The sequence below is a fragment of the Anthonomus grandis genome, chromosome 4, assembly GCF_022605725.1.
Source record: "Anthonomus grandis grandis chromosome 4, icAntGran1.3, whole genome shotgun sequence".
In the NCBI taxonomy this organism is placed as follows: Eukaryota; Metazoa; Arthropoda; class Insecta; order Coleoptera; family Curculionidae; genus Anthonomus; species Anthonomus grandis.
Window position 1 is genome coordinate 25,254,675 of NC_065549.1, and position 144,008 is coordinate 25,398,682.

The window sequence follows — 144,008 nt, forward strand, 5'->3', positions numbered from 1 at the left end:
TAAGAACCTAGTTTTTACATCCAAATTTCTGTCACAATAGCACTAGAAAGTGAGTATACAGGTTGGGGAATTGATCATTGCGCATAATGTTGTCATGTCATTGTTTTTAGTACATTAGTAAGCGTTTGACTTGGTGCGGATGATTGCTATCAAATCTCGCCAACTATTATGCGAAAGTGTTGGCATTTCTAAAATATTTGTACTTTGAAGGCTTTACATAGAAGAATGTACAATCCACATATGATCATAATCTCAAAATGTTTGAATGTATTGCATAATAAATATTAAAGTGTTATTCTAATGAAAATAAAATATAAAATCTGATAAAAGTACAAAAGTATAAACATTATTTCAAAATAAAATTAAAACTCTTAAAAATGAACTTACAAATGTGTAATCTTCAATTTCCCATCCTGTGTACTTATATAAAAGGTAACAAATGATATGTTGTTGGATTAAAGATTTTTCACAAGAAAGAGTCGTTATAAAGTTCTATGAATTTTTAATCTAGAACACGAACATTTTAAGTAAATCTTCATGATGAAAGAAGTTATGTTAATAACTAAGTTATGTTAACATTGACATTCTTGAAACGACCATTTGTCTTCACGTTGTGTCAAAGGCCTACTATAATAAATATGCTTACTGTAGTTTCACTTTTAATTACCTAGTTTAATATTAGATTTTAAAAGCTTGCATTTAAGAATAGTTCTTTAATAAAAAAATCTATGTAAATATGTATTTAAGTTAAACAACTGAATAACTATTTTCAAAAAGAACAACTAAAATGCCAAAATATTTAATTAAAATTTTTATTTTATTTTAGTTTAATTAAGCTATAATACCACTAATAGAATAAAATATATATGCTAACACTACATCGTGATTCTTATTACATATTTATAATAAATGCTTAATATAATATGGTTATGTGAGTATTGGTATTGCAATGTACAAAAAAATAGTAGTAAATTATAATAAATATGTCCATTTGCAAATAATATTTTGTATTTGCAAATGGTATGGAATTAGACAAGCAATTCACATCAACTTTTTCTAAACATTTGTTTATACCATAGGATCCATCTTATATAATTTTTATCCAGCGTTACAATCGAGCGATTGGATAGATATCGGCTTCAGATTAGGCATAAGATTGTGATTTCATTCGCATATTTCTAAAATATATTTCTGGAACAAAGGAATTTGAACAGTGACTTGAGTTAAGATTAATTTAGAAACATCTAGGTTAGGAGCAAGCCAGTCTTGAAAATATACTATATCAAGACTGGAATGATATATTCAGATATATACTTGATATATATAGTCTTTGTTCTAATAGATGATACTGCAAAAGTTAACTTGTATGAGTGGTTTTTGAGAAATTCAACTTAATATAATAATACGCAGAAGTTCTTAACAATAAGTTCTTATGATTTTATGCAATCAATATACCAACAAATCAGAAAACAGTTATCATTATTTACAAATTTATAACTCGGTAAGACCAACAAAGGATTTTATTTTTTGTAATTTTAATGCTTTATGCTTTGTAAGATAATCTCTTAAATAAAGGAATGATATATAAGAGAGTATCATTCTGTGACTTATCAACAGATTTTCTATAGATCAAACAAAATCTTTTAAATTTAGTATTGGTTTACAGAATTTTTGGCATATTCCGGGGTTCGTGAGTCAATAGTGAGACTATAAAGTTTTTCCATTATATTTAGTGATAGCTTGTAATGTGGCCAAGATTCTACTGAATCCTTATTTGGAATAAAGTCCTTTTTTATATGATTTGATTTCCTATATAATGAATAATTTTCATAATTTCTATGGAAAATAAATAAAATAAATGCCACGTCTGTAGTCCGTTCACACCTAACTTTTTTTTACAATATCCGGGAGAATTTTGAACAGTTTTTATACTACCTCTATACAGACTTCCATTTAAGAAATTCAACTCATCGCTAGCCACGGCGACGACGCGACATCCGGTTGTGTTGATGAGAGCGAGCGTGATCTGAATTGTTTTAAGTGCTGATGTAGGGATTATTAAACGATTGAATAAAATTAATTAAATTATAATTATAACAATAAAAAAAACGCATAACCCACCTGAGATATTGCCCTTAGTATTCGGAGGAGGGCGCCCTCAACTTCTCGAATGCTTCACGTGGGTTACTCAATTCCCCCCTTGGCGGATAAGATGAAGATTGTGAAATTTAAATAGATATAAATTACCCATGAGTTACTAGTATGAAGTCTCGTTAAGCCATGAATTAAGAGACGGAATGTCTAGATATTGCACATATTGATACCTTTTCTGCACTGACGCGCAGGTACTAATGTAATAATCAGAACTTATCTAAAAATAAAGTAGAATGAGTCTTTTAACACAGTTAAACCAAAATCCATAAATCTAAAAACAAAATACTTAATTTTATCAATAAGAACAAAAATAAGGTAATGTTTCCCGAACAACACAAAAAAAGTAAACTACTAAAATAAAAAAATACTTGTTAATTAATAGAATATCAATAAATTGGCTGTACTAGCTTCGCAAAAAACATACTTTGACATGTGGACGCTGCATAACGTCATTAGAAGTAGTTTTCTACGTGACTACTCAAACCACACCATCAGTCCCATAATGAAGTTTTAAAACCCGAGCCAAAGGCCAGTGAAGGCCGGTCTTCGTTTGTCCTTAATAATCACTAATGACCGCTCCTTAATCGGGTAACTCTTATATTATTTAGACTGTTCTTAAAGAGAATAAATATACTCTCCAGTCCATGGCTTCCAAAAATCACCCTAAATTCGGTGAACAAGGTGCCAACGATTAAGTCAGGATATATTGACATGATTCACATCGAGCTCAGGAACAGAACCCAACAAGGGCTCAAAAATAAAAAAATTACTCAGTAAAACTGATGAAAGATGCAGCAAAACGTTACATTTTCATTGTAAAATTAGATCTAATCTTAATCTTATAAATATCTAAAGATAAAAATATCTCCCTGGTAGCTTCAAAGCCAAGCTCTATATAAGCTATTTAGATAGAAAAATAGGGTTACTAAGGCTAAAGTACCTAGACAAATAAATAAAAGAATTTTCAAATGATTTTTAGAAAATAATTGGGAAATTTTGGTTAATGATTTTAATCTAGAAAATAAATGCTTTCTACCATAATACTCTAATCAACCTGAATCAAAAGTTTTTAGATATAATTTTCCTATACTTAGAAAATAGGGATTTACTGAAAAAGTAGATAAAATGGGTAAATTTCATATATTAGCTCAAAAATGAGACACTAAAGTATATTTTATAGATTTAGAGGCATAAAAATATTTTATCTGAGATACTTCGTATCCAAGAAAAGCTCCAATTAGGATTATAAGAACTGTACCTAATTTCATTAAAAATGGTAAAACAAGGAATCTCGGACTTTCAAATAACAACCAAGAAATGACCCTGCCCTTAAAAATAACAAAAAAAAACTAGCCCTATTATTCCTTTTAATATAATCTTACCATTATTATCTCTTAATCTACTTGCATCTAATCGCAGCTTTACCTAAGCCGTTAAAATGAGGAGCACTAGGCGGATTAACTTTCCATAAATGGACAAACTCTGGGCAGTGATCTGAGCTAATTTTAAAAGTTTGTTACTAGCTCCTTTGAAATTTGCTCCTTAATCACTGCGAATCAAAGTACATTGACTATGTCGGGCTATGAACCTTCGAAAGGATCTAAAAATCTTCGAAAATAAATATTCGAAAGCATCTGTATGCATCTTCAAAAATGCTTCCGAACTCAAGTCGGAAGTTAATTCCAAATGAACAGAACAGCCGTCGTAGCAGTACATACAAAAACACAGACATAATCCTTAAAACTTTTTGCGCCCCGGTGCTTACTCATAAGCAAGGCAAAAGGGCTTGCGAGCCTGTGCAAACAGATAGAAAAACACGCAACGGCGTATAGCGAATTGATGGCAGCAAATATACTTAGATAAACATAGGTAAATTGTATTCTTCGGAGATAAAATCCAAAAATGTTGCAATAATAAATAATGCACGTTGTTTAAGACAGGATGCAAATTAAATTCATAAGGCAATTCGATAATTAAATCAGTTAACGTATGAACTTTGAGTCAAAATTAAAGAAAAATTGAAATTTTCGCAAACGATCACCGACTCTAAGCAGATTGATCAAACAGATTCGTCAATAAACGGTGCCATTTTTTGCAACAGCTTTATTAAAAGAATGTTTTATTTAATTTTAATAAAGCAGTCGCAAGATTGCCCTTTTTTCGCAAACTAAATAGAAACCGCAAAATATAAGACACTATTCTTTTAATCTTTTCAAGGGAAGAAAATGTGGAAGGAAGAACTGATATGAAATTTTCAAAACACACTTCAGTAAATAAGATAGTTGACTTCTGTTATTTCAGGCGAATAGAATATATTAAAAGTGGTCTGAGAAAGCCATAATTCCTTCGATTTACCAAGAAATGAAGGCCAGTCCAAAAAGACGACAAATTTAAAAGTTGTGCTGGGGTCAAGCCGCGATTGGCATAATCAGAAGGATTTTGATGTGAAGGCACGTAATGCCAAGAAGTTGCAGGTATTAATTTTTGAACAGATCTAACTCGATTTGCAACAAAGGTCTTAGATATATGAGAAGAGGCAGAAATCCAAGTTAGTGCTATCATAGAATCAGACCAGGTGTATAAATCATGGAAAGTAAAAATATCGTTAAAACTTTGTTTAACAAATACTATTTGATCAAACAGCAAGACAGCAGCCAATAGTTTTAATTTTGCAATTGACTGAGTTTTGAGTGGAGATACTCGACACTTTGCACAAACTAAATTTGTCCTAAAAATGTCAGGTAAAGTTTCAATGTGGAACTAGATTACTCTACCATAACCCACTTCTGAAGCATCACAAAATCCATGAATTTCAACTTTAGACTTCGTGTCAGAGCCAAAATATACGAAGTACCTGAATATGAGCAAGATCTGACATTTCAGATTTCAATTTCTCCCAAATACATTGAATATCCTCTGGGGGATTGTCATGCCATGATAATTTGGTTTGCCTTAAACGTTGGAGTAAATGTCTAGCAAGTAAAAGATATGGAGAAAAAAGTCCAAGAGGATCAAAAATTCCGCCGATCCTAGATTAAAATTCTTAATGAGACTAGCATGATCACTGCTACACTTATCAATGAGTGAGTTTAAAACCACCTTTTGGTAATAGTTTAATAAGTTCTAGTTAAAGTACCAGTAATAAAATAAGTTGGCTAATTTATAAAGAGTTTTCTAGCCTAGAGAGGGTGATCAGCCCTGTACCGTTTAATTTATCCAATGAATTGTCATCAACCCCTGTACCCAACCCAGCCCAACCCAATACTTGAAATCGTTATGTTTCGCAAGAATTATTTTTGGAGAGGTTCGTTAAAGTCAGTTAGCCAAATAATCCTTTGATAATTCCAAAAGTCTTGCTGATCATTAATTTGTCGATAGATTTGTTTTGTATCACATGTGAAGAAATAGCGAAAGTGCCAAAAATTCAGAAGAGTAGATATATCTCTTTCAAGTTTAGTACCAATATAAAAAGTGTCATTCAAGGAAATGCCTCGAACATCACGCAATCTAGCGTCAAAAACGACACAAATTTTTAGAGATAATACTGATTAATTGATAATGTGTTCTTTAAAAACCGCATGATGAGCGATATAATAAGCTGAAGGTACTTAAGATCTATTTGAGATACAGGGATCATATGTCCACGATCAAGATAATCTCTCATAAAATCGGCATATTATTTTTTCTTTAGTATGGGATTTTTGATTGCTTTTCAAAAAGCGACCTTTAGAATGCAGCATGCAGGAACGCTTAAGAACAGATATCACAGAAAATGAGGTTAGGTTGACGAAATAGTTGTGGTACTGAAAATTTACCAGTAGGTTCTTTAACCATCAAGGAATATATTTCGTCACATTTTGGATCAACTGCCGATACGACAGGAAGCATTAAAACATTAGCTAAATTTTCAATCTCCCAAATTTTTTGTTAAATAATATCCAATTTGATATTGAAAGATCTATATAAACTAGTAAGTATAGGTTACATACCTTTCCTTGAAGAATGGAACCAAAAGTAGTTTCAAGAGCAACGCGTTGATTTAATTTACCAAATATTCGATTGGACATTAATAAGAATGACATTAATTCAGCTCCTATGAGCATATCAATAGCAGCTAGATTTATGAAAATTTTAAGTTGGTATGAATATATTTTATCAATAACAATAACTTAATAACAACAAGAGAAAAAGTCGGATAAATACGATCACATGAAATAGATAACCTTTTGCGAGGAAGACCCAAGCGACGCAGGCAAGTTTCCGTATTGAAATTAGCCATGGATTCAGTATATAAGATCTATAACTTTCCCTATCGAGAACTCGAATATTTTGAAAATTACCGTAAAAATCTTAAATGTTTATAAGAAAAATTATGAATAAGAATCTTATATGTAGAAAGTAAGTTGATTGCATGATGGGTTGAACGATAGAACGTTTGAGAGAAGTTAGGAAAAGTGTGGAAAGAAATTCGTGACACGGCTGACGATGCTAATAATAATCAAATTTTCTTTAAATTCAAAGTCATTGAATAATATTAAGCGAACAATAAATAATTACCTGAAAATTTATTGAAAATAATTTTCTGCTTTAGATCGCAAAGCCCCTAATGCCCTGTAAAATAATAAGAAAAACACATTCACGCAGCAAAATATATCTGAAACTTATTATCCAGCTCATTAACCAATTCGTATCTAAAATAAGTAAAAACAAAGGTGCAAGAACCGGTGGCTAAGAAAAAAATTAACACGTTTGTTTTGCTACCGCGAAATTCAAGATAAACTGTTTATAATAAATACAGAATAGATTAAATTATATTCGAAACAAATAAATTAAATGGTACAGGTTTGTTGTAAAATGGTTGTGCTAAAAATATGCGCGCGAGGTTTTTGCTGTGGCATTAGAAAAAAATGCTGAACTAAGTTATAGGTTTTAAATCATTTCTAATAATTTATTAGTATTTATAATTAGCAGGCTGCAAAGGACCAAAAATGACGTAATAATTATTAAATGAAATTAATAAAATAATAATTATAACAATAAAAATATGCACAATCCAAAATTAAAGAAAAAGCAGACCTCTTACCTGAGATATTTTCCTTGGTATTCCGAGGAGGGCGCCCTTAATTTCTCGAACGCTTCACGTGGGTTACTCAATTCACCCGTTGGTGAACGAGATGAAGATTGAATTGTGAAATTTACATAAAAATTACTCATTCGTATGAGGTCTCACTAAGCACTCTTCAATTAAGAGACGGAATGTCTACATATTGCACCTTTTCTCATTTAATTAATTTCGTCAACTTAATTAATATACCTGGACTGCCAATTCAATGAAAAGTACTACTACTAGGGAGGCCGCCATTTTGCGTGATTGTGTCCTTTCGATGTTGGCCACTCTGACAAATTTCAGTTGTGCCAATTGTAGGGAAACAAGACAATTAAAGTTTTTGAGAGGTTATATTTACAAATACAAAATATAAAGTTACATTTACCTAGTTAAGAATTTAAGATAGTTGCGTTAGATCTGTGATTTTTCTTCTACTTCTTTAAGAATGTTGTTAAAATTTATGAAGGAAAGTAATTCTCACCTAAAATGAGACAAAGTTTCAATTAACTTGGGATAGATGCATGCACTTTAATATATTTGTTTTATTATTCTGATTATCTTAAATCTTATAAGTCTAAACTTAAACTTGAATCTTATAAATCCTGATATCATGAAAATGATGATATTTATTAAAATTTTGCTTGTATTTACTTAACAAATTCAATTAAAAACACTTTTGTATTCTTTCTATTTTTACTGTTACGACTTTTACTTTCCTTCTATGTACAGTGTTTTCACATTAATAGGTACAACCATCAAAATATAGATGATTTTATGAGGGTTTGTAATGAGCAAGGGTTTATATAGTAAAAATAAACAACTCTATACCGGGTGGTGCGTTGCCGAGCGGAACATAGGAAAACCCATGTAAATTTTAATGGAGTCAATTATTGGCTTGCCTCTACATTTTATAGAAAAAATGTAAGATAACTTTTTGAAGAGACCAATCTGGCAAACCCTTGTGCAAAGTTTCAAAGAATTTTAATAAGCGAATCTTTAGAATTATTCAACTAAATTTAATTGCAAAATTAGCAAATTTTCGGTTCAGGTAAAACCAAACGGACACCAGTAAAATGAATATTGTCACTGACGTGAGGAAAAGTCTCAATAAATCAGTAACAGTCGGTATTTGAAAACAAGTATGAATTATTCAATCGACGAAAAAATAGCCATAATTAAGTGGCATTATGCGGGAAACAGTTTTAGAGCAGTATATGAAATGTTTTCAGTTTATTTCCCCACCAAGCCCATTCCGTCCATTTCAACTATTATACGTATTGTCAATAAGTTCGAGTCCAAAGGTACCGTAATAAATAATTGTAAATGTTCAACTCAGGATATCGAAAATAGAGCCGAAGAAAAAGAGAACAGAGATCTTAATATTCTACTGAGTGTGGAGGAAAACAAGATGGTTAGTACGAGGGTTCTTGGGCAAGAGGTAAATAAACATCATACAACGGTATTGCGCACTTTAAAAAAACACAAATATTATTCGTATAAATTCGAAAACCATCAAAAGCTGCAGGAAGGAGATGAAGAGCGAAGAATAGCATTTTGTTTTGAAATGATGGAAAGAGCAAATAATGATAGGAATTTTTTAAAAAATATTTGTTTTACCGATGAATCTATATTTACCCTCAACAATGAACCAAATGTTCAGAATTGCCGGTATTGGAGCCAAGAAAATGAACATCGCTTTGTTCATACTCGGACACAATATCCCCAAATAACAAATTATCGGACACCATATCATTAGACCCTTTTTTATGGACTATAACCTAACAGCTGAAACTAATTTGGACTTATTTCAAAATCAAATTGGACCCGTTTTGGAAGAAGTTGTTCAGGAATATCAAATGATCTGGTGCCAAATGGATGGTTGCCCGGCCCATAATGCCCGTATGGTTAAAGAGTGCTTGGAAAATGCTTTTAACGGCAATATTATTGGTCCACGGTACCGGATACTTTAGCCAGCCAGGTTACCTGATCTTTCACCAAATGACTTCTTTTTGTGGCGTCATTTAAAAAGTGTTATTTATAAAAGTGTAAAATTTGAGAATCTAAACCAGTTATTATTTTTAAAAAAGTTATTGTTTTTTTTTTATTTTTTCACACTTAGTAAAATATTAGGATTTCTGATCTCTCTTTTTTCAGATCTATTTTCGATCTTCTGAGTTAAACATTTACAATTATTTATTGCAACGTATTTGGACTCGAATTTAGTAACAATAGGTTTAATGGTTGAAATGGACCAGATAGGCCTGATGGGAAAATAAATTGAAAATATTTAAGACACTGCTATTGGTTTAATTAAATTTTAAGTATGATAAAATAATTTTTTTAGTAATCGATAATAATAAATATTATTGGTTTAACTTCATCGTTATGTTAAATAAAAGTTTAGATAAAAAAGTAATGTTAACGTGTCTTATTTTGAATGTATGGTTGTGAGATTGATAAAAGAAACAAAAAAAATATCTTTTATATTCGGCTGTACGTCAGATTTGACAAAACCTTATAACAAATTGTTTGCTGGTGGCTGGTATCTGGTTTTACCTGAACCGAAAATTTGGTAATTTTGCAATTACATTTAATTAAATAATTCAAGATTCGCTTATTCAAATTTTTTGAAACTTTGCACGATGGTTTGCCAGATTGGTCTCTTCAAAAAGTTATGTTACATTTTTTCTGGAAAATGTACAGGGAAGCCAATAATTGACCCCCTTAAAATTTACATGGGATTTCCTATGTTCCGCTCGGCGACGCACCACCCGGTATATTATTCTATCATAAACACAGACAGACAATTCACAATAATTTGGTTTTGAGAACAGTCTGAACAGTGACATACGTTTAAGTAAGGATGGTGATACATTATCAATGTATTAAATAGGGAGGAAGCTATATCGCCTGTTGCAGGCGATATACCCAAGCGTCGTTATAAATCGCCAAAAACTAGGCAATCCGCTAAACTCACACGTCAAATGTTAGCGTCGTCAACTTCATTACCGTTATTTAAGCTAGTGTTGTAAAAATCCGGATTAATTCTATATCCGGACAATATTGATTCGGATGAATTGAAAATTCGGTTTTTTCATTCGGATTAATTCATCCGCTCGATGCCTCGCCCGTTCGGCAAATTATGCCATGTTTCGGGCTTGATGCTCGACCGTCCGATAAATTAAAATATAAATAAAAATACTATTTTTTATAGCTGTTTTTCGAATATGAGATATGCATTATGCAACCCATTAGACATTTCGTTTTTACGGATTTCTACATGATGTTAAAACTAAAATAGCTAATTATGTATGTAATAAATCAAGTGTATTTTAAACGATGCAAAATATCAATACAAAAATGCTTTGTTTACAAAAAAACTTCTGAAGGTCAGGCGACACTTATTGCCGATTGCCGGGTTATTTGTCCGGACGATTTAATTCGGATTCTCTTAGCCGGTGAAACAAGCACTGCAAGCTTTTATTTCATTGTCGGTCGAACGGGCGGCGTGTATCCGGATTGATTCGGAATAATTTGATATTCGGATTGAACGGACGATTAATCCGGACTCTTCGCATCACTAATTTAAGCCATATTTTAGCGAGTAAGCGCTTTACTCGGTTGCCTTACGATATCTTAACCGTTACATCATCATAATATGGTTACGCTCGAATGACGTCATGTCTAACAGCTATCAGAATCTAAATATTAGCTATACTTTTCATCGGTATTGAATTCGTTTTGAAGACTGACCTAAACTATGAAAATACCCATTTGTCTATTATCAATTTAAAATTCATCAAAATAATCAATTTAAAAAAATATCCGTGCAGCCCCACCTTTACGTTCTTACTGTATTTTTTGCGAATCTATTTGCTCTTTTGATAATGTTTTCTTCTCTGAAGAATAAGAAATATAACGAATACTAAGAAATATAATGCTTCTCAAAAATCAAAAAAATGATATCAATATTTATTGTTTATTATTGTTTGTATAGCTTGCCTTTGACTTTGACATATGGAGTTTATTAGCGGTCTCGGGAGACCGCGCCTTATACGGTGACGTCATGACTTACTTACTCGCTAAAATATGGCTTTAATATATTTTTTGTTGGCAACACTAAAAATGTTTAGAGTGACCAACATCAAAAGGCCACAACCAATATAAAAATGGCGGCCACCAGGCAGTGGTCATTTTTCCAGGTATATTTATTAAGTTCGTGCCTTTCCTGCAGTGACGCGCAAGTACTATTGCGGTTGCCCAGCAAAAATAATTGAGCTGTGCGTATCAAGTTTAATATAAAAATAAAATAGAATGAGCCTTTTAACATAGTTAAATTAAAATTTATAAATCCTAAATATCACCAATGGGAACAAAATCAATGTGTCCCGAACAAGTGCAAATTAGGCTTCGTTGATAAAAAAACAACCATTAAGCGCAGGGTTTGTTCTAACCGGCGAGAACTACAGCGTCGTTAGATCAAAAGTGCCACCACACTGTGTCAAACTGATGTAAGTAAAAATTAAGAAGACTGGAGGGAGGAGAGGTATTTGGCTGTCTGTGCGGGCGAGGCCAAATCCTGTATGGCATGTCTACTACTTATTCTCATTTGCAGAGTAGCGCAGTGCAACGGTCGTCTGGCTGATGTAAAAACCCATACGTAAACACGCTCGAACCATGCGGACGGAGAACATGACGTGACAGCCAGAGTAACAGAGAAATGTCGGGGGAAGAGACAGATGATGAGACGCGCATGAGAATAGAGGCAAAGTTTACAGAATAGAATACAAGTTGGTTCACTCGGGGCCAGCTCTCAAAATAATCGTACAAAGACGCGCCGCTTCTGCGGTGCTGAGGTGTGAGCTATAAAACGAGTGTGGAGACAGGGGTAATAATAGCCAAAACTTGGCCATTAATAGTGTTTACCTGGGTGTAGGGCAACGCTGTAAATTCCATAGGCCTAATACCAATAAACGAGTACCTATTTGCATACATTTATTACCTGTTTGTACCTATCTGGTCATGAACATATTTGGAATTGGAGGATATAAAACTAGGTATATAGGTTATTATTGTAAATGAAACAAAGATAATAATTACAAAGACTGGTTAAAGCTTTATTAAAATAAGTAGGTACATTATAAATAAACGGAGAGGCTGACCATTTTATTGATATGATAACTTCATTCTAAACATATTTTTTAAACTAAATACGAAACACCAGTGGCGGCTCGTCAGGGGAGGCTTAGCCTCCCCATCAAATTGTAATGAAATAATAAAAATATTTAACAAAAATAAAAAAAGAAAATATTTTTTTTTCCAAATAATAAGTACCGACTCTATAACTTCTAATACACCAGTATAGCGCGAATCAGCCACACGTCATACTGTTAATTCGCCGCGACTCGCATCCTTTTTTAAACAGTTGTAAGAAAAGAGAGAACGCTAACCGGCTTCATCCACATCGACACAGAACGTGTGCGAGAACGCGATACATTACGAAATAAGAAAAGCCATACGTAGCAAGGGAGGCAAGCCTCCTCCAGCGGTCAAAATCCAACGCACCGTGCACTCGATTTGGCGCCGACAAACGCCGTTTACATCGCGCGAAATAAGGCGCCAAGGGGGCTAGCCTCCGATCATCTGATTAACCTTATTTTTGTTTTGTTTTGAATTTTCAGCAGTTTTCAGTCGTTTTGATTTCGGTGATTGTCGTGTCTTTTGCCCGCGAATTTTGACAAGGTAGGTGGTTTTGGCTAACGGTTTTATTGATTAGTTTTGATTTTGTCAATTCATCGATTTAATTGTGCGGCCGGATTTCCTTCTATGTTCGTGTTTGGTACTTAATTTAAGGTATTTATCGTGTTTAATATTTTTTATTATTATGTGTATTTGAGTGATGCAAGGTAAGATATTTTTATTTAATGGCTTATTTTTAAAAGCTTTAAAAGCTAATGTTTTTTCGGGCTCATAAAAAACGATTCAAAATGAAATCATTGAAAGTTTGTCACATGTCGTCGATGAGCATATTTTCCAAGAAATTCAAGCAGTCCTTTTTTTGCATGAGAAATAGACGAGACTACGGATATTACTTATAATTCCTAACTTTTGATTGTTTTTAGGTATGTCAAAGACGGCAAGGTAGTAGAACGGTTTATGGGGTTTCATGATGTTTCATCTGGGCGGACTGCAGACGATTTATTTAATCTCCTGGTTAATAAATGCGACAAATTTGATTTCAAGCGTAAGCTAATTGCGCAAACATATGATGGGGCGGGACGCTTTAAATGGCTTGCAAGCTAAAATTAAATCGATAGCGCTCTATGCACTTTTTACGCATTGCCATGCCCATGCACTAAACTTAGTTTTAAGAAAGGCATGCAATAATATTAAAGACTTCCGTATTTTTTGCTCCAACTTTTCAGGATTTTCTGCCTTTTTCTCGAAGTCCACCAAGAGAAGTCACATCCTAAATGAAATTTGCGGTAGCCGAATGCCTACTTTTGCTGCTACACGGTGGAATTCTACATGAAGATCTGTGTTTTCAGTGCATACACATAAGGAAAAATTAATAGATGTTTTTGATTTTATTCTAAACAGTGAGGATTTTAAAAATGACAACCAAAGTATCAGGGAGGCAAAGGGTTTCAAGTATATTTTAGCAGACCATAAATTTTCTTTTTTGCTTGAAACATTTAAACTAGTTTTTGAGCAAACTGACGTGGTTTTCTCAATTCTTCAAAATAAATCTTCAGACATTAATTTTTCAAAAAATCGTTATTAAATAATTTAACTGAAATTTTGCAAATGTTTAGAAATGATGAGCAGTATTTTAATAGCATTTTTGAAAAACTTGAAAAAAATGAAAATCTAATTTTGACTTACCCGATTTGCGACAAAATTATAGACAAATCTATATTGAAATAATGGACACAATAAATGAACAAATTAAGGTTAGATTCAGCGATCTTAGTAAATTAAATTACTTTGATCTAGTAATGTTCGAAAAATTTCCATCCTACTCCAAAGATTTTCCCCAAAAATTACTGGATAATTTAGTAACCCACTATCCGTTTTCTGATCCCATTCAATTAAAAAATGAATTAATTGTATTCTACAGTGACCCTCAGATGTTTCAGAGTTGTAAGTCTCCATTTGAATTATTAAGTTTTATGTTTGAAAATAATTTAAATGAGTGCATGCCAGAGCTAAATAAATTTATTAACATTGCTGTGACTATATCCATAACATCGGCATCTGTAGAAAGAAATTTTTCAGCACTCAAAAGAATTAAAAGTTATAGCCGTAATTACATGACCCAAATGCGACTAAGTAATATATCTCTTCTTTTAATCGAAAAGAGTATATAAAAGAAATGACAAATTTTATGACGAAGTTATAGACTTCTTTGCTAATATGAAAAACCGAAGATTTCCCTTAATTTTCAAACCAAAAAGTAGAGTCCACAGAAAAAAATTTAAAAAAAAACAAAAAAAAAAAACTGATGTATAATGACTATAATGTATACATATATGTATGTACATACATTGTACATAATAAAGTATTATCTTATTCGCTTGGACATAAACATGTATATTATATTTTTATTTTAGAGTTTTAAAACCTATTCCTACTAAGTATTTGTTTGTGATATAAAGCAATAATAACCAAAGTTTTTTCCAAACAAAAAAAGTTTTTCTTTTGTTCTATTCAGCATATAAAACCATAACATGGTTTTGGCTAGAACAGAGTTTTTTATTTATAAAATATTTTTGTACATAAATATGTATGTATATATATAATATATTATTTTAAAGCTTATTTATACTATTTACATTATAAGCTACTTAACCAAAGTTTTTAACAAGGAAAATATTTTTACGTTTTTGTTATATTTTGTATATAAACATGGTTTTACTAGAGTCGCGTTTTTTTTATTTATAGAATAATTTTGTAAATATGTAAATATTATTTTTTATAAACTTTTAGAGCATATTCTGCTATCTGCAATATAAGCAACTAACCAAAGTTTTTACCAAGGCAAATATTTTTACGTTTTGTTTTATTTTTGTATATAAAACCATTATATGGTTTCAGTTGATGATAGAATTCTTCTTTTAATTTATTATCCTATTTTTCCAGTCCCATATAATGTATACCTTATTTTTGTTTATTTCATAAACCATATCCCTATTTCCTCATCCCTTCCTATTTCTGGCAAGACTTAACTCTCACCTCCGCGCTGGTTCTTGCTGGCAATAAAATATACTTTTAGGTTCAATATTAAATATTTTTTTGCAATCTACTAATTTTGTATGACCCAAAAAAAGTATGAATTGTTGACTGAGAAGAGTTTATTATATTTCTTGTTTTTTTAAAAAATATTTCAAAAATAATATATAAAAAGTACCTAATAATTAAATATTTAACAATAATAATTATGTATATATAATAATTATTACATTAGGATACCTAAAATAGGCAATATTAAAAGTAAAATCGAACACGACTTGTAAAACGATTTTCAAGACTAACTTTTAACGAGAATTGGGTATAAAAAGTGGGCGTGGCATGCAAAATTTTTCGCGGGCTTTCCATCTGCACTTATCCTTTAGCCTCCCCTTTCCAAAAACTCACGAGCCGCCACTGCGAAACACATCAACTTATATAAAATAATTATTTAGTATGATACATAAGTACTATGAGTCTTCACAAATGTTTTAATATGTTAAGCTTGCTTACATAAACATCTTTACCCTTTTTTTATTTTTTTTAATATCGGCATTTATAAATTATTTTAATGTAAAATAAATACGCACCCTTATGTATAAACTTAATAAATAGTCAATGGAAAATTCATTACAGGGATGCTTAAAGGTAATGTTATAAAATAGTTTTTTAGGATTATAACCAATTGCTTCTTGCGCTGATAATTTATTAAATTCAGCGATAAAAATACTTTCTAATTTTATTATGTACTCATTAATGTCTTTTGGAGGTATGGTTAGACCACCAAATAAGGTATTATTTTCATATGCTTTTAATTTACAATAAAATAACTCTTCATTAAACAGGGCATTTGACTAAGTTGCAAAATTATTTCATATATCACAAGAGTGAGAGACATTTTTTAAATAAATATCCAGCTACATATACTAAAGCATTTCCTTCTGCGCTTTTTAAATTTACATAATCGTTGGTAAAAACTCGAAGAGGAATATATTTAGTGGGAGAATAGTTGCATATATTATTGCAACTCTTAATAAAATCTTATATCTTATAAAGTAATATAAAGATAATTAAAACCTATTTAATAGAATCTATATTTCGTACATATCTTCCTTTATCTTTAGGGCACCTAAAAAACGATATCTGATCTGTCATTCGACTTTCACAACCATCCACTGAACAAATATTTTGATTAGACATTTTATTCTCCACACAATCAATAAAATCCACAACTATTTCTTTTAACTCCACCCTATACACCGAAACGTGAGTAAAACTGAAATGAGCTTGGCGCGCTCGGTATACATCGATAAATAAATGTGCAGCAGACCTGGTGCACCAGGCAGACGGGGAACTGCGGGGTGGATTTTGACGGCCGACCGGAGTGACCCAACTTGTATTCTATTCTGTAAACTTTGATAGAGGAAACGAGCTGGTTTTTGTAGATCGACTAGCGCGATGGATGGGGTAATCATAGTATCTCTCCTGCGTTCAGTCTTCTTGGTGAAAATTATATGGGAATAGTGAAATTATAAGGAAAATTGTTGATCAAAAAATTATTTAAGTAATAATAATTTTAGGATATTGCATAAAACAAAAGTTAACAATAGGAGATTTAATTGAATTCTTAAGGTGGATAATGACACATATAATATATTCATGAATAAAGTAAAAGTAAATATTGGGTGAATATTGATGTTCGGTATTTAATGAATATATTATTCGCTGTTTTATTTGTTACCAATGGACATGTCAGTAATAAATGCAAGGGTGAGAAAACATGTCCCAAGTATAGTGAGGAACGTGACCTGAAAGATTGCAATAGTAATGTAAATAAGTATTTTAATTGTAAAACTTCTAATAAGAAATATGGAATGTCTCTAAATGTTGACATGTAACCTGGTATAGGAATAATTGTGAAAAGCTCAAAAGGAGGTGGAAAATATACAAATAAACAATTTTATTAAATAGCAATTAGATGCTAAAATTAAGTTAAAGTCCAGTATTATTTATTTTAACTGTCAGGGTTACTTGAACAATAAGGACAACAAATGTAATATTGAACAATTTTAAGCTGGCCTATAAAAGGAATTTATAAGGTGCAGCTATTATTTTAGCAACGTTGTCATATTATTTTTTAATATGGAAATCTTCGATTCTGGAAGATTCAAGAAGTTAAAATTAATAATACAATTACATGTCATTCCATTACACTTACAATCCTTAAAATCTTTAACTCTGAAAGATTGTTGAATATATTATCTCAAAGAATATTTAGGGACGTGGCAACATTGCACAGTAATGTACTCATTTGTTGTCGTTATCTGGAATGTTTTCTGTTTTGTCTTTGTATGACGTGTGTCATGATCAGCTGTGTGAGCTGTGTGTGTAGTTTTTGTTTTTTGCACCATCATGGTTGCTTTTACTTAAATAAATCTTGTTTGTCGGTAGTTTTTCGCAGTAAACTCGCCTTTTATTTACTTCCTTATAAAAAGTTCTAACAGGTTATGGGCCCAGACCGCAGCCCTAGGCCGTCGCCACATTTCAATCGTGTTTTTTAGTTGGTCGTGTCGGCGTAAAATAGGAAGTTAAACGGTAATCGCGAATGTCGAAAAAATGGCTGTGAACTATCTGAATAATGTGCCAAAGTTGATTGGGAGGGAAAATTATGCAGATTGGGCATTTGCAGTAGAAAATGTGTTTGTCTTAGAGGGATTATCGAATTGTATCGATGGATCTGAAACTGATACCGTTTTAGTAAGCAAGGCCAAGGCAAAATTGATCCTAACTTTGGATTCCTCGCTATTTATTCACGTAAAAGATAGTAGTTCTGCCAAGGATGTATGGGACAAGTTAAAGCGACTCTATGAGGATTCAGGTTTTGCACGTAAAATTGGTTTACTAAGGAAATTAATTTCATTGAGGCTTGATTGTTGTGAATCAATGGAAAATTATGTGAACCAGGTAATCGATACATCACAAAAGCTTGAAAGATGTGGTTTTCAGCTCAGTCAGGAGTTAATAGGTAGCTTGATGTTAGCTGGATTAACTGACAAGTACGAACCAATGGTTATTGCAATTGAACATGCAGGTATTGACATTACAGCAGATTCCATAAAATCTAGGTTGTTAGATATGCACCTAGGTGGTGCTGATAATCGACATCAGTCATCTGGTGGTGCTTTCGCAACTTCTTCGTTTAGCAAAATGACCAAAGGGGGTTCTGGAAGTAATGTTGGCAGCAAGTGGTTCGGCAAGGGAAATCGAGGTGGCAGTAGTAGTGGTGTTAAACCAAAAACTAAAGATGTGACCTGTTTTAAATGTAAAAAGACAGGGCATTTTATGAATAAGTGTCCAGAAATTAAAAGAAATAATAGTGATTCAAGTAATGCTTTTAATGTAGTTTTTTTGTCGGGGAATTTTAACAACTCTGACTGGTATGTGGACTCGGGTTGTAGTGTTCACCTCACATCAAGGAGTGATTGGCTCGAAAACATGAAGGAAAATTTGCCTGTGAAGGAAATCACTGTGGCAAATAATACCAGGTTGGCTATAGAGGGTTGTGGTGATGTCAACATAACAACAATAGCTAATGGGGAGTATGCTGTTAAAATTTCTGATGTTCTATATGTACCAGGATTGATGACCAATTTATTGTCGGTAAGTCAACTTATTAAAAATCAGAACAAAGTTGTGTTTCATAATCAAGGGTGTGACATATATAACAAAAATAGTCAGCTGATAGCTAAAGCTAAATTAGTGGATAATGTATATAAGCTTGATTTTAAGAATTCCCAGATTAATTTAGCAGGTTTGACAGTATCAAGTGAAATATGGCATAGGCGCTTTGGGCATTTGAATTACAAAGACTTAAATTCTATGAAAAACGGTTTAGTCACAGGTTTTGAATTTAAGGGGTCAATGGTTAAGCCTAATGAATTGTGTGAGGTTTGCTGTGAAGGGAAACAAAGTAGACTACCCTTTAGTCACAGAGGCAACAGAGCAAATGGTCCATTGGAGGTAATACATGGAGATTTATGTGGTCCAATGGAAGTGACATCTCTTGGGGGTTCCAAATACTTCATGATACTTGAGGATGACTTTACAAGGATGGCTTTTGTCTATTTTCTAAGGAGCAAGGATGAGGCCTTTGAAAAATTTCAAGAGTTTAAAAATTTTGTTGAGAATCAAAAGGGCAGCAGGATTAAAATTTTCCGCACTGATCAGGGAACTGAGTTTAATAGTAACAAGTTTAAGGTTTTTTATAAGAAGTTTGGCATTTTGCATCAAGAAACTAATGTTTACACTCCACAACAAAATGGCATGAGTGAAAGGATGAACCGTACATTAGTTGAAAAGGCTCGTTGTTTATTGTATGATGCAGACCTTGAGAAACTTTTTTGGGCAGAAGCTGTTGCTACTGCAGTTTATCTCAGGAACAGATCGGCAGTGTCAGGACTTGAAATTACTCCTTTTGAAAAATGGCATGGCAGGAAACCGGATGTGAGTCAGATCCGCATATTTGGCAGCAAGGGAATGGTCTTAGTCCCCAAAGAGAAGCGTCTTAAGTGGGAGAAAAAGTCGAAGAAAATGGTCTTAGTTGGTTTTAGTGACCATATAAAAGGTTACAGGATGTATGACCCGGAGACAAAGAATATTGTCATAAGTAGAGATGTTGTTATTGAAGAGATCAACACACCAGCCAAGCAATACATTTTATGTGAACCACAGGAATCCAGAGATTCAGTGGGGGCTGAAGCTAATCAGGAGAATGGGAATGTAGTGAAGTCTGACTCAGAGGAAGACTATGACACTGTAGACTCTACCAGTGATGAGGATTTTGTGTTCCCGGGGGCTGATGACACTGTCCAACCTGATGTAGAGAACTTAGAAGTGAGAAGATCTCAAAGACCAATAAAACAAAAACACTATGATGATTATATAACTTATGCCTGTATGCAAGACGGTGGTGTCAATTTTAATGGTGATCCAGAGACTGTAGAGCAAGCCATGTGTAGAGCAGATGCTGAACTTTGGAGGGAAGCCATGGCCGAGGAGGTCAAGAGTTTTGAAGTCAATAATGCTTGGGAACTTGTTGATTGTGTACCAAATTCGACAACTGTGGTTCCATGCAAATGGGTTTTTAAGACTAAGGTTAGTGACACTGGAGAAGTGAAATATCGGGCACGTCTTGTGGCAAAAGGTTGTGTACAGAAACCTGGAATTGACTATGGTGAAGTGTTTGCACCTGTAGTTAGGCATTCTACATTAAGATTGTTGGTAAGCTTAGCTGTACAATTAGATTTGAAAATTATACATCTTGATGTGAAAACAGCTTTTTTAAACGGTTTTCTTGAACAGCCTGTTTACATGAAACAGCCAGAGGAGTTTGTTATGAAAGATAATAAAAGTAGTGTGTATAAATTAAAAAAAGCTGTTTATGGACTAAAGCAATCATCAAGAGCATGGAATGCAAGGGTGAATGAAGTTTTGTCTAATCTGGGATACAGTAAATCAAAATGTGAATGTTGTTTATTTATAAAGAAGAACAAAAATTCATTAACCTTAGTGGCATTATATGTTGATGATTTTTTTGTTTTTTCAAATAATTTAAGGGAAATTGACAATTTGAAATTAAAATTAGGGTTGGAATTTGACATTAAAGATCTGGGCGAAGCCAAACAGTGTTTGGGGGTTAGAATTTCAAGGGATTATGAAAATAATACTATTTATTTAGATCAAACAGATTATGTAAATCAGGTTTTGAAAAATTTTGGTATGGAAAATTGTAAAGTAGTTAGTACTCCCATAGAAGCTAAGGTGGAAAAGGTAGAAAATAATGAAAATTCTGATTTGAGTAATTTGCCCTATCAAAGACTTATTGGAAGTCTTATGTACTTAGCAGTGTTAACTAGGCCGGATATTACATTCGCAGTTAATTACTTAAGTCAGTTTAATAACTGTTTTTCCGAATATCATTGGTAGTGTGCCAAAAGAATACTTAGATACCTAAAGGGTACTATACATTTTAGATTAAGTTTTTCTAAAGATAATGTATTTAATCTAGAGGGATTTGTAGACTCTGATTGGGCCAATGATGCTGATCGAAAATCATATACAGGGTATGTTTTCAGGTTATCAGGGGGGCCAATATCATGGCAAAGTTCTAAACAAAGGTCAACTGCTCTGAGTAGTACAGAGGCAGAATACATAGGTCTTTGTGAGGCCTCAAAGGAAGCAGTTTATTTGAAAAATTTGCTGGGTGAACTTATTGATTTCAAGGGTGTTGTGACTATCTTCAATGATAATCAGAGTGCTCATAAATTGGCTGCAAATCCTGTATTTCATAAAAGGTCTAAGCACATTGATGTAAGGTACCATTTTGTTAGAGAGTGTGTTTCAAACGATATGATTAGTATAAAGTATCAGCAGACTAATGAAATGGTGGCTGACATCTTAACAAAGGGGTTACCTAGAGTTAAGCATATGTATTTTGTAGACAAGTTAGGTCTAGTATCTTAATACTGTTTATTCTTTGAGATAGTGGGGGTGTTGAATATATTATCTCAAAGAATATTTAGGGACGTGGCAACATTGCACAGTAATGTACTCATTTGTTGTCGTTATCTGGAATGTTTTCTGTTTTGTCTTTGTATGACGTGTGTCATGATCAGCTGTGTGAGCTGTGTGTGTAGTTTTTGTTTTTTGCACCATCATGGTTGCTTTTACTTAAATAAATCTTGTTTGTCGGTAGTTTTTCGCAGTAAACTCGCCTTTTATTTACTTCCTTATAAAAAGTTCTAACAAAGATTAAATCAGAAAGACAACAAACATATATTCTGCAATTTAAATAATGTTACCAAACTATTATATTGTTATGAAATGTGATAAATTCAAAAAAATAGTTAAAAATCAATACTATTGGCAACATGTTAAAATTCAGATCCAAGGAATGTTAACGAGCATCGTCTGGCCACTCTCGCATTTTTGTGATTGGTTGATTTGTGAGCAAGCGGACATTTTGGACGGAGGTTTCCAATGGCAACGGCCAGAGCTGGGGCGCGTCATCACATCGTTAGACGGTGAACAGCGGCGGCACTCTTTTTAAGCAGAAGTTGGTTTAGATAGCGCGTGTTAAATAATTTGTTTTTTTTTTATGGTTATCATGTTTGTTATTTTTCTTGTTTTTTGTTGATGTTAATGTTTTATTGTTGATGTTATATTAGTTGTTATCCTCGTTGTTTGCTAAAAAATTTTAAGATTTTTCATTTAGAGATTAAAATGAATAATCATTTTTTAAAGGAAAGCATTTGAATGGTCAGGCGCGAGAAGGAATCGCAAATATCTATAAAGTTTGTGATGAAGAGGCTTCTACAAATTGTTTTAAATTACCTTTAAAACGGAAATTAAGCTGAGCCCCAGTGTACCTGGAAACACTGGGGTTAGTTAAAGTTTGATAAAAAGAATTAGAAAAGAAGATGAACAACGTAATATAAATAATCCCAATAGGATGTTACTATCTTCCGGTAACCACCGTATCCGCTCATCTGTTCTCACGAATTTTGAAGTAGACGTTGGTGTGATTAGGAGAATCGTACAAAAATTCTATGTAGAGCTAAACCAAGTCCCAACTTAAAAAAAAAAAATCAACTAAATGCCGATGGTGCTCATTTTCCTTTCTCTATAGAAACACTTCGAAAAATTTTAGGCTAATGGATTTTTTTGGCGAAAATGTCAAAATAAAAGGAAAATATTAATGGAAAAACCCCACATTTTACATTGGAGGTATAAATATATCCATGCTATTAGGAAATATCGCCAAGAGAACCGCAATATTATTTATATGGATGAAACGTGGGTGGATAACGATCTGACCGTAGGAAAATGTTGGTAAAGTTCTGATATATTTGAAGTTCCGAGTAACATTAGTTCAAATGGTAAGTTGGTGAACATAACTTTAATAATGATGAAAGAATAACTTTGTGATGCTAGAATATGTTTATTTTATACATTTATTTACAGGGCATCTTATTGTTGTACATGCGGGATCAAACAATGGATTTTTGGAAAATGCTTCTTTAGTATTTAAAGCGGGACAAACTTCTGGTGATTATCATGGCCAAATGAACCAAACTAATTTTATCAAATGGCTTACAGAAAAGCTGCTACCTAATACACCTGCAAACAGCATAATCGTTTTAGATAATGCCCCATATCACTCGGTGCAAAAAGACAAGACCCCTACGAAATCTTCGCTTAAGCAGCATATGATTGATTGGTTATCTAAAAAAGGTAAATATCTTTAGTTACCTATTGCATACTGTAAAAATACATATTATAATGATGTATTGCATATGCATGCGCATTTCTAACTATTGCTTCTAAGATATTTTAATTTTCGGTTGAAGTTTTACGTACAAAAATTAATTCAGACTTTATTTTCACTCGGTTTTCTGAAAAATTAGCAAAAATTGTTTAAGAGAAAAATGTACGGTTATTTCTTAATTATTTAACTCATGCAGAGCAGTATAAAACTAGTTCGGCAGTCTCACTGTCATAATTTTACTTCATATTGTACAAAAATTGCTTTTTTTAGGAATAACTCATGATCCGTCGGCAAGCAAATATAAGATTTATGATTTGGTACAAATGCATAAGCCTCCTAATGACCAAAAAAAATATGTCATTGATAATAAAATACGGCAACATGGGCATACGCCGTTAAGGACACCACCATATATGTGTGAGCTGTTTTAGAATTAACCCAATTGAACTGGCATGGGCTCAAGTTAAGCGCCATATACGATGTCGAAACCTCTGGAGACCTGAGCCTCACTAAATTAAGGGAAGTATTGGATGATGCGATAAATTCTGTCACCCGTTCGGATTGGGAAAAATTTTGCCAACACGTTATCCACATCGAGTAGAAATATTGGCAGACAGACTATATGATGGAGGAAATTGAACCATTAGTAATAACTGTAGACAATGCTGATGAATCAAGTGATGGCGACCTTGAAACTGATAATGATACTGATGGTAGTGACAGTGAAACTGAATGATAAAAACAGCATATTTTGCATATTAGATATATATATTTTTAGGGTCAAATTAAAGTTTATTTTCACTTAATTCTGCTTTAATACATTTTTTTTAATAAAAAAATTTAAATATTATAATTAGTAAAGTATCTTTCTTTTTGATCTAACATTATTTTAAATTTGTCTCTATTTTTAAAAACTGTATCCCACAAATAACGAAACTGTAAGAAAATCATTACTTATATGAATTATTTAAAGAATAGGCTTGTAACTCGTGAATAGATTTCGGCTTTTTATACAGGGTGTTTGGAAGGTCGATGCAAACTCTTGGGGAGATGATAGGGCAGCTCATTTAGAGTCTTTTAAACCTAAAATATCTTATTACAAAGTCTTATTGTTTTCGAGATATTTGAGACTTGCATATGAAATATTTGATCATAAATAATTAATTAAATAAAAACACTCGAAAACCGTAAGACTTTTTACTAAGGTATTTTCCCATTAAAAAAATCTAAATGACCTCGCATATTATATCCCCAGGACAATGCATCGACCTTGCAAACACCCTGTATGTGATCAAAAATAACAATCGAAAATCTCAAATATCTCGAACACGGAAAGACTTTGCACTTAGGTTTATTTGGTTTAAAAGACTCCAAATGACCTGCTCACATCACATCTTTAAGACTTTGCATCGACCTTCCAAACACCTTGTATAAAATATACGCTTTGTTAAATTATGCATGTAATAATTTATTAACATCAATTTGTATGAAAAATCTATAAAACAAAAGTAATCTACATCTAATATTTTGTGGTAAGTTGTTAAAAGGTTAGTGTGGAGTGCATACATAATTATATATGGTGTTTATCAATTGAATTTTCTTTGTGTAGAATAAGGTTTTTATGTACAGTTCTATATCATCCGCCTTTATATGAAAATAGTAGCAAATTTTTTAAATGACAGTAATAGTCTATAATTTATCGATTTTTTTACTAGTTATCTTGATCAGGTGAGTGTGTTTGAAGGTGTTAATATAATCAAGAGAACTTTAAATTTGATTAATCAAAACCTTCATTCTACGGTAACAATTTCTGTCCTACATTTACAAAAATGGATCCAAATTGTCGACACCATGACGCGTATTATAGATGAAAGCAGTACTTTTAATTGATTATGTTATAACTAATAATAAAAGTATACAATCTAACTTATATTTGTCACCTCAAATAAGCGACATTTCTATTTAACTCACAGAAAAAAGAATGAAAACTCTGATTTAGTTATATACCATAGATATATGAAGGATTATAATGCTAACCATTTACCAAACTACCTCTTAAATGCTCAATGGAACAATAATAGTGCGAATTTTAGTGGGTAAAGTTAAAGGGACGTCTAAAAACCGATTTTTTTTGAAAATTTTTACATAGAATGTTGAGTGTGGTCAAAATTTTGATAAAAAAGTGAGGATGATTGGAAAAAATACAAAACTTTGGGAATTATGAAGATTTTTATACATACGTTAAATACTTATAGCTCTTGATTTTGCTATAATTAAAAGATATAATTATATATTGGGGCAATTTTGGAACTTTTTGGGGGCTAAAATTGTAAATTTATAGGATGTTTTATCGCTTTGTACCCCCATAATATCATATTTTGTAATTTACACACTCAAAACATAAAACAGCAATTTTATTGACAAAAATGGGAGTGGCTTCACTATGTCAATAGTTCCAGTAGTATTTTTTGGTTTTGTTTGAAACACTTTTTAGTTAGATCGGTTGGCTGTAGACTCAATCTTAGATAATAAAGGCATAATATAATTAGATTTTACATTACATGCACAAAACACATTTATCAGGTGTAAAAAATAGGTATTATTTATTTAAATTATTTGATATTTTATGTAATTTAATGTATTACAAGTATAAATTTTGAAAAAAAAAACAGAATTTGAGATATTTAATTATTAATAAATAAATAAATAATAACGATGAGGTTTAATGTAAATTAACTTATAGTCGAAGTATACAATCAGTCAAAAACATTAATATAAATAACTAAGCGCAACCAAAAGAACTTATATCCAAAACTAAACAAAACAAAAATTAAACAAAACGGCATGTCAAAGATATTAGATTTGGACTTGACATGTACATGAGGCGTACGCTTGTATGTACCCACGCATATACAAGCACATCAAATACTTACTATAATGAGACACGACAGAAAATTACGATAATCGTACTAGTACAGTTTCCACTCCCAATAAATAATAAAATAATATTTATTGACGTAAGTGACTTTTGACAGTCTTTTTATTTGTGAATTAATCCGTATTTACATATTTGATATTCCTGATTTGCGTGTGGAAATTTGTGTTTATGACCTAAAGAAGTGATGTAAATCCTTCTAAGTTACAGAATTTGGTTACTTAAGGCTTTAAATTTAAATTAATAGCATATATAATGATCAACGTGATGGCTAGTCGCAAATAGAGTGTAGTTAAGCCAGGTGTAATTGTGAATTATACGTAAGTCAAAAATCCTTTATAATTTTTAAAATTTTGCATTTTTTTACTTCATCCTTACTTTTTCAACAATAAAATGTTCAAACTCAATATTCTATGTAAACGTTTTCACAAGAAATCGGTTTTTAGACGTTCCTTTAACTTTACCGCACCCTGTTAGTGTTTTAATTGATAGTTTTATAAAGGACATATAGATATTTTGAATATTAAAGGCAATGAATTATGCCTAACCAAAAATAGTTAAACAAAAATTGAATAACTCATGATATAAGTCAAAAATGCATGTTAGGGATAGATTCTATGTGAATGCTATAGCAGAAAAAAATAACAAAGCATGAGGCCAAATTATTAAAAAATTAGCCAAAAATTTGAAAAAAATCAATAGTTTAAAAGAATCATCGATAACAATAAAATTCCCGTGAAATATGGAAACATAAAAAAATAACTCCTGGAAAAAGTTCTTTAATATCCAAAGAACTTAAATTTGAATATCAATCATTATTGCAGAGTTGTTAAGTGTAAGGGAATTACGTAAATATTTTGTTGACGCCATTCGGAAAATTATTAATGGCATTCCAAAATCTTCTCTCTCCTTGAGCGCAGCTCCCAATATCTCATACAGTGATTTTTTATTTTTTGAAAAAATCTCTATAGCTGACCTGAGAAATATAACAAGAGATATGAAAAAGGTTGGGGTAGATAACCAGATGATTACAAAAAATGTATTCTGTGATATGTGTGAATATATGTTAAAAGTAGCACATGGAAAGCATCAACTGTGATTCTTGTAACACTTGTCAATGAACTTAAATCTATTAATACTATAGATTATCATACTGTAGATATGAAACAGCATTTGAACTGGATGTAAAGAAGAAAGTACAAAAACACTGCGATGTGAATAAAATTCTCGTCTCAAATTAGTCTGGTTTTTGTGAATATCATTCATGTGAGTCATAATTACCATATGTTTTAGTTATTTCAAAGAATTGGACAGGGACATTTTGTTTTGATTTTTTAATTTTAAAAGGTCTTTTGAGACAGTGGGAAGAAATATTTTATTAATTAATTAAAAAGCTTTGGTTTTGAGAAAAACATTTTAGAGTGATTAAAATTATATTCAAGCAAGACATCAAAAAGTTAAATTCATCAAATCGAAAAACTTTTGTTTGCTTGGAAGAAAAGGTAAGCTATCAGGTACTAATAAAGGTAATATCGATATATATAGAAACAATGTTGCAATAGAACATGAACAAAAAAATAAATATCTGTGTTATATTCGACGCTAATTTATTTCACGTACATGCCGACTATGTACCATGAAAGTACTCGAGAAAAGTCGAGTTTATTTCAAGAGTAAGACAAAAAAACTTGTCACTGAGTACCAGATTATTATTATAAATTATTATAACATCACCTCACCTTAAGTTTTGCGCTTGACTTCTCTATAACTTACTTAAGTTTTAAATCGACTAATTGCAGCTTGTGCAGAATAGAATAATTACAATTATTTTAAAATGCAACAAATTTACGCCAGTATCATTAATTCCTAATGTGTCAAACATGCTATCAATAAAATAAAAAATGGCTTTTAGTGTATAAGACCTTCCTGTTTAAAGCAAAAAATAAAATGTTACCATTAAATAAAATCTTATTCAGGAATGTGCTACTCTGAATGTTTTTAAAAAGTTAGTGAGAGCCCACATGTTGTCGTCAGGTCATTTTATCTCTTTTTATTATTGTTGTGTCTTATTATTATGTCTAGTGTTTTTACATTTTAATAATTCTTTTGTATTCTGAAGCAAAATGCGAGAAGTTGTTCTTAATAATTAATTTAGAGTAATATTTTTTGTTATTCGACTTGCTTCATATTTAGATTGGGACCTGACTCCTTGACAAGGTGTTTCTGGAAAATCGGGAGGCTGTGATTATCCATAAAATATTGGGAAGATATTTTAGTCTGGGTAGACCTAGAAAGCATGTGTCGTAACATGCTCGTATATGCCTTACGAGTCGACAATTAATGAAGAATTAAATAATAAAAATAATGTAATTCATTGAGTGTAATTCAATCAATTCAACCCGTATCTTAAAGAAAATTTAACACCCAAAAGATGTATAATAACATACCCATTCCCTATTGCAAAAATAAGGATGAATGACGCCGTTATCAAGGGTTTGAACTTATAGTGATAGGAATTTATGTGTAAATACGTCCTTCTGAAAACCAAAATATTTAAAGGATTTTCAAAAAATGTTTACGTTTACAGCCGCAATTCATGCTAAGCTGTTTTCTGTTGGTCATCCTTTATTTTGCCATTAAATTGTTTTAGAAGGTGGTTTTATTAACCAATATATCGCAATATATATCTCATTTTAAAAGTTACTATAAAATAAATACATTAATATTTTTATATTTGCCGTAACTTACCTCAAAATTTATTGGAAAGGACCGATTCTTGCTTTCTCATGAGAGTAATTATTTATAATATATGCGGCAAGTGGTCAACCCTATAACCAAAAAGAAGAAAATTAATAAAAGTGGAGAGAGCATATTCCAAAACATGTAATAAGTAAACGGGTAGCTTTCAGAAATAATACCCTAAATTTTCCCTTTTATGAAAAATATTTTATTTCCAATCCCTCAAACATAATAAACATCGACATATTACGTGGTATACTTAGTTAAAACATCATTAGTTTGTCTTTTCAAATAGTTATATTATTTGGTTATATAGTTAGTTACTCCTACTTCAAAATTAAGGGTCAGAAAATAAAAAAATGAAAGTCTCCACTGTATATTCAAAACTTTAATTTGCTCGACGCGTTTCGACTATTATTACGAGCAGTCTTGACAAGACTGTGAAGATATTATAAAATAAGATTAATGTCTATCTCCCCTTTTAGCAGAAATCATTACGTCATTTTTTTAAAATAATATTTTATTTAAATATCAAAGCCCTCTTCTAAAATGTATATATTTTTGGCGCCGTTATGTTTATGAAACATTTGTAATTTGGACAGGCTCTAGATTAGAGTTAAACAATTTTCTTGTTTTTTTTAATGCTTTATTTTAACATAAAATTCATCATGGAGGTTGAAAATAACAACAGCGTTGATTTCTTAGACATCTTCTTAAAAAAGGTTGCTACCAGTTTGATATATTCTATTTACAGAAAACTTACACAAACCGATTATGCAATCCCATTTGACTCAACCATGTCACATCCCATAAACTAGCCATATTTCATTCCCTAATACATAGACTTTTCTCTATCCCTCTAATGCCATTGGAGTTTATTAAGGAAAAGAATATCAGATTGCTATTAATAACGGTTACTCTCGAATGCTAGTAGATAGACTAACAGATAAAGAATTTCACAGAGCTCACCTAAATTTATATAGTTAAGAAAAGGGTCGTAATTTTAAAACGCGTATACGCGAACATTTTAACTCTCTTAGATTACCGAACGACAACAGGTCAGCCTTTGGGGTACATTTAAAACAACAATTTTGAAAATATTTCAAAATTGAAAATAGGCTGCTGGAGCATTTTTTCAATGTTAACTTCATTTTAATTTTTTTAAAACGAAATATGTGTAACTTATTTTCAATTATGAAAATGTCGAGCCATAATCAAACTTGGAGTTTTCTTTTTGTCGGAATGTTTAAAAAAAGTTTTAACCATAGCAATTAAGCTCCCTAGCATAAGCTAATAAGTTTTCTATCATTTTCTTTGAGCCAATTTTATTAAACTTTTTAGAAAAGATTTTTTCCCAAAACTCCTTGATTTGGTACCTATTATTCATTACTGAGATATGGTACCTCACCATATTTTACGAAACACTCAATATATTTTGTATTGTTTTTTTTTTAAACTTTAAGAAGAAATTCTTAAAACTTATTTTTTATTCAATGGTTTTTAGAAGTCCGATTTTTTTTAAATTCACTTGATATTAAAAGATCCATAAAATTAATTAAAATATTACAGTGCCAAAATATTCGATTAGGTTAAAAGAAAACACAGTAGTAATGGTCACAATTTATGGTTTTTAGTACCCAGAAAAATTACACGCTTGGGGGATATACCAGTACATTAAATTTAAAGTTTACTGTCTTACAAGAGATGCCAAAAGAATACATTTGGGAGATATAGATAGCTAACAACTCAAAGTAGGCAGTAAAACGTAAAGCAAATTAACGTTTTTTCTGAACAAAATATTTTTGAACTTCAAAATAAGATATTTGTTTAAAAGTTGCCTTAAAGTTTTCAGTAAAGATCTTTATGTTCTTTCATTCGAAGAAAATGTTTTTGAAGCTTATCACATATACTTTGTAATTTTTTTTTGATGGTTTAAATTTTAACTTTTTAAGTATGTGTTTAACTTTAATACTGACCTTTCCTTTTAGTTGGTATTTTCCTGGCCTTTTTCTTTTCGTCGTATAACTCTTCTTCTGTTTTCTTTAAATCGCTTTCTTCTTTTTCTGTGCTGTTATCTTTTTCTTCTTCGCCTTCTTCTTTATTTACAATTTCTTTATTTTTTTCTTCTTCAGATTTTTCTGTTTCGTTGCTTGATGTTTCTTCTGATCCTTTCTCTTTTAACTCTCCACTTTCTTCATTAATCTCTTTAGGTTTTTCACTCTCGAATTCGTTACTCGCAATAGTTTCTAAGCCTGTATCTGTTTCTTCCTCCTCTTCCTTTGATATAAAATCTGTAGCCGTACTTTCCTCAGTGTTTTCTTCTCTTTTATTTGTAGAACCAGGTGTACTTTCTTTTACGTAGCCGTTTTCTTTTTCTTTATCTTTTTTCTCTTCAGAGTTTTCTATTTCATTGCTTTCATTGGTTGATTTTTCTTCAGATTCTTTCTCTATTGATTTTTCACTGTCTTCAATATTCTTTTTAGGGGTTTCAGTCTCAAATTGATACCCAGAAATAGTTTCTAAGCCTTTATCTGTTTTTTCCTCTTCCTGCGACTTAAGATCTTTAACCGTACTTTCCTCAGATTCTTCTTCTTCTGTCTTTTTATTTTCAGAACCAGGAGTACTTTCTTTAGGTATCTCTTCAGCTTCAGAAATTTTAGTACTCTCTTCAGATTCTTCTTCTGTCTCTTTACTCTCATCACCAGTAGTACTTTCTTTAGGTTTTTCGTCTACTTCTTTACTGTCAACACCGATAGTACTTACTTGAGATTCTTCTTGTGTTTGTTTACTTTCATCACCAGTACTAATTTCTTTTTCTTCGTTTTTAGGACCAGTAGTACTTTCTGTAGGTTTTACTTCTATTTCTTTACTTTGATCCATAGTTGTTTCACTAGATTCTGTTTCTTTACTCTCAGCCGCATTATTACTTTTTTCAGATTCGCTTTCCGTTTCTTGACTTTTAGTACCAGTGGTACTTTCATTAGTATTTACTTCTATTTCTTTACTTTGATCAACAGTTGTTTCATTAGATTCTGTTTCTTTACTCTCAGCACTACTAATACTTTCTTTAGATTCTATTTCCGTTTCTTGACTTTCAAAACCAGTTGTACTTTCTTTAGAGGTCTCTCTAGTTTCTTCCGTCTGGGCATCACTACTACTTTCATTAGATTGTCCTATTGTTTCTTTAGATTCTGAAGTAGAAGTGCTTTCTTTAGATACCTCTCCAGTTTCTCCCTCCGCAGAACTAGCACTAATTTCTTTCGAAGTCCCACTAGTTTCTTCTCTGGCTGCGTCTGCCTTAGTAGTCTTTTCAGAGTCTTCTTTTATTGTTACACTTTCGGAAACAGCAGTACTTTCTATAGATTCTCCTCCTGTTTCTATACTATTAGAGCTAGTAGAACTTTCTACAGATTTTTCTTTAGTTTCTTCACTTTCAGCACTAGTAGTAATAAAATCCTCTGTTGTATCTTCTTCTGTCTTTAATCTTTCGCCTTCAGAGATTGCTGTTCCACCCATTGTACTGCCTCTAAATCTATATGAAGCCAATAGTGTCATATAGTTAAATGTGGGTACACTTTGTCCTTTAATTATCCGTTTTGTGGCTTCACCAGTCCACAACGCTGTCCATAATTTTTTGTCCCACTTTCTAGTGTCCGTTGAAACTGTTGTTACTATCAAGTCTTTTTCAGCACAATATTCGCATGTAGTGTAATAAACACTTCCTGTTTCTCTTGACGGTATCTTCCAAGGACTATCTAAAAATAAAAAAAAAATTAAAAACAATTTGGAATAATATAATTGTTGTTTGTGTGTAATGTAAAATAAGTGCAAAGAATATGCTTAGTTATTTTTGTGTGCAATATATTTAAATTGTACCCATATTTTTCATAAAACATAACCCCAAAGTATCTACAAATTATAAAAATAATTTAAAAAAAAACTTTCCTTTAAAAAACCGGACTTTTTGCAATAAACCGTAATGTTTGGATTCCAGATCTTTTTTAAAGTTCTTTAAATGAATAATTTAAGTAGTCAACAACTACACTACATATACATAGACTCAAATATATATATAACAGCAATCTACTCTCAAAGCCATTTGATACTAACAATAATAATAATAAAAGGACAAGATATAAAGAATTCAATATAAGGTAGAAAAGAGAAAAAATTCAGAAATTAGTTGGTAATCTGCACTATAACCTATTATTTTTTCAGTAATAAAATTACCCTAATAATGGCCTAAAACTATTAAAATTTTCACGAATATACTTTCTTGACTTTCCGATTGAAGACTTTCTGATTTGTTATATTTTTATTATCAGAGGGGATTAAGTTATAAAATTTTGCTCCTAAATAATCTATAAAATGAAGGTTAATTTGCTTATGATTCTGTGGCAAAGTAAGATTGTTACGCATATTACTCCTGGTACCTTGGGAATGCGTGATTTGTTTTTTTGAAATATCAGTACTATGTACAAAAAAAAACATGCTTTTTCTATATAAAGATGATTTATATCGCTAATATTAGAGTTTTATAGTAGCTCAGTTGAATAAAGTCTATTTTTCATATAAATTACTCTTAAAATGTAATTTTGGACAATTTTTAACGGTTGAAGATTTGTAAGTACCACCCCGTACTATTATGCAATAAGAAAGGAGAGATTCCATTAAAGATTTATATACAAGCAAACACAATTTACTGCCCTAATTTGTTTTTTCGATATTAATCGTGAGTTTCTGGATACATAACCAATGTCTTACCTGCCCAAAGCCCACTCGCAAAGTTTTTTTTACTTTTTCCCATGTATTGCCTCTAAATATTAAGGTCATGTCATCTGAAAAGCTAATTATTTGGCCAGATATTTTTAGCTTACGCAAAGAGTTTATATATATGACAAACAGAATTGGTCCCAGTATTGTACCTTGTGGCAAACGTATATTTATTATTTCTGGATCGCTAAGGGTACCATTGAGTTTCACGTATTGTTCTCTTTCTTCAAAGTAACTTTGAAGTACCTTTTTTGTTAGACCTCTAACTCCATAATGCTCTAACGTATCTAAAAGAATATTGTGAGGAACAGTATTGAAGGCTTTAGCATGATCAATAAAAGCAGCTATGTATTTTTTACCGTTGTTTAGGTTTTTAGTGACTTCTGATGTTACTTTATATATAGCATGTGCTGTACTGATATCCTCTGAAAGGTCAAATTGATTATGTGATAAAACTCCAAGTAAATTTAAAAACGTTTTTAAACGATCTTTAATGCGTTTTTCTAAATGTTTTTATTACTGATTGGGCGATACTTCTTAATTTTTGCTGTGGGGCCTTTTTTATGTATTGGCGTCATAATCGACTGTAAAATATTTTGATATTGTGCCGTTTGTGAAAATAATGTTTACAATATGGCTCAAAGGTTTTGCTATACAGTTATTTGTTCTTTTTATGGCTCGTGTTGGAACTTGATCTGTTTCTGATGCAGCACTACTATTCAGTGTCGAAATATGTTTAATTATTTCATTTGGGTTTACCGGTATTAGGCTTCATTTCTTCTTTTATTTTATTTCCAATATTTATGAAGTAATTATTGCAATAGTTGCCACATCTTTATTTGTACCGATTTAGGTAATACATACCAATGCGCCAATTAAATATGCGTTATCGGTGATGGGCTATTAAATCGAACTGACTGAATCGGCTGGTTAATGCTTTCATGCCGCTCCTAGCTTGAGAGTCTTGGGTGTGCGTCAAAAATATTATCAACTTCATTTCAATTTAATTTTCTTTGTTGTAGCTGGTGATGAACTATTATTCCCCTTTAGCTTTAAAATACAGTTTGGTTATCGAAAAATATGAATCTTACCCTAATATACTGAATACCTCAAAATACTATATTTTAAAACATATCAAAGTAAAACACAGCATAGTACTTTTTTATTGCCTGTAAAACGATTTAAATAACCTTTTAGAAGTGAAACTTATATTTTAACATTACTGTCTAATTGTTAAAGTAATTGGGCCGAGTTCTGATTAATCAATATGATGTTGATCAGTAAATTTAGTGTCCACAGGGGTCTTTTATAATAAAATAGTCGATAAAATTGCATGAAGTTAAATAATTTTGTTAATAACTTTTAGGTTTTTACTAGAATGAATGGTGTTAGTTCAGAACATACTAGCCATAAGTAGCCAAGAACTTAAGTTAGTCTGGGTAAGACAAAAAAAAATCTTTTAAGGCTCTTCAAGATAATCCTATGGTTGTTCAACCTTTGGTGTGACACACAAATTACTAGGTAGTTTTACCACTAACCAAAACTCTTTATTTTACTCTCGACACGTGCTTCGCGGTGTTTGCATCTTCGGGAGAAAATTAAAACTTGTCTAACCTAAAAAAACAGCCTATAAAAAACAATTCTAGCAAAACACATGTCGAGAGTAAAATAAAGAGTTTTAGTTAGTGGTAAAACTGTCTCGTAATTTGAGTGTTCAAGATAGGGTTAATAAAGTTAACATTTCTATTTATGATTTAAATTACCTATATAGATATTAGCTATACGGGAGGGACGCATCAAACTCCAAGTGAAAATAATTTTAAAAACTCATATGTTCTCATTCGATTCTCATTAATTTTAAAATTATAGCCTTATTAAAATCATATACATAGCTTACCCTTTTTTATTACAAATGCTGTACGTACTTATTATATGGTTCCTCACCAAAGAATGAACATTGACTTGTGACTACTTATTATTTTTGCGAAATAAGTTAAACCCATTATTACAGAAAGTTTCTCTAAACATCAGAATGCAAATGTATTATTATTAGCACGGTAGAGCTCCCGCACATTTCGCTCGCCAGGTCAACCAATATTTGAACGAAGAGTCTCCAGACTATGAATTAGGCACACTGGCCACTGGACTATTTTTGTGGAGCTGGTTTAAAAATGAGGTGTACAAACTGAGAGTCGACACGCGGGAGGCCCTAATTCGATGCATTAGAAATACGGCAGTGTTTGTCAGAGATAAACATGAATCACTTATAAAAACAACAGAGGTCCTTACCAGACGAAGTAGAATGTATTAAGTGGTTAACGACGGTATTTTTCCAATATTTGTTAAACGACGCCATAATTAAAACAACGGTTACATAGGAAATTTTGTTTGTTGGTAATTACGCTATTTTTGAAAACAATTGAGAATCGCGTAAGGACATATAGGTGTTTATTATTGGTGTTGTGTTATATACGTGTTAATTATTTTGACGTTTAGTTAGTTTGGTGCGTTCCTCGCAACTCACCTTGTATATAAAATAGAATGTTAACTAAGATATATGTATTTTTTTCAATTCTTTCAATCTTTTCAAGTTCAACCTATTAAAATTACATTTATTCAATACTATACAAAAAAAAAACATAATTTTATTTGTTATTAAAAAAAATCATGTCTATTGTTTAATTTTATGTATAATTTTTGTATCTTACAGTCTTAGTTTTATTCTGTTTAGACTTAGATCAGATCAGAAACATTTTGTTTTATTTTCTGTTCTAACTAATTTTATTTATCTATTTCTAAGTATATTTTTAAAACATAAAAATATTTTATGTCATACATTTTTGTTTAGTTTTTAAATAAGAGTTAGGTATATATATTTATTAGGCGCAAAGCCCGAAAACGACCAATGGATTTTTTTTGCTCAATCTTCGGACTGAACTATTTAAAGTATCCAAAGTTTGAATTTTGATTAAATTTCGAGCCTAGTCAGCTCTAGTATCTTCGATTTTGGAAGAAAAAACAGTATCCACTCTAAGGAAGCATAAAACTACCTATGTACATAACCTTACCCTGAGACAATAACGTTTTAAAGAAAGAAAGTTAGCACGAAAAGTTAAATGGTAAAAAGTTATATTTTCATATGGTGCTATAATAGTCGTACTGAAACTTCATTTTTAATTACTTAGTATTTATTTTCATCCATTTATTTAATTAATTAAATAGTTGGGCAGTTGAAATTGTATCGTCGTTTGTTTTTGTATTTCTTACTTTACATTTTGAGCATCGTTCAGAACTATAATAAGACAAGATTTACGTATCATTTCGTATTCGAAGCAGGTGGTGCCACAGCACTCTTGTGTACTAGCTGGAGGAAATTTAAACCCTTGATATTCCTCTCTGCTATAAATAATGCCCCCACTGCCGTTGTATATTATTTTTATTTTAAATTTATATATATTTTTTTATAAGAAAATGGATTTGAAAAAGCACGTCTACCTTTATTTCTTCTGCTTTCTGTGTTCTGGAGAATCTCAAAAATCTATCCTTTTACCATTTAACTTTTTGTGCTGAATTTCTTTGTTGAATCGTCTTAATATAATCAAATTAATGTATTTTTTTATATTGAATTAAGTAGCTGCTTATGCTTCCTTAATGAAAATGCTGTATTTTTCTCCCAAACGGAAGGTACTAGAGCTGATTAGACAAATTGTTTTTTGCTCCAGTGATTCTTTATATTGTTTTATTCTTTCCTTTGGTTTTCTAGTTGACCTGCCCTGAAGAAGCCAAAAAGTAGAAACACGTTTAGGCAGGTACCACCTTTACTTCTTTTGCTTTCCATATTATGGAGATAAATCTATTTTTTAAAATTTATAATCTTAAGTGTATTGTTTGTATATCTATAAGATACCTGCCCTATTGAATTCATGTTGCTCATATACTAGATGTGATAAACAGAATGGATATCCAAAGAAGCTAATAAGTAGGACCATCCAAAGGACGCGTCCAAATCAAATCAGAGACGAGGCCACCACGACAACCAGACTTCTACCCATACCTTACATTAGGGGTACATCGGAACAAATCCGACGCATTGCCAGCAAGTACAATATTAGAACTGCCTTTAGACCTAGCACCACTATCAGAAGCGTGGTATCAAAGACCAAACCAGATGGCCTGTTGGATACCAAAAATTGCGTCTACCAGATCCCATGTGAGTGCGGTGACTCATACATAGGTGAAACGAAGCTCCCCCTAGAAGTCAGAGCGAAGGAACATCGCAGCTGGACCCAAAGAGGAGAGGTTTCCAAATCCGGAATAGCAGAGCACGCGTGGCATAATGGACACAATATCCATTGGTCAAAAGCCAAGATTCTGCACAAGGAACAGCACTGGCGGAAGAGGAAGTTCGTAGAGGCAGTTTTCATTTTACAGAATCAGGGGATCTTCAGCCAGCCAAGCGTCGATGTACCCAACATCTGGGAGCCTCTACTCTCAGGACAGTGTAGGATCTAGAGAGAGGCGTGTCCTCCCCCCAACTCTTTTCACGGATGACTTTCCTTTCCACATCGCTGCACACATCTAGTATATAAGCCTATAGAATAGTAGTTTGCTGTCAGTTTACACTTGATAACGGTTAGAGATACTTACCAACCGAAACGTCGTGTTACATTAAATAAATAAGACAATGCAAGTTCGACAAGATGTTTTCACTGTACCATTGTCTACCACCTTCAAAAACTCTTTGTTCATGCATCGAGTTATTAATCAGCTTATACTGTATCGATATGGGAGAATTATTTCACAAATGCAATTGATATGTGCGATAAATATTTTTTAAATTTTCACTAGAAGTTTGGCTTTTACAAGTTTTTCTTTATCTCTTACAAAATTTTATTGCAAGTAATACAGTTAACTCCCTCTCTATACATTATAATCGATCCTCTAACCTGTATATTATATGTATGGTCGAGACGTGCGGTGTATTACTTTTTTCTCTCAGCGCCCAAGCCTTTCTTGATACTTCTTTCAACCGAAAATTTCACCATTCCTGAGCAGCAAATATAGACTTTCTAATACCATAAATTAAATGGTCGAAGCATTTAATAAGAGATCTTTTTAAAGTGAAGAATTGGCTCTACTCGTTCGTTCTATGGATGAATAGAGCTATACTTGTGCAACAGTACTCTGTTTGTTTCTATTGCAGGAGAGGTCCCTGGCGTGGTGAGAGTCACTTCCGGTGTTCCTCAGGGATCGGATATTGACGTTGTACTTTTTTTGCTCTTCATCGGTGATGCCATTAAATAATAAAAGCTTTGCTGCTTTTAAAACAGTTTTAGCTTACTCATGCGGATGACTTTTTTTACTGCAGTTACAACCGCAATAATAATAGACATAGGTTTGTAGAGAGACTTGGACTATTTTACCACGTGGTATAATAAAAACTATCTCTCATTAAATGTTTCTAAGTATAACCACATTAGAATTTTTATGTGCAAAGATCCTTTAAATTAAAATTAATGTATTAAAAACTCATTTGTGACTTAACTATATCACATTAATGACTTGGGAGTCAGATTTTGTAAAGATCTTAACTTAATTTTAATTCTAAATTTAAAAAACTACGCAAAGTCATAATTAAAATAATGGATAAATTCAATAAAAATGAAAATTGAATATATGTGAAAATTAAATATACGTGCAAATTAAATATATATGGTGACTCGAAAAAAAGATATAACGTCATTAATATGTTTTTGAAATGGAAACCACCATTTTTTAAAGCACAATCAGAAAGTATGCATTTTTTTAGAAAGAATACAAATGAATAATGGTTACATAACTAATTTTGAATGAAAAATGACGATAAAATGTAAAATTAAAGAAATACCTATCTAAATTAAATGTTGATTTTGGTTTTTTAGTTGTTGTTGTCATTGTCAAAAGTGAATGTATTTTGGTGCAATTATTTGTGTGTTGGTGCAAGTATTTCTATTTAAGAATACATTTTCAAGTGGTATTTATTCTTTCTAAGAGGCGAAAGGAGTGTCATCCTGCGTTTTATTAGTCACTGCACGTTATTACCTAGTGTTATTGTATGAAATGTGAGAAAATTAACTGAACATGAAAGAATCGAAATCTTGTGCATGATTATTGTGCATTGGTTTCGGAGATATGTCGCGTACTCAAAAGAAGGTAGTTCAATTATTTAATGCAACTCATCCTGATCGGCCGCCTATTAGCCAAAGTATGGTAAGCAGAGTTGAAGCAAAGTTTCGTGAATTCGGGCGTGTTCGGGGTACTCAAAAAAACTGATCGGGGTTCAATAACTAAAGAAGATGAGCTTAACGTTCTGTTAACATGCACGGCTTCTAATGTTAATTTATCGCGATCTACTGTGCATTAAGTATTGAAAGAAGCAAAGTTCCACCCTTATAAAATATTCCTATATAGCTCTTAAACTATCGGAATATGATTTTGATCACCGAAATGAATTTTGTGAGCAAATACAGTAATTATGTAATAATAACCATAATTTTGTAAAATGGATAATATTTTCCGACGAAGCAACGTTTACTCTAAACGGCCATGATTTTATCCTCGTTCTGATAACTTTGTATCCGCATTTGAAAGAATCTGACATTCCCCAACGTGATCTTTTTTTTTCAGCTAGATGGAGCCCACTGATTTGTTTTTGTGTCAGAAGTGGGATATTTGGAAGCCTATTTTAGTGGATGCCTTTAACAAGAAGTCAGGCGAAGATGGAGACTGAGAAATTCATGGAATTGCTATGAAGGAAGTTTGACGAGCAGAAAGTAGAACAGGAAAAAAGAGACCGTAAACAAGAAGAACGGGACAAGAAATAAGATTCATTAAAGACAATTAAATCTGACCTAAAGAAAGAAAATGAAGAATGAGACAAAAAACAAGAACAACTTATAAAAACCATGAAAGAAGACTTACTAACTTAAAAGAAAATCTTTAAAAGGAGCAGGACGAACGAGACAGAAAACAACCGTTATAAAAGTGAAGCCACCAATTTATATATATATAGATTTTGTGTTTTTACCTTTTATAAAAGTGTATGACCAGCATCTTTGGGATAATGGATGAATTTTCTTGAGTTTAATCTTAACCTATGCCTCAGAAACATTAAGAATGGGGCCATCTGAGGATCAGCTCAATTTAGATGTGTTGGTGCGTACCTTAGAGATGAGATACGGTGAACCCCATTTACAGCAAGTCTACCAGGCCCAATTAAAATCTAGGAGACAACGACCCGACAAAGAACTCCAACAGTTTAAGGCCGATGTTGCTCGATTTCGAGAACAAATTTCTATAAATTGTTTTGTTGACGGGGTTCGAGATCCAGATACTAACCATGCTCTAAGGATGGCTCAATTATTTTCCGGCTGTCACGCCCTGGATAGAGTTTGGTAGTACCGGGAAAAATATGCAGCTGTGAATATGAGATGGTGGTGGATACAGGATCAAGTCATACTATAGTGAAGCCGAACATCGTAGCTCACTGTAGGATTTCAGCACCACAAAATTTAATTCTGGAGTCCGCGTATGGAAAAAGAATCCCGATTCTTGGATTGCATGAAGCTACAGTCACCATTGGCTTAACAGCATTCCAACAGCCATTACTAGCGGTAGAAATCATGGAGTTCGTTGTTAGTGTAACAACTGGAGGAAAGATGGAGAAACTTTTTTGATTAAGACCATAAAAAGCTGCAAAGTATATGGTCAAGGAATTTTTCCAGCAAAGACGTTATCTCCACAGAAGAAATCTACTGTTTTGGTTCGAACGGTAAATTTAAAAGGATATGATCAACACCTGAAACAAGGAGGGAACATTGGCGTATGCTCTGAAGTTTTAAAAAAGTCATAAAAAATGCTGATAAAAGTGGTTATTCAAACAGATCTTTTCCCGTATGTTTACAAACCCTTTTTGAAAAATCTTCTGCCAATTTAACCATGGACCAGTGTAGTAAAATGCGACGTCTTCTTAAAGAAAATCAAGAGGTGTTTTCCTTGCACGATAATAACCTGGAAAGTACTGATTTGGTGCAATTTAACACTGGTGCAAATTAACACTGGAGACAATGCTCCGATAAAACAAGCACCTCGAAAGATTCCTATAGCTAAACAAGGTGAAATTTTCTCAATGCTTCAAGAAATGAGGACACAAAGAGTGATTAAAACCTTCCTAGTTCTAAGAACCTTCCCAGAGTCCTTGAACATCTCCAGTTGTACTAGTGAAGAAAAAGGACGGATCTACCAGATTTTGTGTAGACTATCGGCGACTGAATGACACTGCCAGAAAACACATAAAATTATTTTCCAGTTATCCCCTACCAAGAATTGATGACTTCCTGGATACGCTATCACGTTTACAATGGTTCTCAACACTCTAAAATCTCAACACTCATCTAAAAAGTGGATAGTGGCGAGTACAGATGCACCCAGAAGATAAGGAAAAGACCGCATTCTCGACTGGAACAGGACTTGTGCAGTTTACAGTCATGCCCTTTGGACTCTGCAATGCTCCAGCTACCTTTCAGAGACTTATGGAAACTGTGTTACGTGGAATGACTTGGGAATCATGTTTACTTTATGTGAATCGAACGTCATCATACTGGGAAAAATATTTGATAATAATTTAAAGAATATTCAAAAGGTATTTGTGAAGCTCCGAGAGGCCAATCTGAAGCTAAGTCCTAAAAAATGTTGCTTATTTCAAAAAGAAGTTTGATACCTTGGCCATGTAAAATCAGAAAAAGGTGTCAAGATTCATCCAGATAAAGTAGAAGCAATAAAAAATTGGCCGAGACCCACTGACAAGCACCAGTTAAGAAGCATTCTGGGCCCTTGCACCTATTACAGAGGATTTCGCTAACCTTGCAAAGCCTCTACATAAGCTCACGGGAGACAAAACGATATTTAGTTAGATTTAGACAAACGATATAATCAGCAGACTATGAAGAAGCATTTCAAGGGCTAAAAAGAGTACTGTGTATATCTCCAATTTGAACGTATCCGATTCCTGGACAAACTTTTATTTTGGATACAGATGCAAGCAATGTTGGAATTGGAGCCGTGCTATTATAAAAATATAAAAATGAAAGTCATAGGTTATTTCAGTAAAACGCTATCAAAACCAGAAAGAAACTATTGTGTCACCAGATGAGAGCTATTGGCAGCAGTAAAAGATATTGAATATTTCCATACATATTTGTATGGTCAACGATTCATTCTTAGGATTGACCATGCTTCTCTGAAATGGCTATTTCAGTTCAAAATTCCCGAAGAAAAAATAACAAGGTGGCTTCAGCGATTACAAGAGTATCACTTTACAGTAGAACATAGGAAAGGCGAATATCACCAAAACGCCGATGTTTTATCGAGAAGACCTGTATTGAAACATGTCAACATTGCCTTAAAAAGGAATCAAACCAGTATCCAGAGATAATTAGTTATAATCGTATTGGTCTTAACCAGCAGCCCTTCCTCGAAAGCGGGTTCCAGAAGTTCTAGAAGTTGTCCATGGCGGTGTTGGCGGAGGACATTTTAGAGTTAGTAAGACCAAAAGTGAGAGAACGGTTTTACTGGCTGAACAGTCATGAAGGTGCCGACAGTGCACGCAACGCTGAACGCAGAACGCTGGTGCCGACAGTGTGCGCAATGTTCGTCAAGCAAAGGCCCAAGAACCCGGACCAGAGGAAAAATAATGCAGTATCTTGTTGGTGCACCCTTTGAACGAATTCCCATAGACGTAGCAGGACCTTTTCCTACTAGTATCTCCGGAAACCGATATGCTCTTGTGGCCATGAAGTGCTTTAGTAAGTGGCCCGAGGTTTATTCGATTTCAAACCAAGAAGCAATGACAGTAGCTGAAGTGCTGTTCCAGAACTGGATTTGTTGATTTGGTGTCCTCAGAGAGATACATTCAGACCAAGGAAGGAACCTTGAGTCACAAATATTCCAACAAGCATGCCAGTTGTTGGAAATCACTAAGACCCACTCAACCCCCCTCGACCCTCAGTCTTATGGAATGGTTAAAAGATTTAATAGCACGTTTGAGATCTATTTAAGAATGGTGATAAACTCAAACTAACTGGAATACAAAAGTTGACGTAGAGACCAAAGACCGAAGACTTTGGACATTATTACTGGAAGACCCCACAAGTCTGAAACCCTTCAAAAGTACGTCGATCTTCTACAAGAACGTTTGCAAATTGTTCACGAACAAGCACGAGATAAACTTCACCTAGAACGTAATAGAATAAAATCACGTTATGACATATAGGCAAATTCTACCGATTTTAATCCTGGGGATAGTCTGGTCATACAATCCACGGAGGACGAAGAGTAAGTCACCAAAACTTAAAAGAAAGATTAGGAAGGTCCATTCCATGTTGTCACTAGAATCAACGGCGTCATGACTCAGGTGGTCCCATGTTGGACTCTGGAGGTATTGAGTTATCAGGGCGATCAAATTTGAGAGGGGCGCAGTATTTGAAAATGAAATGCGTTAATTATTCTCTTAGTTTTTGTATTATTTATTCGTATTCTGTAGTTAAAGTTAATTCGTAGGGTTTATTTAGGGTTCTACTTATGTTTGGTTTAATATTTTCATCTATAGTGTCTAGTTTTTAAGTAGTTCATCTTATTTGAGGGCCCATTTTGGCTCCAATTTAGATTATTTAGGTTATATTATCGTATTTTAAAGCCCTGTATTTTACATGTTATAGATTTTGTATACTTGCTTGCTTTGACTGTCAGTATTCTACTGAAATTATTAGTCTTTTTCCGCAAAAACAATGAAGAAAATTGTAAATATTTCGAAATTGTTCCATCGGGCTTTAAAAAGGGCGCGCTTCGTGACATTTGAATCAGTTTTAATTGTTTAGTCAGTTTTTACTCTGGAAACAATTAAACGACAGTAACCGCGATATAGCTTAGAGTTTTTTTTTGACGTTGACAATAAAAGTGTGCCTGAATTTCATTATGAAAATATTGTTCACGTATCTCTTATAAGTTATAGTTAAAAAAGCCACTTGACATTATTTGTTGTTCTAAATTGCTCATAAAGACCTTACTAATAAATGGTGTTTTAGGTTAAAATTTGCATTTTATACTCTTTATTAAAAGCACTGATTACAGTTATATCACAGAATAAACGATCTCAGAGATCGTTTATTCTGTGGTTATATTTTCAAAATAGATTTTACAAATATTAATGAATGGTATTAGTAATGCCATCTCTGTAATAGCCTCCCAAGTAACCCATAGTTCTGTTCTCTAGCTATTTCAAATTACAGTATTCTTTTTTTTAATGACACATTTAGTCTTGTACATTTCAGCTTCATATTGTACTGGTTGTTAATGAAATTTTATTTATACTCTTATAAAACCCGGTTCTGGACTAAAGAAATATTTTAGAATTTAAATTACATCCCATATTGATTATTCCATACTTTATTTAATTGTTTTATAACAAATAATTATTAATTGGGCATGTATAATTATTGTGTATGTTGTACTGTCCATAGTACAATAACTGATTTTGGCTTGACCATACCAGATATGCTGGTTGATTTTATTCGGACTGACCTATCTAATTTTTGTCTCTTTTTATCTTATGTAAATATTAGTTTTCTTGGAAGATAGCAAGAAGTTACTGGTCTACGGAAAATCGAAATTGAGTGTCATAGTGACACATATTTTCATTGCCAACTTCCTTGGGCCATAAATTTAGTTATTTATTTTTTTATGAAAGGTTTTATGGTACTTATAAAAAAAAGTTAAGTTATTTTCAATTGGCAATACATTTTGTGCGTGATAGCTTAAATACGGGTTTAACCTCTGCGGTCGTCCCTTTTTCCAGACCGCCATCATGAAGTGAAGAGTGCTTTAGTTCTTTTTGAAATTCGTGTGAATTTTACTCATATGGGGATATAATTGACTAAATGTGGTGATAGTAAATCAACTTTTTGGGCGTAATGCTATAATTTGTTTTTTGTTGAATTTACTGGCCTTTATGGCGATTTAAAACCTAATAATTTTTCACGTGCCCTCGAACATCGGCAAAATGGCGGTCCTGATTGGCATTGGCAGGGGACAATTTAATTAACAAGCTACTAGAGCTACATAACATGGATTTTGGACGGATTTTTTTTTGTACGGACCTGATTTCTTCATGTATGTGACAAGTGACTCCTGTGAGGTAAGACGCAGCCGGCTTCGTAGTACTACGAGTATATACTTGGGTTATATTATTTATTTTCAAACTACTCCTAAGATTTCAAATTTTCTCAGATTAGCTAGTAAATATTAGAGTAAACTAATAAAAGGGTAATTTTGATTGGGGAAGCTTCAACAGTTAGGGTTGACATTTTTTTTTTCTTAGGTCAATGTCCGTGGCGGGATATACCGGGCCATGTAAATTGTTAGTTTAATTCGAATTGAAGCTTCATTCCCCAAAAGGTATGGGTGTAACATAATTTATTTTATTTTGACAACCACAGTTTTGATTGTGTATTTTTTTTAGATATATTTCTCATAGATATATTTCTTATAAGCGTGGTCACGAATGACAGTGCACCATTCTGGAATATTTAATTTTATGGCACGTTATCTGTTGACAACTTTGTTTTTCTTGTAATTAGAAACTTAAATGTTGTGGTTCCTTATTACCAACTTAAATAATTATTCCTCTTAAAGATAAATAAATTAACAGAACATAATTCTCTGTGATAATCAAGACTTAAATAAATTGTTATTTTCTGTTGTTATTTTGTTTTTCACTTGAGTTGAGTAGGTTAGAATATCATAGGTAATTTGGAAACAATAGTGTATACCGACTTGACTTTGATTTTGTTTTCCAAGTTTCGTTTTGAACTTGCCTAAATAAATTTTGATAAATATTGGGCATCCTTTGGGATTATATAAAATCCAAAACTTGGTGGCGCCATACTGATTTTGACATTTATTTAGGTAACTCTTGGGTAGTTACTACCTAAGAAATTTTGGTTCATTTAGTTGAGAAAGAAGCTAGAACCCACATCGGCTTGAGCTAGCAGCATTGTGAAGGATTCCTTCTCTGGGCGTTTCAGGTAAGAGGGGTTAAGTTCCTTCGGGCATCAAACAACTTTTGGAGACCCTCTTAAGGCCATAAACCTTTCACTATTTTTAGTACTTCTTTTCTTTTGATTGGCTTGGCATTCATCGGTTCACCATTGCATTTCATTAAAAAAAAAAGGTATAACAATGGTGCAAAAACATGAATGGTTTTGAAGGGAATTAGCAAAATTGATCAAATTTTTAGTGAAATACATATTTTCAACTAAAGCGTTTTTCTAAAAATTATTATTGAGCGAGAAAGATAGGTTATACACAGGTGAGTTAATAAAGCATACCACAGGTCGAATAATGCTGTTTTCTTTGTGTATTTTCGGTAGACCATTTAAGAGGTCTTATTCAATCTTGTAAAAAAAAAAGTTGAAACGGTCTTTGTTGACCTTTTGAAAGACATCCGAATCCAATAAAGTTTCCACCTTTGCAATGTAATCAACATCCTAATTATCAGAAATCTCCTTTGGTAGCGAATATATCGTTGTCACTCAGTTTCTTGCTAAAAAATCTTTTTCAGTTGTCTAAAAATTTGATTAATTTTGCCTTTAAGATATTTTTAGTAAGGTTTAGAAGTAGCTCTACACCTTAAGTTAACAAACCTTGGAGCGACTTGAAAAGCATCAAAACATTTTTCATTTTGGAAACACAATTAGTAAAAAATGTTGTGTCTCTTTCAAGGTCACTTTTAAGTATTATAACACACTTAAATATTTTACCTTTTTTTACTTTCTTCTGTTTATTCTTTATTGCATTTTCGAGTTCTCGAATTGCCCTTACGCCGTTTGAATTCATAACTGGTTTGCATGTTTCATCCTCGGTCTGTAATAAATAAATTAAAAAGACTATTTATTTTTTAGGCAGTAAAGAAACAATAATACAGGGTGATTATCAGGAAACTGTATTGAAGGATTATAGGACAACCATGGAAAACGATAAATAGGAAAAGTTCATTGGGAGACACAAAATTAAAATATTTTAATAGTTTTACGATTTCCTGAATTATTATACTGTACTATAGTTATACCTGAAATAGATGTCAGCTTCGTTAATTTAAAACATTATATATATCATTGGTTTTTAGATTCTACATAAACATATTATTATATCGGATAAAAGATAGTAGCTCGTAAACAATATCCGATGCAGATTTCGATAAATTGACCTATGCTAGCTTTTCGTGTGCTTCACCCCTATAAACTAAAAAAGGAACGATCGTCGCCGGAAAAACTACAATTATAAAAGAAATGCTATTGTGAGAAATTAAACTTTCTTAAAATAAGATAAATTGACAGTCCTCCAAAAAAACTAAAACCATCAAACCAAAGTCTATGTTAATAGACCTAAAAAAAGACAGTACGGAGAAATAGTAAGGAAACTTAAGCCCGCAAATAAAAAACATTAAGGTAGAGAATCTTCCTTTTAAGTGATTCTGATCTGGTGTTCTGGAGTGGTCATGCGATTGTCAAGGACTTGTAGCTTAAGGATAAAATTATCAGAGCCGAAGCAGAATAAGAAAATAAAAGAAAAAGAAAGAAATAGCTAATATTGCTAATATATAGTAATTATATTTCAGCATCCAATCCTCTATATCACTTAACTATGTAGTACATCGTACATGCTATATCGCGCATAAGTTTAAAGAATTGTTTTCCTTTCTCACTCCATCCGTCCTTCAATATCCGTCCATCATACCATTCATTCGTCGTTTGTGCCTCTAGCGTGCATATTGCCCGACAAAAAAAAACAGATTTTTCTCCCTATTTTAACAGTGAAGCACTAATATTTCAGAACATTTTAGAAATGGAAGGTAATAGCCAGAGTAGTAGCTTCGATTCGGAGAATAACATTTCAAAACAGGATTTATTAAAAATGATACATAAGTTGAAGAAAATAGTACGTAACTAGTACAAGTACAACTCCACTAATCACTAAAGCAGGCCGCACACCTAAGATACAAATTTTGCGCCACAAATGCTTTTCTACAATAATGTATCGGACAGTATTTAACGCGCGCGTATTATTTAATTGGGATCCACACACCTAAGATGCATTTGCTTCCAAACGACATTTGAAGCCACACCGCATTTGTGTTTACTCCCCGGATAATCGACCTGTCCGATATTTGTGCGGCGTTGCGTGTCACGTTTTGAAATAAAGATGGACATATTACACAAACAATTTTATTTATTCAGGAAGTAGAGAAATATCCTCAATTATATGACCACACTTTGCAGGTAACATTCTATAGTAAGCTTGAAATTTCATAATCATCATTTAATAATTGCTTTGATACTTTAAAATTTCCCTTTTTGGAACAACCATTATTATAGGGATGAACCCAGTAACGATGTTTTCTTCGGATTTGCCTTAATAATTGCCACATCATAAAATCATCGTCATTAGAAGACGACGACATGGCTACAAATGGCCGTTCATTCGGAGTCTCATTTGTCTGTTTCTTATAAAAGCAGCGTTGATCGGTACCCGAGCGGCCCGACATACGCTTCAGGGCTGGGATTCTAAAATCACGATTTGACACGATTACTCGATATGACTGATTCTAAATAAAATTTTCAGTCGTGAGTGTCTTGCGGACTGCCTAGTTTTTAACGATTTGTCGACGACACGCTTGGGTATATCTTATACACCAGACGATATAGCTTCTTCCTTTTTTAATACGTGCATAATGTGACAGCATCCTTTTTTAAACGTATTTGTTTCATTTATTGTTTACCAATAGTCATACCAGGTTTTCATTAGTATATCAAGAAGCTTTCTTAAACACAACTAATAGATTTAATTTGACCCTATTTTTCACAACCTTCTGTTAATAATAGAGGCAGAGGAAATAGAGTTATCATTGAATGAGCAGTTTTAGTATGTCAAGATTTTATGCCACAGATTATTACCAAAGAAGCATTGGACAAGATTTTAAATTTGGAATCAGCGAAACTACTGCAAGTCATTGGATCCCTGGAATTTCCATGTTGTTATAGGTCCTATTGATTGCACCCCTGTTGCCATATTAAAATCAAAAGTGGATGAACACAAGTTTTTGTGATTTTACATGAATTAACTTATTATTTTCCAATGGATAGTGGTGGTTTTTACCGAAATTTTTTTATTTTAAAAAAATAATATAGGCATATATTTAAATTGACGTTTTCATCTGTCAAATATTAGGGAAAACAAAAAATATATACCAAGAAACCTAAATCAAATCGAATAAAACGAGTTTAGCCGACGATTGAAATTTAGAATCACCCTTGTCGTCACGACTGAGTCGCGATCGAATTCGAAGTCGTGATCGTATCGAGATCGAGTGGTGATTTTAGAGTCCCAGCCCAGATTATGACGACCGTTCTCCGCGCGAAACGAGGTCCATAATCGATACAATTGAGCCGGACGTAACAGATAAGCAGGAACCAAATCACAAACTGGGTGTGGATAAAAACAATTCCTTTATTAGAAATTGATATACAGAATGATGATTATGCGATTTTTTGGGGGATGATTCTAGTATATAAAATAAAAATAATTTTGAATTACATAAAGCTTTATGTACAAGGTGGGGCTACATAATGTCTTATGGCCTAGAAAAAGAACAAAAAATTAAAATTTTGGAGAATTATGACCTTACAGATAATTGCCCAGAGATGACCGCTCCACTAGTCAATCCTGAAGTTACAGGAATTCTTTCAAATCCTTATGTAAAAAGGGACGAGACTCATCTAAGCATTCAAAGACAGCTAAATAATGGCATAGCTGCACTTGGAAAACACTTAAATATTATCTTAAAAGACGAAGGAAATATCCCCAAAGAACAATTATTAATATCTTTGGGTGATTCAGGCAGGATATTTTCTGATCTCTCGGTTAATATTTCAACGATGAGAAGGAACCATATATTTCCTTGTTTAAATAAAACAGTTAAAGACCTTGTGTCAAACACCATTCCTCTATAATACCTTTTCGGTAACGATACAGGTGAAAAAATAAAAGAGGCAAAAATAATTGAAAGGGCCAAAAAGGACCTAAAACTAGAACAGGTGCCAATCCAGCCTTCCACTGGTAGTATGCCAAAAAAGAGCACTACTAGAGGAGGAGACATTAGTGGTAAGTCAAATTGCAGAAAGGTTAACTTACTTTTCCACCAAATGGAAGGTGATAACTACAAAGACAAAAATTCTATGTGATATATCTGGCTATAGAATACTGTTTGATAGAAAGCCCTTTAAGAATAAAGTTTATTCTTAAACTTTTCATCAATTTATTTCACATATATTCCTTAGGGACAAACCAAATGGTAAAAAACGATTAATTTTAAATCTTAAACAATAAATTATTTTAATAATGCCCCTTATTTTAAATGAATTTACATGAATACATATTATATGAATTTACCTGTTTTCTATTCGGTTTATCTACAGCCCCTTACTGTTTCATAAAAATCATGAAACCAGTGGTGCAATATATGAGAATAACAGGTATTCTTTATGTAAATTACTTAGATGATACTTTTATTTTGGCAAAAACAAAAGAGGAATATGAAAGAAATACATCTTTTGCTGTCATTCTTAGAATCTCTCGGTTATATGGTAAATTATGAAAAGAGTCGGATTTGCCCGTCGAGAAACCAAATATTTCTCGGGTTTATTTTTAATTCTACCAATATCACAATTGAGATTACAGAAAGATTATCAAATAAGTTGATGAGTCACTATAAGTTTTTTATTACGTTACTTTTTTGATGACACTCTCACTAGTAAGGGGTATTCACTATAAGGGGTATATATTTTCTTCAAAATGATCTTATCCCCGCTCTGATAACTTGGTATCCGGATTTGGAAGGACCCGAGATGCACCAACGTGATCTTTTTTTAACAAGTCCTCGTCCTCGTCACACTATGCTTTACCTGTTCGCAATTATCTAGATGAAGTTTTTAAAAATCATTGGATAGGTAGACGAAGGTTCATTGAATGGCCACCCAGATCACCAGATTTAACTCCCCTCGATTACTTTTTATATGGATACTTAAAAAGTAAAGTGTATGTCACTAAACCAGCGAGTTTAGAAGATTTAAAAGAACGAATACGCCAGAAAATTAGAAATATTAGTCCAGATGTTATTGAGAAGGTTCAAAAAGAATTTTTAAATCGCCTTGGTTATTGTCAGGTTGTTAACGGTACTAAATTCCAACATTTAATTTAGATAGGTATTTCTTTATTTTTACATTTTATCATTATTTTTGGTTCAAAATTGCTTATGTAACCACTATTTATTTGTACCATATCCTTTGTAAAAAATTGTGTTCCTAAAAAGTCCCTGTATATTTTATTTCCACGTAGAAAAACCCTAAACCTAATATTAAAATCGACGGGTTCGGGCATTTTTTTCAGAAACGGTCCATTTCATTTTTATTGAATCTATCCGCTACTTTACGGATGCACTGTATATGTATAAAGTCACAGTAGACATGTTAGTCCATCTCTTAGAAGGTATAAGGTAAACCAAAGTAAAAATTCAGAAAAAGTCACTATGCACATGCAGCAGTATCACAGTATATTTCATACTTTGTTTTTCTTTTTCTTCACGAAAAAACTGTTTTTTAACACTCATTTTTAAGCTAATAACAAAGTAATAAACTATGAGGTGAGTAAGAAACTAGCTTGGGATGTGATATGAACATGTATAAATCAATAAAGATTAACTTGGGTTCTACGGAGCAAAACCACTTTAACAGATCTGATCTACTCAGATCTCTATGGAAGATAAACATGTAGATAGAAAATAAGCATAAGTAATAGCATGTAGAGCGCAGACAGATTTACTTTCTCAGTTTCTTAATATTTAGATTATACAGAGGTTTTTTATAAGGTCAATCACTTTTCATTATGCACTCAATAAGAGTGGTAATGGAGATCCAGTTTTGAGTTGGCTGTCTAGTTTGCCGACCGAGCATAATCGGCAGATTGTGGAATAGTTTCTGAAACCATTGCGATTCCCGCTTTAGTATTCAAGGTTCTCATTAAGGACCAAATCTTGTTTTTCTCTTCACATAACTGATATTGTGTATCCGTCATTTAACTAGGTAAAGTTCATAACATGCTTTTGATGATAATATTTTAAATAGCTTCTTGACCTATTTTCATTCTTCTACCAGAACTCGTTGCCGGTGAAGAAGATTCATCAAGCATTTCCCTAGTATATACTAAATGTACTCAATAGAGTTTAAATTGGGACTTCTCCCTGGCTAAACCATAACTTGAGTCTTGTGACGAGTATGATATTTTTCAGTAATCGAGGTAATATATGGTTAAAGAACTTTATAAATATCCTTTTGTTATGGTTGTCATGTTAAAATATCAAATAAATGTGGCTTAAACTGTAATTAAACTATCTCTAAAAGCTTGCTTTTCTTGAGCTATGGTCTTTAAGATAGGCCTATTTTATAGGTTCCAAATTATTACGTTAATATATATTATTTAAAAGGAATCGGAAGTTTGCCTGAAGCTAAGTAGGTATATTCTGGGTATTTCTTATTTTTGGTATATAACAATATTTAACGTATTATAGAACCTGATCTTCTCTATTTAAAGTAACCCTTGCATAGTGTGAATAAGGTTCTTTTCCAAAAAATTACAAAAATTGTATGTTCGATGCAGGCTCTATTTATATATATCTAATATATATAATATATATATTTAAATTTAAAAATGCATTAATCGCCATTCTGACTATCTTTCTTGAATTAAGTATCTAATCTAAAAAATTAAATATATATGCTCCTTTCGTACCCTCTCAAAATTAAATTTTGAAAATATTTACACACATTTACGAATGGATTAAATATGTCACCAAAAATTTGTAATTTTTTTGGCAACTATAAATCTGAAAATGATTTTGTTATGTGGGTTCTAAAAATAATTTATCTACTGATGAAAAATGTTTGTGCTTCATGCATAAATATGAGGTTATGCTGATATATTTTTAGCTACAATTATACTAATAGCAATGCTTTAAACTTTTGAAGATGTGTGTTTATACTTTATATATGATAAATTTATAGAAAATAAAAATAATTATCTACCATATAATGTTATAAATTAACATAAGTTACTAACCGTGGTTTTCGTTTGTTTGGTTGTTGACGGGGTAGCAGATGAAGTAATGGCCACTGTTTTTGACCGCACCGAAATAGTTGTTGGTGATATTTTACTAGTAGTTGGGGGCAAAGTACTTGTCCAAGACGGCACTGTACTATTAGTTGTGAGAAAAGTACTTTTGGAAGGCAGCAGTGTTGTTGAGATATTTGTTGATGAGGCAATGGTGGTGGACTTAACAGAAGAACTTTTAGCTTGGATAGTGCTTGATCTTGGCACTGTGGAACCAGAGCCTACGTCTAAGGGAAAATCACTTTTAATATGAGAATTATGTTGGCCTACATTAATATCTCCTCGACTTGTTGTTAGTTCATCAGAAGCTAAGAGCTGCTCGGCAATCTTAAAAATTTCTTTAGCCTCTTTATCCTCAACTTCATCCGTTTTATTTTCTTCGACAACTGCCGATATCTGGCTTTCGATTTCTTCTTCGCTTAATGTTACTCCCTAAAAATTGTTTTGTTTTCATCATACTTGGGTGTACGCTTGCGCCGAGTTTTAATAAGTATTTTTTATATTATTACAAAACTAATAAAAATGAAATATCATAAAATTTGTAATTATTGCTTAACACCCAACCATCCCAAACATAATTTTATTTATTTTAATTTATAATTGAAATATATTATTAATTAGACGCGGTTCGCCTTACGTCTGACCCTAAAATTCGTTCTTAAGAAATAAGAACTCATATTTTTGGCCTTATGAATGGCGAAACGTTGAAATTGAACTTATTCCTTTTCAATATATTGACTATAATGAACCCGTATAGGTTTTATTTTGCTGGTACAGTATTTTGTTTTAAATTAAAAGTTGTCAAATGGCTCGAAATTTTCAAATATAAAAGCCTATAGTGGTATATGATATGTGTATACTTATGACGGTACTTTTTGGACAAAATCGATTTGAGTTTGCTCAATATGAATCAGCCTGAATAGGCAAGAACAAAGGTTAGGTAAAAATATTCAAACTGCTCCTGAGGCTCAACGGCAGTCTTAATAAAGCAAGTGCTTTGACAATAGTACGTCCGAGAGAAGCAACATTTTGGAAAATTTTTTTTACTATATAAAATAAATATTTTTAGATGTTAAATAGAATAATAAGCTGAATATTTTTGTATAATAAAAAACTCATAGCTTTTGAGCGACTTGCATTTTTGGGCTAGTCCGTTTTAGCATTTTTCCAGATAATTTGAGGTCAACAGCACACTCACTCGTGTTTAGGAACAACAACATTAAACTGGCCGTGGAAAACTTTATACTTTATGGCAGGTAGCCGGGACTTGATTCGATTTTTCATAAAATCAATATTGAAAATTAACGAGACATGGTCAACGAAATATGGCATCTAATTAGAAAATCTCTCGGCTTTTAGAATATACACACATTGACTGCCGATATTATGTTTTATCGCTGGGAACATTCGGCAACTTAAAACATTAAAAGGCTAGAACTAGCATTGTCGTAGAACTATGTGCAGTTCATTTGCTTGCAACATCTCTGATTCAGTTGCCAAATACTTATGGAGAAATGGCAAAAATCAGTTTATAATGTCATAAAATCTGTCAAAATAAGGCGCTTGCTGTGCTTTATATTGGCAGGCACAAATCAAAATTACTGTTCCTCTTTAATAAAATATGAAGCATTTTCTTTAATAACTTATGATAAGATATAAAGAAGTCATTATTCAAAGTTAAAAACATGCAGATAACGTATGTTAGAGAAAAAGGCAATAACATCGCAATGCCGTTCGATCTCATTGGTTATTCCACCGACATAAGGAATCTTAACTAGTGACGTCGTCAAAAAATATTGAAATGATCAATGTTTATTACTAATATATTATGCTTTAAATTATAAACAATATTACCGTTTATGAACACTATACGTTTTTCTAATGTACACTAATAAAGTAAAGGTACCTATCTAAAGCATTTTTATGAAAATTAAATATTTTATAAATATTATAGATTTCTTAATAAGTTTTTATTTAGGTTTATTGCTATAATTTCCTATTCTACTTTTATGATGACAGTTCTTCCTTGATATGATGTCAAGTATCGGTATTTATGTGTGAAAAGATCGGCTTAAATCCTCCTGCTTCAACCAACCCTCCACCTCCGTCCAGGTCAGATAACCTCCCTCCGACCACACCAGGTTCGCCAGTCCATGAAATGCGGCAGCCATGGTATTAGTATTAGTATTGTGTTTTTGTACATTTTACTAGTATTAGTTTTCAGTCCGCCTAGCTTTTAAGATCTATTATTATATATAATAAGATACAATTATATATAATAATTGTATCTTAAGTAGTTAAGTAGAAATAACAATCTATATTTTAATCTAATTTAATAAATGCGACTTTCAAAGTAAAGAAAAACACGGAACTTTACAAATGCCCAATATATACATAAAGGCGTTTAACAAGATGACATTTCGCAAGATGAAATCAGCTTTTGCTTGCGATGTTGCTATTCCAAATTTTTTAGAAGAGGTTTTAGGAATAAGAATGTTAATAATTTGTTTTTGCTTTGAAGATGATATTGCTACTTTTTATTTTGAATTCAAAATCTAACACCAATAAGTTTAATTAATATTATTATTGTTAATAAATAACTGAAAATTTCCTCCTTTAAAAATGTATGTAAACTTGACAACAGAGAATCGGTGATATATTTGTAAACAAAACACCCCCCTTGCTCCTGAGCACATATTAAACAAAGACAGTTGTTGTTTACTAACTCTAACCTTTCAATGTTTTAAGTTCTGCATGATTTTTGACGTCTTAAAAGTCTTTTATTTATCAGTGAAGTTAAATAAATAAATGATAGTTCTTAAGAATTTCCTCAACTCTCTTCACCGACAAGATCTAGACAATCCTAACTGACCAGAAGTAAAGCGGCCATACTTTTTAGTTTAGATTTTCTTTTATAAGGTTACATTACATAAAATACCAAAAAAGAAAGGTACAAGCAGAGTCTGTATTTAAAACTTGTTTTAAAAATTTAACGACCTACTTTCAATATTTTTTTAACAAAGAATGTGTTTACTATGAGTTAACAATGTCGAATCAGAGAAAAAATACCGAGCTTGCTATCAGAAAAATTCCAGTATAGTTATTAATAAAGGAATAGCTTCATTATGTATTAGTATGAGAAGAGTCATTCTAAAAATCATGTTTTAAAATACTGATGGAGCTAAAAAGGTAAGTTTTCAAATAAATATAAAGTATAAAATTTAAATAAAACTAAAAATAGAAAAAGTCAACTTCAAAATTCCAAGGCAATTCTGCCTACTTATGTAGATGTTTGGTAATTCAATATTGGTTGTAGAATATTCGATATTGACTATTCATAAATAATAAAAAATATGCAAATAGTTAAAGGAATTAAAACAAGCAAAATATTAAAGAATATGATGCATTTTTTTTAACGTAAGAAAACTCACTCGAGTATAGTTTTTAGAATTAATTTGAATATACAGTGCTTTCATTTCCAAAACGATCCACCCTTAATAACTTTCTTTAACTCTAGTCTAGAAATAATGAATATTTTATTTACGCCAAACTTTGGTATTTTAAATGAATACGGTGTGGTACCTACATCATTTTAAAATTCTTACATTTTTATAATAGATCATCAAAAAAAATTACAAGCAATTTAGAAGTTAAAATATGTGGTAACAAACAGTACATTTGGTTCAAGCAAATTATTTATTTTTTTAAGTAAAGAATGTGTACCGTTATTTGCGAGAAAAAAGAGTGTCTTCAAATTTTTTGCAAAAATCTTTGCAGTCTTATAACTTTGTATGTGTATTTATTTCATTTATATTTTTTGCGAAACCTACCTAATAGGTACAAAAAAACACTGCAATACCTTACATTTTTAAGGCGTTTAAAAAGCAGGCGATTTATTATTGTTAAAACTGTCAGTTTGACGCGTGCAATTTTTCAATTTTAGTTAAAACAGTGAGTTAATAAAATGGTGTATACGCTAGCCGAAAGAATAGAAATAATTTTCCTTTATGGAGCTCAAGATCGGTGTGCTCGCAGAACCGTGAGAGCATTTAATGAAAGGTATCAAGATAAAAACGTGAGCCATAAATACGTATTAGAATTGATACGAAAATTTGAAGAGACGGGATCGATTTGCAATAAGAAAAAATATGAAAATAGAGTTGTCGATGAAGCATGCCAAGTTGAAGTACTAGGACAATTTGCTATGGATCCAACTTTGTCTATACCAAAGGCCGCAAAACTAACAAATATTTCCACTGGTTCCGTACATAAAGTTTAAAAAAAAAAGTTCTTTCCTTATAAAATTCATATTCTTCATAAACTCGGAGAAGATGATGTTGATAGGAGAATTCAATTTTGTGAAGTAATGTGCCAACGAATTGACGACGATCCCCATTTATTGAAGAACATTTGCTTCAGTGACGAATCGACCTTTTTTTTAAATGGCCTGGTGGACAGACATAACTGTACTGGGATAATGAAAATCCGCATGTTTTTCGGGCCATACTCAATATCCCCAAAAAATTAATGTTTGGGCAGGGAATGTTATTTATGGGAATGAAATAATCGGGCCATTTTTTTTGGAAGAAAATTTTACTGGCGAAATTTATTTAAACCTTTTAGAAAATGCAATATACCCTTCCATCATCCAATCTATGGAAAATCAAGTAGATCAACATGGTGCTATATTATTGAATGAAAATAATATACATTTTCAGCAGGATGGAGCTCCCACGCACTACACTTTGGTAGTTCGAGAGTGGCTTGATGAAAATTTTCGAGAAAAGTGGATTGGCAGACGTGGTACAATCGAATGGCTTGCGCGGTCTCCGGACCTAACCCCACTAGACTTTTTTCTTTGCGGCTACTTAAAAAGCAAAGTTTATAAAACCCCACCTGAGAGTATTGAGAATTTAAAAAATAGAATATTTTTTAAATTCTCTTAAGAATGCAGAGAAATTAGCGGGCAGACCCTTGCCAATGTTCGTAAGGAGTTTGAAAATAGGCTTTTTTATTGTCTTGCTAATAACGGCGCGCATTTTGAACATTTAATAAAATAAATTTTTTAAACTAATTAAATTTGTTTTTCTACCCTACTGATTTACACTTTCATTGCTTCTTAGTCAATCAATTTTATTTTTTTTACAACCATTGATACCATAATGAATGCCCTTTAAAATAATGTATGACACCATGGGGTAGCCATTTGACATACCAAAGTTTCGCGTAAATAAAATATTCATTATTTCTAGACATTTTCGCTAACTATTTGCTTACACATTTACCGATTTCATTTTTTTTGAATAGAGAATTTTACGCTGCTTTCTATGATGTATCACACGATGGGGGTTCCCATTTGACATATTAAAGTGAGGTTAGCTGGAGGTGAGGAGGTGATTGACAGAACTTTAGTAAATGCATAATTAAACGTCCCCCTGTATATCTAATTTGACTTGTTTTTTTTTTTTTTTTTTTTTTTTTAAGAAAGTTATTAAGGGTGGATCGTTTTGAAATGAAAGCACTGTATAGTAATTGTTGCATTATACTAAGAGGTTATGGTTTAAAGACTAAATATTTTCCAAAGAAAGATGAATGGAATAACAAAAGTGATTTTCCTAAGATTGTATGACAATTTTGATATTCTGTAAGTGAAGCGAAGTGATTAGACGTAAAAATTGAAACTTATTTAGTATTTAAAACATTAAGTTGAATTTGACCTAGATACAAAAATTGAAATTATCTTTAAAAAAAGTTAATTCTGTTAGTAAGCAAGAAAGCAGTCTTCTTAGTTCATTATTTTAAGTCATATTATTTTAGCTATTACATATATGTATAATGATTGTCTACGATTATGTATAGTATGTTCAGATGGTTAAGAGGTTATACAATACACTGCTTTGATTTCAAAACAAACCACCCTTATTAAATCCTTAAAAAAAACAAGTCAATTCAGATATACAGGGGGATGTTTAACTTTATATTTGCCAAGATTCTGCAGTTCTGACAATCACCTCTTGACACTTATTCTTACACGATTCGCGTTCCTATTTGATATATCAAACTGAGGTTAGCTAGAGGTGATTGACAGAACTTTATCAAATATAAAATAAAAGGCGAATGTTTATCTAGATTGACGTGTTTTTTTTTTATAAGAAGTTATTAAGGTGATTCGTTTTAAAATTTGTTTTAAAAACACGGTAAGTTAAACTCATCTTATAGGTGCGAGCACCAGTTTCCAATAGAGGCTGCTCTTGCTGTGCATTATATTTAGTAGGGTTGGCGATAAGATTTGATATTGTGAGATATACAAGGTATTTCTAAAGCAATTTATCAATACAGATTTTACTTATATTAATGTATAGATTGTATGTTAAGGTACTATTAAGATAAACTAGTCAGCAAAATATTAGTATTCCGCTCTGACACTCTATAAACTATTATAAGTAACAATGGCATATTTGCATCGTCACTTCAGACAAGGTACATACTTTGTCTTCGAAAAGTAGGTACCCCACTTTTAAACGTTTATTTAGGAAAATCTAAGATGGCTTCCAATTATAGTTTTTATATCGATATAACTCGTTATCGAAATTATAACTAATAGATGATAGTTAGTTTAAAGAATGCTTTTTGGTAATAACTTCCCTTACTTCATATAATAAATAACAGCTAACAAAATAAAAGGAATGAAATAACGAGATATTGAAAAAATAAACAAAAACGCTTCCTAAAAAATTGTCCTAAACGAGACTAGGTTTTTAAACTGACGCCTCTGATCAGCCTGTAGAGAAAACGAAAATAGAATTGCGATTGCGAGAAGGCGGCTTAAACAGCGAAAGGATCGAAGTACATGTCTCAAGGTTGATTATAAAAATATCACTTGAGGTCGATAAATATATATAAGAAATTTCTATTATTTTTTAAATTAACTCATGGAACTAAATTCCTAATCCGTCTTATTAAATAAAAACAAATTCTTCAATCTTTTTTTGAACTAAAACTTACCTCATTATTATAAATATCGTTGTCAGAACCATATTCGTTACTTTCAATTTTTCCAGGTTTTCCAGGGCTATCATCTTTATCATCGAATGCTTCTAAGTATTCATGTTCTTCAACACTCTTAGTGGGTATTGTCACTAATGAACTTTCACTTTTCAGTAATTCGTCGGCCCTACTAAATAATTTCTCTTTTTCGATATCGTTAAAGGGTCCTGCAGTCTTTTTCGTTGGAGTTTGGCTTATAAATAAAGTGGTGGCATTCTCTTCCATTTCACTAACTAAGTCATAATCAATTTGGTTATCTGTTAAATTATCTAAAGCTGCAAATAAAATTAAAATTAAATCTTCTAATGTTAAATTTAAAATAAAATTGATTGTCTAGTTTATTGATTAATAATTCCATGACCTTATTCAATTTTTAATTTCTTTAGTTAGAAATTTTTAGAAAAATATTAGTTTTAAAATATTTATTTGATTTGCACTATTTAGACAATGCCTTTTATAAACACATATATTTTTAAATGGGTGAAATTCTTTTTCAGTCTCTCATCTTTAATATGTCAAGCATAATTTTAAGACGAGTAGTATTTTAGATTTTTGCAAATAAAAAAAACCACATAGAAAATAGACAGAAAAATGTTTATGACAAAAAAAAATTAATATAAATATAATAAAATTCAAAATACGAATAAAATAGTACAAAAACTAAGAGAATAATTATAATATATTTAATATTTATGTTTATATAAAGTTGAATTTTTATATTTGCCTTTAATACTATAAAGATTAGAGCCTTGAGAAAACAAGAAAGTATTTGATTTGCCTATATCAAGTCTAATGCTCACAAACAAAATTAAAAATTCCTGTTATTACTTTATGTTCTAAAATATAACAAAAGTTGTATTATTAAAAAAGTATACATATTTTTCTTTGTCCTTTTTTTTACACCCCATACAAGGCAAAAGTTAAAACTCCTCCTGGATCTCTTGTACTGGAGATTAAAAATCAAGTTACGTAAGACCATATTTATATTACTAGATATTTTTACTGAATAATTTAAGACGTTTGCATATAATGGTTTCATTTTTTTGTTTGAGTCATTTAAATGAAGTTTTTTTTAACTTTCTTAAAATACCGCTAAAGATGAAGAGATCGGATAATATTATTAAAAGTTGAAGGATTTTAAGTGTGAGGTAGGATAGCATAAGAATATACAAAGTTAATCTTGTGACTTAAAGTTGAACTTGCAAATGTTAAATTTTTACATTATAATCTTTATGATTAATAGGAGGTTTTGCGATATATGAAGAAAAGCAAATGAACTTAGATAATTACATATTTTAAAGAAATACATTTATATTAGTATATAAAATAGAATAAAAAAGAAATCTTACCGTTAGTATTCGCATCTTGACGTTTTTTGACATACACTTTTTTTGTACTCCTATCGTTACCATTAGAAAACTGGTCATCCTCATTAATATAATGTCCCTTAAGTTTATATTGTCTTTTTTTATCTATAGAATCTTTCACTGGAAATTTTGCTAACTTATCTCTAAAAAACGACGAGACCTTTTTTCTTCCAAATTTAATAATTGGGTGATTTTATCTGAGCCCTTTCTATTTCTTTGCAAAACTTTTGCTTTTATTAGACTATTCAATACTCCATCGTACTTATTACTTTTATGAAACATTGCAGCTTTTGTAATACGATCAACATTTTTAAAAGATCGCTTTCTTTTCCGCTCTCTTTTTCTAGTATTAGCAACAATATTAAATATTTTCTGAATTTCTTTTACAATCGTTAGATCTTTTTTAAGCTTCCTTAGCTTTTCTTTGGTTAGCTGTGAGTCTGAGGCAATTTTTTCTGGGATATTTTGATCGACTAGCTTCTCTTCTGAATTAATTTGAATAGGCGCTTTAGGTATAAGATTTGATGAGGTACTGAAAATCAATTGTGATTGAAATTGATTTGTATTCGGTGAATTTTGATTAGGTTGTTTAAGTGCATCTATAATATTCTGAGATTCCTCATTACATTTATTTGATTTGCAATCTATTGTTTGCTTATTTTCGACAAGCTAAAAAATATTAAAATAAAAAAAACTTAAGAATAACGAGACACTTTATATAAACGAATTATCCAATCAACAAAATTAGTTGCCGGTTCTCCAGCTTTTAACTTACTCTCGTGATTGGTTACTTCTCGCATCGAAAAAAACAACTCACATCAGAATAATGTGAAAATGAATCAAAGTATTTCTTATTCGATTCCGCTCACACCTCCTATTTTTATTATTGGCTCATTTAACAGTTTATTAAATTTAAAGATAACCAAATGGAATATCGGCAAACAAAATAGGAGGTGTGAGCGGAGTGTCTGCAAGAATCTGTGTGCCAAATTTTCTAGACAAATTTGATTTTTGAGGTTTTTTACTCTTGTCCTTTTTTACGCTTTTATCCTAATAAGCACTTGTGGATTGTGTTGAAGATAACTGCATTTTAGATGCTATATCCAAACAGTTTTTCAAGGATGGCGCCACATGCCAATCCGAACAAAGATATTATAGAAAATATGGATTAAAACTTGTTTATTTGGTAAATTCTGATATTTGCTATTTGTAAAAAACTAATGCAAGGATCAACGTATCTGAGTCAATAGCAGAAAGATACAGAACGATTATGTGTGAATTTTAATGTTGTTATTAATACTCAGTTCATATGACAAACCATTCCACATTATAGTTAAAGGGTAATTTCGAAGAATATCATTATCACAAATGTTAATTTAAGCAACAAATGATGCAGCAAAATGCACTTTATATATTATTGGAAGTGCGTTTTTTAAAATTCTGTATATTTTTTTCAGACTGACGATTTTTATGATGAACAGCTTAAGAGTTATGCATTTCGATGAGTTCACTTATCATCATCAGACTCTAACACTACATAGCTGTGATTTTTACAAGGCATTTTCATTTATGGAGAAAAGTCTGTCCGCCCTTCCCAACCCGCTATATTATAGCCAACTTTGTTAGAGGGCGTAGGTCTTACAGCTTTGTAACACGAGACCAAAATTTTAGAGAATTTAATTTTTTGTTTCATAAAATTGTATATGGCATTTATTGGCCAGAAATTTACTCAAAAAACTTTTAGATGTTTCCCACAAACGAAAAAGGGTGGAGATACACATCTCTGAAATTAAGCTTTTCTAATGGACCACTTTCACTCGACTCCCAAAGTATGAGACCAGGGACCATTTTATCATTTTTAAACGCGATATTAACTGTACTATAGAAGATCTAAACATTTACATTTAGTTTATTTATTTTAATGTAATATTTGGAAGTGTTTGTGACTAAATTTTATTTAGTGGTAAAATGGCTTATTTACCCACAGAAAAAATATCGTTGAGTGAACTGTATTACGAAAATGAGAGATGTGCTAATGTTGCAGCTCAGATATTTATTCAAATAAATTCAGTTCATCAAAATTACATAAATGAGCAGGTGGCAAAGTTTAGCAAGACCAGGTTGCAAACCGAAAACTAATTGCTCTAAATCGATAGATAATTGGAAACGAAACTATGAAAATAGCTGTTTGGGGTGACATCATTATAGACCCTTTATTCTCTCTAAGCATCAAGAAAGGACCTTTGGCATATCTCAGACGATTCGTATGTGGATTTGCATAATTTTCAAGATCCATTAATTTTACCCCTACAAAATTCATCTTCTGCAACAATTAAACAATGATGATTTTAACGGACGTTGATGATTTTTTAAATGAAATTTAGCGAGATTATGACTGAACAAATAATAAATAATCCAAATTTATTATTTAAAATATGTTTTTCTGATGAGTAATCGTTTTTCTTAAACGGAACTGTTAACTGTCACAACTGTCGATAGTGGTTTGACGAAGATCCAGATCTAGTCCGTGAGATTCACACTCAATATCCTGAGAAATTAAACGTCTGGGTTGGAATTTATAGTGACTGTTTAATTTGTCATTTTTTTTCTCCAAGGAAATCTTACCGGAACACTCCTCATTGATGTTAGAACATAATAATAATTATATTGCCGAATAGTTAAGATTTCCATAAGATGATGTATCTTCTCAATATACCATTGATGTTCGAGAATATTGAAATCGGACGTATCCTTGTAGATGGATCGAACGAAAAGGAACCAATAGAGACACAGAGGAGCAAGAGCATCTGACTTAACCTCCTTAGATTTTTCTCTTGGAGCCACTTAAAAAGCTAAATTAATAAAACTCAGACAGAGTCAATAAATCAATTACGTCACTGCACCATTGATGAATGTCCGGTTATTACATCAGAAAAGCTTCATAATATCTGAGGTTATTTTGATCAAATCTTTACTACTGTATGGATGTAGGAGGCCAAAAGTTTCAGCACTTATTTCTATGAATAATGAATTATAAATAAAATTTATAATGTGTCTTTTTGTCTTTTTTTCTTTATCTTCGGTGATAAATGTAATGACCAATATAAAAAATATTTCCTTGGACTTGCTGAAAAGAGAATTTGATGGCCATTAAAGTAAAGTATCACAAGAAGTTTAACCCTCTTTTGATTTTGGAGATGAAAGTCACCCCTGCGTATAGTGAGGAATTTATTTTTAAGATAAAGCACAAAAGACTTTTTCGATCACACAGTACTTTAATTTTAAAATGATATACCCTTATTAACTTTTTAAAAAAACACCTTAATTTAGATATACAGGGAGACGTTTAATTTTATATCTGACAAAGTTCTGTCCATCATCTCCTCACTTCCAGCTAACCTCACTTTATTGTGTCAAATGTCCCATCGTGTAGGCATTATAGGCAGCATTAAAATGTCTATTCAACAGCGCCAAAAAAATAAATCGGTTAACGATTTTGATTTCATTTGTTTTGTACCATGCAAGCTTCTGACGATACCCAAATGTACTCTTCTTTTAATTACCAAGACATGACCTTAATAAAATCAGCATCTCGTCCTATGAACATAACCTTAATTTAATTCTGGAAAACTAAATTATTATAGTTGGGTAGCAAAATTAGCAGAGATATATAAGATCAGAAATCTCTTTAACTTGAATATCAACGGCTTCATATACTCTTTGTATAGACGGAAAAAAAACTTTCTATCATTTTAGATAAGGACCTACGATTTAATGCAGTTATACAAAATATTACCAAAAAGGGATTTTAGGCTCTAAAACTAATAAGTAATAACAGACATATTAAAAAAAAAATCTATGAAAAAGTTTTTATTTGATTAGTCTTATGCTTTCCCATTTTCATTACTGCGATTTCCTTTATGGACCGTGATTAACTGTTGGTGATAAATAAAAAAGATTCGAAATGCGTGCTGTAGAATAGTGCTATAGATTACGTAAATATGTATCATATTTAATCTCTGGCTGCATTTGGCTAAATATGGAAAATCGTCAAACGCATTCGCATTAAAATTTTATTCACAAGCTTCATAAGAATCCTAAGAACTTAATCTTAACATTCAAATTTTTTACTCGGCATAGCAGCTCACAGTAGAAATATTAGATACAAACATCGTTTGATTATACTACAACACAAAACTGCAATGTTCAAACGATCCTTTATATAGAATTCCGTCAATATACCGGGTGGCGCATCGAAAACAAAACAGAGCCAATTACGGGTAGTCCATTAACTTTTTAAAAAAACGCTCGGACCCGTCGATTTTATTTTCGAGGAAGACACTTAATATTCACAAAATCAGTTTCCCACCTGCAACCCCCTAAGCGGGGGTGGCACTACCCCTAAAATCTTAAATGGGAAGGGGGGTCGAGTGATACCTCATTGGAAAGGTCTTTTAATTCTCTTTACAAGGGTACTTGATTTGACGCATCTTAAGTAAGTACTTTTTAAAATTTTCGCATTTAAACCTTAAAAGGTAATTTTTAATATTTTTACTTTATCATAGAATTATAGACTACTAAAGGTACTTTTAAGAAAAACAATGCCAGGCAGTAGGACAAAACCATCAAGTATTATTAAATTATGAGACAAAAAATGAGATAGCTCTATCATATTACAGAATATTTTGACTTTAAGTCTAGTGATTCAAAAAATTATCGCAAAAATAGATTTAAAAAGAATTTGCTTAAGTGTTAGCTTATAATAAATATTCAAAATAGCCACCTCCATTCTCCATACAATAAAAAAAATTGCTCAAAGCGTTGTAGCACGTTCTGCAATACTTCAGGCGTGATTTGAAGACACTCATTTACAATTCTGCCTTGTAAATCTTCTAACGAAGTGGGTTCAGTCTCATAAACTTTGCTTTTTAAGTGACCCCAAAGAAAAAAGTCTAAAGGTGATAAATCCGGCGATCGTGGAGGCCATTTAATAGCACCTCTTCTTCTAATCCATCGTCCTGGAAACGTCCGATCCAAATATTCTCGCACGAATAACGTATAATGTGGTGGGGCACCATCCTGCTGAAACATCAATCTATCCTCATCGTATCTGTCTTTTTGAGAGTAATTATAGCTGTCAATGCTGGATCAATGGCCTGTTGTAATAGCTCTAAGTACATTTCACCTGTCAGATTTCCAGGTAAAAAAAATGGACCAACTAAATTATCACCAAAGATACCAGCCCAGACATTTAACTTTTGTGGGTATTGGGTGTGTACCTCACGATACACTCTAGGATTATTGTCGGACCAATATCGGCCGTTATGACGATTGACCAAGCCATTCAGGAAAAAAGAGCTTTCATCAGAGAAACACGTATTAAACAAAAATTTTGGGTCATTAATAATTCGTTCACTCATAATTTCACTAAATTGTGATCGCCGATTGAAATCATCTTCAAATCATCATCAAGCATAAGATGTATTTTGTACGGATAAAACTTATGAGCTTTTAGAGTTCTTTGGATACTACGTCGACTAATACCTGTGACAGTCTCTAATTGACGGGTACTTAATGTAGGATCTAGATTAATATGCCCTAGTATAGCCACTTCCATATTTTTATTCCTTACGGGATTTTCAATATTGCGTTTGCGATTCGCCACTGATCCAGTTTCTCGAAATTTGGAAACAAGCTCCAATACATACTTTCGCTGCACCTTGCTGTTTTCATGTCGCTCATTAGATAATTCCGCCGTTCTATTAGAACATTGGTTATTTCCAAAAAATAATTCAATTATTTCAACTCTTTCTGCCGTTGTATGCACCATTTTTATTTTAAAAAATAGGTATTACCTAAAAAAAACAAAGTCCCGCACTATAAATCACCTTTTTAACAGCATACTACATTTAGAATAAATTGAGAATAATTCAATTTTTAATTTTGGTCAACAAGAAAATTTTACAAATATTTGTAAATTTTTTTGGCTGACCCGTTCTCTAGTTCATCCGTATTATTCTAATGATATTTATTACCTGTCGTAAATAAATTAATATTAATACCAACGTGGTCTGTGATTAAGGGTAAAAACACACGAGGCTGTTTGTTTGTCTGTTTTTACCCTAGATAGTGAACTAAAGCAAATTCTTTTTAAATGTATTTTTGCGATAATTTTTTAAAAGACTTAAGGTCAAAATATTCTGTAATATGATAGAGCTATCTCATTTTTTGTCTCATAATTTCATAATACTTGATGGTTTTGTCCTACTGCCTGGCATTGTTTTTCTTAAAAGTACCTTTAGTAGTCTATGTAGTATAAAGTATAAGTATATAGTATAAAGTAAAAATATTGAAAATTACCTTTTAAGGTTTAAATGCGAAAATTTTAAAAGGTACTTACTTAAATTGCGTCAAATTGCGTAATTAAAAAACCTTTCCAATGAGGTATCACTCGACCCCCCTTCCCATTTAAGATTTTAGGGGTAGTGCCACCTAGAGTGGTAGAGAGTGATTTTGTGATTATTAAGTGTTCCCCTCGAAAATAAAATCGACGGGTCCGAGTTTTTTTAAAAAGTTAATGGACTGCCGGTAATTGGCTCTGTTTCGTTTTCGATGCGCCACCCGGTATATGTATAGGGTCTACCAATAAGAATGATATAAGTTTAAATTGCTAAAAAATAAAAACGAATTGGTTAATTTCTATGATTGATGTTTCATGTTGTAGTTTATTATGTAACATTATGTTTTAAACAAAATATCATTAAGATGTCCACCTCGGCTACGGCGGCAGACGTTTAGACGATGAATCCAATTTTTAGTCACTTTTTCTAACAAGTTGGGCTGAATTTCGAGAATAACCCTAGTTATGTTAATTTTCAACTGATTGATGGTTTGAGGATTGTTAGAATACACCCTCAACTTTACATATCCCCAAAGAAAAAAGTTCAGGGGAGTAAGATCACAGGACCTGGGTGGCCAGTTGATATTGCCATGTCGCGAAATTATTCGATCTTCAAAACGCTCTCTTAATAAATTAATTGTGGCTCGGGCGGTGTGTGATGTTGCTCCGTCCTGTTGAAACCAATTCTGTTCGAAGTCTCCACCATCAATTGCAGGCCAAAGAAAGTTTGTTATCATGTCGCGGTAGCGTCTCCGTTGACTGTCACAGTACGCCCCCCTGCATCCTCAAAAAAGTATGGACCGATAATTCCACCGACATGCAAACCACACCACACAGTCACTTTTAACGAGTGTAATGAAACCTGTACTAATTTCTGGGGATTGTTCTGACACCAGAAGCGGCAATTTTGCGTATTGACAACACCACTAAGACAAAAATGGCTTCATCTGAAAAGATGATTTGTTTCCCAAAATCGGCATTTTGTTCCAACTGCAACAGGGCCCAGTCGGTAAACGTTCTTCGCAAACCATGGTCAGCAGGCTTTAATTCTTGAGTTAGAACCATCTTATATGGATGTAGGCCTAAGTCTTTCTTCAAAATGCGCCACAGAGACATTGGTGAAATGCCTAATTGCTGAGAACGGCGCAAAACAGACACATTGTTATTCGCGTCAACACTTTCTCTTGCAGCGGCGATATTTTCAGCGGTCCTTGCACTTTTTTGTCGCGTTGGTGGCTTATTATCCAGAAGAGTGTACTCCCGTTCAAACTTATTAATTGTGCGCCTTATTGCAAGCTCAGAAGGCCGTCCACGATGGCCAAAATCTTCTCTAAGAGCACGATAACAGGCTCTAACCGATTGCGCATTTTCGTAATACCTTTTCACGATAGCTATACGTTGCTTTTGACTTGCGATTCATGATAAAATGTCAAAGTATACTTAACACAACTGACGCTTGATCTGCGTTTTGACACATACTATTTTGCGTACATGGCCCACTAAACTTCTATCACTTCTATTGGTAGACCCATTATAACTTCATACCATACAATTGTGAAGTATTTAATATTAATGAATTAAAACTAAAAACGCGACAATTACTAATGGACAAAAGCGTTAAATATAGGGTGATGGTCCTTGCTGGGGAAGAGGGAGGCTCGCCTTTTTGAAGTTGTAACCGTCATTTTTTATAAATAATATAATATACTTGCATAACTCTTAATAATTTTATATTGGGGCATTCATAGACGACAGTTTAGCAACGCTGAGTCTCTAGGATGTGTCATAATGTGGAATATAGTCCTTAGTAGGCACAAATAATAGTTTTTAAATTTCTTGTTTATGTGTAAATTGATATGGCTTAATGAGAATAGCATGACAATATAATTTTGTAACATTTGGAGGATGAATAAAAGTCGTTTGTTATTATTATTACTATTATTATTATTATTATTCTCAAATTTCATGGCAAACGGCAATCGCACTTCTTTCTGGGGAAGGGGGAATCATTTACATATCCCAGATATCTCAGATATCAGAAGGGCGAAGTGGGAGGGCTGAGATGGAGTCTTTGCCATGTTATTATTATTATGAAATTATCCTAATTCGGTTATATTAATATAAATATTCGAAAAAAAATGTAAAAATATACGAAAAATTATACATATATTAAAAATTTTAAAATCAATGGTAATTTCCCCTTAAACCAAAAGTGACGGAAAATTACTGAATAGGTAAAAAAATCTGTCTTACCAGAAATTAATTTTTAATATGACTTTTGTAAAATATAGGTTCCGGAAGGTAGGTGGCCTATTTTCGAACATTTTAAGCCAAATATGTATTAGTCGAAATCCTTTCTTAACTTTTTTATTGCATTTTTCTTTTTTTAACTTTTGCTTTTTCTCCAATAAATGCCCAAGTTCCATACTTAATCGGTAACAGAATTGCAAGTTACAATTAATATCTAAGGTTCAAAGTCTGTAGAAAATAGTGCGCGGAGAGGTGGTGAACGGCCTATAAAGGATTAAATAATGAAGAGGCCAACTTAAATCCAAACATAATATATAAGCGTCGCGAAAAAAATAGCAATCAAATTCTAAATATAGACTTCGTCTAAAACGGAGGTAAAATATGATTTTTGTTAGGTATTGGTTTTTGCTTCAGTTCTGAAAGAGAATTTGTAAAGTAACGTGTAACTCAAGTATAATGAAGTGTTACGTTAATCTATTTAAGCTAGTTATTTTTTTGTAACATTTAATTTATCAACCCATATATACAGCACTTCTTTACGAACTCGGGTGTTTTTATTTATCCCGCATCATTACAAAGTCTATTTGGTTTTTTCTTAAATTATCATTCATACTGATGTCTGGTCAATTCTTAAAATTAGAGTCTCTATTGTGAGTCTTCTTATCGTGGGGTAATTTTAAGTTTTAATGTTTAATAAAACATAATTTTGATTAGGCAATTTATGTTTTATGCTCAAAATCTGATCTATTTCTTACTTTGGTGGTGTTCACCCTTATCGTCATCTTTTCTTTAATTCTGCTAAAGGGCTTATTCATTTTTCCAACCAACTCTTTCCTCGTTCTTATCTCTATTATGTATACAAATTCCATTACTCGACTCCAGACGAAAACATCCAGAAGACATTAGACAAACCAAAATAAACTTTGAAAGTTCGATATTAATTCTAAGTAGCAAATTTGGCTTTTTATTAAAAAAATTAAAAATTGCAATAGAAAAATTAAAAACGGCTTATTATAATGTTCGAAACTGGTGTTAGGCCCTCTCCTTCAAGGATTGCACTTACCTTCCGGATACTCTGAACATGCATTTTAATATGGTTTTATATAAGGAAATGCCTCCATTTCGAAATCAGTGTTAGAGTATGCTGTGATAATGATAGAGTACATTTACTTTGAGAATTATGGGTGTGAGCTATCTCTCTGTCTCTCGTTCTAATAACCCTCTGGACCTTACAGAATGAGTACCGATGGCGCCATTTATCAGTCATACTTTAGGTCATTATTAGGAGCCGAAAAGTTTAAAAACTAAAGTAAATATTGATAAAAAAAACTGAAACAAATAAAATGAACTTGATAGTCGTAGAAAAGATATAGTCTAGGGTATGGGATAAGAAAATCTCTCCCACTTCTACCTACAATCTCTACCCGTCTAACAGCGGGAGCAACAATCCCTCTAGAAGTTTGTACGTTTCACAAATGCAATAAAATTTCAGTATAGTTCAATGTTAAACATAAATTGCAATATAATATTAACGAAAGGAAATAGTGGAATTATTATTCTTCATAAAGCATAATGACTTGCAACATAACCACAACAGCATGACACAAGTCTCAATACATAACACACAAGTTTACCTATTTAGAGAATCGACTAAAAGTTTAAAACATAAAATGCATGAAAAAACTACCTGAATTTTTGGCTGATCTTTAGCAGATCGCATAATAGTATTAATATCGTTTTGATTTAAAATGTCAGCAGCACTATCAATAACTCCTATAGCATCAACATCATATTTTGCAAATCTCTTTTTCTGTTTTGCACTTTTTGCGTAAATAAGAATGCCAGGCATTATACTAGCTTCATTTGGAGAAGGACTCGGGACCACAAGACCTAAAGTTTCTTTTTCAACGCTAAATGATCTTATCGATCCTGCTGTAGATTGCATACTGCTTGACGAGGCTATTCCTGAAGCTTCTCTTTTAACTTTATGTGTTGTCTAAAAAAAGCATGTGATTTTTAAAATGTCATTAAAAATGTATAAGAAAAAAAGTTTATTAAAGTTAAGTTTATTTTATATATTTATTATTAATTAGTTGAAAATAGTGTTGTGTGACCACATATAATTTTTAACAAAATCTTAATTAATAAGAATTCTTTCTTAATTAATAAAACACTTTTTATTATTATTTTCATTTAATTTTAATATTTTATGCAAATAATAAAAAAAGACGTGTTTGTCTATACTTCAGCAAAGTGTGAACCTTCTCTCATGGAAAGTCTTGTTGTCTATTAATGAGGAACGCATCGAAAAAATTGACACCCTTATTTGCTAGTCCTCCATAGGTATGTACTATTGTCCAAAAGAAAAATCGTTCATTGCTCCTTACAATCAGGAAACAAAATGAGTTATTTCTGTTTCGATAGTAGAAAATATGAATATTCTGAAATGAAAAGTTCTGCCGACTAACATCTAAGAACATACCTTTAGTTACAACTTTAAATTGTGAATCTTTAATACGGTCAAATAATTTGTGTATGTATTATATTTATTAAATTTGAATATACAATTGGAATTTACCTCGTAGCCTTTAATATTTTGTTGTCTCTGCATTACTTCCTCTAATTTTTGCTTCACTTCAGGAGAATTTAAATTCATACTCAAATTATACTTTACTGGATCTCCAGACGTTGGAGGTGTAGTTCCGGGTGTTAATGCAGCTGTAGCGATTTCAAGAGATACAGATCCCAATATGATTTTGCTTTCATCTGTGTGGGATGACGTTCCGATCTACAAAATATTAATGTAAGAATATTTTTGAGTTACTTATTTTGTTGGGTATTACGTCGCTATTATAGTAAAAATTTAGAAAATACTATCTCATACGCTGGATTATTGAAAAGAAGAAAATAGACTTAGATATGTTTCATTAAATTTAATTTAATTCAATAGATACAATAATTTACTTGATGTATAATAGAATTTTTTACAGGCCTAGGAGTTGAGGTTTTACCCATCGAACTCTGAGCTTGTTTATTTTTTCAATACCTAACTTTATTTTGAATATTGGAATTAAAAGAAATCAAAAACGTATTTATTGAATCAAAAAACTAATCTACTACCATTATCAAGGTAAATAGATAAAACCTTAGCTCCTGGTATGTAAAAAAATCGATTACACCTCAATTAAATTATTGTATTTAAGATTTATTTGACTTTAAATAAATTAAATATACCGAAAGGTGTCGTTAAAGATTTAAGTTCATATTTCTTCTAAATAAGTAAATAACTCTATTTTCTCCTTTTTTTTTAATAATTAATCATGTGAAATAGTATTTTCTAAATTTATTTTTACTATAAAAGTGACATAATACCCAACAAACTAAGTAATTCATTTTGAATTCATTACAACAATACATTTTTCAACAATACAATATTTTTATATTTCTACTACTACTTACCAATTTGAATACTTTAACAAATAATTTTTAGCTTATACTTATACTTACAGCAGATTCAAGATGATCTGGATCAATGTGTAAGATTTTATGTAAAACTAGTGCTTCATCCTCCGAAGCATTTTGTCTTATCCCAGCTAATAATATTTTTCCATCTGCCTTTGTGACGGTGCCAAAGAATAAAGGCATAAAAGTAAAAGACTCATTAAACGATTGGTTTTTATCTATGTATCCAATCATATTACTTATTTGAGCTTCTGTATTATTATTTTTAATTAACTTGTCTTGGCGCTTACGTCTGACTTTTCTGTTTTTCTTTTTTTGTTGTTTTTTCTTCTTCTTCTTCCTTTTATGTTTATTTTTTTTCCTTTTTTTCGTAGTTTTTCTTTTTTTAAGAAGTTTCAGCTCCCTCTTCTTTCTTTGCAGATAAGTTCTTAAGCACTTTTGCATGTCAGGTCGGTCAAGTTTATCGACTTTTTCATAATTAGGAATTACAGACTTAACAACGTATTTTATTGGCAATGATTCAAAGTTTTTATGTTCGAGAAGCCTATTAATGACGGCACTTTCGAATAAAGGAATGGCAAAAAGGTCATCGTCATAGTTACATTTTTCATGTGTATCTTTCGTGCTCCCAGAAACTTGAAAATTATCAAATTTACTTTCTAAAAGGCAAAAGTCACTAAATAATATAAGATAAAATTATGTTAGGATTATTTTTGAAAAAGAATTAATTGTTACATACATTAATACTTTAACAATGTTAAGCAAAAGTAAATAATAATATAAAAATTATGAAAACTTTAAACTCATAAGAATTTGAAATTCCCCAAAAATATTCTCTTCTTTTTTTAAGTTGAAAACAAAAATTTTATACATTATATTATAGTTCACTGAAAGATGGTCTTTTGACTGAAATTAAACCCTAATTATCTGTTTGATCATAAAAAGTCCCAAAATTATCATATTTGTGGTCACAGCCAGATTAAAAATTTAATATTGACTCCCGTTGCAAAAAATTAAATAGGTACGATTAATGGCAAAAAATGTGAATTTGTGTGTATATACAGTGCATCCCAAAAGATATGTCTAAATTCATTTGATATTCAGGGGTGTGTTCGAAAAAAAAACGCTCGGGCCCGTCGATTTTTATTTCAAGTTGCGCATTTTTGTACGTGAAGTTTGTATATACAGGGTTGCTCAAAAATAAATTACGACCATCAACTTAATTTTTTCAAATGAAAGCACCTTTTAATATTTCATCTTTTAATTTCACGTGGAATTCTACGTATGTTTCATGCATCATGTCCTATACCTAAAGTCAATAGTTATCGAAAAAAAAAGACGACCAAACATTATTATTGAAGTTCACCTTACGAGTCACCTTATCTCTGAAAATTTTTATACAGAGCAAAATTCCACTCATTCGTGTTTTTTTATTGTTGGCTGGATCAACTAAACACCCAGTACCCTCAAGAACTAAATGTCTACAAACAAACCTCTAAAATAAAAATGAGTACTATTTTTGTAGGGACTTCGGAATTAGAGTTTCTGGCAAAACCGTAAATCGTCATGGTAAAGAGAAGTTTATAAAATAAAAAATTGAAAATTAAAAAAAAACTAAGTTTTCTACAATTTATCTTTCAGGAGTGAAGTTGTACAACTAACAGGAATAAAATTAGTAGGCGCCGTTATCAAAGTAAAAAAAAAATATTTTTATTTAGTCTTTTTTTATGACGTTGGAGTTTAAACTTAATAATAAATTTAATAATTTTTTTAATGAAAAAGAAACCTTCTTGTATGTTCTGCCTGTCGTAAGACGCGACTAAAAGATCAACCCAGGCCACCTAAAATTTAAATAAAGAAGGAAGCCTCAAAGAAGAGACGCTGCCTGGGAATCGCCAGGGCATATCTGGAGTCGGCACTGGACATGACAATATGCGAACCGTCGGTGGCTGGATGCTGAGAAGGAGGACCCCTATTATGCAAGGAGTCACAACTTCATCTCAATCCTAAGAACCTTATGAACGTTATACACTAAGAAGGATCCCACCTGTTAAAGGTGCTATGCAGAAAGTTAAACCAGAACTCATCCTAGCAGGAATATCAAGACAACGCTTGATATGAACAAAGTCTATGAATAAATTAATAGTGCACATTGCCTATAAGGTAACAACTTTGTGATAGATGACTTTCTGCAGGCAGCAATTACAGACTAAGTTCTGTAAATCCTCCATACATAAATATAATAGCACAGAGAATCGCTGATCAGTACTGTATTAGTTTTAGATAGTAAATAAGCTGAAGTCCTTATCAAGATCGACAAAAAAGAAAGTAGTCGGTGCAGAATAGTTACAGAATTTAAACAGGCAATGAGAGTCTTTGACGGCACAAACTCTTCAGAAAGACCCGCGCCTCCTAGAGTAAACTCCTCTCGCTAATTAGCTTGGTGCTTCTTAAAATTACTAATAAGTCTATATAACTATATTTTAAGCCGCATAACATTGCAATAATCGGCAGTATGACTACTGCTAATATTAGCATGTTAGGAGTTAATTGATCGGAGGAATAAAAACTCGGAAAATAAAAAAGTAGAGTTTTTCATTGTATTTTCATAGAATTTAGTAATTTATTAACTACACTAAAATAAAGTTTACTTTTTGTAACTTTTCATAGTGTTTTACTTACAATATATTAAAAATTAAATAAAATCGTTAAAATAAGAAATAAAATCGATGTGTGAAGAGCATTTGTCTATGCTATATAAGATAGTGTAAAGGATTTTACTATTTTGGATCAGCAAATTATAATATAATACTATAAATACCTTCGTTATGATTTAGCATTTGCTCCCGATTATTTTGTTGGTTCTTGTGATAAATTTTAAGTCTCAATGTTCTCTGTGGAATTTTTACTACCTTTGCTGTCTGCTTAATATCAAGTGGATAGAATCTGTCTGGACTATCTACCTTACGGCCCCCTATATTTATCACCTTTTCGTTTAATGCACTTTCATCTATAGATCTATCGTATGAACGTTGCTTTTTTGAACTAAACTGTCTTTCACTATTTTCCTTGCTTATAGAATATCTTGGAGAAAGATCATTGGCTTTCTCAAATCGTTGCTCCTTTTGTTGGCCTTCTGTGATATCAGCAAAATCAGCAACGTCGTCAAATACTTCATGGCTTCCATTATTTTCTACACTGCTACTATTGTTAACTACTTGGATAAACGATAGAAACAATAATCTGTAAAATAAAATTAATAGTTTTAGATATTAGTATTATAATTTTTAACTGTTATGACTTAAAAGTCTAAATTATATGTTCAAGTAATTATATTCACGCTTAGTTTGTCACTTCAATGATATTCTGCATATTTTAAAAAATTTATGTCAAAAACTTATTCTACGACGGGAAATCTATTCATTTTTAAAAAATGTATTTTTGCTATTTTACACGGATATTTTTACTGATTTTTATCTTTAAGGAATCTCCCCCGACCAAAGCATAAAAGTGGTTAACTGACAGATTTAACTTAAATGTAGTTAACTTAAAACTAAAAGTCTTAAGCTTTGTACATACGATCTATATCTAGTTTAAATACTTACTAAAGTTCAAAGTTACCTCGTATGTACAAGAAAGATATATCCTAATACAATCCCTAACTCGCCCTCTAAAAAAACATGACGTTATAACAATGCATTAATAAAGAACTTAAATTCAAGGGGCTGGTGTGGTTAGTTACAATAAAACAGTCAATTCAACTTGTTAATTCAGAAAGTTGGTAATATGGAAAAATAGTAAATCGCCAAAAAGTTTGTGTTTGTTGTGTTGTTCATAAAACTACGGACCAGCTTCCTCCCCTGGGATTAACCTTGTGCAGCGCTGAACCGCCATAAAGTATGTCAGCCGTTTTGTGTAAAATTAGAGAACCAGTTGCATTATTATGAGTCCCTTGGTTGAATGGTCTCTAACATTTGAAGTTATTCTGACAGAATTTGAAATTCTGCTGCTCCAAGTTGACTAAATGACGTGACAATATCATAAAATGAGTACAAATTATTGTTAAATCAATTTTCGCTATATCTTCTTCTACACTATTCTATAGGTGCTACTTTAAATTATAATTATAACGCTTTAAGATCTCTCATGACACTTAATAATTATCCATCTTCCATCTTAATAATTTACACCCGAAAAATAATAATGAAACACAATATCTTTCTGAAAATACAAAATCAACTTTGAAATATTTGATGCATTCTGAGGAAACAAGAAAAATAACCAGTTTTTCAGAACAATAATCAAATAATGTATTTATTCTCGTAAAGCAAAAAGTAATTCATAATTTATGTAATTATAATAATTTAATAATTTAAGTAGATAAAATAAAAATAAATAATGAATAAAAACTATGAATAAAAAACTGTGTAAAAATGTCCCCGGCACATTGATAAAACATTTAAAGTTAATTAAAACTCTGATTTACCAAATTATTCATTTTATTTACAAAAGCTAAACCGAGGTCTTAAACAAATTGTTTCTCAATTTCTATAAAAGCCACTTTCTGTTTTTCTTCCTTTTACTTTTTCAAGGAAATCTTTAATCAATTTATTAATTTTATGTTCTTCAAGTAATAATAACATATGATTCAGTGACTTCAAGTAATAATAAGTCAGGACACTTATACAGTGTGACAATTCAAAAACTTGAAATAGCCATATATTAGAGGCAAAAAACTAAATAAAAAAATGCTAAAAATAGTTTCTATAAAACTAGGTGGGAACAAAAACAAACATATTATCCCACGCTTATCTGCAACCCTTTGGACAAAATAATATATAAAGTCCAGTGCAACGATATATTAGAATGGTCACCCGTCAAAACACCAGCATTCCACCTGCCAAACAATGTCATCCACCTGCTATTTACATTGTTTGACAAGTAAAGTAAATAAAACCTTGTGCAGCGCTGAACCGCCATAAAGTATGTCAGCCGTTTTGTGTAAAATTAGAGAACCAGTTGCATTATTATGAGTCCCTTGGTTGAATGGTCTCTAACATTTGAAGTTATTCTGACAGAATTTGAAATTCTGCTGCTCCAAGTTGACTAAATGACGTGACAATATCATAAAATGAGTACAAATTATTGTTAAATCAATTTTCGCTATATCTTCTTCTACACTATTCTATAGGTGCTACTTTAAATTATAATTATAACGCTTTAAGATCTCTCATGACACTTAATAATTATCCATCTTCCATCTTAATAATTTACACCCGAAAAATAATAATGAAACACAATATCTTTCTGAAAATACAAAATCAACTTTGAAATATTTGATGCATTCTGAGGAAACAAGAAAAATAACCAGTTTTTCAGAACAATAATCAAATAATGTATTTATTCTCGTAAAGCAAAAAGTAATTCATAATTTATGTAATTATAATAATTTAATAATTTAAGTAGATAAAATAAAAATAAATAATGAATAAAAACTATGAATAAAAAACTGTGTAAAAATGTCCCCGGCACATTGATAAAACATTTAAAGTTAATTAAAACTCTGATTTACCAAATTATTCATTTTATTTACAAAAGCTAAACCGAGGTCTTAAACAAATTGTTTCTCAATTTCTATAAAAGCCACTTTCTGTTTTTCTTCCTTTTACTTTTTCAAGGAAATCTTTAATCAATTTATTAATTTTATGTTCTTCAAGTAATAATAACATATGATTCAGTGACTTCAAGTAATAATAAGTCAGGACACTTATACAGTGTGACAATTCAAAAACTTGAAATAGCCATATATTAGAGGCAAAAAACTAAATAAAAAAATGCTAAAAATAGTTTCTATAAAACTAGGTGGGAACAAAAACAAACATATTATCCCACGCTTATCTGTAACCCTTTGGACAAAATAATATATAAAGTCCAGTGCAACGATATATTAGAATGGTCACCCGTCAAAACACCAGCATTCCACCTGCCAAACAATGTCATCCACCTGCTATTTACATTGTTTGACAAGTAAAATGCTGGTGTTTTGACGGGTGACCATTCTAATATATCGTTGCACTGGACTTTACCCCTACAAACTTAAATTGAAAAGGTCGAATGATACATCAGCTTGAAACTCTTGAAAAATGCTTTTCAATGATACCATAGAAAACCACATTTCCGAAAACTATTCTTTATTTATCAAGAAAAACAATAAATAAAAACACAATTTTGGTATGTTTATTCTTATTTAATTAAAAGTTGAAAACGATTTTCGTTATTTTGAAGACAATAATTAAGCCTACTTTCAAATTCTTGTCATACATTTAGAAAAGTCAAGAGGGTCCGGAGATCTAGGGGGCTACTTAATAAGACTTCTTCTTTCAGTTTAGTGGTTACGATAATGACCATCCAACCATTGTCTAAGGGGAGCTACATAATAAGGATGTTCTCCATCCTGTTGATATTATAGTAAGCATTCTTCTAAAATAAATTTCCCTGTATGTCTCTCTGAATTTCTAAACCCCGCACTATTAGTGTATCAATAGACCTCTGTAGCATCTCAGGATGCATATTGCCATTTAAATTTCCGGGTATAAATATTGGGACGATATTATCATCTACCAATATACCAGCCCAAAGATTAATTTTCTGAGGGTACTGGCTATGCACTTCTCTCTAAGTACGTGTGGGTTCTCGTCTTTTCAGTAATGGTAATTTTACTTATTAACATGTCTAGTTAAATAAAAGATATACTCATTACTGAAACAAATATTTTTGAGTCGAGGTTCTGCCGTAATTCTATATTTCGTTATTTCACAAAACGGAATTCTTCTCCAGGATGTCGTCACTAGGTTCTTGCAGTATTTACAGTTTATAGCGATATAACTTATGAAATATAAGTACCTTTCTTATTGATTTATGCCAGTATATTTGTAGCCATCATTATGAACATTTAGTTAAATAATAATAAAAATATCAAAAATGTGTTTTCATTTATTGTTTTTCTTGATAAACAGAGAAGAATTTTTCTAAAATGTAATTTTCTATGGTATTGTTAGAAAGCATTTTCAAGAGCTTCAAGATGATATATCACTTGATCATGCCTTTCTATTTAAGATTATAGAGATATCACATCCTATTCAAGGGGTTGTAGATAAGGGTGAGATAGAAGGAGGAGATAGGAAAAGTTTTATAGGAACTGTTTTCAGTGTTTCTTTATTCAGTTTTTCTTTCACAATATATCGCCATTTTAAGTATGTAAATTGTCACGCTGTATACAATTTCCTTTATAATAGTGACCTTATTTTTTTCTAATGGCCGTCATATTGGTGTTTTTAAATTTGAAATATCCGTTTTGATTACCTGTTCAACAGTGTATACACTTGCATTTCCACCACGTAATTTCGGTAAGAGCTCCGTGAACAAAAGTGAGAATGGTATATAATTTTATAGGGGTGATATCAAATACTTATTGGTAATACAAGATAACTCATTGAAAAGGTAATTCGAAAATCTATTTAAGACTCCAAATGGCCAACATGGCAGCGACAAGGAAAAACAAAGTTGATGATGGCTCGATGAACGTTGATTTTGAATTTTAAAGTTAAAGGTGTCATCGTATAGGGTAGAAAGAATTGTCAGTATAATGTATTATTTTATTAAATAGTTTTATTATATATTTTTAAATACCGCCAAAAAAATTTAAATCGTTTTTTAAGTTTTTTTTTAAGTATTTTGTACATTCTGTATAACCGTGATACGGGTCTTTAAACAACATTTTTGTTTTTTTTTGCTTCTAACTTTTTCTAGTTTTAAGTATAGTTGTAACAATAGGTAATTAAGGAATTGCCTGTATCACATGTTAAAATATGGCTATTTTCCATCTTTTATCGAGTGCTATTAATACCCTCACTCAAAACCCTTCAATTTTTTTGTTTTTAATTTTATTTCAATTTAAGTTAGACGTATTTATTATTTTTTTTATATTTTTTATCCAAAAAAGTAGTACTTTATAGATGTCATTACGCTAAACTGTTTTTGAGATATTGGCTGCTTTACAAACTCGAATTGTCAAGAATCACATGATAATACATACGGGTTACTTTTTGCCAAAAATTATTGACTAAAAAGTTGTATTACCATAGATATAAATTTTTATGACATATACTATTTGTTCTTTATATTTACGTGAAACCTTATATCTTATTTATATCTTAAAATTTGTCCCACATATTTTTTTGTATATAGATTTCTAGTAAATTCAGTGCACCAGGATTTTTATTTCATAACTTCTAACTAACTCTTGAACACAGAATGAGGAAAACAATAATGTTTGTTGTTGGAATTATAATTTGTATTAAACTTTTTTGGTAATTTTATAATAAATAAATAACAGCTTTTATATATTTTCTTTATTTATTTATTTTTGTCTCAAAAAAAGGTTTTGGAAGTAATTAATTATTTGTTAATAAGTATTAATCAGTCGTCATTTGACCATATAAATGACACCATTAAAGCTTAAATGAATTGTTCCTGGGATTGCCGCTTGACGGCGGCACTACTCGGTACACGAAACTGGACGGTAATCGATAGTCCACCAGGTACATTTTAAAACACAGTATTTGGATTCTAAAATCACGATTCGATACGATGACTCGATATGAGTGATTCTAAATAAAATTTTCAATCGTGAGTGTCTTGCGGATTGCCTAGTTTTTAACGATTTGTCGACGACACGCTTGGGTCTATCGTATGCTCCAGACGATATAGCTTCTTTCTTATTTAATACGTGCCTAATATGTCTGCATCCTTTTTAAAACGTATTTGTTTCATTAATTGTTTACCAATAGTCATACCAGGTTTTCATTTATATCAAGAAGCTCTCTTAAACACAACAACTATAATAACTTATAAACACAATAACTTATAATAGATCTAATTCGACCCTATTTTTCAAAACCTTCTGTTAGTAATAGAGGCAGAGGAAGTAGAGTTACCGTTGAATGGACAGTTTTAGAATGTCAAGATTTTATACCACAGATTGTTACCGAAGAAGCATTGGACAAGATTTTAAATTTGAAATTAGCGAAACTACTGAAAGTCGTTGGATCCATAAAACTGCTGAAATTATTGACAATCACCTTGTTGACCGATTCATTAATTTTCCAATTATAAGAGATGAGAGACAAATTAAAAAATTAACATTTATGGAGAAATCCAATTTCCCTGGTATTATATATAAGTTCTATTGATTGCACCCATATTGCCATATTAAAACCAAAAGTGGATGAACACAAGTTTTTGTGATTTTCCATCAATTAAATTATTATTTCCCAATGGGTAATGGTGATTTTAAATATTTAAAGAAGAGAATTTTTATTTTAAAGAAATAATATAGGTACATAATAAAAAAACACGGAGGCGAAAAAAATTAACAAAATAAATGAAAATTCTCAGTGTTAATCAATAGAAAAAACAATTGACGTTTCCATCTGTCAAATATTAGGGAAAATAACAAATATATACCAAGAAACCTAAATCAAATCTACTACATCTACATCCTATTCTAAAGCAAAATTGCACAAAATTTAGCACTAGGAGTAATGGATATATCAAAAAGCTTGTCAAGCAATTACTCTATCCGAAAATATTGAATTCAAATAGCGTTAATCGGGGTAGGCAGGATAAGAAATGTGCAATTAATGCATTAAAAAAAATTATCGGTAAAAACGTATCACCTTATAGTCTATGTATTAATTAAGGCTTCACATATTTAACAGCAAATGCCTTATTGGAGAAAAATGGGAATAAAATGTTTATTTAGTGTCAGAAACTTCACTCCTCGGGAAGGGACGAAAACAAAGAAATTAATCAAAATCACAAATAGTTTTATCAAGTACATACTTATTATGAATCATAATAGTAACTAAAACTTTCACTGTCATTTATTAAAGCATTACGATATTTTAGTTATCTATTTAACTATGAACACTAAGTAATTTACAAAATAAAAATATATAAAATTATCAGATTTTAGAAAAATAAGTATTTATTTCTAAAACGTGGTCACTTAGGTATAGAAATATATTATATTAAATTAAAGGTATTTTAACTGTCTTTTAAAATAAAATATAATATAGAGGGTTTCATTTAAAAAAATTACTTTTTGCTATTTTATTAAATAAAGAATTTCAATTTAATTTTCAATAACCCTATATATTGATGATTAAATTAGGCTATAGAAAGTAAATCAAGATGGTCTCTTAAAGTAATGTTTAAAATTTGTAAAAATATTCCTTTTTAGAAATATATAAAATATCAAGTTCAGAACTGAAGACTTAAATAGATAAAATCAAAATATAAAGGCTGTGGCATCTAAGGACTAAGAAGAATAAAGTCAAAGAAAAAAAAAATTAAATTAAACTAAATACTATATCTAACAGAACACAGACACACTGACAGAATATATGAACGTCACTTTATTTTCTGCTAAATATTAAGTTAATTCGTAACATTTTTCAATAAAATCAAAAGTATAATTTAATTTCGCAGGCATTTAAAAAATGGCCCAAAAGCCTTCACTACATTAGGAATAAAGTAATTAGGTAATATGTAAAGGCCGTTACGTAACTTTATACTTTACCTATTTGTCTACTAAACAAATTGAATGCATGACTTCAATGGTACCATTGATATTAAGTTCACAACTTTATTAAAGGAAAATAAAAGACTTAGAAATAACTATAAATACAGGCCTTTATAAAACTACTAAAAACTATATTAATTCTACATTAAATTAAAAAAAATTGAATCAAATACACACTAGTAAAATGTTTTATATTCCTACAAATAATAATTTCCGTTTAAGAAATTGTGTATATTTAAATTGAAATCATTATTTGACCTCGCCATCATTATATTGTTTAAAAATGCATAATTTGAGTCAAATGTAATACGGGCCTGAAAACGTGAAACTGAAAATAACGTTAAAACGCTACGTTAAAAACGTAGCAAACTTACAGAAAAAGATTTGCTGGATGCCTAAAATTACTTTAAAATATGATGTGAGGTCTACTACTATATTATAAATTACCTTGAAGTACGCCAATAATTAATTAATATATAATTCAATAAAAATACATATATTTCTTAATTTTTACTAAACATCTCATATAGTTTTAGGCATGTATCAGTCCCTTATCTGAAATATTTTAAAAAAAATTAAGCCGAAAAGTGCAACGGTGTCCAGATAAAACGATAAGTGCAAAACCTCTAAAAAGTAATTTTCGTGGGCCTGGGAAGTGGAGCTTCAATGTCGAATAACAGAAAATTACAATAATTACAATTCGAAAAAATTCAAGAGATTTCTCAACAACTACTTATACAATATAATAGTAAGTCACTCATAAAAATAAAAAGATTACAGTTTTTGATATCAGTAGGTAAATTGTTTATTTTGAGTTGAGCAATTGGGTCGTATCACATCGGTTGATCACGATCGGTTTGCATAATTTCTTGTATTATATTTATGTACATCTGAAAAAACAAAACTCTTTACATATGTATTCCAGCAGCATTTCATGGTTCAATTAAAAAATAAATAAGTAGACATTATACTTAATTTTTTGGCTTACAGACATCATTCCTGGGATACTTAACATGAATAAAACATGTGTGTAAGGATTACAACTTAAGATTAGTGTCTTTGCTCTATTCAGCATTTTTTCAAGTCGATCAATCCTGTATCGGTTTCTTAACTATTCTGGTTAAGAACCCATTTAAATATTTTGAAAACTTTCTTGTTACATAATCTGGATGTGTATGAACGCTTAAATTGAAATCTAAAATTGTGCTTAAGTATTTAACTGCATTTTCATACAAAATGTTTTCCCCATTTCCAGTAATCCGGATATTGCCAACATTTAAAGAATTCACTCTAAATCCATCACTTTTTACCAAAAATACAAAATTTTGATTGTTTTGCATTTAAACTTAATTTATTGTCGGAGAGCCAAGAGAATAAATCATTTTGTCCAATGTTCATGGCCTGTTATATCTGAAGAACATCGTTGCTCACTACATGCAACATTACGTCATCTGCAAATATAGCTACTTTAGACTTTGAGTTACATGTACCATATCATTAATATATAACAAAAATAGTAAAGGGCCTAAAACTGTTCCTTGTAGCACAGCATGTTTAATATTAATGCTTTCAGACATACGATTTTTATATCTAACACATTTTGACTCCTATCAGCTTCTATAGACTGGCACGGTATTAATAGGTCGGAATGCATTACCTCATTTGGTATTTTATACTTTCGGAACAGGAACAACAGTAGATAGTTGTCATGACTCTAATTATTAATATTTATTAACATGTAAAAATCACCAACATCATGACACAGAGAGAGAGCAAGTCACATCACGCAGATCCCGCTTTGAAATACCAGTCTTCCCTCCACCAACACTTTTTAGGTCTTTAAGTATTTCTTTCATTCTTGCCATGGAAATTTTATTAAATTTTGTCATTAAATTATTTGGACCAAAGATTCTTATAAAATCAGTTATCCCATTAATCGCTTAATGAATACCTTCAATAATACGTTCAATACTATTTACAAAATATATATTGAAGCTCTGTGCAAGGTCAGTCTCCTAAATTATTTCATTTCGCATATTTTGATTCTTTTCTGGTCAAAGAGAATCTTCAAATTTCTTCATATTTTTTTTTGTAAAGCCGGTCCCTTTGCTGCATTTGTACAGTTATATTTGGTGTTCTCCATTTTCTATCGATGTATTTTTGCTTTTGAACGATTTTAACCCTTGTACATATATTGTCAAACATTTTTTGAATATCCGCAACACAACTATTAGCAAATTATGTTAACGTCTGTAAATTTTTATTGCAATTTATTGTAAGCAGTTTCTGTATCATGATTATGGTAAGTGAAAATTCCATTTCATCAAAACTTAGCTTCATGCGTGCATAAAACATTTGCCAAAAAAAGGGGTTCTTGTACCAGTTTTCTTAGTAACCAACGACAGTAGATGACTCGAGCGAGATAGTCTGCTGGAGCAAGAGCTTTTACCCTTTGGATGTGATATGAATACAGGAGTTGAGTATGAAGACTCAACCACACAGAATGGCGACTCACATTTTCTCGCGCTGAAACTCTCCTTACAGATATTCTCGAATCTTCCTCTACATGTATTAAATTGCGCTCCTCAATATTAGGTGTACATTCGTGCTACAGTCTTGGATTCTTAATTCAAATGAACCTGTATCTCTGAGGCGCTCATGAATTCTCACAAATATCCGATGAGAAGGTGCCTTGCGATTTGGATATTTGTGAACATACAAGCATTTAGCCAAAAGACCGTTTTCGTTCGCTCTTCCATAAATAAAATGCACATCTGACAGGTCACGCGCAGTGTATTCCATAATTTGACAAATTTTACGTTTACGCATACTTTAACAACAATAAATTGACAAAAAGATTTGTGAGCCAGAATATTTTTTTGCTTACGAATAAAATAAATAAAATGATAAGACCGTATGCATATCTTGAATAAATAAAATAAGTATGCATTGAATAACCAACCGATTTAAAAAATAATCATGTCAAATTATTGGGAAAAAGAAACCGTAATTCAAAAGTGGTTGTTCCCAATAATGTGCTATTAAAAAAAGGAAATGCCAAAATTAATAGTTTGGACATTTTAAATAGGCGTGTAAACGATTTAAGTCATAAAATGCAATGAAAACTATTTTTCCATGATTACTTTAATTAAAACTTTTAACGCATTCATGGCACCCTATTTTAAAATTGAAAAAAATGATTTTTTCTATGAGTATAAAATAAAAAGTACTAAATAGAGTATCATTGTTTTCAGAATATCATTTTCTATCGAAATACGTAATAATATACCAAGTGTCCCATTTAAAATAAGAAAGCTAGTGTCTCTTCCTGTTAAACCGGGTGATGGAAAAAAACATTTTTTAATTGACTTCTATTAAAGACGAAAATATTTTAATTATTCAAACAGATTCAAAATACCGAGCGAATTTATTAGGCGTAAATATTAAATATATAAAAATTGTAGGTAAGTATTTGAAAAAAAAATTGTAAAAATAAACAAGGTATGATATTTAAAATTGCAAAATAAACGTAGTTTTCAGTTAAAGCAAATGTGAACAACTGAATATGTCAGAAAATACGCATTTATCTTACATACCTATGTACACATGTACACATGTGCATACCAAACTTCATTTGTTTTGTAGAAGTAAAGATATCAGTATTCCATATTATGTAATACTATAAATAATAATTTTGAGCAATACAAATTCTAATTAAATTATACTTATACAAATTCTTATTAAACTGTAAATTAAGTATACGTTTACAAAAATATATTTTAATACTATTTTGTATAAAATATATAAATAAACCTTTCATAATTTTGGATTCAAAGAAAAAAAGGTGTTCAATTCATATTATAACTTCTACTAATATTAGTATATTGGCAAAGACTAAAATATTTTAATTTTTCAAACGGCTTTTTTGTTTTTATTTTATTGACATATGTACAGGGTCTTTCCCCATATATTGACCCCCCCCTACAGGGGTAATGCGAAAAGTTAAAAAAAAAATTAATACAAAACTTTTGGGGTTTTACTTTAAATTTTTGAATCCGATGTCAACATTTTTTTTTTCGTTTAGAAACTTCAAATTTTGACAGATGATCAGTTTTTTCTTATGGGAAACCGTGGATATGACTTCATAGTTAAAAAGAGCCAAATTTTCTGATTTCAAATATATATAGTTTATTTATGTTTTATTAAACCGTTTCGGAAATATCGGGCTCCAAACTTTAAAAAAAATATATATATTGAAGATCTTGGTAGGCGCTGCATTGTTATTGTTTGACATTTATTAAAAAACAAATCATTCAGATGACATAGTCATTTCTTGTTTGTTGACCCATAAATGTTAAAAAATGCCGTACAGTGATGAAGAAAAATGTGACATCGTCCGTATATTTTATAAAAATAATAATAACGCAAATGCCGGCAGAGAGGAATATCGTCGAACCTTTCCTTTACGTGCCATTCCGGTAACAAATACGTTTAAAAATATAGAACGAGCATTTTGCATCAGGAAAACTTTACGAAGAAAACGTCGGACAGTTCTTGTCGATCCAGAAGAAGAATTACATATTTTGCTATATTTCGAAGGTAGGTAAGTTTTTACTAATTTTTAAATACATTTAGATCTACGCCATCATGTTCGGGCCTTTGTCTCCCTCAAATTGCCCATCAAAAATGTTGAATTTCTTTTTAGAACACCCAAATCATTCCATAGAAGATGCCAGAATATACTTTGATCGATCGGGCAAAAAAATTTATTCAACTTTAGAAAAGTATACATATTTTGCTTATCGACTATAACCTGTTCAAACGTTAAGTATAGAGCAAAGAAATAAACGGGTGGAATTTTGTCAAGAGATGCTAGTGCTAAAAGAAGAAGATAATAACTTTTTTTAAAAAATTTTGTGGACCGACGAGTGCACCTTTACAACCGCGGGCATTTACAATCGAAAAAATTTTCGCTTTTGGTCAAGAACAAACCCCCGAATAACAAGGAAAATTAAGTTTCAAGGGCGGTAATCTCTACATGTATGGTATGGAATTTTAAATGACCAGGTCAAAGGATCTATTTTTTATAACGGCAACTTGACGGGAGAGAGATACCTAGAGATGCTTACTTATCAAATTGAAGCTAAACTTGAAGATCTACCCTTAAGGCAATACGAGCAAATAGTTTGGCATCAAGATGGTGGTGATGGTGTCCCATAATGTGTTACCTATTTTGAGATTTTTATATCAAAGATATAACCTGTGGATTGGATGAACTGGGCCAATTCGTTGGCCACCAAACAGTCTAGACCTGACACCTCTTGATTCATTTCTGTGGGGTTACCTGCAAAATAAAGTTTACGAACAGAGAACTGAAAATGTCGAGGAGCTCCGCAGAAAAATTATTACCGCGATAGATGATATCAGTCAAAATCATAGACAATTTATAAGGAATACAATACACAAAATTGAGCAGGATTATATAAACTGTATTGATAATGGTGGTGGTCATATAGAGCAGTTATAGTTATAATTACGTCTAAATTAAAGTTTAACAATTGTAAAAATAATGTATCCTTGTCAACAAAAAGATGCTAAATATCACATTAGTAATAATAAATCTTCTGTTTTTATTGTTTCTACACAATTTATTTATCTTAAAAAAAAAAACGCCAAACAATAACAATGCAGCGCTTACCAAGATCTTCAATGTATTATTTTTTTAAAGTTTGGAGCCCGATATTTCCGAAACGGTTTAATAAAACATAGTTAAACTATATATATTTGAAATCAGAAAATTCGGCTCTTTTTAACTATGAAGTCATATACAGGGTGTTCCATAAGAAAAAACTGATCATCTGTCAAAATTTGACGTTTCTAAACGAAAAAAAAAAATTTACATCGGATTCAAAAATTTAAAGTAAAACTCCAAAAGTTTTGTATTAAATTTTTTTTTTAACTTTTCGCATTTCCTCTGTAGGGGGAGGTCAATATATGGGGAAAGACCCTGTACATGTGTAACATACGTATGTACTTTTTGTATTGTAATATGTACCTTAAAACTAATTATGTTTCCGTTTCATGATATAAGTAATTTTTTTCTTTTTTAATACTTCCATCGAAAATAGTTCTTTTTTAAAAACTTTAATATAAATAAATAATAAGTATATGTAAATAATAATATTTAAGCAGAGTAAATGTTAACACATCTAAATGTTCTGAATGTATTTTTTACTTGCAGAATATTTTAGTTTTAGAAAAATGTAAATCAATAATTAATAGTACTTGAGCCTTATAGCATTTTCTATATATTTTTTTTTCAATTTTTAAGATGCACGTTTAGATGAAATACTAAATGTTTGTTCAATAATTATTTGGCAATAAGTATTCTATACGATTATCTAACTGGCTACTTTAATATCTGTTAAAATTAATATTTATTTAAATAAATTAAAATCTAAAAAGCACTTACGTCAATTTTAAAATATATAACTGCATTAAATCCTGACATTAAATCGGTATCAGGATGCGGCGTCTTCCGTCGTAAATGAATATATCCATGTAAAAATTATAATATATTGATAAATTGTAAAATTTTTATTTGATGTCACCAAATTGACATTTATGTGACGCAATCATATTTGCACCAGGTATAGAATTAATAATTATAGTTTAGGTGAAGTTACTTGGTCAAGCTCCAAAATTGAGAATGTACAAAATACAATCAACATACATTATATACGCATTAAAATAAATAAAATACATTAAGATATTCGAGTCTTTCCACGGCCCGTTCAACAATCAATATTTGTAATAAAGATAGGTAATTTCGGCGCGGATAACGGGAAACAGACGAAGATACGAGATTCTCTCCGTGCTGCTGGGATTGAATTTGTGGACGGGCCGGGAAGATTGGCCAGTCAAGCAGAAATAGGCTCGCGCGCTCAAAAATAGAAAATGCAGTTATTTTATACGTTTTATTATTGTTATTTTAAATTTTTCTTCAAATAAACGAATATAAGTAAAATATTAACTTGTGTTGCGTTCTATTATTTATAAACGTAATTTTTTACTAGATATTATATATTATACGACGTGTTACAAATTCCGAGCTCACTATTGCGATCTCGGTAAATATAAGAGATAAGAAGATGGTTAAATTTATGGCAAAGTTGCACATTTTTGAGCTTAAAAAATGTGCCATTTAAAAATATTTAAATTTATATTTCTTGTTGGGGCGCTATTGGACCGCCCCTTTTATACGTGGAAATAATGTTTCGATAAATTAATCATTTCTTAAGATGCGTGCCATAATATATAGGCACAGAATAAACGATCTCTGAGATCGTTTATTCTGTGATATAGGTCTGTATATGGTAACAATAATTATAGCAATTTTGTCAGTGTGTTATAATTAGTATGGCGCAGACTTGGCTCACCCTAAAATCGGTTTCGCGTTTATATTATACTGTAGTTCTTGTTGTTAGTCTATTTGTTATATACCGTTGATGTTTTGTTTTATTTACTTTCGTCTGAACTTTTGAACAATAAAAATGTAAGCGGCCTTTTGATACTAGTGATAATGAATTGAATAGTTGTGGTAGATATTTTTAGGCATTTAATAATGTGTTAGTTTATGACCGTTTTACGGATCAAATTTTAAGAGAGTATCAATTTCTTAACACGTGTCATTTTCGACCCGAATATATTTTAAACCTGAATTTATAATTTTTAAATACAATCTACGTTAAAAGATATATCGTTAATATTTGATTAATGAAGAAAATACAATACCATTTTTTAACATAAAAATTGAAGGTTAAATTGAATTTTTGACATTAAAATTAATGAGTCACTTATTTTGTTGGCTATTATGTCACTTATATTAAATATCAAGTTTAAGTTTAGAAAATACTTTCTTATATGCTTAAATATTGAGAAGAAGAAGAAAATAGACTTATTAACATATTTAAAAGATATTTGAACTTAAATTTTTAACCAAACCTTTCGTTAAATTTAATTTAACGAAATGTTCAATAAGTCTTAAATACAATAATTTAATTGAGGTATAATAGATTTTTGTATACACCCAGGAGCTGAGGTTTAATCTATTGATCTCTGAGCTTGTTTCTTCTTTTCAAGATCATGTCTAATTTTATTATGAATATTTCACTTGAAAACCATAAGAAAAACTTACTTATATTACTGTTATATCTTCTACCGTTATCAAGGTGAGTTAAAATAAATTAAAAATATTAAAAAATATACTTATCTTTTCTAAACTTGTTTTTTCTATATATTATAAACTATACCAATTTTTTCGTCTGCACGCTGTGTAAAATTTGTTCTTAATCCGCGAATAGTCACAATACATAGGTGAAACCTGTAGACCATTTCCAAAAAGAATTAATGAACATAAACCTGATATAAAAAACAATGATTTTTAAGTCCAATTCCGTCATAGTAACGGATAATGCTTCATACCATTCCTGCCTAAAGTCGGACACCAATGTCCCAAATACGACTAGTAAAAAGGCTGATTTAGTTAAATTTATGGCGAGCAAAAACATGCAAGTCCCTTTAAAGTCCTTTAAGAAATTATTAGCAGTAATAAAAGAGCAAAAGTTCAAAAACGAATATTTTTTAGACAGTTTTTTGAAATAGTACGGCCACTCCATTTGACGATTGCTACCTATAAATTATGCCAAAGGTTCAGTTCTCCGATGATATTCAGGTTATAAAATTCTTGGAATAATTTTGCGTTCTTGTGAACGTCTGTAATTGTGTTTTTGGTCTTGGTCATATACAAGGGATGTAGCTTACTTAAAACAAACGCCGGAGTATTTTCTTGGGAGAATCGAATGAAATTCAATGATGAAATGAGTGAATCAAAGTATGGTATTATCAGGGAACGCCGCTAATATTCGTTATCATTGTCTGATGGCGGATTACTTCTACGTGTTTCCTTGTGAGCAAAACGTGGAACCGAAATTCAAATCCATTGCAACAGCTCGCGCTTTTTAAAGAATTTCATTACTTATTCTATCAGGAAACTCGTGGTCATTTCTGAGAATGTGCTAGATATTTTTGATGTGTTCCCCCACCGAGATCATGATCGATTTAGCTTGCAGTGCGCTAACTACTGGTTCTAAAACTTCTGAATATTTGGCTATTATTTGAAGAGCAATAATAAACACTGGTTTTGTAACAGCTGAATGCAACTGATATGCAGACTTTCTGGTGGAATAATTTACTTCCACAGATAACGTTTCTAGAGATTTTACAAGCTCTAGGAAGTTTTGAGAAAACTTTCTGATTGATTTATATTTTTCGGACCATCTCGTCTCACACAATCGTGATAGGTTTGGAGCGTAGTTCGACGTGTAGTCGATTCTCTGAAAAACGTTATAACATCCTTTACAGTGGCGACAGTATGTCTAATTTCTGGCACTGCGATCGTATCATTCACAACAAGGTTGTGTTTGTGACTTGAACAATGAAAATATAAGGCACAAGGATATTTTTTTTCTCAAAATGGCTTGTACGCCACTCTCTTTCCCTGCCTTTGTAGAACAGCCATCGAATCCAAGTCCCACGCAATCTTCGGTTGCGAGGTTTGAACTAATTAAGAAATTGCCAATTGCTGAAGCATTTTGTGTTTTTGTTCAACGAACCGTACAAATTCTTCTCTGCATTTCTTTTTGCTTTCGTCGTAGAATCGCTCGCCTATTGACAGCTGTTCTTTCCCAGCTACGTCTACTGTTTCATCAGCTAAGACGGCGTAAGCCATGGTCTTCTGAACCTCACTTATTATATTCTCCTTAATAACTTCGCCACATAAATTTATCAATTCATTTCGTTTTTTGGGCGATGTGTAAACTGCATTGCGACGGCACTTTTCTAAGTGACTTTAATTTGTTATCCCCTGAATTGATTTTCAACTTCAATAAATTTAATAAAACACCCTCATCTGTTTGTTTTCCCCTAAGAGGCATATCATGTGTATCGCAATATACTATACAAGAAATAATTTATGACAATATTTTTGTTTTCATCGATTGCTTTTTGGTGTCCACTTTGCAGTTGGATGTCTACAGGAACATTTTCAAGAAAATTTGTTGCAGCATTTTTCGCTGTTAGATGAAGGTTGGTCGTTGTATGCTTTCGGCTTTTTTTTCATCGCCTCCGCTTTCACTGCTACTTTCCCGGCCTTTTTTTCTTTTTTCGCGTATTGTCCCTGAAAAATAGACACACAAAATTACTCTTACGGTGTTTAGGCATAGGACGAAAATACAGAAAATAAAGATCAAGATACCTATAATGACATCACATTCAAATATCATTTACTTCGGACTTCCTATCAGTAAAAGTAAAATTGCGATATTCAAAATTCATCAACTTTGTGGTTTGAACAAAGAATTCAAATAATCATAGAAGTTTTGTTGTGTTTTGTCTCACCTCTTTCAAAGAATTTGCTGATATCCATTTGATATATTTCCAGTCTCCAATTATTGCGCAGTAAACGTAAATTGACACGGATTGGCGCATGAAATATTCGCTTGTATTAAACTCCGAACTGAACTGCCTTGCTTTGGCTCACGATCCCGTTTATATATTCATATATTCCTGCTCCCGAAATACGTAGAAAATACTCGACTCTCGACTCTATTTCCATCTTTGTCTCATACTTATTATCACTGCCTTCCTTTCCAGCTAGAACGTTCTTCATTGTATTGCTATTCAATAGAAGATGTCGCTATTGACGATATAAATTGATGCTATTTCAGATTTCACTTATTCTCTTGGAAAAAGTACTGTCGTCTGTAACTAGATATCGCTAGATGTTGTTTTCACCCATCATATTCGTCTTTAATCCTAGATGGCTCTGATTGTCTCATCGAGAGCGGAAACTACGAGATGCGACGGTTTCGCGGGAGATTTAAATTATATTGAGTCGCTAACAGTATACTATATCGAATGTTGTAGAATATTTAATTATAGATAAAAAAATATTAAAACAAAATATCTGACTGAAAAGATATTTTGTTTCTAACATTTCATTTTGCGCAGAGTAGGTAACACATTTTTAATTCCCACTTGCCAGGTAAATTGACGTTTATTTTATCTACCGGCCCTACCTGGTTATGCCCCTGGTGCGGATATATACGGATTAAAATATACGGATATTTAATAGATAAAAGATCAATGAGGAGACCGGGTACAAAGCGTTCTTCTAATCAGAGAGAGTTTGCGATCTGTCTCTGATTTATCTGAATAGCTGAAAGGTCCTTAGATGAAATGCTGCCATGGGTATCATCCTAGCACTTTTTAAAAGGCATATACGAGTATGTTTTAATAAGATCTTTAACTTTGGTCAGGTCCCGAAGGTCGTCCGTGAAAGGTCTTACTGGTTAAAGAACGGAGGCCATCTTAGTCAGGCTATCGGTGACCCGTTAGGGTTAGGTGCCTTGATAACTCCTAGCCTATTTTTAAAGGGAGTGGTGGCATCACAAGAGTACGGTGGAACTCTAGTTCTGACGGGAGGCATTTTCTCGATACTGCAAGAACTGCTTTTGGTATTCAGGTCTCTAGTGTACTGCTCGCATCTGTCTTAGTTTTGGAACCATCTAAATAAGCATTAATAACACTTGTTTAGTTAACTAACACAGCGTTTAGAGTTTTTTTTTCTTCATTAAGTAATACATTTAAAGGAATTTTGTTGATCATATAATTTTCTTCATTGAAAGTTGTTTAAAATTATATATGCATTCATCAATCTTCATTTATTCATTCATACATGATCTGATTAAGAGCATGTTCGTGTAGTTATCTGTTCCCTTTGGATTTTATATCTAAATTTTTGCCACTTTTTAACTACATATTATCTGAATCCTAACTTAGCTTTTACTTAGAACCTAGGGCTGTACATAAAAAATATCGGAAATCGAAATGGCATTCCCAAAGAAGACTTCTACCTACTATCTACTTCTTCTACTATTTTTCTCTACAACTTCTACGTCTATCTACCCAGAATGTTTGACGATAAGTCCGAAATTTCTGAAACTAGATGATAATAGATTCTCCTCTATAATTTGTAATTATTTGAAGACATAAGTCATTATTTGAAATAAGTCACAAACATATTTCTAGATTTTGATCAGAGTAATACTTTATATTTTATAGTAATAATTATACTACATAAAATTGCAATGCTATTTTAGCTAATTCATTGCTTAATGCCTATTAAGTAATCTTCTAATAGTGAAATATTTCATAGATTATGTCTTAGTGAAGATTATAGAAAGTTTAAATCCTGTGAAATTTAAAAAAAACCTTCCATATCTCTTTGCAGAGTTGCCGCTTCTTTTTTTAAGATCATTTAAAGGAAAAAAAAGGAAACTATTTCATGCTAATTTACTGTATACTTAAGTATTAATATTAGATGTAAGAAGAAACTAATGTAGTTTTTGCAAATACAAATATTTTTATTGTTAAAGGTATTGCTTTAAAAATAATTGTTCATAAATCTAATAAGGCAAATGATGTCAAATTAATTTGCCAATTTTTCATACAATATACAGTGTGTCCAATAAGTATTCCCTTCCTCCATTGTGGCTGTATTTTTGAAGCAAAATAAAATTAGATTTTTTTAAGTAGACAGGGGGTGAATAATACTAAATTCCGCCCGGAGACAATTTCCCATGTTGAAGAAGTAGTTTATTCTTGAAGCGGAGTTGATCGTTCCATGAGTAACTGAAAGTATTCGGACACAGAACATGTCCATCATCAATGATACTATAAAAGAACCAACGGAACTTACAAGATATAGATTAAAACTAATTTTTAAGGTGTTAAAATACGAAAGTTACTGAAATTACTTACACAATTATTAGGTGGTTCTGTCAAACTTATACGTCTAGTACCTCAGACAAGGTTAAATGGTTAAGAGGAATAAAAATGACATCTACTCGTACAATAATGATAAAATGCTTAATTAATTAACAAATAAATAAACGTTGAAGGTATAAAACATACATTAAAATACATGTGAATGGGACGAAACTCGGGTTTATTTAAACCTAAAACTACATAATTAAAACAATAAGTCAATATATTATATTGATAGATATTGACTTGCTTTTGCTTTGCTAACAGAGAACAAAAGAACAATATACATTTATCCAATGACGGCGTGCGCCTTACTTAAAGTATGGTAAAGTCTGGCAAGTGGATCTGAAACCGCGGCAGGAATGCGGGCCAAAATATTTGACGTTGCCACGTTTAACCTCAAAACGTAATTGTCCGCGACTTACTTTCTCATAATATGCAATATAAGATTTTTTACAATCACAAAATATAGAGGGTAAAATGTTAAAAATTATAATCTAAATAGTTATTCCATTTTGGCTTTAATACGCAATTGTTTTACCATATGGTACAATTAAATGTTTGTCCAAAAAATGGATCATGTTTAGTAAATCTGGCAACATTACGTTCCACCTCTACATTCCTACTACTACTCCTCTACTTCTTGTATAATAGAGGTCAGCCATTATGAACCTGAACGCTTGTGATTGGTTTTCCTCGACGCACGTGTTTTTGTTATGAATTATTTCGACAGTTCATTGGACAGCGTCTTTGTCACCTGTTTACAATGCTTGCTGCTGTTTCAAAACATTGATTACTATTGAAGGGTGGACAGTGGCGTAGGTTTTATCGTTAATTTTTGGATTCCGTTTACTTTATATGTTATTTATTATTTTCTCTTATTTGTGGCTATTAATTAAAAAAAACTGATATTAGTGTTGTGTATACCTATAAGTAGGTAGTGTAATTTTCGTAGGTTTGGAGTTTCACTGTTTTATTACTTACATGAAATACCTAATATTTAATTTTTTAGTTTGTTTTATTATTGTCTACATATATACGAATAATAACATTTATTATAATGAATAATTTCACTGAGGGTAAGGTCCTTCATAGTCAAACGAGAGAAGTGATAGCAAACTTATAGATTGTGACACAATAGATTGTGCCTCTTAAAAAAACAGTAGTTTATATTATATTTGATTGCTTTTTGTATACCAACTATGCATTCAAAATGTTGTTATTAGGATTTGCGATGAAGAAGCTGCAAATAATTCGATGAAATTGCCTCTTAAGCGTAAGCTTGATCGTGTTTCCCTTTATACCGGAGTCTCCGTATCATCTGTAAGAAAAATGCACAAGGAAGATGAAGAAAGGCGACAAAATAACCCTTATGAAATATTAGCCAGTCCAGGGAAAAAACGGCCACGGAAAACTGTCGTCGAAAAAGATGACATGTTGACAATGAGTTTTCATTTTCAAATACATAGTTAGGCATTGTATCGCCAGATTTTACCTGGAATATAAAGTGGTTCCGACAACTAGAAAGTTGTTAAGAAAATTAAAAGAAGAGGCAAATTTTTCTTATTCCAGGGAAACGCTTCGGCTTCAGTCAAGTCAAATGGCTTTTTTTGGCGTAAGTGTCAAAATAAGAGGAAAATCTTAATGGAGAGGCAATATTCCAATACTTTCAATAAAAAATATTTTATAGAAAAAGAACTTTTAAAGTTAGTTAGTGAAAGTAAAGTATGATTCAGCCAAGAGCTGAGTTTATCTCATGGAGAAAACTAGTAAGATGCCACAGGACGAATAGGAATTTTTTGCTTATGGATTTGGAAGGCCGTATAATAGAGGGGTGGATGGCTTAATAGGCGTAAGCTTAAACTTATTTGTCCCGAAAAAATCTAAAGGGTTAAAAGCAATGTGCGAAAAATTATCAGAAGACAAGAATAAATACATTTTTATAACGTATTGATTCCTATCCAAAATTGCCTTTGTCTGCTTTAGTCAGGGTCAGATCATTCCCCTTAATTTTATTCTTCAAATCCTTTAAACTTTTAAGGTTTGGCTCAAATCTAGATGGTAAATTGCTTAAATTATTGTAATAGATGCTTAAACCAGAAGCTGTCTGGGATCTAAAAGTTCCTTTTAAAGATAAATTATTTAGAACAGAGAATATATTGTCACAATCGACCGCCAACAGTTCCAAATCTTGGTTTTTTGGACTTGTGAAAATTGTGTTTAATTCCAGAGCTTAACAGTTGTATTTCTTTATCTGTAAAGACGATGTGCTTAAATTAAGCAATCTGGGGTGAAAATTGAAATCTGGAGTATCATGTGTTAAGCTGTTTTCTTGAAATTGTTTGAATTGTTTTTGAATATACGTCAGTTTAATATACACGCGTCCCGTAGTTATTCTCTTTTTTGCTAAGTTTTACTAAGATCAAATTGACCTATATAAGTAATTTTTGTTATACAGTATTTGTAAAGTTTGTTCTAGTGAATAGTTAACTTGAAATTCAGGTCTAGCTTCTAAGTTTCAAGTAATTAGAACATTAAAGATAGTCAATGGATTCCCATTGTATTCCGATATACTGATATACGTACATACCTACAATAATTATAACAATACATGGGAATTTTTTGGCCGTCTCGTCGCATCGCACACCTGTAGAATATCGAACTGTAGTGCAGTGGTTTTTGGATTTCAAGGTATTTATTTTAGTTAACTCTAGTGCGGTATATTTGGTTTTTTGGTTCGATATGCCTTCTTCATCAGACGATTGTGATATTTGCCGTAAGAATGTGGGAGACAACGATGAAGCTCTCTGTTGTGACCATTGTGAAAAATGGTCACACAGAGAGTGTTTAAAGCTAAGTAAAACGGCTTTCAAGAAGGTGGAGCGATCTAATTCCTTATGGAAATGTAATAAATGTTCAAACCCGTCCAGAGATGCTACAGAGTCTAAAGACACATATACAATAGCCAACGTAATGGCTAAGCTCTCAGAAATGGAAATTAAATTTAACAAGCTATTTGATAAATATGAAGAGCAGGTCAATATCAATGCAGAACTTAAAAAAGAAATCTATATCATAAATAGGCAGTTGAATAAAAGAGAGCAACATGAATTAAAGAATAATGTTGTTATACATGGAGTACCCTTTAAAAATAATGAAAATGTCGCTGAGATTGTCAAGAAAATTGCTAATGTACTAAAAGTCCCTCATAATAAAGTCCAGAAAGCCTATAGATTAGGAAGTACCAAGCAAGAGAGAAGTTCGTTACCAATTAAAGTTGTTTTTGATGATCCAGAGCAAAAAAAAAGAATGGATGATGAATAAAAAAAACACAACTGTAACAACTGATAAAATAATTGGACAAGTTAATCAGCCGGAACCTATATATATAAATCATGACCTCACAAAACAAAACTTTGAACTGTTTAAAAAGGCGAAACAATTTTAAAATTCTAATGGTTATAAGTATTTGTGGGTTAGCCAAGATGGAAGTATTTTGATGCGTAAAACTGATAACAGCAGCATTAAATTGATCGAAGATGAATGTGATTTAAAAAACTAATTAACGAAGACAATAGTATTAACATTGAATACATGAACATCCAAAGTGTGCGTAATAAACTTGATGATTTGAGGTGTTCAGTGACAAGTGATATTGTATTGTTAAGTGAAACATGATTGTATTCAAATGAAACTCCACATTATGAAATTGATGGATATTCATCAATACATTCTTGTAGGGAAACAAGGGGAGGGGGAGTAGCTATTTATTTTAAAAAAACTATAAAGTACACCCTGATTGAAAAGAGTGACAGTAGTAAAGTGTGTAATTGGATTTGTATTGCTGTGGGTAACAAAGATCTTAAAATTAGTATTATATATAGACCTCCACAATACCAAACTAACGATTTTCTAAAAGAATTTGAACAAATAATAAATAAATATTCATCTAATCATATTATTGTAGGAGACATGAATGTTGATTTACTCGAATCTTCTCACTATGCAACAAAAAATTATAAAGATTTAATCTTATTGAATGGATTGGTAATAGCAAATAAAATAAATAGGGAAAATGCTACTAGGATAACTAATACAATACAAACACTTATTGATCATGTAATATGTTCCTCATCATTAAATTTTAGATGTAATGTTAGGGTACATGATAATCTTCTCTCAGATCATAGAAAATTATCAATTAATGTAAAAATTAAGATAAAACAGAATAATATAAAGATTCACAGTCAACATAAAGGAGTTAACAATGAGAAATATAAAACTAATTTTATTAGTAATTTTGATAATCAAGATTATACAATAAATTCATTTTCAGACTTACTTAACCTTATTAATAAATCAAAAACTGCTGCTCAGTACACTAAAACGATTAAATGCCATCAAAATAATAATTGGGTTACTCCCAAACTTTTGCAATTGATTAAGATAAGAGATAAAGCTTATATGGCTTACAAAAAGGATTCTAATAACATAAATCTTAAACAAACCTTTCAAGAACTTAAAAATTCAGTAAACAGCAAGATTAAGACTTTAAAAAACATGTATTTTAAAAATAAATGGTTAGAAGCAGGTAATAATTCAATAAAGCAATGGACAATTATAAACTCATTTATAAAAAATACTCCAAATAAAGAAGCTATATCTAAACTGGAAATTGATGGAAATTTAATTACAGACCGTGTAGAAATTGCAAATTCGTTGAATGTGTATTTTTCTCAAATAGGCTTAGAAATAGTTAAGGAAGTTGAAACGGAAAAAAATAATGTCAATGGAAATATTGTGTTTAACGAAATAGTAAATAATCAAAGTCTATTTTTAAGTCCAACAAATGAAAATGAAATTAATGATACGTTGTTGCACCTTAAAAGAAATGCTTCTCCTGGGCATGACAATGTCTCAGTGCATGATGTGGTTAGTGTTAAAGAGCACATAATTCCCATATTGGCTAAACTAATAAATCAAGTTTTTATTACTGGTGAATTTCCTGAAGAGTTGAAAATTTCCAAAATTTATCCAATTTATAAGTCGGAGCAAAAATCCTCAAAAAATAACTATAGACTTATTTTATTAATTAGCATTTTTTCAAAAATAATAGAAAAACTAATAAAAAAAAGAATGCTCTCTTTTATTGAAAGATTTGTAAAGTATGATTTGTTTCAGTATGGATTTCTAGCTAACAGTAGTACACTTAGTGCTACTTTTGACCTAACCAATTTCATTTCACAAAAACTAGATCAAAGAAATATGGTAATTGCGATTTTTATCGATCTTCGGAAGGCATTTGATGTTATTAGTCATAACATATTAATTAGTAAGCTTGAATAAATGGGATTTAGGGGTACTGTGCTTAATTTAATTAGAACATATCTAGAAAATAGAAAGCAATATGTATGTGTAGATACTTGCAAAAGTGACATAGCAATAAACAATTGTGGAGTGCCCCAGGGCTTGGTTTTGGGGCCGCTGCTCTATACATTGTTTGTTCTAAGCTTGCGCCTAGTGGGTTTAAATGGACAGTATTATACTTTCGCAGATGACACAGTACTTCTTTATACTGGAAAAACATCAGAAGAAACCGCAAATTTGGCCAATAATGATTTAAAAATTTATCATGAGTGGTTGCTACAAAATAACCTAAAAATTAATACAAACAAAACAAAATATATATTTTTTAAACAAAAAAATAAAGTAATAACAGATATAGATATAAAAATTAATAATGAAAGTTTAGAAAAAGTTGATAGCATAAAATATTTAGGACTCTTTTTGGATGAGCAACTAAGTTGGAATGAACATATTAAACACATTAATAGCAAAATAATATCATTGATCGGAGCACTTAATAAATGTAAATATTTCTTAACTGACAATGCTAAGTATAAAATTTATTATGCGTTCTTTCTTTCAGTGGTCAGATATCAAATACCAGTATGGGGAACATGTTATAACACAAATTTGATTAAAATAGAAACTCTGCAAAGAAAAACCTTAAAAATTTTATTTAATATTGATTATTTGACGCCAACAAAGATCCTTTATCAATCCTTATCTGTTCAACCAATAGTATATTTATTAAATTTGGAACAATGTAAATTATTATATAAGATAATAAATCTTAAATATAAATCCAATACAGAAATAAAGTATGTTAATGAAATTCATAACCATAATTTGAGGAATTGTTCAAATATACGTTTGGACAATGCTAGAACAGATAAGGCACTGAAAAGCCCACTGGCTGCAGCTACACAGGTTTATAACAGATTACCATCAGAACTAAAGAATTTAAAATCGTACAATTTGTTTGTAAAAAGATTAAAATTATTCCTTGTTAATTGCGACTATGTATAACTATTTTTAAACATTTAAATTGTGTTGGATAGGGTTTCTTTTTGTTTTTTTTTTAAGCTTAAGAGAGTATATGTTTTGTTATTTTTATTTTTGATTGAAATTATGGGCGTCATCTCCGGTACCAATACTATAAGTATTGCTTAGGAGATTACCTTAATTCGGATTTTATATTATAGTTTACTGTATATTGTTACCTATTATAACTTGTTAATTGTTTTGATTTCTGAATAAAGGATTTAAAAAAAAAAAAAAAAAAGATCAGACGTAAAAAATTGAAGTAAAGAATTAATAGAATCATTAAAGCTTGTTTGTGATGGGTTTATCCCTACCCTTACAAAAAGTTGAATTAAAACATTCTCTTTTAGCCGAGTGATGGTGCAAAACTACTTATAATAGTAGTAACAAGTATAGTAATATGACTACTGTTAGACGTAGAAAATAAAAGAGCCTGGTTCGATTTTTGTTTGTTTATAAATCCAGTTAGCGTTGTTACATATTTGCCGCCGACGTCGCGTCGTCTTGATTGAAATAGTATTTCAATGATAGCATACCTGTCCAAAATTATATTTTAACGCTACCCAAATTATTAGAGAGCTATTGTTTTAATTATGTAATTTTAAGTTTTAGTAAACCCGAGTTTTGTCCTATTCACATGTATTTTAATGTTTTATGCATTCAATGTTCATTTATTTGTTAATTAATTAAGCATTTTATCATTATTGAAGATGCCATTTTTATTTATTTTTATTCGTTTTACCCATTTAACCTTGTCTGTTATACTAGACGTATAAATTTAACAAACTCCCTCAATTGTGTAAATAATTTTAATATCTTTCGTAATTTAACACCTTAAAAATTAATTTTAATCTTTATCTTATAAGTTCTCTTGGTTCTTTTATAGTATCCCTAATGATGGACATATTCTGTGTCCGAAATATGTTGGATTAATGGTTTTATATAATAGTAAGTTAGCTCTTAACTCGATGCGCAAATTTTTCTGATCATGTGCATTGTACAATAAATAAAACTTTATTACGGTAGTACTCTTATAGTACTACCTATAGTACTTTATACGGAATATTCATCATGGACCGGACAATATGTTTGTTTGTAATCGTTTATTTCGAAAAAACCATTAATATAAAATAAAAAGAAAAATCCTAAATTAAACAAAATCCTAAATCTTAATTTATAAAACATTTACAAGAAAAGATTTAAAGGTTCCTAATTCAAATAAAATTTAATAATAGCTGACATTGTACCTGATATGATAAAGCGTAGATAAATTGTATAAAATGGATTTTTAATAATTCCAAATTTAAAGTATATAATTTTTTAATTAATGTTTTAATAACTAATATATAATCACAAACTAAACGTAATAAAGCATATGCATAGAAACTATACAATCTTTTTCAAATTTACTAGCTGTTTTTGTTTTTTTTTTCTCAAAGATCCCAATTTTAAGTCATTTGGCAGCACGTTATTCAATGACAAACCCTGGTCAAACCGGCTAAAAAAAGTCGAAGAGCATTTTCTAGGCAAATTGATATATTTAGCAAAGGGTTAAGCTTGATGTAGTATCATTAATATACAAGGCAAACAAAAGTGGTTCAAAGATACTTCCCTGTGGAACCCCATAAGTACTTTTTTCAGAAAAAAATAATATTACAATTTATTATTTGATATCTATCAGATAAGTAAGATTCAAAAAAAGACAAGACTCTTCCATCAATAATTCGTTCTTCTCACTTTAATAAAAGTTTTTTTGACATATATTTCGAAGGCTCATCTTAGGTCGAAGAATACAATTCCAATATTCTATTATATTTTAATACTAGCTTGGCATATAAAATGCCAAGTATGCAAGAGTAATTTTATAATATACTCACGCGAGTGATACCTTCTAAATCTAAATTGATTTTTACTTATTATCTTAATTTCACTATATAATTCTACTAGTTGTTCATAATTAAATAATTCAAATAATTTTGATATGGAAGATGGAAGCAAGAATTATATTTGTATTATAGGGCGATAATATTCTGTTTTTCCTGGGTTTTGTGTTTTTGAAATGGGTTTTACAATTGAGCACTTTAGATCTTTTAGCATTTTAACAACCTTTTGAATTGAGTTTATAAGATTCTGCAATTCCATCAAAACTTACCTTATTAACCTGTTGCAATACCATTTTTTTGTTTGATAAACTAATTTGCATAAATGTATAAAAAGAGTAATATCTTGAATGAAATCCTATATGATATAATAGAAGTAAAAATTATTTAATAACTGTTCAATTTTTAATGAATCAGAGAAATACTATAATCTGCTTTTTTATTTATGTTGGATTTAAGTGTTGTCCAGATTTCTTAGGATTGTCTGTAACATGATGCCTTTATTGTTTAGTATTGACAGAGGTACAGTATGAGAACTTCTTGAAAAATTAAGATTATTAGCAGCCATACCTATATTAAATTTATCGTGGATCAAATCACAAGTTTCTGGAATAAACAAAAATAACAGTGCTTATTTTTTCTAGGACTGAAAAAAAGGTTTGCAACATTGAAAACGATTAAACTGGCACATAAATCTAACCGCTCGTGTTTGAAGAATAAAATAGAATAAACCTCGCTATAGGAATACCAGAAGCAAATGTCATATCGTAGATGAGATTTGAATAGGGCATAATGAACGTTTCTAGCAATCCTTGCACCTAACTTACAAGCTATCACCCTCACAACATAGCACCCACGAGCCACCTTAGTTGCTCGGTGATACGCGTCGAAAACTTTAATGTTGAATCAATCAAGATAACCAAGAATTTGTAATCTTTCTGAACCTCAAGAAATTCAGAATTTAAAGTTGAGACAGGCAAGTGACACTTATAGGTTAAACGTAGGTTAAACTTTAAAGATCTATTTTGTAATGCCACTGCTTGTGATCTATTAGATAGATAGCATGCAAGCCATCTCAAGGCAACATCACGAAATCCAACATCCAAATCCTAACTTCAGCTTGTGCAATAGAATTCCATGATCAACCCAATCGAATGCTTTAGTAAAATCAGAAAATACGGCTGGTGTTACACTACCCTCGTTCAAGCTTAGATACAACTGTCTTAAAAATAAAATACTTGCATAATTGGTACTTCAATCGTTTTGAAAACCAAATTGTGATGTTAAATAAAATCTGATCTCTCTACAAAAAATCCAGCATCCGACACTTGACAAAATTCTCGATCATTTTTGAAACTGTTGATAAGAGAAAAATTAGTCAATACTTTGAGGGAGATTCAATATCACCATTCCTTGAAAGAGGTACTACAACCTTGACCAATTTAAAGCTACGAGGAAACAAATAAAGTCGAAATAAAACTTTGATATACGGTTTAAGAAAAGGCAACTATAAGATGTTCTTGCAGAATTTTAATGGAAATACCATACTCTACAGAAAAATTATCTCACAGTTCCATGGAAAAAGTAGACTGTGTATTTATATTATTTTAGAAAACGACCGGAAGCAAACGCTCAACTTAAAAAATGGAAAGGCACTTACATGTAGTTCCTCAATTCCATCCAGCAGAGATCTTTGTACCTGAGATGGACCATTTAGCACAACCATCTTTAATTGTATAGATTTACACAGTACACTTTATTATATTGATTGTAATTTGCAACTTTAGTATATAAGTTAAAAAACCCAAAATGCAGCAGCACGATTTAATTTATGTATTATATTTGTTGAGCCCTGTATAAAATTTCATTTAAATTTTACTTTTTTTGTACCGGGCAACAACATTGTACTGATACGAGGACAGCTCCAAGACGGCGAGTGGTAGAGGGAGACGTACATTATATATTTGATCAACGTAAGCGTTTAGTAGCATAATAAAATTATCAAAAACAAATCAATCTATATCATTTAACAATCAGCATAATATTTAAGTTGTGGAGAGGATAGGTGGCCCCTTCAACAATAATATATATGTGTTCAAGCAGCTATTGCTTTTTGGTACTCTCTGTCTGCGCGTACAGCGTCGACGTGACGTCGTCGTACCTTACAGGATGCGCTGAGCATTTAAATAGCTTTGTTTGCGGTGACAGTTCTGAACGAATCCCGGATCAGTCAGGAACTCTTCGTCCTTTAAGGATTTGCGCATGCGTGATTCATAACCGGTTCGGAATTTATTTAAACCGCGAACGATTCAAGGACTGTCAATATCTAAAGTTGTTTGGGTTAGTATAGATTATGTTTTTCGATTGTTTCGTTTAGGAAGGACTTTTTTTTTAACAGTAAGGATTTAAAGCAGATAAATTACTAAGAAATACTGTAATAAATTTTATTGGAGTTATTTAGAGTATCCTTTCTATTCCTTATATTATGGGGATACAGCAAATCGTCTGCCAGTTCATTCGTCAGTGGTGAGCTCATACGAAAATGTTAAAAATACGGGTTATCATCAAATTGTGGGACAATCAAAATATCCAACATTTTTGGGAACATCGGTAACTTCTAAGAGATTCTCCAAGTCCTTATCACTAGAACTCAAATGATCAGATATGATAATTTTATCATGGACAACTAATCTAAAACAAAATCGATTTAATTAAGCAGAAATTGCTATTTAAGTAACCAACCCCCCATAAAACTAATAAAAAACAGTAGGACAAGCAATTATTATTCGTAATAGTAACTATTATTAAATAAAATGTTCACAGACGAAGTCAAGTCTAGGGCTAATTAACTTAACCTCTAATTACATGAACAAAAATATATACCAAATTACAGCATTTAGCATTTATAGAAAGAAGATAATAGAAAACCCGTGAAATCCATGAAATCTGTCTTGAGTTGGAAAATAAGCAATGACATAAAACTAAAAAAGAAGAAAAAAAATGTACACATTTTCCCTTTAAATTATAAAGAGATTATTTGTGAGAAAATGCGACCTTGATTTTACTTTAAAACCAGCAATGGACATGCACTTAAGTGAATTCGGAAAGTCATTATAATTTACTTATAGATCTTAGATTGACGTCGTGCACATCTCTTTGAAAACTGAATTTTTCACGAAGGTAAGCAAGGGAGGATGTACCAAGCAATCGATGCGCAAAAACGACCAACTGATGAAGATAAAGATTCTCTACATGCAACTATCCAAGTGTACACATTTTTTCTGAAACTCATGTCATATTTCCTTAAGTATAAGTTAAAAATGAATCTCCAGCACTAATTTTGAAGCTTCTGCAAACGATACAGGGTAACTTTACCTAAACAAGGAACGTAAACAATGTTACAGTAGTTCATAATAGGAAGTACTAAGGACTCGCATAATTTCCTGCGTACTTTGTAGTTAATGATACTTCTATTAACGTACAATGGTTTAAGCGCAAAACAGGATTTTTTATTACGTCAGAAACGTGCATTTTGAATCTCAAGTCCTCCTCGAAAATCATACCAAGATTCTTAATGTTATCAACTATTTTTAACTGCGTTTCACCCACAAATCGTTGTAGATTATCCAAGACAATGTTTTTTCTTATTTTTAGAAGAGAAACATTACAGAACACTTGTCGACGAGGAAGTTATTGTACTAAAGTTATTATTCTACTACAACCCCCCAATACGTCATCAGCTTTAAAAGAATAATAAAGTTGCGTAACATCCACAAAGCCCTGAATACTGCAATATTTAACAACCTTATACATGTCTGCTATGTACATTAGAAATAAGATAGAATCCAAGATAAATCCTTGTGGTACCCCAGAACTTATATAAGAGCGCTTTGACTGAGCTTGATTTTCTAATATTACCAGTTGCTTTCTTTTAGAAAGATACGACCTAAAGAACTTTAATGAATTATTATCGAATCCATAATAGGTCAATTTTGCTAAAAGCAGGCTGTGATCCAACGTATCGAAAGCTTTAGAAAAGTCAAGCAATACGAGCGCGCCCAAGCAATAAGAGCTCTATCCAAAGCCTAAATGATTTCTTGAGTAACTTTTAACAAGGCAGATGTGGTAGTGTGCCGCTTTCGGAAACCAGACCGGCCCTGCGGGATTATGTTATTTGTGATAAAGAAATCATAAATCTGTGGCTGAATAAACTTTTACAAAACTTTCGAAATTACTAGAATAATATATATAGGTCTAAGGTCGCAATAGTCCTTTGGTCTACTGATTTTAGCTAAAGGCATTATAAGACAAGTTTTCCAAACATCAGGAAAACAACCTCTTTCTAAACATGAGTCAAGTGAGAAGCAAGATGATGAATACAATGTTGGAGCATATTCGCTGAGATGCAGTCACTACCACAGGCAGTATATTTGAGATCTAAAACTTTATTTCAAATTTTTGCTACAGTGGCTAAGCGAAATGAGAACTGGACCCGAAACTAATGGGACATAGAACAACAGTAGATTCCTTACGTTAAAATAATGTGATTGAGGTCAACTTGCCTTATCCTAACTTTAATAGTAACTGAAATACAGGATGTAAAGTATTATTTGATTTATCGTTTTTTTCTCATAGGTCATGAACCAATTGATAAACTGACATGAAATGTAAAACATACGAGTCTTTAAAAAAAAAAATAAAATTTCGTATACACTTCTCGTGTTTTCGGTAGAGGCGTTGCTCGTTGCGTTTTTGTACGTAGTTTTTACTTTTTTAGAACCCCTAACTTTTTTCAGCCCCGTATATCGGTTTAAAAAGTATCAAAATAAATTACTTTTTTATATAAAAAAATGTATACCTTATTAAAATCGCTAGGCAAATATTTTCGACATAATCACGATTTTTCAAAAAAAAATTAATAATCTTGGGCAGTTGGCATTGGAGATAAGTATTTGTATTATTTATGTCAAAGTTTTTAAATATCATATAAGACTTTTAAAACGAGTAAAAAAGTTTAATCATTATAAGTTATGCCTAGGCATAATTTGTTTACCAATTTGGAGATGCGTGATATGCTTTGTGTTTACGCTAAAGTAAATTTTAATGGACGGAATGCAAGACACAGGTATCAGGAAATATTTCCAGATAGACAGCAACCCAACCATAAATTAATCCAAAAAATGTATAGCCGACTAGAAGAAACTGGCTCATTTCGACAAAAAATGTCTGTTTTGGGCCGCCCAAAAAATATTTCCCTAGAACAGGAAGAAGAAATTTTAGTCCGCGTCGCAGAAAATCCCGGGTTAAGTACTAGGCGAATAGCGGTAGCTACAGGTGTAAGCAAATCATGTGTTTGTAAAGTACTTCAGAAGGAAGGCCTTTATCTATACCACTTTACCCCAGTTCAGTTTTTGATCCCATCAGATTTGCCAGCCAGTATGCAGTTTTGTCGTCAGTTAAAAAATATGCAAAACGCAGCTCCAATGCTTATTAGCAGAGTATTATTCACAGACGAAGTTACATTTACTGAACGCGGCGTATTTAATTTTAGAAATGCTTATATGTCAGACACTGAAAACCTCCATTCAGTTGTCAGTCGTCATTTCCAACATGAATTTAAAGTTAATATTTAGTGTGGTATTATTGGAAACCAAATAATTTAAACGGAGACTCGTACCTAAATTTCTTACGAAATGAATTTGGAGGTCTTCTAGAAGATATACCATTAGATGTTAGGCAGAAAATGTATTTTATGCAAGATGGGGCTGGCGCGATAAAATTAAAAATCTGCTGAAAATTTATTTTTTACGTAGCATAAGAGTTAATATTGTTATTCAGTTATAGTTTTTTATGGCTTTATAAAAATAACAAATTTTTATAATATAATATTTTAGATACATACAATATTAAAGTTATAGTTCATACATTTTTTATACTTTCATATAAATACATGTAGAGTTTTTTTTTAATTTATATATTTTTAATAAATCTGTTTTATTTTATAGCGATGAGCATGTTACTATAAGAAGTAAGTCACCTGATATAATTATGAAGCATATCAAATTTGGTAACGAAATTCTTAATAATAGATATAATTTTAAAAACTTAGGTATGCGTATGTTAAACATTCATAAAATCGTTTTAGAAATTAAAGTCATATAGACAATATGATAGTAGGAAGAAGAATATTTGACGTTCAACACTTGTTCTCTTAAATATTAAACATCTTTCTTTTGGATGCTCGATTGCGGATATGGAAGTTATAAACGCTCAGACAATTTGAATTATGACGAGAGGGCAAAAACATCTTTTTAGGAAATTTTTAGTTGTAATTTGTTAGAAAACATACGTTTTTAAATTATACTTTTAGTGGTATTTTCCTAAAATTATCATATTTTTTGATTTTAGGAAGAAAATGAAGCAATTCCAAAAAATTTACCAGTTTCACCAATGTTGAGAAAGTTATTGCCTGCTAATGCACACAGAATGGGTATAGCAATAAACAAAATAGTTATACACAGAAGAAATAATGCTGACGGCTCTTTAGAAGAACAGTGAATGAGAATGATGAAACATAAGAATTATTTTTATCATATATTTGCAAAACATGAGATCAAATAAAAGACATTGAAAAAAATTGTATTCCTGAAATGAGGGAATGCGGCTTATTTCAGGATATTGAGATTCGTCTTTAACGAGTTGTAACAAGTAGACCGAGCTTAATTTTAAATATGGATATTAATTTGGCGGAGCACTAAAATTCTATAGTTTGTTTTCTAAATTCTAAGTTGGCTGGTGAAAAATGTATAAATTATTCGCTTCACTTAGAGGATTCTATTCGACCGACTGTAATACTGCTGCAATTTCTTTTAATTCAAGTAATTGACGAAGATTATGATATTAATCATAGAACTGTCATACAGAGTGGTCCAAAATTAAAAATATTAAAAGCGCAGGATTTCTTTTTTCCACAAAGCTCAAAACTAGCAGTCCTTGATGAAAATCATAAACTAATAAAACCTAACGAATTACACCCAATGGACGGAAACGAATATAAAAATAGATCTTTTCTTTAAAATTTGCAAAAATTATCCAAGGAAATATATGCTATTAAAAAAAAACAGAGACCAAACCAGCTATTTAGAATGGATCGAGGAGATATTCATAGAAATTACTGCATCAATTGGAAAAATATGCAAAGTAAAAAAAATACTTCTTGCTTCAACACAGTTAAAAACTTATTATACTGCAATTTTTTTTGGAAATAATTAAATCAAATATGATGAGGATTCTGAGTCTGTTGATTCTTGATTCCGCTCCCGGTCACACCGAAAGTGGAATTGAATTATTTAATATATCAAAATATAACCATAAATCATCAACAAATTTTCAAATTCCAATATATTTCTTGTATGACAGGAATATAATCCCAATCACTAAGGCAAAATATGACAATATAACTATAGTAGGTAATCATAAAATATGTACGAAAAAAGTACAAGAGATACATTAACTAAATACTAACAACAATATTATTTGACAATAATTTTTTAAATGACGTGAAAACATGTGAAATAGATTGACATCCAGATTCAAGTGAACAAAGTTAAACGAAGAGCCATGCTCTGTATAAAGGCTCTTTCTTTGCTAAATTTGTACTATATGTTTAGAAGTAAAAATGTTTTGCCTTCTAGTATTAATGTAAGGCACAATAAAGTGTAGAGGTGCTGGCAATTCCGGGCAGTTAATATAACCATTAGATAATTTGAAAAGAAAAAGCAAACCAACACAAATGCCTTCCTGATGAAGGGAAAGCATATTGAATCTGCTGAGTAACAAGTGCTGATCGTATTCTTGTTCGGGGTAAACTCTTTAAATTAGCTTTAAAGCGATATATTTCAGAGATTTACGTTAAACAGATTTCTGATAATGTAAACAATATAGTTTGGATACCAGAGTGGAGCCGCATAAAGTAATCGCGATTTTATTAGGGAATTAAACAAGATGATTCTACTTGATATATTAGTGAAGTCTGATGCAGCTCTTATAATAAAATTAAGAGACTTTTAAAGATGACTTTATGATGTTATCTATAAAATTACAAAAATTAAGCGTCTTGTGTAATCTTAATAGTGACGCCCAAATCACGAACATAATCACAGTTCGAAAAAATTGTACCATTTAATTTTAATGTATAGTCGAAGCTAATTTCATTTTTCAGCAAAGAAATTGAAAACTTTTTACACTTTTTAATATTAAGAGGAAGCCTATTAATCTTGCATCAGATTTAGATTAAATTAAGATCGTTTTGGAGAAGCAAACATTCTACTTAAATAGTTACAAAGCGAAATGGCTTTAGGTCATCAGCAAATCAAAGACAATTGTTTTAAATGTTAGCAGAGATGTCATTGATAAAAATGGAAAACAAAAGAAAAGCAAGATTGCTACCCTGAGCAGGACTGCTATATGCTTTATATACATATGACCTCAATCCATTATACTCTACAAACTGGTGTCTATCTACCAGATAGGAAGCCAAAAATTGTAGAATGAAAACCAAGCCTGTTAAGTTTCTGAGCAAGAAGTCCATGATCCATCTTATTAAAGGCTTTAGCGAAATCCGTGTAAATTACCTCTAGCTGACATTTGTTATTTACAGCCTCATAATCACCTCGGTCTGACTGAATAAATGATGTTAAGTTAATTAACGTTGATCTAGACCGAAAAAAATTATTTTAAAGTTATCTATCTTTTTTTGACTGACATATCGCTTAGACAGTAATATCGTTGACACTCCGCGGTATAATTTCTAATTTCGATGTTTAGCAAGCAGAAGATCAAAAATGTGTGCCGCTCATTTTATAATACTATAAACGCTAAACTTATTTTTAGCAGTTTTAATAAAGTTTTTTATGCATTTACTCTATTTTATGGTACGTAATGTGACGTATATTTATATCTTTCCTATATCCATATCATAAATATTGTTCTAATAATTTAGCTGAAAAAAAAATTAAAAAATTTGCTTATAGAGAGAAGTAAAAAAACCATAGTCGACTGTCAAAAAATAGGAGAGGTTGGATATAAAGAGCTACTATCTATAAAAACAAGTTATTGAAAAAATATTGTACAAATTAAAGTTTGAATTTACTTTAAAAAACTTATTATTTAAAAGCCAAAAGCATAAAATCTACAGCAATAAAATAATAATAAAACGACAAAAGTTACATGTTTCACCTAACTAGAGCATCATCAGACCTATAATAATTAAGATGATGTAACCCGAAGATAGGAAATTCAACAAAAACTTATCATAACATACACAAAACACCTCAGATATAAATAAACAAAGCTTACAATAAAGTGGCACTATCTATGTAGGTACAAATAACTTAACTAAAGAATCAAATCACCTTATACATTCCAAGAATCTAACAATCATTTGAGAGTCTAAAATTATTTAAGGTTATTAAAAACTAGGTGGCCATCAAATTCAAACCTTTCATACACAGGACAGATCTGGGTTTTTAAAAGCTTTACTAATTTCCATTGATTCGAATTGTCAAACCATGTCGTTTTATTAAATTTTTCTGTGATCCTGTAGATTTTGTGTTTTTGCCTTTTAAAAAATAAAAACGTATGACCAGCATCTTTGGGAAAATGGATGAGTTTTTCGTTTTAAAATTATTTCACAATTAATAAAGATAAAATTTACTTTTTTACTTTTTTGCCTGTAAAGCAGTAAATGTCTGCGTAACCAAGTCCATTTTTACTCAAAATTATCGATGTGTTTTTGTGTTGTTGTGTTTTTACATTTTTTTATTATTATTAATTAATTGAGATAATAGGAAACATTTTGTTCAAAACTTGTGAAAACAAAATTGTCACTTCAAAATTGTTACTGTTGAAAAAAGATTAACCCCAAAAAAGCCTATTTCTATTAGCTAATAAGCTACGCCACTGTCTCTCGCTAATACGATGGGTCAAGAAAATCTTTAAGTCGGCCGGCCCAGAATGGTTGGAAGGAGAACATCATGAAATGTGTAACGCGGGTTGCTCCGGACGTCTCCTAATTAGTAGGCAAAGGGCACAATTTAGCTAGAGGAAGTTGCAAAGTGTCAGTTGCCATTTTTAAGTCCGCAACTCGGACTTTCCCATCATACATACATCATACATACATCAGACATACTCGTGTAACGAGACCCAAACCCCACTGAAAAGGGTACCTTTGCTCGTTGCGTATGATATAAAGATTATTTTTCGTAATATTTGGGTTAACTGTAGACTATTTATGACGTTCTTGTAAGGTATTCACGTATTCGTGAGATCACCATTTCTAGTATTCAGCTACGAGCTGCTGGATTACTTGCCATCTCACCCAATCGACTCACTTTTAATTCACTTTAGTCTGGAACAGGAATAACTAAAGTAGTAAACTCTAATATAAGAAAATGACTTGGTGTTAAAAGTTGCAAATCGTTGGCATCACTACTAAGAGTGCAAAGGGGTCTACTATTAGGAAGAGCTTCAATCTGCGTAAGAAAGGTATATAATTCTTCGAAGTCCTATAACTCGAATCAAGAGTGCTTTAACTGATTTTACACCAGCTCTAGCGAGATGGTTCATAAAGGTGCTACTAGGAGGAACAAAATTCCATCTTATACATGTTGCGGCTCCTTTGAAATTTGTTCCCTGGTCGGACCAAATCTGGGTAACTCTGCCACGCCTAGCAACAAACCGGCGAATGACTAGAGCTATAAAAGCCTTTGTGGTTAAGTCTAAAGTAACTTCTAAATGAATGCGTTGTACATACAAATACACAAATATATCCTATAGAGGTTTTTGCACCTTAGCTTATGCTTGGACAAAGTCAGGGAAATAGGACCAGCGAACTTTACACATACATGAGAGAATGGCTTAAGCTGAGAAACTCTAAAATATGGCAGATCTCTTATATATGGATTGTAGAATTTAGGTTTGCATTTAAAGCAACGAATGCATTTGGAAAGACATTAATAAATAGTTGATCGCAAATTACGTATTGTTTTTAGCCCTGGCTGACAATTTCCATAATGTTTTTTTTGCGGCGAGCTCTACCACCACTCCTCTGCATCTAGAAATAATACTAATTTTCTATAAGCTTTTGCAAATTAGTAACTATTATGAATATTTACAACAAGGTTGCCAAAACATTCATTTGATCATGTTTATTGAGCATTCTAAGCAGGGCTTTGTAAATTTCAGAAGGTGTGATGATAGGATCTTAGAAGATGCTTGATGTTTTGTAACCTTAAAATTGTAAATTATTCTTGATCTCTTAGGTATAATTCGCAGAATTAGTAAGAGAAGAATAATGTTGAAGTAAAAGATTAATGACATGATATTCAGTTTTCACCGCAGTGTGAAGAGCTATAATTGAACCTTTTGTCTTTTTCTCACAAGGACGAGGTTTATGTTCACCTAACGCTTCCAAAATATCGTGGTTGCCAGGTATTTGTGTAGGTCAGAAATCAGAAGACTGATAAAGGAATTCTGGACCAGACCGCCAGATATTTTTTTAGAATAATTAATTAGGGTAGAGACTCGCACGACTCGCACAATCAGCAGGATTATCAGCACTGGTGTTGCTTTCTGCTAAATTGTATCGCTTGTAATTGATTCTCTGTATTAGAAGAACTGATTTAAATTGTATATTTTTGTAACTAGTAAAATGTTAATGATCCGAGCATGGCGGCGGCTGCTAGAGAAGAGAGCGATCGTCTCATTTAGCGCAGTTACAAAACCAGTACTGGCGGCGTTGCCGCGTATGTGACAAATTCTTGAACCTAACATATACCGCCGGCCATTAAAAGTATGGGTTTCAATAACATTTGAAAACAAAAAAAAATTACATGGGAATATAAAGCACAAACAATCGAAAATAAAATAAATTCTAAAAATGTTACTTATGTATACTAAGAAGTAATTAACACAAATAAAAGGGTAACAGTGTAATGTACTGAGATCGCATTATAAAATAAACATTGTTTCGCAGAGGACACTATACATCAATAGTGCATATGTCATTGAATTTTAAACCAGCTTCAGGAGACTAACACAACATAATGTAGGCTGTTCACATCACATAATGTCTTCTTTTAATGCTTTTTAAAATCTGCAAACAGCAGCAGGGCAATCTGAACGCGCTTAACGGTTCCATTGGACGTATGGCAGCTAACGACTCGTACTACACCATCGTTACCAAGATGAACAGCTGTAATACTGCCTAATTTCTACATGAGTGACGGGGTATTGTCTTCCTTAAGAACAACCAAGTCTTCAACGTTGATAGTTGCGGTTGTAATGCCATTTGTTACGCTGTTGCAGAGTCGTCAAGTATTCAAGAGATCATCGCTGCCAGAAACATTGCACCATTTATTGCAGAATATGTTTTTTATTAAGTATTGGTTGGAATACAAGAAACATCTTGTTGCGGCACAGCATTCAGTGATGCTTCAATGAGAAAGAGGCCAGGTGTCAAAATTTGGAGGTCATTTGGACTGGGGGACAAAGGAGTAAGTGGTCTAGAATTTAACACGGCTTCAACTTAACAGAAAACTGTTGATATATGTTCGAATGTAAGATTTTGACTTTACCCGTTGAATTAAGCGTTTTGCCGATTTTACTGATGATTTCCAAAGCCCACTTGATAAGGGGATCTTGATGGAATAAATTGCCATTCTATTTTATTTTGCAAACAGTAATTTTGAATTAAGCTATTATTTTCTAACTTAGCTAAATTTTGAGCAAGTTTTTTAAGTTTCCGATTAGCGCCAATGAAGTTTGTTCCATTGTCTGAGAAAAATTTGAACAACAACCACATCTTACACAAACTTTTTAGACACTCCAGAAAAGAAGAACTAGTTAAATCTCCAACTGCCTCTATGTGGACAGCCTTTAAAGAGAAACAAACAAAAATAACAATATACCTATTTCGCAATTTTCCGTCCTTAATGTTAAATGGACCTGCATAATCAATTCCACAAACGGCGAATGGCCTTTGAACCATTAGTCGATCGCGGGGTAGGTTACCCATTTTTTGGATCAACATTTGAGGTTTGGTCGGAAAACAAGTAATAAACTTTGATAATACCTGCCTAATTTCATGTTTTCCATTTATTATCCAATATTGTTGGCGCAATGTAGCTAAAAGAAGTTGAGGACCTGCATCTAGCTGTTTTTGATGTTGATCTTAAATAATTAAGCGAGTAAAGACATGTTTCTTAGGTAAGAAAATCGGAAATTTTACTAAATAATTCTCATTTGAGTTGCGTAATTGATCCCCTACTTTAAGGACGCCGTTGTTTAAAAATTGATCCAATGGTTTTAGATTACTAGTGTTAGATACCAACCCCCTTTTTTCTAAAGCCCTAATTTCACCGAATTCTCGACGTTGTACTCTTTTTATTAAATAGGTTAATGCATTTTGCATTTCAGTTAATGTTAAATCGTCCTTTTGCCTATCATCTGGTCTAGTTTTTGAATTACAATATAAGCTAATATACCAACCCACTACCGGATTTAATCTGTAAAGGCAAGAAAATCTATTAAACAATTCTGGATCTATTTGTCACAAGTAGGGAAGTTTTTACGTTTCGTCGTTCGGGAGGCGCGAGGCAATTATCCAGACTATATATTGGCCACATTTCAGCATCCTTCTGCAGCCACCTAGGCCCGTGCCACCACAATTCTGAATGTTTAAAGGATTTGGAATCGGCACTCCTCGAAATTATATCCGTTGGGTTTTCCATAGAGCTAATATGATTTCATTTACAATTCTCAGTCAGTCTTTGAATTTCAGCAACACGATTTGCTACAAAAGTACTCCAAGTACTTGGCTCCTCCGTAAGCCGACCAACGTAATAGTGGAGTCGCTTCATAGAAAGGTACTACTTATATCTATTTCGATTGAAGTATTAATTTAATGAAGTAACCACTAAAGCTGCACGAAATTCTTAGCGAGGCAACGATAAACTCTTTAACGGAGCTACCTGAGATTTCGACGCTAGAAGATTTACTAAAATATTTCCTTGGCGATTCGTACTGCGTAGAAAGATAGAAGCGCCATAAGCTGCCTCACTGGCATCTGTAAAACCGTGATGTTCTATTTGAATCGAATTGTCTAAAGTATATTATCTAGGATTTTAATTTCTTGTAGGCATTCAAGCTGGGAATAAAAGTGAGTCGACATTCTAACAAAAAAATCTAGAGGAACTAACTCATCCCAGTGAATTCAAAATAATCATCCATTATTCTCAAAAAGTCTTAAGTATATGAACAAAGGGGAGGAGAAAGTAAACTCAAAGTCCAAGTCTCATAAATCAAGCGTCTATTTAAAGGTTACGCGTTTCGCCGCATTAGGGCATCATCAGACCTAAGTAAAATTAACAAAATTAAATAATACGGAACAGAACGCTAATTTAGATTAGAACCCCAGATTTTAAAGTTTGCTCCATTTTATCCTTTGTGTTTATCAAGTGCTTTTTCAAAGTCTTTTCTTTGAATTGTGGTGAGTGTTCCGCTGTGTATGTTGGTCAGTCTGGTAGAAGAATTTCCACTAGGGTGAAAGAACATATAAGTCTTTTCAACAATTGTAAGGACACCGATATTAAAGAAACAAAGTCAGCCTTTGCAAATCACCTTTTATCGACTGGTCATAACTTTTCAGTGTCGGATAATGTAACTAACTATATTACATGAGTGTGGAAAAGGTAAAAAACTAGATCTCCTCGAAAAGCTGGAGATTACAAGAGCTAAGAGAAGCCCAACACTAAATTGTGTCAATGATATCTTCAATTTCGAACCTAATCTCATTTTCAATAATCTCCAATAAAAATTTTTCATCTTGTCTCATATAACGTAATTACTCGCATGCTACATCATTACCCCGGTTTGGCGACAAGGTATATGCTTCGGACTTCAGATCCAATAGTCTCTGGTTCGATCCATATGTGTTTTTTGAAAAATCCTTTTTTTGAATTTTTTCCATTCATAATTGTGTTTGTTTTCATTCTTTATAAAATAATATGTAAAAAATTTACTGGATGTGATATGTGGCGTTTTAAAATTCATATTTTAGTCAATAACGATACACGATGGTATAAACTTATTTTATTTATGTTAGTGTGAGTCAGTGTGCAGTTTTTTGTACTTAGATAGGTATGTCTTTTCTGTTAATTAGCGTTCTGTTCCATATTATTTAATTTTGCTAATTTTACTTAGGTCTGATGATGCTCTAATGCGGCGAAACGCGTAACCTTTAAATAGACGCTTGATTTATGAGACTTGGACTTTGAGTTTACTTTCTCCTCCCCTTTGTTCATCCCAGTGAAGATTATGCTTCCACAACTTTTGAAGTAACATTTAAGCCCTTATCGTTATCGGCCCTACTAAGCCTAACAGATCAAAAATCTGAAACACTAATGACAAAATTAAACGTTTCCTAACATTTTTAGTTTCAATGGTTTTTAATTATCATTTGTGATAAAATAACGGGAATTTTTCATAGGATTATTAGAAATATGGTTTAAAACTTCAGGTTTATTTGACGCTTAATTTCTTAAGGGAAACCCATAATTTCCTAATTTAAAGGTTAAAGTATTGGCAACCTCTACAGCCTCGGAAACCGTCGGCACCATTGCGATTAAATCGTCTACATATAGAAACTGTTATTTATTATAGAACTTACTAGGGGCAATCTATCCTGAATATCTATTGAGATTTGTTTTAAACATCTTCTCGCTAAGAACGAGGCTGATCAAGTTCCATAAGTAATAGTACTAAGTCTAAGATGTTGAAGGTCTAGAATTGGATTTTCACACCATAAAATCCGTTGTAAATCGCGATACTTAGGCAAAAGGTTAACTTGATGAACCTATGTTCGCTGTTATGACCATGCTATGTCTACGAAATTGAATAAGAATATCAAACAGATCACTCTGTATCGTTGGCCCAACCTTAGGTATGTCATTCAAAGAAATATTAGTTGAGGTCTTGGCGCTTGCGTCAAAAACCACTCTAAGCTTCATTGTAATGCTAGAGTCATTCATTATAGCGTGATGTGCTAAGTAATAAGTGGGATTATTAGTGGAAATGCCATCTAGTCCCTAGTAGAGTCATATGGCCTAACTGTTTATATTCATTAATAAAAGATGAGTATTTACTGTCCAACTCTGGGTCCCTAATGATTTTTTTTTCTAAATTATGAAAACGTGTTTTTGCTTGTTCAAAAGGACCCCTAATTTATTTAAACTTTCCTTTAATGATAAACCTACGCTAAAGCGACCAAATATATCCCGCGTCACACTATTTATAAATGACTTTTCAGTCTCGTTCTTCTAAGGAAAACAATGGCTCACTATTTAATCATTCTTCTAAACACCCAAATTGTTCTAACTGGTTTTGTATTTTCTCTTCTGTTGACAAAAAATTGCAAATGCTTATATCTTGATTAGCTAACGTTTTATTTTAATCTTTATTTTCGAAGAAAACCCAGAACAACCCAACCCAGAAGCGTTTTTTGAAGAGTAGGAAGATTTCTTCCCAACTTTATTTGGCCAGTACAAAGCAAATCGTAAAATAACGAGGCCCCAATAAGCATATCAATTTTATTAGACTGCTTAAAGTTTGGATCAGCTAACTAAGGATCAAAAGTTTTTGCTGGGATATGAGCCGTCACATTCTCTATTACTAGAACCAACATCTTAGTTGTATACGTATTGTGTAAAGATCTGATAGTTGCGTAATTTTGTTTTGAAATATTGGTTACTTTTTGGCCTACCCCAGTAACGGGTATATTAGTGTTTCGATTGCTAAGACCTAATCTTTGAACTAAATCATTTGTGATGAGATTTTTTTGCGAACCACTATCCAGCAGCACTCTACATTTAACATAGCTACCTTTATTGTCACTAATATCGATTACTGCCGTGGAAAGAATAACTTGACTACTGGCTTTTACCATACTATACGCTGCCGCTCCTATATTAGACGTATCCATAACTTGATTTGGAGTTTCTGCATAGTTATATGACACCGAACCATTATTTATAGATATGTTGGCGGTTGTTCTATTATATAAACAAACGAAGAAAAACAACCAAGTCACGGTCTCACAAAGATTTATTATCGACGACACGTGTTTCGCTCTATTAGAGCATCATCAGATATAAAACTAAATCACCAAAATACACATCACATTTTACACACATATACAATTGTGTATTCAGGTTCAAGAACAACATTATTTATAACGAGCCTTAAATTTCGGCTCCGCTTGCGTTGTAGAATTTGTTTAATCATCTATAAGCAAAATATTTGAAGCAAACAATATCGCTGATAATTTTTGATTTATCAGAAAATGATCACGAATCGATTGCGAAACGTCATATACAGGGTGTTCCTTAAAGACGGTCTAATAAGAGGGTGATTCCTGGACCCATTTTAAGAAAAAAAGTTCCTATGAACATATGTCCTAAACATCTTAACTTTTGAGATACAGGGTGTTAAGTTTTCAAGAAAGTTCAGTTTTTTAATAATAACTTAAACAATATTATAGAAATTTTTATAAAATTTGATGCATGTATTCTATGCATCAAGATGCATTTTTTGATATGCAAAAAAATATTTTCTCTCCCAGTGGCGTCCTACAGGTCTTCTATTGAATATTTTTAGTAAAAAATATACTACACCACTGCTTTTTCTTAAAATAAAAATTATTTTTAAAATCCTCACTTTTTAGCAAATTTGATCTCTTGCTTTTTTTTCGTCCGATGCATGGTTTTAAAAATCTGATGCGGTGTAAAAATGTCGATTCGTCGTCGATTGCAATTAAATTAAGTGATCAAATTCATACCAAGAAGTATGAAAAGTTAAAAAATTTAAATAAGAAAGATAAAAATTTTAATAAAAAGAAATACTCATGTTTTTGACATGTTTAAAAAGTAAATGGAAGTAAAAAAGTGCCGTAACGTGTCTTTATTTAACGCAAATAAAGTCGCGAAGTCGCCTATGCATGTTTCTTATTGCTCGTTGCTATGGGCATTAAATGTTAATCTTTTCTTTCTCTAATTATGCATGAATAAATAAAGTTTTTATACATAAACATAGATGATGGCAATAGCTGTTGTCTTAAAAAGTAAATTGTCTTAAAAAAATTTTTTTCGCCACGTTTTTTCGCGTCGTTTTTTGACGAAAAAATTTTGATTAAGTCGTTCTGGAAAACTGATCGAGCCGAATTTTCTGAAACTCATTGACGTTAAAGGCCTTTATGTGAAGCAGCTCCTAAAGGGCGCTTTTTAAGATAAACGCTTTAGAAGTCGGATTTTTCTGTGAATGAATTTTGAACTTTTGGCGCGGTACCTCGCGGACTTAAACGGCTGTGGGGCCTAAACGGTAACGTTTCCGACAATGCGGTCAAAACAGCTCTTTTCTACGTAATTTTTCAAGAAATAATTTTTTTTCTACTTCTAAAAATTTTTTTAAATTTTTTGTGATTACACTATTTAAAAGCTTAATCCTTTAAGATTAAACGGAGGTATTAATCATGGCTCTAAGTATTATACAAGGTGAGCTGTGTTAACAAATATAAACCCCTTTTTGAGCCTTTTTTTGACCGATTTTTTCTATTTTTCTTAATAACTCTTTTTTGGCGGCACCTCGAGACTTTAAACCTTTAGCGTTTTAAGAACTTTTTAAATCCTATTTTTTGACATACTTTACAACCTTCTACGTAGAGTAGTTTTTGCTCTACACCTTTTTTTAACTTTGACGCTTTATACTGGCATACCTATGACACCTACGAAAACCATTTTTTTTCTGAAATCACCGGACACTATCTGGCTATAATCCACTGAAAACCGTTTTTCTTCAAAGGTTACCGTTTTTCCTCAACGCGCTGTTATTTAAGAAAAACCCCAAAAAATAAGCCGTTCCAATCAACCAATCATACCGTCGACACCACGGGAGCCAACGCATGGTACAATATAGTTAGCGGTCCAGTACCCATGTAAAAGCATACGGACGACGTCTCTATCGAGTCGCACATGGCCAGATGACGTAACCGCGGGGTTTTCGGTGTCATGGCGGCAAATTGTACGTTCGGGCGGATCCGACTTTTTCAATTCGAGAATTAGCGGCTTAAAATGGGTGGAAATGATCAGGAATTGGTAGTGACGATATTAGAAAACTTTAAATTTTCCGAATATGTGCATATCTTTTATCGAATGGTTTTTATTGCGGCGGGAAAATTCGCCGCGCATCTCACGTCTCATCTTATTTACATTTTTTACGGGCCGGCGGGCCCATTTGCGTTCCGAGTTAGAGTAGGAAAAGCGGTTTTAGAGAAGGATGGAGGATGTCTGGCAACAATAATAAACGCGTCGTGTTCATCTTGTGACGTCATGAGTTATTTTATTTATGAATTATTAATATTATGAGGACAATTTTGAACGGTTTTTTGATAAATTACTAGAAGAAATAAAATGAATATAAAGAATAATCAATATATATTTGAAATATACAGAGGGTATTGATATTACGAGATATTTATGCGGATAATAATAGTATAAAAATAGAATTATACGGGGAGTTTTAAGGTTGAGGGCATATATAAGAAAAATATTATTTATCTTAAACGGTGTCATAAATCGGCTAAATTGTCGGTACTCGTCAGTGTCAAATCCACACTGGGCAACTGAGGCTCATACACAGTACCGTAAATCTATTAATGTTTGGGCTGGTATCGTGGAAAATAAAGTAATAGGGCTACCTATACCCAGTATACCTATACCCTATACCCAGACGAACAACACCCTGCTGTCCCGACAGATAATTTATGGTTTCAGCTAGACGGCGCACCGCCACATTTCTTTCGAGAGATACAGTATTCCCAGGAAGATGGATAGGACGAAGAGGGCCAATAGAATGGCCGGCTAGGTCACCAGACCTAAATCCCTGTGACTATTTTCTATGGGGTTACCTAAAAAGTAAAGTTTATATTGAGAAGCCAAACAACGTAGAAGATTTGAAAAATCGAATTAGATATGAAATTAGACGTATATCACCCGAAATAATTAATAGTGTTTTACATGAGTTTGTAAACCGTCTTGCTTTCTGCCAAAAACTAAATGGGGATCAGTTTGAACACTTGATACATTAATAAGAGTTTTTACAGTTTATAACATTTTATCCTCTATTTTATCTTAATTTGTAAATAGACGTACTTACTTGTTTTCTTGTTGGTTAAATGTAAATATTTCTGAGACAGTTGAGTTTTGAGATAAGGTGTGTTATACGAAACTTGCTTGGAATTTCGCTTATATTTATTTAAAAAAATGACCGATGACGTCATATCGTTTTTTTGTTCCACCTTGTATACAAAAATTTATGTGAAATAATGCGCAACTTAAAATAAAAATCGACGGGTCCGAGCGTTTTTTCAAAAAATCATGTCTCTAAATTTTATCGAATTTATGCGGAACTTTAGGCGGTCACTGTATATTATATATTGAATATTTGATTTATTTTGAACATTTAATTAAATAATAAATAAAAAAATGTCATGTGGTTTCCCTGATAAAAAGAGAAGAATTGGAAAGCATTTATCAAGAGCTTGAAGATGATGTATCATTTGAATTTATCATCATCTATTTAAGATTTTATTACCTGTCCAAAGGGGTCACCCTTCATACACTTTCCATTATAATGTCGACCTTGGTTTTTCTTATGGGCGCCATATTGGAATTTTGAAATTTTAAACATCCCTTTTAATTACCTTTTGGACACTGTATCACACTTGCGTTTCCAACACGTAATTTTGGTAAGAACTCCGTGAGCCAAAGGGATCCTAAATCCTCATTCAAATTACAAGATACCTCATTGAAAAGGTTGGTTCAGCCCAATTTAAAAATTTATATATAGTACATACATAAACCTAATTTTATACCCTAGCAATATTTTGACACCGCAAAAAATATATTAATTTCTTTTAACCAAAAAAAAAACATAAATAATAAATTTTGATAAATCATCTTAACGCAAACACCTTCCAATACATTAGATGATTTATACTGTTATATTATAATATTTAAAAAAAAGCAACCCCTTTAAATGCAATATATAAAAGTTAAAAAAAATCATAAAAATAATTTCTTGTTAATATATTTCAGAAAAACATGCAAACTAAGAATGACTACAAAACTGCAATTTTCTTAGTGGGTTAACTTAGATTATACTTGGCATAATATCCCACTATTTATGAATAAAAGACAAACCTGCATTATCCCTAGCTATATATGATACATTGTTACACTGTCACTTATATCAGTCAGAATTTGTAGTGTCATTCGTAATTATATTCACACCCGTAATTTATTTTAATTTTTCTTCGGAACTAATTAACACTTTGGCACCATTGTTTATCAAAAATACTTGCCCTCTCTTGGTGCAGCAGGAGTTTTTAAGTTGAGTTTTCACTTTTTTAAATAAAACAAACTGTGGAGGCGTTAGTAGTTCTGAGTTTCTTTAGCATGCGTTTACCATAGAAAACTTGATCGCGCATCGACCGTTGGCAAAAAGTAACTGCAACTGGTCTAGGACTGACCGTTCGTTCTTCTTTATTGCCAAAACGATAACAAAAATTAATATCGCATTTATGCACAGGAATGTTTACTTTAGTAGTTATTAGTTCAACAATACCGTCATATAAATTGACATCTAAATTCTCCTCGAGTCCATGAACTAAAATGGTATTTGTATTTGCGGCCATATTTTGTTTTGTTATTTCGGTTTCTAACAGGGATATTTGCTGGCGAATGTCTTTTAAGTTTTTAAATCTTTGGGGATCGTCGTCAATTCGCTGGCACATCACTTCACAAAATTGAATTCTCCTATTAAATTGCTTGTATTTTTTTTTGATGATCTATTATAAAAAATGTAAGAATTTTAAAATGATGTAGGTACCACACTAAAAGTATTCATTTAAAATACCAAAGTTTGGCGGAAATAAAATATTCATTATTTCTAGACATTTTCGCTAACTATTTGCTTACACATTTACCGATTTCATTTTTTTTGGTACCGTTGAATAGAGAGTTTTACGCTCCTTACTATGATGTATCACATGATGGGGGTTCCCATTTGACATATTAAAGTGAGGTTAGCTGGAGGTGAGGAGGTGATTGACAGAACTACAGCAAATGCATAATTAAACGTCCTCCTGTATATGTAATTTGACGTGTTTTTTTTTTTTTAAGAAAGTTATTAAGGGTGGATCGTTTTGAAATGAAAGCACTGTATACTTCAACATTTAGCTTTTTTATTATTAATAAAATAGTATATTTAAATTAGTTAAGAAAAGCTTGTGGATACCTTTTTGGGCTTGTAGCCTGTTGTATCCCTATATGGTCACCAAATAAATAAATAAAAAAAAAATAACGTACCATAAATAATGAGAAATTGTTGATTTACTAACCAGCGATAATTGGAAATATATCCACATATCGCCAGTGCACTCTTCGCATTACAATTCTCTCTGGCGTATATAATACGATATTAAGTCCCGCATTTCTATGTAACATACAGGGTGGGCCATCGAAAACAATCCAGCAAGCTTTGGGGCCCTTTTTTTTAAAAATTTTAAAAAATGCTCGGACCCGTCGATTTTTGATTTTAGGGGGATAATTTTTTTAAATACTTTTAACTACCCTCAAAATCTTAAATAGGAGTGAGGGTCAAGTCATAGCTTATTTTAAAGGTTTTTTTATTCTAGTTACAACTGCCAAGCTGAAAATTTGTAACTTGAGTTTTCGCAGTATGACAGCTTGTCAAAGATTTTGAAACAATACCATTGTTTTATACTTTTAGCGCTAGTTTTTAAAGGTTTTGATTTACAAAACAAAAACGCTCGCAACCGTCGATCTTTGATTTGAGAAAAACGATTTTTTGTTTAAATTTCTAACCCCACAACTTCAACTCCTTAGCGCGGGAGACATTCAACCTTATATTTTACATGGGAAGGGGTTGTGTTGTGATACACCATTTGAAAGGGCATTCAATTTTCTTTACAATAGTGCGTTACTTTTTTAAATTTGAGCTATGCATCGAATTGAAGCAATGAAATTCTAAACATTTTATGGGATATTTTAGGTGCGTGAGTAAAAAATTGTTTTAAACTATCAAAAATCAGTCGACAATTCGACTTTATACTTATTATACTTACTTCTCTTAAGAAGTTGATGTGAAGTAGTTCTGTGCTTTTCTTTCGATTCAATAAAAATGGTTTATTCGATTGCGGAAAGTGTGGAAATTATTGAATTATACTTTATAAACAATCAATGTGCAAGACTAACGGCAACTTTGTTTAATGAGAGACATGCAAATAAACACGTACATCATGGTTACATCCTAGATTTAGTGGCAAAATTTCAGGAAACTGGTTCGGCGGCACAAAAAAAAACGGAATATTGAAAGTTCAGTGAGAAATGAAGCAGTAAAAGTCGGTTTTCTCGGTGAAGTTAGTATGAATCCTACGTTAAGTACCAGAAAACTTCCTCATGTAACAGGACTCTCTCGGACCACTGTACAGAGAACTCTAAAACATAATAAATGACACCCATATAAAATTCAACTTCTTCAAGAATTAAATGAAGATAACAACGAGCGCCGTTTACAGTTTTGTGAAATAATGTCCGAACTAATTTCAAATAATCCCAACTATGTTTTAAATTTTTGCTTCTCAGTCAAATGTTCATTTTTTCTAAATGGCACTGTCACTCGTCAGAATTGTCGGTATTAGTTCGACACGAATCCAATGATTTACCATGAGGTTAGCTCAAAAATTACGTTTGGATTGGTATTTTTTGTGATCACATAATTGGACCATTTTTCTTAACGGGAAATTAAAATGGAGATACGTACTTAGACCTTTCGGAGAATGCCATTAACCCAGCATTGATTGAAAATATGGAAAACGACTGAAGAAATGCGATATTTCAGCACTAACTTCTCCTCATTATGCATTACCAGTACGGCAGTTTCTGGATGAAACGTTTTCTGGTAGATGGATTGGGAGAAGTGGTGCTATGGAATGGCCTGCGAGATCACCCGATTTATCTCCTCTTGATTTCTTTTTATGAGGACATGTGAAATCGAAAATTTATACCACCCAACCTGAATCCCTAGAAGAATTACGGAACCGCATCATTCATGAATGCCAACAAATAACACCCGATATTTTTCACAATGTCCGGGAACACTTTAAACAGTTACTGTACTATTGTATGGAGGGAACCGGCGGACATTTTCAATATTTAATAAGATGCGTAAGTACTAATCAATAAAATTAAATTAGATTTTTCTGGAACCCGTACCTCAAATTTAAAAAACAAAGCGCTATTGTAAAGAATTGAATGCCCTTTTAAAAGATGTATCACAACACACCCTTTCCCATTTAGGAAATAAGGGTGAATGTCGCCTCCGCTAAGAGGTTGAAGGTGTGGAGTAAAAATTTAAACTTTAAAAAAAATCGTTTTTCTAAAATCTATAATCGACGGGTGCGACCGTTTTTGTAAATCAAGAAGCTCTAAAAACCTGTGCTAAAAGTATTAAACAATGGTATAGCTTCTAAATCTTTGATAAGCTGTCATACTGCGAGTGAAATTAGCAATTCAAACTTGGCAGTTGTAGCTAAAATAAAAAGACCTTTAAAATAAGCTTCATCACTTGACCCCTACTCCTATTTAGGATTTGAGGGTGGTTGCCAGCCACGCCAAGGGGTTGAAAGTATTAGGAAAAATTTTATTCCTAAAATAAAAAATCGACGAGTCCGAGCATTTTTTATTTTTTTTTTTAAAAAGGGTCCCAAATATTGCTGGACTGTTTTCGATAGGTGATCCTATATATTATACGCATATCAAGTACCGTCGCATCGTGGCGTTATTGACTTTTAAAAGAAATTTTTGCTTTGAAAACTGTTTGAGGCTTTAATGTGTCTAATTAAGCACCATCATTTTGACAGAATTAATATGTAATAATGTATTTCAATCAAAGCCTATACTATAAAAATATTGCAAAATTTACATGTAGCAAAAAGTCACGGTTTTGATAATGCAGGATGTGGTATTATCATATTTTTTCTTATTTGGGTTACTCGACTATCACTGCTTAGCTCTGTATGTCTTTTTGAATAATATACCCCTCAATAACTGAAAAACTGAATTTTCCTAGAAAAAATGCAAATCGTAAATAACTTACATTTTTTAGGCCTCATTAAAAATTACAGATTCATTTATCTCGCACCCGCGGTTGCTCTGATCAACTTGACAAAAGTATAACTTTTTTGAGTAATATTTATTGAAAAGCAAAGATTTTCATGAAAAACTCATATACGCTGAGGCACAAAAAGTTGAATACGTTTTTATCATCTTCGAGTGTCCCTGATAGCGTCCTCCAGGATGTACACAAAATATTACCACTGAATTCGCATTTCTCGTCGCCAAAAACCTCCAACTACCAAATGACTATGAAGGACTTATTAAAAAATATTGAAAATAAAATTCAAACTTTAACGCTCTGTATTTTGGTTAGTTTCGATATAGAAGAATTAGGTCAAATCGTAATATTTTTTGAGCAAAGAATATACCGTTGCACTGTATCCACTAACTGGGATACCTGGAATATTCATAAAGATAGGACAATATATGCTTACCACTTTAACAAATACAAATTACACTTCGTTACATTACTTTTTACTAATTATTTGATCAGCTACACCATAATGGAGAATTTCTGTTAATTAAAAAAAGTTTTTTAATGTCCGCTACTGGCTACAATAGCAACAAAGAAAATTAAATGTGGAGTTAACAGTTGCCAATTTTAACGCAAGGTTCAAGGCACTCCAGTGAGAGTTGGTGGCATTGGTATGAACTACTAAATCATATCACAAATTTTTTCTTTATGACTTTAAAACTTAATAAAGCATTCTTCTCTTTACCTTGTTTTACCTTTTCTACTTTCTATATATGAACTGTCCCCATCCCGAAGAATTTACCCGTTTATCTTGTATAATATTTATGTTTTGTAAAATTTCCCTTTTTTTTAAATTTTAGGTGTTTAAGATCTGGGGATATTATTGAAAATTTTATTAATCATTATTTCAAAAGCCTTATTAATTATTGTTATTTATGAAATATTTCTGGTATAAGACACCTTAATTATGTTTCCAGTATCCTCAGCATTTGTTCCTGAGATGCTTTATTAGGGTAGTTCCTACTTAAGACACCCTATATGACTTCCTTTAATCATGAAACTACCACATTAAACAAATATGTTAATATACCGTGTATTAAAAAGATCCCGTACCCTCTTAATAATTGGTGAACGCGCCAACGAACGAAATAAAAATGATAGATTTCTTTCAAATCTACATTATAGGAAGATAGCTTTGCCTATACAGAAGGCATCATAGTAGAGACCAAAGTTACAAGTATATTTTTTATGCATTTTTCGATTATACGCAAAATTTTAACACAACTCTTCATGAAACATATGTTATACTTTACTCCACTAGCTTAAAAGATGAGATAGATTTAAAGTACTTTATCAATAAAAATGTTATTAGTTACTTTTTAAATGTTTTTACCTGTTGAGGTAATTTCATGTAAGCGATGATCAAAAAAGTCTAGAAATACTACAACATTTTATTGAAGACAGAATTCACTCTATAAGAATAATTTAAGGATGATTTTGACCGCCGCTTAGAATTTTGTGATATCATGAGGCAAAAATGTGAAGAAAATCGATTTTTAAAAAACAATGTTTTTTCTAATGAATGGACATTTATGCTGAGTGGCACAGTGAATCGACGTAATTGCAGATATTGGTCAGATGAAAATTCGCACTGAATGCGTAAAACATATACCCAGTATCCTGAAAAGGAAATTCTTTGGGTAGCTATATTTGGTTATAGGATAATAGGTTAATTTTTTATTGAGGATAATCAGATAGTACCAGATATAAGAAGACGTGCTTATGATAATTTTTATCAAATATAGTTTCAACAAAATGGCGCCTCTCTTCATTTTGGAGTTGATCTAAGAAGATTCTTAGACATGAATTTTTAAAATCGTTGAATTGGCAGAAAAGATGAAATTGAATGACCAGCAAGAAGCCCTGATCTCACAACCCTAGACTATTTTCTCTGGGGGGCATTTAAAGTATAAAGTTTATACGACAGAGCGGCAATAATTAACGTATTACAAGCCAGAATTTTTTGAAGCATTATATGTTTTAATCTGTATAAGTTAGGTATAGCATATGTTATGTAAAATATTTTCGTAAAATCGGAAATTGCATAAAAAATATACCATTCCATTTAAAAAAAGAGGACCGGGACTTTTATAACACACGGTATATTTTATAATTTCCTTTAATAATAATTTGCCGTCATAATTTTAAAATAGCAACCAACAAAATGTTTCCTTTTATTATCAATGATTAACATGATCAAGTTACCGTGAAAAGCTTGTTGGTATGACGTTTCCCTTATCTCTCGCGTATCATCACAAAAAAAAGATAAAACGACCTGACTGTGTTATTATGAAACGAACACAGGATGAAAATGTAATAATTTGAGCGGAACTAATACCTGAATAGGAACTCGGATGTGCACCTTTGTCACACAGTAATACAATAATAGGGAAAGTAATGTTAAAGTTGGTATAGCAGAACCAAACCAGAGTGAACGCTTGTCTGTAGTAAAATTATCGCAAGAAAATCCAGTATTGTGTGAAGAAGTGTTATTAAGGTGGAGTTATGAGTGATCAGGAGAGTTTGATAACCATAAACGATTTACCAATGAGCTTCACTGTTAAATATTTAGGTAAGTAGTGATAATGTTTAAATTATACCTTATTTAAATAAATATAAATAAAGTTGTAATGCATCAAGTATAATCTATTTAATCTTATTATTTTTAATAAAATTAAGTTTATTTATTGGCAATTGATCTAATAAAAATTCAAAAGACATAATATAAATATGTATTTAAAAACTATGTAGAACTGTCTAATTATTAATAGTGTCTAATAAAAATGCTTCTATTTTTTATAAGTGAGCTAACTTTAATTAATAAACGGTTGTGTCCATTTTATTCATTTTGTTAGTACTTTTTCCAATAGAAACGGGCTATTATATTTAAATAATTTATTAAGTCAAACATTTTTTATAACCATAATGTAATGCTGCAGTTTCAAGATCCAGATTGCTAAACTTTTCCCAATTTATTTTCTTAAAAATTTTAAAAGCCATGCCGACTTTATTCATATTTGTGAGTACTCTGTATGGTAGATATGGGCTTTTATATTTAATAAATTATTAAGACCGGCATCGCGTGGAAGACTTCCTAATCTATATTTGGTGTACAAGAGAAATGCCGTATTAATCAATTTAAAAAATCATCTTTTTTGTCTCTAGAATTTTTTTGTTTATTGCTATATTTAAAAAAAAATTAAAAGAAATCTCAACAATGAGCAAACTAAAATGTGTAACTTTTGGATGTATAAAACATTTAGCTTTAGCTGGTTATAGTTTTTGATATATGCGCCGTGTTGACTGTCGTCATTTGTTTTTTGTTTAGTTTGAGTTGCCTTTTTATTATGACTGACACTTGAACACCTGCAAATTATGCATATTTCTTACCGTGGCATTTTTAAAAGTCATACAAAAAACTAAGTTACATTTCTTCATGGCCGCTTTTTCCACCCAATATGAAAGTGGTTTGAAATTAATGTTAGGACGTATTGTCTTTTGACGAACATCACCAAATTTTTTTTCTTTTATGAGCGCTATATTTGATTATAGATTTACTCGTAAATCGTTCTCTAAATTAACTTTTCAGCGATGTATTACACTAAGAATATTGAAAAATTTAACTTCTTGAAGCTTCTGTAAGATTTTGGTTTAAAAATAAAAAATAGAAATAGATATATGTTATTTTAAGCGCAAAAGTAATCTTCAAAGCAAAAAAAAAACATTTTTAATCCTAAAACAGCTTTTAAAAAAAATTGAAATAGTAACACCGCAGGCAAAAGCTGATGTCATCTAGTTAAATGTCATCTTGACAAACGGCTTTTAGTCTATATTCGGCATTTGTGCAGTTCTGAGTTTTTTCTTTAGTTTTTGGTTAAGAAAGGAGAAAGGTTGATACATTTCAGTGTTTTTGTGAACTGTTACGATAGTAAAATTTTTTGTAACGTTAAAACGTTTGTACCGCATCATGAGAAAAAGGTGATTTAGTCCGATTTTTTCACACGTAAATACCGATATTATTATAGCATCATGTCAAGAAACAACCGTCGTCATAAACGTAGAATAATAAAAACTTATTAGAAAGAAAGAAATCTATAATAATTATAAAATATTTAATTTTCATAAGAATGCTTTTTATTAGATAAATACCTTTACTCTAATAAAGTACGTCAAAAAAAAAACGCATAAAGATTTCATAAACGGTAATATTGTTTATAATTTAAAGCATAATCTATTATTAATAAATATTTATCATGTAAATATTTTTTGACGACGTCACTGGGAAAGATTACTTGTGTCGGTTGAATTAACAATGCGATCGAGCGGCATTGCGATGTATTGCTTTTTCCTTTAACATAGGGACGTTATCTACATTTATTTAACTTTAAATGTTGATTTCTTTATAGAGTATCTTATCATGTTTTTTTAAGAAAAAAAATGCTTCATATTTTATTAAAGAGGAATAATATTAGTTTGCGCCTATCAAAATAAGTGACAAATTTTTATGATATTATAAAGTGAGTTTTTTTTGCCATTTCTATATTGCAAGCAAATAGACAGCACAAAGTTCCATGGCACTGCTAATTCTAGCCTTTCAATGTTCTAAGTATATAATGATAATAATAAGAGAAAATGTAGCTCTGTGTACCAATCAGCCTATATTTTGGTGACGAATCTCGACCATTTTGCTGGTGTTTATGATACCGCAAATTGTACTTTACTTGAAACTCTAATACTTTCTAAACCTACCATTTTCCTTTATAAGGTTAATATCTCTGAAGGCATCTGCCATTTAGAAAATTTATTATAATTAGGTTAACGATAAGTTACCTAGCTATTTTTTAAATCCTGCTCATTTACCATTTCCAAATCTTTGCATATTCTATTACATAATAGAGTATGCTTTAAATATAAGTAATTTTATCGTTTATGAACTATTTAGATGTTTTTTAATGCACTTCGTTAGAGTAAAGATACCTACCTAATATAAAGCATTTTTATGTAAATTAAATATTTAATATATATCTTAATAATTTATGTTTCAAGATACAAATTTTAAACATTTTGCATAATTTTATTTCCTTAAAAAATATCAGTTTTACATCACTTATTTTATAACACATCAGATAATATATACAGGGCGCTGTCTTCTTGAAAAAGACAGTATTGCTATATTGGAAACTAATTTACTTAATGTCTTTATTAGTGCATAATAAATATAAATCAGTGTACATAGTATTGCTCTATTTTTCTGCCAACACATTAAAAATTGTTAAATAATTTCAAAAACTATTTAGATTTAAAAATATATTTTTATTTCAATTATACACTGTGAATGTGTGCGTTTCACACACACATTCACATCTTTTTAGGCAAGTTTTTATTTAGGCAATTTTCTAAGCTCCCGAATTCGACGTTTATGATGACAGTATCAGTATTTACGGTCTAACCGGTCTAAATTCTTAACCTTTATGGTCTACATTTACCTTACTTTATCTCTTATAAAACAGGTAATAATCTACTAAAAACAAGATACATGTAAGAGATACATGTTAGGTACACAAATAATTGTCTACTGGGCAGTAAAAATTTTTAAGAGTTGTAAAATCATATGAGCCAAGTTTTTAATTGTAAAGATTTTTTAATCCAGTAGTTGCATGTGAGTTATCCGTATTGCTGGATTGTTTGCTACTCACATTTATTTAATACTCACTAGAATTTCTTCTTTTTGCTAAACATGCATTTAGGTAATTACTGCTGTGCTTAGAAGGAAATCTGTTTGTTTTACCCTACGTTAATGTTATGTTTGCCATTTTTTAAAATCTCTAAATATTTTAAATAGTTAATATATAAAATTTTATTTATGGATTTTTTTTATTCTGATATTGAAAATAACTGCCCTTCTATTTAATAAAGATGACCGATATACATTTTTTACTTAAGTGACCTAGCAAAAAAAGGGGAGAATAATAAAATTGTTAACATGTCCGCCCTAGTTGTAAAACGATACAGTCTCTCTGTAAACGATACACTCATCATCGATTAGACCTATGATTATATAACTATTCGGTTAAAATCTGTAATTATATTTTTTGATAATAGCATGAATTGAATTCAACATTTTAATAGACATGTAATACTGTAGCACTTATTTAATAAACTAATTAATTAAGTTTGTTTTTTCAACTACTTTAGGAAGTCATGAAGCGAAAGGGCTATGGGGCATTAAATACACCAGAAGGCCAGTAGATATTTTAATATCTTTAACAAAAAACAATCCTAGTGCATATAATTTACCCTTAGTTAATGCGCAAGTTTCAGAGGAAGGCTTTTCAATTACAGAAATAACTAAGGAAGGAATTCAGGGAGAAGTCAATAAGTTTCCAGTTGAAATAATCTCATATGGAGTGCAAGACTTAGTTTATACTAGAGTATTCAGTATTATTACTGTTCAGGATCAAAGTCTAAAGTGTGGTAAGTACTAAGTATGGTTTTACCATTTCTTTTATTATCAAAGGTCCCTTGGCGAAGCCTTTCAGTAGCATCTTTGACAAATAAATCGCAAAATAGAATATTGGCGAAGACAACTATATCTTACTCTTCATTATCATATAAAGTACAAGATTTAGTTTATATTAGATGGAATATTCAGTTTTTTTTTTTTTCATGGTGGACTGGAACATTGGTGTATATACTTGAAAATAAACGGGTTTTACTATTTACCAAACCAAAATAAAGTAGATACTTTAGATAGATAGGTCAAACTTTGGCTGCGTTAGAAGAAGCACTTACAAACGAGTGGCAGCAAAAAGCGCAAGATAATAATAATAATAATAATAATAATAGTAATAATAATAATAATAATAATAATAATAATAATATTAATAATAAAAATAATAATAAAGGTCTTTTTATTTAGAAAAAATACAATTACAAAGTTATTAGTTTAAAGGCAAGATTGAGTGCACAAGAGCACGTTCACTATAGCATGGGTGTGTAAACATAATTTTTTTTTTTTTTAATTTAATTTATTTATTATATTGACTTCAGTCTATTGATCCTACGGTGCAAAGGTATGAAATTCCTTCTTAATTCTACTTGTGTGTTTAAGCATTTGTCATTACTTCTCATCTCTTTATTAATTTCGATGTCCTTCAAAAAATCCGATCTCATAAAATTTTTACTAGAAACTTAAATTATAATAAAAATAACTTAATAATTTTGAATCCTTATCAGAGTCAAATTTATGCTTTGCTGTTTTTAAATGATGCCCAAAGGGCGACTTATTCGGGTTTTTTTTAATATTCCTTAATGCGAGTGTTCAGAGGTCTGCAAGTCCTTCCTATATAGGAAGTTTCACACTTTGAACAATTTAATTTATATACACCGCTTTTTTGAAGTTTACTAACTTTGTCTTTTGAGTTTACTAGAGCCTTACTAATATTGTTTGTGATTTTATAGGAAACTTGGATATTAGGGACATGTTCTTTAAATATATTATGAGAGATGCTGTTTGTTAGATTATTAATAAAGGGTTTACAAATATATTTGGAATTTTCATTTAAAGTTGGGACTACAAGATTTTTAAGCTTTTTAGTTTTAATTTTGTTTATTTTTTTCCAATTAAATCTGGATTGTAACCATTATTGCTAGCAATTTGTTTAATTGTATTAATCTCTGTCAAGAAACCGTTTGGGGAAAAAGGTACATTAAGTAACCTGTGTATGTGAGAGTTAAAAATTGTCATTTTGTGTTGGAATGGGTAGTTGGAACAAAAGTGAATTGCATGATCAATTGTGTGGGTTTTCTATATATACTAAAACTTAATTCATTTTGTGTTTTGATTTGATTGTGAGGTCTAGAAAATTTAAAGAATTGTTGTTTTTCTGTTCAAGTATGAATTTGATGTTAGGATGTATCTGGTTGATTTTATAAAGTAGGTTGTTAGATGCATTTGCGTCTCCATCTATTAGAAGATAACAATCATCAACATATCTTTTGTAAAATTTAATTTCTGGTTTATTAATAATGTGGATGCATTCTAAGTTGTCCATAAGTAAATCTGCTAAAAACAGCGAGTTGTTTAACTCCCAATGGCAAGACCTTTAGGTTGTTGGTAATATTTTTTATTAAAAACAAAAAAATCCTGAGAATGTAATACATTTTAAACCTGGGTAACTTTGCCCTCTGATATAGAATTCGACCTAAGAATGTTACCTACCAGTATAACCGTTTCACTTTTTGATATTGAAGTGAAGAGGTTACATACATAAAACGAAATCATTTTGTAACTAGGTGCGATTAAAATATCCTTAGGAACACGATAGAACTGACCACGGGTAAAATTAGTAAACTTCAAAAAAGCGGTGTATATTAATTAAACTGTTCAGAGTGTGAAACTTATACAGGAAGGACTTACTGGCCTTTGAACACTCGCATTGAGGAACATTTAAGAAACCCGAATAAGTCGCCCTTTGGGCATCATTTAAAAATATAAAGGCATAAATTTGACCCACATAAGGATTTAAAATTATTAATTAATGTTTCTATAATCTTATAGTAGAAATTTTATGAGGTTGGATTTCTTGGAGGACATCCAAATAAATAAACAGAAACGAAATAATGACAAATGCTTAAAAACACAAGAAGAATTAGGAAGGAATTTGATAACTTTACATAGTTGGCTCAACAGACTGAAGTCAATATAATAAATAAATTAAATAAAAAAAAATTAAAAAATTAAATTTATGTTATACACATATGCTATAGTCGGTTTGCAAAGTAATCAAACTGTAGAAGACCACCTTATAATAAGGAAAAACAAAAAAAAATACCAACAAAATATAATAACATTGTTATCAGTATAAGATAGAAATAGTTGAGAGGATTAAATGTAAATATGTATGTAAGGTAACTTATTTTATTTCATTTTATTTTATAATACGATCTCGTGTCTATATGTTGTTTGAGAAAAATATTTTAAAATTGTGGCGCTCAGTTTTATGTCATGTTACGTATTGATAAATATACAGCCTCTTTAAAAGAGTTTCTTGTAAATGTTTGAAACGCAAGTTATTTTTTTTAGGAAAATGAAAATAAATGTTTTTAATTAGATCCCTTTTAGGTAGCACTGACGATGGCTTAGCAGCCGAAAGCGCTTTGCTATAAGATTTTTTTTTAAATATACATGTTATACAAACATCCATTTTTTCATTCTGTTTTTCGTTCACAATATATGGCTATTTCAAGTTTTTAAATTGTCATCCTGTATGTGATAAGAATCCGTCACAAGAATAAAACGATACGGCACCTAAGAGATTTTATTTTCACTTTAAATCGTAAAAGAGGCGTTGAACTTATATTTACCGAAAGAAAAATTTCGTTTTATAACTGTATTAAGATATCTACCCTTTGTCACCTGTGATAACTGACTAAGGAACATCCACCTCTTTATAAAAATATTGCTACCTGTATCTATGTATTCCGTAAACTCAAACATTGTAAAGTTTTTTATACGAGTATAGTAATTTCTTACTAAAAATAAAAATAAGAAGATATAAAAAAATAGTGTAATTTTAAGTACAAATGATATTTCTTTTTAGCTACCCCATTTATGTGTCACAGTTTTGTTTGTGACTCTCGAGATCAAGCTAGACGGTTAACCTATGCTTTGGCAGCAGTATTTCAGGATTACGGCAGAAAGATTAAAGAAGAGGCAAAAGCAACGGGAATGCCAATTAAACGTCTTACTATTGACTTAAGAACACCGGAAGAGCAAGCCGAAGGTCTTGATGAAAAAGAAACTGATGCCTAAAATCATCTAATGTTATTACTATTTACACAATAACTAATTCATATTTTCCGATATTTTTTGGCTGTGAATATATAAATACACTAATACACGAAAATATTTTATAATAATCTTTTTAGATCCATTAGGATATTAGACAGACATTTTAATGTCAGGCCTTATAGACGAGGATCTGAAATTATCATATCGGACATCTATCATATTAGACGGATGTTCTTTGAAATTAGTGTCACGGACAGCAACAAATATTTTACATGTTTAGAGAAATACTGTGTATCAATATGTTTTTTTGAGTGGTTTAATTACAAAGTAGTAGCTATTTAGGTATTTTTATTTGCAGTAGGATCAACATATGTATAAAAAACTACAACCTTTAGTTATTTATTAGGACAATATCTATTTTAAATTTTTATATGTTGTAAAGGTTTTTGCAACTTTCTATATAAATGATTATATACACAATTTTGTTGTTTATATTTTATAACATGCTAGTCTTTTTTGTTGCTTCTAGATAATGATTTTTATTAACGAAATATATTTAACTATAACTAACTAATCAGGTTTAGTAATTTAATTTTTTTTATTTCAAATATGTGTTAGTGTGGTGTCTCAAATTTAAGAGGTGATAAATTTGGTGGCTCTTGGACCTTAGTTGACAAAACTGCTATAACACGAAATTTTTTAGATTTTTTTGTACAGAAATTATTGAAAATGAAATACTTTTTCTTTGTCTTTTTATTTTAAGGATGCATAACCATGAAATTTTTCTTCCAAAAATATATGGATGGTACTTGCCGATACGTATTTGTGCTTATTGACTATTTCGAGGCAATATAATCAGAAACCAAAGAAAAATAAAAAAATTTCTCGATTAACCTGTTTTTTTTTTAATGTTTTTTTAAAATATATTAGCCGGAGTCAGCTACTGATCTCATAGGTACAACATCATAAATCCCTCTGAATCCTGGCTGAACTTTGCACGGGTGTCTATTTATTTCAGTGGAAAGAAGCATGAAGATTTGATACTCAGAATTGTTATATTTAGTCATTTTCAGGTTTCATTCTAGTACAGCGTTAAATTTTTAGACTATTATATATTTGTTATGTAGGTTTATCTACCTATATTGAAGTAGCAATTAGGTTTTTATATTTTCATAATTTTTTTATATCGGATGAGTCTGTATGTTAAATAATTTGAAGAAAAAAAATATTAGTACTTTCATTATTTTAATGTGCTATTTGATATTAAATATACTTATAAATATAATAACTATAATATTCAGAAATCAATTATGAGAAGCGTCAACAAGTAATTTTTATTTAAAATTTATTTACCATGAAATTTTTAAATTATAAAAAAATTAATATTATTATGAATATATACAGGGTGTTTCATTAATATATTAAAAAAATCAGAAGGAGTTTCCTTGCTTAAAAATAATAAAACAAGTCTCTATAAACCTATGTCCGCAAATACTTAATTTCTAAGATATAGGCTGTTAAAATTTTAATTTTTTTTTGTTTTTTCTTAATAATTTTGTTAGTTATGCAGATATTTGAACGAAAATTAGCATCTGAAGTTTTTTTGATATAGTAAATTCAAATTTAATATTACGAGAATTCTCACTTGTAGAGTGCGCTACGTGTTCGAGGAAATGACGATAAACTTCTTTAGTAAGCCTCAATGGCAAAAAGAATAGGCCTATCAAATGGTCCGCAACAATTCCAACCAATACGTTAAGAGAAAATTGATGTTGATGGCGGCCTTCTAAAATTGCATAAGGATTCTCATCCACCTATAGGTGATTATTGTCAAAGTTTCTTATGGCTTCTCTGGAAACATTTGCTTCATCCGTGAATAATATTTGTCTTAAAAACTAGGGGTTTTTTCAAATTTTTTGTTGCATTCAACGGAAAAAATTTAGTCTTAATGAAAAATCAGTCGGTAATA

General features: G+C 31.4%; 3 protein-coding genes across 5 annotated transcripts; 1 reads left to right on the top strand and 2 right to left on the bottom strand.

Annotated features, from left to right (window-relative positions):
• Positions 1-798: 798 nt before the first annotated feature.
• LOC126735621 (DNA ligase 1-like) lies at positions 799-63,127 on the bottom strand. Its single transcript, XM_050439678.1, has 8 exons — positions 62,973-63,127; positions 61,582-61,898; positions 54,864-55,008; positions 54,526-54,803; positions 48,117-48,219; positions 31,467-33,245; positions 29,500-29,579; positions 799-1,191 (listed from the first exon to the last, which is right to left on the bottom strand). The coding sequence occupies exons 2-7, from the start codon at positions 61,846-61,848 to the stop codon at positions 29,548-29,550; spliced, it is 2,604 nt and encodes an 867-aa protein (XP_050295635.1). The 5' UTR covers positions 61,849-61,898; positions 62,973-63,127; the 3' UTR covers positions 799-1,191; positions 29,500-29,547.
• On the bottom strand, positions 63,123-92,387 carry LOC126735623 (uncharacterized). 2 transcript variants are annotated; one of them, XM_050439680.1, is made up of 6 exons: positions 92,220-92,387; positions 77,924-78,345; positions 75,148-75,761; positions 74,219-74,428; positions 73,328-73,636; positions 63,123-63,659 (listed from the first exon to the last, which is right to left on the bottom strand). In XM_050439680.1, exons 1-6 carry the CDS (start codon positions 92,243-92,245, stop codon positions 63,123-63,125), a joined length of 2,118 nt encoding a protein of 705 aa, XP_050295637.1. In that variant the 5' UTR covers positions 92,246-92,387. The 2 variants fall into 2 exon arrangements, with proteins under 2 accessions (XP_050295637.1, XP_050295638.1); XM_050439681.1 differs by lacking the exon at positions 63,123-63,659 and adding an exon at positions 71,709-71,904.
• A 42,129-nt stretch (positions 92,388-134,516) lies between these two features.
• LOC126735635 (uncharacterized) lies at positions 134,517-142,376 on the top strand. Of its 2 annotated transcripts, none has more exons than XM_050439699.1 (3): positions 134,517-134,818; positions 138,589-138,720; positions 141,849-142,376. In XM_050439699.1, exons 1-3 carry the CDS (start codon positions 134,752-134,754, stop codon positions 142,058-142,060), a joined length of 411 nt encoding a protein of 136 aa, XP_050295656.1. In that variant the 5' UTR covers positions 134,517-134,751; the 3' UTR covers positions 142,061-142,376. The 2 variants fall into 2 exon arrangements, with proteins under 2 accessions (XP_050295656.1, XP_050295655.1); XM_050439698.1 differs by having other exon boundaries at positions 134,521-134,818; positions 138,442-138,720.
• The last annotated feature ends 1,632 nt before the right edge of the window (positions 142,377-144,008 follow it).

Coding starts and splice junctions, on each gene's coding strand:
- LOC126735621 (XM_050439678.1), bottom strand. CDS start 61,848: ATGGAAGAGAATGCCACCACTTTATTTATAAGCCAAACTCCAACGAAA. Junction 55,009..61,581: donor ACGATATTTATAATAATGAG/GTAAGTTTTAGT, acceptor AACAATTTTTAG/GGAGTAACATTAAGCGAAGA. Junction 54,804..54,863: donor TTCTGATGAACTAACAACAA/GTCGAGGAGATA, acceptor ATTTTCCCTTAG/ACGTAGGCTCTGGTTCCACA.
- LOC126735623 (XM_050439680.1), bottom strand. CDS start 92,245: ATGCAGTTATATATTTTAAAATTGAC. Junction 73,637..74,218: donor AAAATATTAAAGGCTACGAG/GTAAATTCCAAT, acceptor TGCTTTTTTTAG/ACAACACATAAAGTTAAAAG. Junction 63,660..73,327: donor AAGATCAGCCAAAAATTCAG/GTAGTTTTTTCA, acceptor AATATTTTTTAG/CTTGTCGAAAATAAGCAAAC.
- LOC126735635 (XM_050439698.1), top strand. CDS start 134,752: ATGAGTGATCAGGAGAGTTTGATAACCATAAACGATTTACCAATGAGC. Junction 134,819..138,441: donor CTTCACTGTTAAATATTTAG/GTAAGTAGTGAT, acceptor CAACTACTTTAG/GAAGTCATGAAGCGAAAGGG. Junction 138,721..141,848: donor GGATCAAAGTCTAAAGTGTG/GTAAGTACTAAG, acceptor ATTTCTTTTTAG/CTACCCCATTTATGTGTCAC.